We start from the raw sequence: 126266 nt of genomic DNA, 5'->3' as shown, positions 1-126266 counted from the left end.
AGTTAATTTCTTATCCAAACTGTCTGGAGAACTCACCAAGTTTGAATACTGCTTTTGCATTCGTAACACATTTGATTTCCATTCCATACTCTGATTTTCATTCTTTTTAAATCCGATGCCAATAAAATATTGTCGTATATAAATGTTACATGAATTCATTCAACCTACATATTTAGCTTTCCTGACATGCATTTGGAAATTGTGGATATAAAATTGAAGGCAATACCGTCAAAGAATTTAGGAGCACGCCACAACTTTAAAACACATAGGTCTGCAGCTACTTTGCCCATGGAGCTCCTAATGCCATACCGATTCCTCCTGTTAAATCAGATGGAGAGTAGGGTTATAGAACACACAGGTATACTTCAACAAAAATAAACCGTTCAAATGCAGAACTATTTTAAACTATTTTTAACTAAAAAAATTGCCTAATAATAATAATAATACTGCATCTCAAATAGCATGGCAGAGGTGGGAAGCTAGAATTTAAAATCAATTTTCAATGATTAAAGAGAAGATGACATAATGGCAAGACCTATGTTGTGAATTGATGCTTGATAATTAACTTGTATACTGAGACTAGGGGGTGAACTATGCATCAACAACAACTGCTGCTGCGGTCACATTAGGACCTTGATTTTACATCTGAAGGATGAAGTACAAGAAGGTTAAATGACTTGCTTAGGATCACACACAGGAATTCAGTGGCTGAGCTGGGATTGGAACTAGGAACCTTCTGGTAGCACGTTCTTTTCTTTAACCACTGGATAATCAAGATGTGTTCACCTTAAGTATATTCTACTCAGATGATAATGACTGTGGCACCATGACCAAATTAGCAGAACTGGATGAAACACCAAGAGGGAAAAAGGAAGCGCTATTCAGCCAATGTTGGTATAAGCATTGTATGTGCATATATTTGTTAATTTTACATCATTTTATGGTGTCTTTGCTAGTTAGTTATTCTTTAGGGTTATGTAAAGTTTTGTTATGAATATTTGTGGGCCATCTGGAACAATATTAAGGGTACAGGTATAATGTATGTAGATATGCAGACACATTGTGTTGGTTGAATATAACGAACAGCCTTCATTTCCATAAGAAAAGAATATATTAACTGTGTTAGCATTTCTTTGATGATTTCAATATTTCTATTATTTCTATGACAGATGAAATGGCAGCCATATCTGTCCAGAGATAATAGACAAAGATAAAGCAATGTGATACCTTTCATTGGACAAACTAAACAATTATTAATCCTAAGCTTTCAAGACCTCAAAGATGTATTCTGCTTTCACCTGAAGAAGAGATATTTGAGGTCTTGAAAGCTTGTAATTAATTGTTGTTTAGTTAGTCCAATAAAAGGTATCACATCTCCTTCTCTTTGTCTATTATTTCTACGCAATTTCTGAAAATATCCATTTGATTAACAAATCTACCTAAATTAACAACCACCCACAATCTTGTCATGTTTATGTATTGTAACTATATTGTGCTTCTGTGTTTTGACGGGCTGCCAAGATGTCTAGATATCCATGGAGACCTCACTCTGGAACACCTTTATTGGGTTTTGCACCCCAATTTGAAATGTTCAACTCAGACCATCAGACACAGCACTAGATTGTACACAAATCTGTTCTTTTGAATTGTCTCACAGTTTGATCTGTCAACATTCCAGACTTTGCCAGCCTTACTGGAAGAGAATGAAATTTGTGAAACCAAAGATGCAGAACTGCTGTCTTGCATGTCTAAGGCTTGTCTTCAAAAAGTACAACTCCTAACCTGTTAAATTCAGCTACATCGAGTGTTGCACACTTCACTAAACACGATTTGTTGTTCTCACTGTAACAGAGCTAAATCAACTAGAAAAGAAAAACAAATCTAAATGAAATATCTGCATCACAGGTGACTGTCCAGGCTAACATTTCTCTTTTTGTAAACAAGATAAGACAAAACAAATTGGTTGTAGTGGCTCAGTAGATTTCACATGCGCCGTGGAGTGGCAAGGTCACATTATGCACTTCTGTTTAGATTGAAACATGGACACACCATTTTATTTTTTACTGTTGGAGTCTTAACAGTCTCAACTGTTGATGGCTACTTGTTAGTTTTTCCCCAATGTGCTTGGATCTGCTTTCATTTCCCTATTCAACATCCTGCTTGAGACTGGGAAATCTGACTGCTGATTTATGAGCAGGATGTGTAAGTGTTTTATATGCACTTTACTGCCAGTGTGAAAATGTGCAATAGTAAAAAAAAAACTTGGCACATTGTCTCTGTAATTGACATTGTTAACAGTATAATATATAGTTTGAAGGCATATACAACCAGAGATATTTATCTTTGTTAACTCACTAACGGGTTATGGTTAAAAATAACATTTAACAAAATGCTGACAAATTACCTCTTTTTATTTTCATTCTAAGCACATGCCTTAATCAATAATATGAAATAGGAATCAGAATTGAAATGAACACACGATCTGAACAGACCCGTCCATTCTCCCTAAAATAAATATCTGTGTGAATCCCGCTGAACAAAACAAATAAATAATAAACCCAGCCACTACAGCACCCTCTTTCATGAAGCTAATCAACTAAAACAAATATTTAAAAAGCAGAACATTTTATGGTCACACTTTGGACTTTAAATTAAGTTTAATGAATGGTTAATTAACAATTACTTACAATGCATATGTGTTTGTATCATGCAGTTAAACGTTAATGAAGGACAAATGTGTTCTTTATGGTTAATTACAGGGTAGTAGCATATCCTTCAGTGCAACCCCTAAACTCAAATTTCTGAGAGGGCAGTTGTAGACAGAAAGGAAGGCTGCAAAGTTGTAGATCAAATTAAGAGGCCAAACAGAATGTGATTGTGCAACAGACACTGGTTACCTAAAAACTGCTTTAAATTCAAAAGTCCAGCACACAAAACACCAATCTGGTTCATATTCAGACTAGTATTGACTATCTTTAAATCTTGTCACAGTAAAAGATTAGAAATCTTGGTTTGGCATCATTAAAATGATCACATGAAAGGTGTAACATGACTTATCCAATTGCTTAAAGGGGAGACAGGGTGTGAAGATGTTGCCTTACACATTATTTAGCACATTCTATCATGCTATCAACAGGGCTGTCTTCCACTTACGTACAGGATGAAGAAGACTGATTCGCTTTCCCTTTTTCAAAGTAACAGGACCGATATACACATGTTTTTATGCATGTGATATTTTACTGTCTAAGAACATAAGAATACATTCCAACAATCAAGACATTCTTCTCCACCATGTAAACTTTCATATATAAACTAGGCTGGAGTCACTAATGACTGTAGAAAACTAAAATCACTCTTCGAAATCACAATCTGCACCTCCTATAACTTTTTATAGTTCAAATGTGTTCAAAAATAATACTCGTATTTGTTTTTTTCTTTTTGATTGTCTACTACATAAAGTCCATACTACCCTTATTTTTGTTATTAATGACTTTGCAGATTTGCTTTGGGTCCATTTTTCTAAAGCATGACCATTAATCAACATCCATAGGTTGGGTGATCACATGATTCCAGGTGCATCGGGACAGCTTGGGATTAAAACATGCCGCAATGCAGTACTTCTAGTCCTGTCTCTGTTAAATGAAAAAAAGGTTACTGCATCTGCCCCCCCCCCCCCCCCCCCCCAGCTTCCAATGTATGTGTGAATAATAAGGGTATGATGAAATGAGCTCAGCCAGCCTTGATGGTTGGTCCTATTAAACATGCATGAGCAGTTCTCATGATTCATAGCTGTAGTTCAAGCATCATCACATTACAGGGAACATACCCCACTGAAAGCCGATCAACAAAGTAGGAAATGGCTTGTTGGAGCAGCTACAATATTTACTTTATTTATATCATGTTTTTCATACACTGAAACGTGTCAAATTGCTTTACAATGTAAGCTCAGCTCTGTTTAGTCACGATATGGCCCACGAGATAGATATATATATATCTCACTTGTGTTTCGTGAACAGTTTTACTCTTCTTAATGTGTGTTAAAGTAGAGTGAATTTTCCTCAACATAGCAGGATGTATATCAGCAGGGGACAGGCCTGTTCTTAAGTAGCGAAACAAACACATGCTCCCGATGAAATGATAATGAGTCACTGGTACATAAAATGTTTGCTGGTAGGTTTTACTTTTATCTGCATTTTTTATTGCAGTTTTATACACTTTAGAAAGAGGAATTTTTAAACAGGTTTTAATATGATACAGATATAATGCATTGTGAAAATCAGAATATTGCATTGTAAAATAATTAAGTTAACCATGGTCCAATACTTGATATAAGCACCATAAAAGCATAATAAACTGCCCATTTACAATACAGATTTACAGTGGGGGTCATTTATAAATATTCAAATGCGATCTGATGTTAACAGGGTGTATACTGCACCCTAATAAGATTAAAAAAATAGAAAAGCACAATCACAAAGCTCAGTTTTTGTAAGACTCAAGTGATATGTGGACTGCAGCAGTATGGATGCATTTCATATGTAACCTGTCTAAAAAGACTGCTAAAAGCTTAGGTGGATGCTGGAACAAGAATGAATCTAATGCAACACAACATAAACCCTTCTGCATGAGTGGTGCACACACGTTTTTATTGCAGTACTCAGAGCTGGCTAACTCCAAAAACCAAAGTGTGGTACAATTCCACCTATTATTAGTAAAGAAAGCATGCCATTGGGAGATTAAGATTTTTATAAAGTCTGAATACATTAGAGATTAAGAAGATTGGGACTTCCTTATCAGCTGAATGAAAGTCAAGAAGCTACACTAATGAGGGCTGCAAACTACAGGTCTCCAAAGATATCACCTAAATGAGGGGGAGGGAGAGAAGAACCACTTTTAATACCTCAGTCAGAAATTCATTAGGCCAGATGTGGAACAAATCTCTACGTAACAATGGAAGAACACTAGATCATCCCAGATCAGCAGGAAGTGTTCACATGTAAAATCACATAAGGATATAGTGGCTGTCGTGTTTACAGATTTACATTGACAAGCATGCAGCTTTTGGGGAATGTGTAATTAACATTTACAGTTAGCAGATATTTTGCAATTGGACACACAGTATTAATATTCTCTTTATTTATTTTTGTTATCTAACGGGATCAGAAGTGTTTCTATAAATACTCTCAAAAATAAAAACTGGTTCACTGGTACTTATGGCTTTTATATCATGAATTTCAACTAATGATGACCCCTGAAGTTCACTGAAGCAAGTGAAATAAGTATTAAGTGCCATGTTTTGTAGTTGCATTTGCCAACAGGGATTCAACCTATCTTGCTTCACTTAACTCTTAGTTTTGACGTTCAGGTTTTCTTCCCAATTTGAAATGCCCAATTATTTTTATTTCAACCCAGCCCACCGCTGCCACCCACGAGCTGACTCGGGAGAGACGAAGATGGACACTCGTCTCAAAATTAAACATGGCTTTGACAGAAGCTTAGATTTACTAGTGTTGAAAAAGGGTATGACTGTGGGTAGTATTTGCATGCCAGACTGATGGATCAGTAAGATAACAGTTAAAGAAGACATTTAGAGGGACCCATGCATCACTGAAAAACATGATCTGTTTTATTGAATGAGCCTTTACTTTGTTTAATACATAAATAATATTTTGAAACAGCTGCACAAAGCATTAAGCTGAATTGCTTTATGCCAACAATCCAAGATGCTAGAGCGATGATGAGGGCATTCTTTTCTTTGGCACCTTGACCAATTATTTCCATGAATTGTCACAATGCCTGTGCATATCTGAACATTGTCGCAGATCAGGTCAGCACTGGGATTTCACTTATTTCCAACTAGACCTGTAGCAACCATTCATCATGCCAGGTTTATTCACAATAGATTTGAGGAGCTGATTACAGTCTCTCTACACGGACAATGGTCACTGCATGTGTTTTAGTACATCACATTAAATAGCTTTTCTGCAGTACAGTTCTATATATAGCAGCAGCTCACACTTTCACATTCTAGAGGGGAAGTTAAATGTGTTTTCAAAGCTCTGCATCTCTTGGCGTACTATACTCTTAAGTGCAAAAAAAAAAAAAGCAGCTGGGAAATGCAAATATTCTTATGGTGTTATTTTAGTTGGATAAGTGTCATCTGCTGCTATGGAAATACAGACAAAAAGTACAGGATTTCGAGTAAGAAGAAGATATAAATGTTAGCAGAACACCATCTGGGTTTACTAAATATTCCGATGAAAACCAAGCCATTCACTGAGGATCACGTCATGTTTTGATTTAAGATTACCTGGCTGGTTTACTTCATTTCTTTGAAGTATAATTCTGATGGCTTCATTGCACATCCTCTGCTTGTTTTTTATACATGACTTTGCAGTTGGCCCCAGGGATGTGGATCATTTTCTAGTATGAAACCAACTTAGGCTAGACTTTCCATCCTAAATCAAGTCCCTAAAAGGGATACATGGCTGGTACAAATACTATGAAAATGGTAATGATGGTATCAATCATATTTTGACTAAAGCATCAGAGGCTAGAAGTATAGTTGGTTGACTAGAGTTCAAAATTATATCCAAATGATTTTAGCATTAAAGTGCATTTCCATCTTTTGGTTGGTTATTCCGGTAGAGCCCGATTTCAACTCCTGGCTAATTTGCTGCTGACTGGTAACAATGAATAAAAGGTCTTTGCCTCACTTTATTTATTTAAACAAAGGGAAGAAGGAAATTAATATCACCTATAAAAATCAAAGTAGAATTTCTCATAGAGTACATGCACATCAGTTAACAAACTTAATAACCCTTAGGACAAAATTTTACATATTAATGAAACTGTATAATGGTTAAAAGAAAGAGAACATGTTCTTTTTTTATTTTTCAAAAATTAATTATCGAGAAATTACTTTAAAAAATGAATGAATTGTTTTATAATGCTGAAAGGGTAATATGGTACCACTTTTTACTTCGGAATGAGTAACAAGGAATACTCCACCAGCTGTAGATTTGCAAATTTACATTACCTAAGGAAACATCTTTTTTTTTTTTTTTTTTTTATTTAAAAGTAAAATTAATTAGATGGATGTCAACACACGTTAAAATGTACACAATAGATGTGGTAGATAAAAGTTACATTAACTGAGTTTATGTAGTTGCTGGTAATGACAATATGTTAGTTATGCGGCTAGTTTCACAAACCCTGATTAACATTAGTCTTGGACTACCTTGCCTTACATTAGGTAGTCTAAGACTGACGCTAAACAGGATCTGTAAATACAGCAGATATTGGAGCATTACAAGTTTAAAATCCCATTCATGACCTACATTTTTACTTGGCACCAAGTCTAGTAATAAAATATTTAGGAAAATGAGGAAAAGTGAACTGTAATTGATTTGTAGAGAAAATGATTAAGCCTAGCACTCTCAATTAAATGCAGTTTCTCTTATAAAGTTCAAATTAAAAGGAAAAAAAGACATGACAGAATATGAGAACCTGTCCAAAAAGTACTATACTGTGCATCTAAATCATATTAATGTGTCTTCAACATTTTAAAAAGATTGCGTGTAGAATCTGCCTAATCTTTAGTCTACCACAGGTGGCTGAATTTGAAATCATGAGACTTGAGGTGGTTGAGAGTTTTTCTACTTCCCTTGAAAAAAAAAAAGTGTACAGCTATGGCCTAAAGTTTTGCATCACCCTATAGAATTAACACATTTTATTTCATAAAGCCTGATTAAACCTGCTGAATAATGCTATGTTAATATATTGAATTAAATACCGCTTTGTAGTTATCCATATTGTTAACAAAAAACTGACAATAAATTGAAAAACTGGACATTTTTAAATCTAACATGAAATACTGTACTTCTGTTTTAGATTCCAGTAGACTTTTACAATATCATGTTGTAGTTTCTCTGACTACATTATATTAAATGCAAATCTAAATTTATATATATATATAAAAATAAGGTCTCAATCCTAAAATTCTAGGTGATGTAAAGCTTTTGGCCATAGCTGTATGTTTGAAGTGTGTGCAGCATTGAAATCAGTTCCATCATCCATTGAGAGGATAGCAACCTTGGCCCAATTCTTTATTCTTTATGTAACTGCTCCTATTCATTTTCAGTAAATACAATTTGGCGATGATCTGATATCACTTTGGCAGACATACTAATGCAAAGGGACTCTACAACATGTAGCCAGGTTGATAACCCATGGACTCAACAGTCAAGATCATCTGGCACTGGATAAGGTACATTTATTAAGGTATTATATTTTTCTGGGTGATGATGATGTATACTGGTGTGCTTACCACATACAGTCTCTTATGCATGTTTACTGTGTGTTAAATCTCAGAAAGCAGGCAAACTGCAATATTTAAAATGAAAAGGGGTAATGCCAAGCTATAATATGCATATGTTGTACAGGCTTTGATGGTTGAGAAGTCAATTTTTCCTATTTCGATGGTGTGTTTCCTTTCTAGTTATGATTAGACAATTTATTTAGTGATAACAAACATGGATTATACATCCATGTGGAGTTACAGTCAATCTTACAATGCACTAATGTTTTCCATACAAAGCCTTAAAAGCACCTGTATTATAAAGCTGATGTCTACATAATTAGAGAAATGAACACTTAGGGGAAGCGTACTGAAACCAGATGTTCTTACCAATAGGAATAATAATAGCTATTGTTATAATCAACCACAAACTGCAATGCACAGCTCCTTTATTATCAGCAGGGAAATTATGCATGCTGGAATGAATGGGCTACATTGAGCCTGCTAATGAACTGATACTAAACAGCAGTTACTCTCCACAATAATATCAACCATTCAAAGCCATAAATGTACAACAATGATGGCCATCCAAAAGGGCTTGACAGGACGACATATATAATCCATTGTATTCTCTATGGGGCAATAACATTTTTTAAAAAAGTATCACTTGTTACCTATATTTCCCCCTGTAGTGAAATTCAATCTCAGTATTGCTTTCTTCCAGACAAAATAAATAAATAAATAAATCCTGGCATCAGTGTAAGGGTTCTCCAATTTTGTTTCATCAAAGATGCTCTATTATAAGCTATCACCTGAATGAACACCAAAGAGAGATGTTATCTTTCCCCAATATTGTTCCTTTTCACTGAGCCATTCATCCTGTGGTAAAGTTTATAAAGAACTTGGAAATGTGTCACAAGCCTGAGGGACGAATGACAAATCAAGGCTGTGTTGTGGTAATGTTTGCCAGTAAAGAATAATCAATAATCACTTTTCAAAGCAGTACACAAGTTCACAGGATTGAACTGTAGAAAGCAGCATGCTTGATTACAAGAAAGATACACGGAAGCTCTTTGACTACTGGAAAGCCCAAGCATTAGAGGGACTGGAATACAAGCTAGAGTCACAAAGTACACACTAGGATTACAAAACAACTGTCTCATATAAACACATACTAGTTGGGACAAAACACAGCAAAATATGATGTCTACATTTTCTTAAATCTTATTCTAAAAGTAATTGATCTACTCTAACCCTGACTCTGACCCTAACTCTAACCCTAAACCTTTTCTCAGTGATTTCTAAACTCATTAGCATTAAAAGCATTAACTTGCCTCCTAAAACACTCTACACCTAGTGAATGTAAGAAATACCACATTTGTGCTCAGAGTAAAAAATATCACATAGAGAAAATGCAATACAAGATGATTCCCAACCCACCACAGAGGCCAGGCTTTCTGGTTTGTTTTTGACAACTGGTTTTTGTTCACCCTGATGAACATAGCACACCAAATTATTATTTTTTTCTTTTTTAAACACACCATATTTTCTGCTACAGAACTTCTCTAACCCTTTCTCCAAAACACCACCATGTAAGATGTACAGGGCATTTGAGAAAAAAAAAAAAAAACATGTGTAGCTTAAACACAACATAATCTCTCCACCAATACACTACAGATACTGTGGTGTGTGTTTGATTCTTTTCTATACCATATGCCTTTGTCAAGATTTATCACTGAACAAGCCTTATATCATAGGGCTCTTGGACGATTTGCCTCAATTATGGGATGCATTTCACTTGCTTAGAAACAATGTGGAGTTTAGGAAAAGATGTAACCGTTGAAATATTTATTGGCCATCTCTGTACTGACATGTTAGATTATATTCCAGCATGTATCTCCTTTGAAAGGTCCATAGTTGAAACAGGAAAGACTAACAGGAACAGAACCCTATTGATACCAAATAAGGCTAGTAGATGGATCAAGGTGGTTTTTAAATACATTATGTTAGTCTGAAGGATGGACATTCAGTACGTTTTACAAATTCAATACAAGCTTAAAAGGAAAAAGCAGGCCAAGTGAATTAATGCTTTAGAAAGTGATTTCCTTGGACACCATAACTAGATTTGACCGTGTTAAGTGCATCATCCTAACTCTTTCAAGTTCTGAGAAATGACTATTGCAGAGATTTGTTTTTTTTTTTTTTTTTTTTTTTTTTTTCGTAACATGTATGGATTGGGTTAGGTAAGGAATAGAACTACATTGACGTTTGGTGTAATTATTATATCACATTTCAATTACAAGAATCTTTGGTTCATAAGTGCTATGAGTTTAAAGCATTAAAATCTAGAACGTGTAACATAGAATAAGTGATTGAATGAACTATATATTTTTACTTCATACATCACTCCCTGTAAGCTGTAGTTTTTATGTTAGTAGACTTCATTGTTTTCTATAATTGTCCTTTTTTATTTATCTTATTGCACACGTGAAGAGCGGATGTCATTGGTTTAATCAAAATGCTCCGATCTACTGTTTTAAACCACGCAGCTGTATCGCACATTTTTACATCTCCTTTAATGTGGACATGCCCTTCGAATCTAGTGTGCAGTGACAGTCAGCAAGTGCATCCGAGGAATCACATCACGACCTTAGCTGTGCTGAAGCAGAATATCGTCGACAGGAGGATACCCTTTTCTGTCCTCTTTTCGTAGAAATAGCCGCAGTCGGATGTTTATCATGGTCTGAACGCTGAATAACAAAACGAATCATTTCTGATTTACGTGCTGCGTTGCCAGCCCCCACTTTATCGACATAAAAAACGCCTTCATGCACATAATAAATAAATAAACAAACAAACAAACTTCTACCGGTATATTTGCAATGTGATGGGCTATTACCTGCTTCTAAAGGACTTGTGGATTTCAGTCATCTGTGCCAAATGCACTTTGAAACAATGATTGTGATCGGTGGGTGTTTAATAACATAAGAGCTGTTTAAATAGGGAGCAACAGTCCCACAGTTACTTCAGTATGTAAACAATCGTTAAGATGCTGTAATTGCATTTAGCTTTAAAACGTAATTGACTATAATGCAATGTTCGGTTTTAGCAAACCGTTTTGCAGCGACTTAACCAGACCACAGCGGTCATTCTAGAGTAGTACTGGATTTATAAACACCAGCATTAACACGTTGCTGTGCATTTCAATCGAAATCTTGTTATTCTGATCATTTATTTCGTCTTTAAGCATACCGCGACAGTATCATTTAGGCAGATTGTTTGAGTGGTTCATCACATCTCGAGTTGTAGGGGAATGTGGATTTTATTGACTTGGGAAGCTCTCCTTGAAGAAAAGATGCAGTTTCTTGCAATATGCATAAGGCATCATAAATATTTCCACGACTATTAAATATTGATTAAAGATTTCATTTTAGTTTCAAAGGAAGCTCATGCTGCTAAATATGTATTTTCTAAATGTTGAACGGTGATATTTATTTTCGAATGCAAAACATCAAAGCTCAGACTAGTGCAGAAAAAGAGAGAGAGAGACCCGGTTGAAAATGTAAGAGGATTTGATTTTGCAGCCAGTGAAAAGAGATTAAGCCGACAGCAGTGGAAGTTAAATTGTGCTGCATATAAAAAAATGGGCGGATTGGTTTTTAGATGAGAGATTGGTACCACCTTCTATTCCAAAATAAAATCTCCTTGGCATGAAGTCACAGCCTATTTCACATCCGGTTTACCCAGCGACGTATTACTATTGTCTAGGTAAAGAAACAGCTTGATTTAGCTGCAATCTCAGTATTTCGAGTAGATTTTGCGGGTAGATGTCCAAATTACAGGGACCGGGAAGAGTTTAACTCCCCAGACCGAGGAATAGTGAGCTCGACCTGCGCAAACTGAGCATCATCAAACGCTGACTCTCGAGCCTCCAGCTAAAATCCAGCAGATCAGATATCTATGAGGAATTTTCTCATCGAAACGGTGTAAAAAGGTATCTATAAAAGTTTTAGTCAACGATTCAGTTCGGTGGCTATTGGTCATTATTGTAAAACTGTAAGTAATTTTGTCATTTTGATTTTGCATCGCTTTTATCAGTTTGCAGTGAGAAAATGAGAATGATAATTGAGCTGCATTGAGTTGGGGTTTTTTTTGTTGTTGTTGTAATTTAGGGCTGTGAGAAATGATTGGAAAGGAGTTTTTATAAAAAGTGAGAACAATAAGTTAGTGTTTGAAATGATTGTGTCATTGTTTGAAAATGCCATTGCTGTATTGTTATTTTATGAGGGGGGGTGCCGCGGGGGACGTGGGGGGGTTACTTCGACCGGACAGCAGCAGTTCTAATTCCACGCTTTGTTCGGTTGCTAATTACTTAAAATTATAATTTATTGAGCTAATAATTGTGGTAAGATACGGTCGCATGTATACGCCAGTTGTTTGATTCATTTATCTAGTAACTTCATATTTATAAAATAGACTATGTGCAACGTTACTTGGGAAGTCTGGTATGTGATACGATCATTTAAAGCTGCATTATCCCCGATTTATCAAAACCTAAAAAAATTCAAACAGTAGACGCTTGCGTTTTTTTTTTTTTTTTTTTTTTTTTTTTTTTTTTGTATATACATCCATTTTAACACCACTGGTTTATGTTTTAAAAAGAAGTACACCTAATGCAATCGCTGTTTACCCAGTATAAATGTGCCTTCAGCACGTTAATCATATGTATTGCCAATGTGTCATAATGGTTTTTCTATTATTGATTTGAGCATCTGTGGGCGAGAAATGAAAGCATCTCCATACTGTTTGTCAATAATAACACTTAACGATGTAAATACAATCAAAGGACAACTAGCGTACTGTATGTTTATTCATCACGAAATGCAAATAATACGTTTACTGTATGCATCATTATCATTTTAAAACTTCAAGGGGCTAAGGTATAAATAACAACTACGCAAACATGGTATAATAATAAATATATAATAATAATAATTATTATTAATAATAATAATAATAATAATAATAATAATAAAACGTGGACATACGGCAGTCTGTAGAAAACAAGCTTTTTGACTTGGTTGTTCCATCCTCGTGTTTTTAACTCAATGCATGTTATATGGATGTCCTTAGTATAGTAACAAGCGATGTGGCATTTTAAATTAGTTATTTAAGATGTATAATGACTTGTAGGTTGTACGTCATGCATGACCAGGCGCTTGTCTCTGTTTTAAAAAAAATATTTTATTTATCCCTGTACTGCATAAGAAGATAATTCTGAAAATAAATAAATACACAATGACTATGTGCAGATTGCTGAAATGAATGCTTGCTGTTGTGAAATTACATTCCTGTACAGCTGATAAAGGACACAGTGTCGTACGTTGCTGTTATATTATATTTACAGCAAACATTTGGAATGATTAATTCGTTTATAACATCATTTACACTAAACGATAACAGATTTGAAGTCAGATGCTGTGTACGCAAGTGGCACATGGTTTGATTATAAAGCGTGTCCTTTAGAATACAACTATGACACTGTTGTAAATCAAATGAGAGATTGCAAACAGCAGCTAAAGATAACGAGTGTAGGAAGGTACATTCTTTAATTGAAACTAGAATACATTCAATTGTATCTCAGAGTGCCTGCGATTCTATCGATGTTGCTCGGTTTAAGTTACAGTATGGGTATGTTCTGTTGTTAAAAAGGCTGTCTTCTAAATCTCAACTTCTGCCCAAGTGGCATTATGTGTAAAACAAAAATCTCCACACACTACATGTATTATAAAAAAAGGGGTTTATCTTTTGGTATATTGTATTGTGAAATATATTTCTCATATACTTTAAATTTCAGTTAGCAGACCCTACCATGGGGAGAACTGCAATGTTCAGTCACTGCACATGGGCCTGTCTGCTGTTATTACATGTGCTCTCTGGAAAAAGGTAATTATTATTATTATTATTATTATTATTATTATTATTATTATTTTATTATTATTTCTATATCCTGCTATATGTATATAGTTGATGTTTATTGCATGGGGGGTACATCTGCTTGAATCAGAATGAAACAGCGTTGAGTTTGGTCTAGCTACCAAGAGGATATTAATCCCCACAAAGTCCCAGATAAAGCTAAACTAAAGTAGATTTTGTGGAAAACACAATTCCTAATACAATTCATTCTTTTTTCTAGCATGCAGTCAAACTGTGTATAGACTGTTATATTAAGTAACACCTTACAAAGTCGTGTATTTAGATTGTATGACTGAAAACTAAAGTGTTTGTGAATGTAGTGACTTGCATGCAATACAGATCCTGGTGTCTTCAGTTAAACGTAATTGTAATATTTATTAAAACATGTTTATGTGTGCATTTACTATTGATACACAGTGTAAGAAGTCTGTTGATAATTTGGCTACCTGAGCAAATATTACATCTGCGTCATTTACATAATCATAAGGGCATCACTTTACTATTGTTGCAATTTAATTTAATTTAATAAATCCAGTGAATGGAGAAGGTGCATATTATGTGATGGATATGTACTGTAGACAGCTGCATAGTTACTTTTTTGTTAACATGAAAGGCCAGCATTTTACAGTTATAAATCTACCCCCCCCCCCCCCCCCTCCAAAAATAAATAAATAAAATAAATCAATACTGTATAAACATTTTTATTGTAAGCACAGTATTATTGTCCCAGACTGACTGCGTCATACAAGCAGGGTCTAGCTAGCCTGACATTACATTTTTTAATACTCAAGTTTCATCCTGTAATTGTAATTGAAATAAATGTGGCCTGTCTATTTGAACACAATGTCACATGTCACACTTACTACAGGGTATCAAACCGCTTGGGTTTTGTTTGCAGCATGAGTTCATTTTGTTGTCAGACAAGCCCTGCAGTCAAGATATTTCAGCTTCAGACCTTAATGTTGTGTACAAATTCCTTAGTGACTGTGAGATTCACAGAAATCTACACAGTGAAGCAGCTCACAGTGTTGCTGTTCTGATGACCTGTAGATGGAGTTGGTGTACAGTGTATTATAAGGCAGTAGCCCTTGTACATAAACTTTTGTATTTCTTCCCTTTTTCTTGCCATATATAGATAGTTAATGTATATATATAATATGATCAACTTGCAATTATTGTTATACTAGGTTGTACATGAGCTTTAATGTTGGTGTTCTGCCATCAAAGTATCACTATGTATGCTTTTTTTATATATACTGTAAGCTTGCATTATTGGAAGCAGTTAATGTACACAGGTATATTTAATATAATGTTTCAGACATTTTATTTTGTGCAGATGCAATTGTTTTAAAATAAGTTTATAGCAGTGGTCAGTTGTTTAGTTTCAAGCTTTGTTTGTAACCATTGGGTGTTATTAAATGATCAAGTTGTCATTAGGAAATCAAACAAGGTTAGTAGGTTGAAACAAACAAACAAAAAAGCTGCGCAACACTTTGTTTAAAACGCCTGAGAATAATCAATTTCATTTTGATGCTCAAACGCAGGAAGAAATATGCGGAAAATACAGTCTGGTATTTAAGTGCATCGTATTCATTGCGGCCCATGTAGGACATCAAGTTTTTTGCTTAAACATAATGTTTTATTGCAACCCTTTCTCCTTCGCCTCTGGTGGGGTCTACCTGAGGGCATTTTCTGGATGCATTTGGCAGCTAACAGAAACCGTATATAAAGTGAAAGAAAATGACCAGATACAGTAATAAACAAACCCCATATTGGTAATCACAGGAAGTAGAGTAGTATAATGCCACATTATAAAATTCAAATACTTTCAGATGGTTAACACAAATGGCCCGTTTCACATGGCCATTACTATTCTTCCTTTTCGAATTGCTTTCCTTTAGTGCTCAACATCTTTTTTTCTCTCATGGTTTTTATACTGTAATTTCTCTTTTTTTGTTTTGTTGTATAATTTTGTGTAGCAGGCCAAAAAATGCTCTCATAATTGAAAGGGACTTGAGAATTGTTTGTATAATCTATGAAGGTTTGTTTTGTTTAAATTTGGCGATTATTTTTACCACACTGCCCATTTTTCTTCTCTAGATGAGTCATTTCTCACTCGATGTCTTTCTTTCCTCCTTTTTATTCTAACCTCTACTGCAGAATGCCCTCTCTCGGGCTCATTTTACCTGATCGTGATGACCTTCCTTTCTCCTTGAGAGATATGCACGGCAGTTTGTTTGCTAGCATTGAACGTTTATTTAGCATTTAATCACCCCCCACCCCCCACCCCCCTCCAAAAGAAAACTAAAATTGCACTGCAGATAGATACGATTCTACCAATAGCTGGAATCTTTGGATGCACAACAAATCTCTACTATAAGAAATACACATATTCATCATGTTTCAATTATTGCCTTTTTTCCTAGATCAGCTGGAATTTGTGTATATAATATGGATTTGTTTTCATCGTTTACTTTATCGTTCTAATCAGACATTTTATTTAAAATATATATTTTCCCCCACAGCAGAACAGTTAACACCGCAAAAGCCAGGCGATACTAAAATATTATAGGCATAACATTAAAAAACAGTTTCTAGCTAAATTATTTATAGTTACCTCATTCTATGATACTATGAATTCTGATATTGTAAAGTATTAGTCAATTACCATTCTGAATTTTCAGTATGTTCCTTTCTCTGTCTGCTGCCCTATTATTATGATAGTCATGGACAGACACCCAATCTTGAAGGGGTAAAGGACAACACCACAGTGTTTACAAGGATCCTGGATAGTCTTTTGGATGGATATGACAACCGCCTGAGACCAGGGCTTGGAGGTATGGTTATAATATAGGCTTGCTTTGCAAAAGATGCCAGTGCATAGCTTAATAGCAAAATTACCATAGGTTCAGATAACATTATAAGACAAGAAAATAGCGATATTTCAAAGATGTTAAAACAACTCCTGTGCCCGTTCTCTACATACTGATGAATTCTGTGCTCAAGTTTAGTGTTAGAAAGGGATTCAGACAGCAAGTGTTGCTACCACGTTTTATCAAATTTACACGCTGGGAGGTGTCACAGTTACAGACGGGAATGACAAGGGAATTCAGCGAAGGACAGCTTGAGTTTTAAAGCACTGTTTTATAACTGCTGTTTTAATTGACTAGAGAAATACTTAAACAGAAGGAGAGTTTAATTCAAGAATCACTTACATTATTCAAGGATTGGCAAGCCTGAATGTGATGCTGTGAACAGAGATTTTGACCAGATGAGGATTTGTTTAATTGCGAACCCTACCAGGTACATGTGGGCAATTTCAGGGAGAAACGTGTGCCTTTGCCTATTGAAATATCTGTTTATCACTCTGCTACTATTACAACATAACTATACTTAAGGAAGATGTGTTGCAATGCACACTAAATACTGTCTGTTCTCTACCCATACGATTGATGCATGGGATGAATTTCCTATTAAGTAAGTGCAGATTAATTTCAAATTGCATTTCTAATTTAAATGTTATGCTGGAACATTATGAATGAGGAATGATACAAACATTCAGCATGGGGCCGTAATGACAGTTCCAGCAAACAGGCTATCAGACCTACATGCATTCTTTGCCAGACTGAGTAGTAGTTAGATCTAATACAAAAAAATGTTCATTGACAATCACTGTCCTAATTTACTGCTTCAACAGAGCGCATAACTGAAGTGAAGACTGACATCTTTGTCACTAGTATTGGTCCTGTCTCAGACCATGATATGGTAAGTGCATTAACATTTTCTCATAAAATTTGCGAATTGTATATTTTAATGAGTAAGGAGCGGCTGTTAGGCTAGTGGCACATTTTCTTTAGTATCAGTTAAATAAAGATTATGAAAATAATATTAAACTACAAAATTACATTTTTTGACAACACTGACTGCATTAAATTCAACAGCTTCATTCATCAAGGCTTAATGAAGTACTATTTGTTTTCCTATTCATAAAAAGTCAATGGTATTAATATAATTATTATTCTTTTTGCAAAACTTCATAGTGTTTTTGTTGCTACTGTCCCAGTTTACCTGGGCAGCAGCATCCCCAAATAAATCTATTTAAATAATTAAAATGTAACATGCATATGTTGCTGATAGACAGCTGGATAAATAGATGCATAAATAGAGCTAAAGTTGATGCCATCAACACCCAAAAACTCTGTAGAACACAGAATGTAGAATGTAGAATGTGGAAATATGAAAGTGGAAGAGCAGCAAGCTTGAAGAAATTAATAATCTGATACTATGATTTTGAAATTCAAAATGATAGGCAGTAGAAAAAGAAGACAGATATACTAGTCTGTGTAGGAAGTGTGTATAAATAGCAGGATAGCTCTGAGACCAAAAGCAGTAAGACTGTGTTGGAAACAGTAACCCTATGATGAGTAGATATGAATGTTTGAATCTAGTACTGATCATATAATAAGGTAGCATTCATGAGACTGCAATCAAAACTAAAACTGCATTTATAGGAGACCACAGCTAGTCTCAGCAGTAGCTAAACGCACTACTGTGAGAGGCCATTTTAGCCATTCTGTGGAACATCTCTGAGGAACAGCTTTGAGCATATCTGCCCAAATATGTCAAAACTTTAAACACACACTTGCTTTCAATAGACAACTGCTGCAGGCAGTATGCATAAATGTTTGGATTTATTTTGTAAAAAGTGCCTTGAGATGTCTTGACACGATAAGGCACTATAGAACTTTATTGCCTTTGGTTGCCCAAAAGTACTGTTGTTTGAAAAAGGAGTGCCCCTTAACCCTGTTCGTATGGTGCACCATATACCACTGGGTATGATTACATTTTTGAAATTCAATTTCCTAGGAATACACAATTGATGTCTTCTTTCGCCAAAGCTGGAGAGATGAGAGATTAAAATTCAAGGGTCCGATGACAGTTCTCCGTCTAAACAACCTTATGGCCAGCAAAATCTGGACGCCAGATACATTTTTTCACAATGGGAAAAAATCTGTGGCTCATAACATGACAATGCCTAATAAACTGCTGCGTATCACAGAGGACGGAACTCTTCTGTACACAATGCGGTGAGATCAAATGTTTTTAAATGGAAAGATGCAGAAAACTGTATGGGTGGTCTGTGCTAGTGACTGTGTTTCAGTACAGTAGCAGGGCTATATGCTCAATATTAAAATATGTTTCAGACACAGCATTGTTTATATATATATATATATATATATATATATATATATATATTATATACACACACACACATTAATGCTATATATTCTATGGCAATATACTATTTTCTAATGTCTTATTATTTTAATTATCTATAATGTTCTATATCAAAACAATAATGCCATTTACATTTTCCCCTGTACACCTACATATCGTTTGTTAGTGAATGATTGTTATGTTAAATCTATATTATGAAATTTGTCAAAGTCAAGTTGAAAGTTATCCTCTCCTGTTTTTAAAGTCTGTAACGTTTTCACACGTTTTGTTATATTTCTGACAAAATTCCCTCTTTTGCAAAATCCCCTTGCCTTCGTCACAGTAACAGTAAGAGAATAGAACTAGATCCACTTTGTCGTGTGAGCTTGTGAAGCTATGCCTACTTTAAATTCACAGATTCTGCTGAAGTAAATGGTTTGGGCAATGCAGCAAGATTGTATCCCTAAGGAAACCAATTGACCCGTGTGAAGCATATATACAAATTGAGTTAGAATATCGGCCTTTATTTGATCAGCAGATCCATAAATAATCAAATTTGATAGATCAACTTTTTCAGCCCCCAAAACATGTAGGTCACAAAGGATCGCCATAAAACATCCTTTAACACGTTTATGAGATGATTATTTCCCTTTGCCAGTACATATTTATGTCAAGTCAGTGATAAATGGAAGACAGACGCATCCCTGATAAATTGATAGAACATTTCTCTTCACACCTTCGAAAAGCTGAAATAAATGTTGTTTGTGTCGAGCGTGGAACAGTTTCATGTTTCATTTGTGACACTTGGTGCCTACTGTAGCTTCAACCTAACGGTCTGTTTCTGTTATGAAGGTATGAACATCTTATGTTGAATATGAATATATCTTTCATTTTTTTCTAGATTGACTGTGAGGGCAGAATGCCCGATGCATTTGGAAGACTTCCCTATGGATGCTCATGCCTGTCCTTTGAAGTTTGGCAGCTGTAAGTTAATTTCAGATACATTCTGCATTTCTCATCCTACTCTCAATGTATCAACATGTGCTTGACTAAACAGTGAGCCCTATTTACCCTTATGTACTATAATAGGAGCCATTCCATCATATTTAACAGTAACCTCTTCCCATATGGGTTTTGTTAAGGTTATTACTTTTGCTACTCGCCATTTTGTTGATATTTGGTACAAATCGATAACAGGCTCTTTCTACCAGTCAAGGTTGGACAAATGGTGCTTTGAAATGTAAGGCTTGAATATCCCTCCATAGACAGTTCATTACTATGTTTTATTATATCTAGAAAGCAGATAAACTGAAGTGATCCTTCTAAAAGTGTACCATAATAAAAACATAGCAAAGTGTAACAAAGCATAGTGAAAGAAAGGGAAGGCATAGATAACTATTGTAAAGAATAGGGAGGCATGGTAAAGGATATTAATAAACATGGAAAACCAGGGTAAACTATGATGAATGCATTGCAAAAACTGCAAAAATACCATGGTCAACTCGTATAAGTGTTAACTCTTAAAGCTTGGCTGCCAGGTGATAGTGCTGTGATACTTAAAAAGGAAAACAAGGAAACCAAATACAATGTAAACCATCGGTCCTATAGCTCTATTCTTTTACATTTCTTATGAAATCAACAATGGTATTGTGTGTATCTTGGTGATTATACATGTCCATTCGTTGCTTCATTAGATGCCTACACTCGTGCAGAGGTTGTATACATATGGACACGAGGTGCAGCACAGTCGGTAGTTGTAGCTGACGATGGTTCACGACTTAACCAGTATGACTTGCTGGGGCAAACTGTCGACTCTGGGATTGTCCAGTCCAGCACAGGTATGTAAATATAAAAAAATATCTTCAAGACCATATAGTACCGATTCATACTCACTCCTGGTGCTTTGGCTCATTATGATTAAGCAGGAACTAATATTATACCTCCTTCCTGTAATCATCTTGTCAATACTTCCAGTTTTTCATTTTTTTAAATTTTGTTACATCATTCATTAATGCTGATTGGGGGACCTCCAGGATGTTGAATTGTTGAAGAATAACATTTTCATTATGATCTCTTTCTAATGGCAAGCTGCTTTATTTAAACCTAAAAGTGAAAATTGAAACTTGGAAGCAAAAAAAAAAAACAAAAAACAAAACCTTTTAGAGTTACTCCTGAAAATTGCATGCCTTTATTTCAGTAGTGCACGCCTACAGAGACAAATAATGCTATTGTAACAATATAAAGGAGATGTTCAGGCCATAACAAAGTGCACTTGACATTCTCAGTGCATGAGCATTGAGTGGCTAGACAGACTTTCAATGCATTTGTTTACCAGTGTGCAAGCTATGCAGCTGTTGCAAAATCCATTACTGTGCTATACACAGTGTGTTTCACTGTTGGAAGTACCCTTGCACAGTTAAAATATCACTACGGTCTCAAATCAAATTAAGTCAGTGCCCCCCCGTGGACTTGGTATCACAATTCATCAGAGCTGACATAGTCAAAATAGTACATTAAGAGTGGATCATTTGCCTTTTAAAAGGGAGTCTAAAAATGGTATAGATCGGTTGAGACGTAAAACCAAGGTCCTATTTTAAGTGACTCTGCAGCAGCAGTTGTTGGCGATTCATAGTTCACCCACTAGTCTCTAAATTGCTTTGGATAAAAGCATCTCCTAAATGACTAATGAATTAATAATAATATCAGGTTGGCATAAGATGACATTCTTGGTGTATAAGCATTGACTATACCGTTTTTACTAGACATGCAATACATTGCATATGCTTTACAGGTTATATGATCTACTAATCCCACAACTGGTGAATCTCCACTTTGTTTTCCTGAGTACTAACAGATACTATCAGTTTTAAAATCAGTTTACCTTATTGCCACTATTAACAATATTCCTAATTGTATTTGTGCTGATAATCATTTGGTTTACCTATTTATTCAGGGTATGCACATATTTTAAATGCAACACTGTAGATAAACGTGCTAACTTTTGCTGCTGTTCACATGGTCCAATTGTGGCAAGACCATTAAAGTGAATTTAAACAAAAGCACATCAAGTGATTAGGCACCAGAAGTAGCAACAGCTTTTCATCTATGGAGCTGAACCCTAGCTCAGCAGACACAGAGCAAGACCAGGGTTTTCTTGGCTTAACCCTTAATAGAGCTTGAAGAAGCATGCTGTACCATAATGCAATCGCTAATCAATGCTTTGTTGCTAAACATGCATACCAGGTTTCCAGGGCAGGCTTCTTTGAGAGAGAATGCTCACAGCAGTACAATAAATTGAACCTGTGTCAGCCTTGAAGGCACATTTCATCATTGTGACATTGTCTGTTGCTGGCTAGACCTGTTCTCATTTTCTACTTTTGCATCAAGCATTTGTGTTTTGTTTTCACATTCAAATTTCTCCAAGGAAAGTAAAATTGAGCATAGAGAGCATTAAGGCTTAATTTTTTTTTTCCATTTATAATAGAGTTGTCATGGCAACACTATTGACAGTCAGTAATCATAGCTTTATAGAATTCTTTAACCCAAGCCATGTAAGATTTTTTTTTTTCCAGCTATACATCTTCTACTGTGTCATTTTAAAATATTCTTGTTTTAATTTGCAGGAGAGTATGTTGTCATGACTACACACTTTCATTTAAAGAGGAAGATTGGTTACTTCGTCATTCAGACCTATTTACCTTGTATAATGACAGTGATTCTATCCCAAGTCTCATTTTGGCTCAACAGAGAATCTGTTCCTGCAAGAACTGTATTTGGTAAGTGTCTTTTTAAAAAAAAAATGTATTTTCATAAAAGTTCCTGTAGGACATACACCATTTACTTGAATAGGATATGAGGAGGAGACATGAAATTCAAGATTGATCTTTCCTTGTCAGTTTATCCATAGCGCAGCTTATTTACATATCAGGTCATCCATTAAGACTACCATTACACAGTAGCTTGAGTCATCCCAGCTTTCGTGAGTTCATGTCGACACACCTGTGCTTAGCTACATACACCATGCATCTTTTGTGCAGGATTTGAGCTGAGGCTTATAGGACAAACTTGGCTCAAACGGCTGTGTTTTTGGAGACTCAAGCATGTGCCACGTGTCTACTATAGACTATGTGCTCTTTTTGTGTAATGAAAGCATACATGTGCAAGCATACACGTCACTGGTGTAAGAAGTAATTTCATTGTTCATGACTGCCTGTTAAGAAGTTGTTATATACTTGAAATGATTCTGTGTTTGACTGATGTTGATTGAAGGAAAGTTTCCTGGTGTGTGTCAGCCCATCAAAGGGGTATGCTAGTCTCCAATGGAAATGGTATGATTGATAGGTGAGGGTCTGCAAGAGAAATGACAGCTGCCACAAAAGGAGACCAGGACTATGAGTGATATTTGGCAGGACAAAAACAATAAGAAGCAAATGCAATGTATATCTAGCCTCCTGCTATTAACTCATCAGGCTTCTTGGGTCATTAGTCCAGTGTGGTATTTATGGCAGCATTGCTCGGGATCCTCCATTTGACTTTCTGTGTTTTCTTTAGCTGCAATTAAATAGTTATTGTGCATCTGTGATTTATATAGTTCAGACAATTAATAGAATGCAGTATTATATAATCCAAGAAGATGTTCAAGTGGATTCCTGTTAGAGTTCAGGGTGGTCTGCTGCTTCATATGTTCAAAATTCTCCACATACCAAATTAGATACAGAAGGCCTAGAACAATGTGAACACTCTTTCATTTAGGAGGTATAGGTAAACCACCATCAAGCCAATTTGAGTGGACCATAATTAAGTGCATGTCAATTTATTTTTGAATGACAAATAACATTAGATTATGATGGTGAAACACAACCACAGTGCACTCCCAAGAACACATCCCCAAGAACATATCCCAAGAATGAAGAGAAATTTATTATTTCTTGCTCCACTGAGAAAAATGTTCCAAGCTGGCAAGCGGACAGATCCATGGTTTAAATGCAAGAAACAAAACATTAGAAGCATGATACATTCTTCCAGTTATTGATTTCAGAACTTAATATATTCTACATAATGCCCAGAAGCAAATATAAAATAGCACGCCATGTGTACAACGGCCTGGTCTTTATATTTTGTAATGCCCTGTTGTTATGACTGTTTCTGTGTCTACTGAGACTACCTATAGTGGTATAACATTTGATGCCTCTAGGGCAGCCTGACCTAATTGTATCAGAAAACACTCTGTTTTAAACACTTTTAAAGGTTGTAGGTCACTCTTCTGTTTCAGAGTGTTCCTCGAGAGTGATTTTCACAAATTCAGGTTTTGTTTGACCCTTGTTCTGTGTGGCAATAAAAGAAGACTAGAAACTGTATCTGCAGTGAACGGTGGATGCACCCCCCTTTGTGTGAGACTGAAAACATGCTGGGGTGTGGGGGTGGAAAGGCATTCTGTTGATAGCCTTATGCCATTCGTATTGCTACATGTATCACCATTTCATTAGTGAACACTTAAATAGAGGGACAGGGTGCTCTACAGTTCAGTCAACGTGATATTTTAATAACATTTTTTTTTTTTTTTTTTTTTTGCACCACCATTGTTTCATTTAATTTCACAGGCCTCTTTTTATTATTTTTTCTGTTATTTTATTTTTTTGATAAACATTTCTTAGATCTTATAAAATATACGTGTGATTCGTCAAGGAAAGTAATAATTGCATCGCATATGGTGCAGGTCAGAGTACTGGTTGCCAAAAAATACTAAATGAACAATCATGACTTGTCAAAACGATGTTAAAACACTTGAGGAGTTTAATCTGTAAATGTCCTTCATCATTCTGTACTAAATGTAACAACAGCCTGTCATTTAACATAGGTAATATAAACAACATCAACAAGTAATGTTATTGTACTGCAGAAAAACAATAGCCCCTTCATTAAAGACTTGTAACTAAGAGAACGTATTATTGAGTTGGTAGGCATTCAGGCTTTATTCATATTTCAGCTTTAAACTGAATAAATGACCAGATAACTATTTGTACTTTACCTTCAGGAAATAGCTCCATGTGTAGATGTATTCCTTGTCTAGCTTCACTACCTCAAAACTCTGGAATCTGGAATAGTTAAAAAAAAAAAAAAGAAATTTAAAAAGTTAGACTGGTGCTGTAACGGAAATAACCCTTAGCCTATTGTACTACAATATTTTACCATGATGCATGAACACCTAGCAAGTGATTTGGGTCTAAATTAGTCACTTTTGCTTGCGGTATTCACTTCTCGAATACTTAATAAGAAGTTGTTTCTCAATGCCAGTTTACTTGGAGCCCACTAAAAAAGAATTTGCTTCCATATTGACTACTATATTTGATAGCACATTAAATGAGCACAAATACCAGAAGCCAAGCTGATGTTTATACATGGAGTAAGGGTGTAATGCAGAATGGTTTGTCACAGTGCCACGGACGCTATATATATATATATTATATATATATATATATATTATATATATATATATATATATATATACACACACACACACACACACCTGTATATATTATTTGCAAAATGCAAGGCTGTAATTCTTTGCTTTAATAAGAGCTTTACTAAATTCTTAAAACCTTTTTCAAATGATCAAAATCATCTCTTTTGGAGTCCTCCAGCCTGGCAGAGATATTCCCTGAGCACATCTGCATGAGTTGAATGTCTTTCATTGGTTAGAACAGCAGTGGCTCAATCTGTGGGGAGAGCTGGACATGCTGATAAACATGTCATATGCTTTTTCATGCTTGACTGGCTTTAATTTCACCTGTAGCCTGTAGTGCTCTGAAAAGCTGACAGGAGGCAGCTCTACTTGCTCAGTTGGGTGTTTGATTTAGCTTCTAAGGACATCCTGTTGCGTTCTCCTGCAATCATGCTTGGGTAACCCAGCTTACTTTATGCCTATTTATAGCAAAATGCATTGAAAACTGAAATTTTCTTGATCCATAAGCTCCACCTCAGAAGTGTACGTTTGATTTATCTCAAAGAGAAATGTTTTCACTGACACAACAAGTCCTAGACTGCATGTTGTGTGCATCCAGGATACATGCAGTATTTTGGCAAGTAGTCTAATCAAGATTTAATGCATAAGCTGCAACCATAACGATAGCTTATGCTTCATCCTGTTAAGCAATTTCACTCCTTGACAAATTGTGCTGGTATAGATTCAGTATTCAGAATGTTACGTATGTCACATGCAGCATGATATATAAAACGTTACCATTTCTTAAAATGCTAAATTGCATGTAGACGTTCCCCCCAGCAGTGCTGGTAAACAGACGGAAGAATTACTTTTAGATGGAAACTGATAGCAGCAAAGCACGTCATGCTTCTGAAATATTTTCCACGAGCTCAACATAATTTTATTTATACAGTACATTAAGAAAAATGTTCCTTTGACAAACATTTTACAAAATGTGTATTTGAAGCCTTTTTGTAAAATATTTATCTCTGTTCTGAAATTGTCAGAAAAGCCATGTAAGAGTTACCATGTACTTACATCAGATAATAAGATATTGTTAACAAGATCATTTCCATGGTGATTTTTTTTATTTTAATGTAACCACAGTTATTCATGCCCTGTAATTTAAAGTGCAGCCAAATGTACTACAGTCTTTTACAGGAGAAAAAACACCTACTTCTAATACAATGCTAGAATCAAACACAGTTAGATTAAGTGAAAGAATTCTCAGGTCTCCTCAGAACTGTCAAGTTGTTTGTTGTCACAATGTTACGTTCTCGAGGTGTATTTGTTACTGAATCATTCCTGTTCTTTATCTGTCTATTTTCCTTTTGTACAGGAGTAACCACTGTGTTGACCATGACCACACTGAGTATCAGCGCTAGGAACTCTCTTCCCAAGGTTGCTTATGCCACAGCCATGGACTGGTTCATTGCAGTCTGCTATGCGTTTGTGTTCTCTGCTCTAATTGAGTTTGCTACAGTGAATTATTTCACAAAGAGAGGCTATGCCTGGGATGGCAAAAGTGTTGTGCCTGAAAAGGTAATTTTAAAAAGAAAAAAGGTCTGTATTAAACCATGTGAAGAGAAGATTAAGATGATTTACTTTTATTTAGCTTTTAAAAAAACAATATCTAGACACTTTGGTTACTTGAGGTATATTTTATTTCTTACAGGGTGCAATTTGGCGTCCCAGCTACATGAGCTTAAATGACTAATTAGGAGCTGGGAACACTGTGGTCCTGCCACTGTTTGATTATAGTGATGTGATAGTCTATGGCGCTGTCATCTTTCTGCATCGCAACTCAAATGGTCTATACACTTGTACAGATAGATTTGTTTTGGAATGGCCGCACCTGCGATTGTTGGCAGGGACACAATTAACCCGACCCCTACCAACCTTACAGTCCCACACACACTATTTACACAAGCAGGGCTTTTGCCCTGCCACATCTACCTTGTTTGGTTCTTTTATGGTTGAAAGTTGTAGTAAGTTGCTTGTTTTTGCCTCACTGTAAAAGTGATTCTGTTTTGCATTTGTTCCCCAAAGAGCTTCTTAATTGCAGTTACATTATAGCTGTAAAGATATGCAGGTGAGCCCCATCACCACCCCCATTCCTTGCCGTTTGTTCAGTAGCAGTGGCAGTTTCAACACCAGTTGGAAATATTTAAAACAGGCTGTGCAAATATGCCTTTGAGTCATTCATTTATCTTGGCATTAATGAGATGTACTGGCCTTGTCAAGAAAACCTATGGGACTTAGTAGTTTGCCATGGAAGCCAGCACGATCACAAAGCCTTCATATATTAAGGAATGCTTATCAGGAGTTCTGCTTGCATAATTATCATGTTCTAGATGTTACAGGCATTTCAGACTTATTTACATGTATACAATACAGTGATGCATTTATTTACATGTTTATTTATATATATTTTTTATTTTAGCCAAAGAAGAAAAAAGAATCTCTCATCAAGAAAAACAACACGTACACAGCAAGTGCATCTAACTATGCTCCAAACATTGCCAGAGACCCTGGTTTGGCAACCATTGCAAAAAGTGCTGCTCCCACTGACTCTAAAGAAGGAGAACCAAAACCCAAGCCTCCAGAAGCCAAGAAAACCTTTAACAGTGTGAGCAAAATTGACCGGATGTCCAGAATATGCTTCCCTCTGCTCTTTGGAACCTTTAATTTAGTCTACTGGGCAACCTATTTAAATAGGGAGCCAGCAATCAAAGGGTTATTTCAACCCCACTAATTTCATCAGGTTTTTTTTTTTTTTTTTAAATGTTCATTTGGAGCAAAGGTGTGTAAACTTTTTTGAGATGTCTAGTTCCCAGTTACTACATTGCTTCTATGTTATACACAAATTTAAGATTTTTACCTCCAAATTTAAAAAGAGAGTCTAATCGTAGGTTCTTGGCAATGTGGTTAAAATCAGTTGGGACTCGTTAGGATGGGTGTGCTACTACTAATTATGCTACAATAATATATACGCAAGAGAATGCTAATCTACATATGCACATAGCCTAACAAATGTTTGTTTGTTTTTGTTTATTTTCTTATGTATGTATTTATTTATTTAATGCATTAGACCATTAACTCTTAAGTACATTTATGTAAAAATTGTTATGTAACAAATATTTGCATGGACTTTTTTATTTTTTTTTTTCTTGTTTTGGTTTGGATCACTAAATGCTACCTTGAAAATAAGTCAGATACTCTACCATTACATTTTACAGGTGGTTTCAGTTTTCTTTACTTGTAATACATAATCAAGATAGGGTTTCTGCAATAGCAATAAATACATTCTGTCTCAGCGGATACATTTTACTTCCATACATGGTTGTATTACAAAACTTTGATTATAGAATACTTCATAAAGCATAATGTTTATAGTATTTTATTGTAAATAGTATCCAGTGTTATTGATGTTAATGTTAAGTTTAGGCTTTGCAAACACTGTAATTAAGAAGTATAACTTAACCCAAGAAAGAAGAAGAAGAAGAAAAATATATTATTTTATATTGAAGTACTGTGTATGAAATATGACATTGAAGGTCAGACAGTTATGTAAAGAGGGAGTATTTATTGGTTTGCTTCCAAGCGGAAGTGTTCCTCTAAATGCTACCTTATAAAAGTTACCAATGATGATTTAAAAAAAAAAAAAAAAAACACGTATACAGTATATATAAATATATTTTGAAAATGGCGGAATGGTGAGTAAGAATGTAAATGTAATATTTAATGTCGGAATGCATTTTATATTTAGAATTAAATCACTCTTATTCTTTACATTGGGTTTCACTTTCTATGAGATCTTCCAAAAAGCAAAAGCGACCCTACACATTTTGCCAATGAAGTGCTGTTAATTATTGCATAGGCCTATCACAACACACATTTCCAGTGATTGAAGAGCAGAGCTTTTTTACAGTTCCAGGGTACTAAGGAATCGATGCACTATTTAAGGCAAGACTTCCAGATTCACTTCCACTTGATAGTTTACCCTTGCCTTCCACTGTTTGGTCCTGTCATATAGCATACCAGCTACACTGCCTTCAATTTGCGATGCCATTGTAAGGCTAAAGCATGATTCACACAGGACAAAAAATCCGGTGTCCTCAGAGTTGGTCAAAAGCAGAGGATATCTAGTAACCTTCCAAACGTGGATTATTTTTATCAATAGAAATCGGTAATTTCAAAATGAAATGTGATACTGTGGCCAGAGAAGGCACTGGAACCAGGTGTAAATAACTAATTTTATTGTAACTTCTATCCCAAAGGGTAGAATAAGCATTTCATCCCTTGTGTGATATGTATTTACATACATACCTTCAAATACACTGTTCAAAGCATCCATTTTTTAAGACTTGCCAATTATGGTTTGTGTTTTCCACCCATCGCCAATTTGATTATGTCCAATTGTTGCGTTTTACTGAATTGTAGAATTTTGGGACAGATGGTACCAATTTTAATATTATATTATTATTATTTATTGTCAAGTCTGGTGTTGCTCTGAGGCAAATACCCCAGAAATGCTGCATAACATAACAGTGACTGGGTCGATTTGCACAGGAGTAAAAAGACACAAGAAGTTTGAAATTGTACAGAAGGTCCCGATGTCCTGTAAAAAAAATTATGTGGGATATAAAGAAATGGACAGTTCGCACAGGATTAGATTTCACCAATGTCAGTAAAAATTCTGAAACCAAATGTTTATTTGGTGATTGTTAGTCCTGTGTGAATCGGGCTAAAGACAGCATATTTTTGGTAAATTACTTATCTGTTGCCTCTTGGCAATAGATGCCACCCAGAAAAAAACTACAAAAAAACCCAAAACTAAACCAGTAGGGTTGCACTGCATCCATCACACGATGATTTATTCTCTTTTTACTTAGCATACCGTCAGTCCATTTTCAGAAAACATCAATATAAACCGAAAGAGAGAGTATTCAAAAAACTTAAAGAAAAAAAGATTCAGCTGATTTCTTTATTGCATTTCCTTTTCAAATGATGTTAATGTAGCACTATCTAAATGGTAAGGGCTTTCTGCAGCTTCATGTTGACCACAAAGAATGACAGCTTTGTATACAATTTGACATGTACATTATTCAAATCCAAGGATTAAGCAAATGTCCTTGGTCTTAAAACTTTAGAAATATGCTGATGAGAGTTTCAGCAACTATAATCCACATGTTTATGTATTAGAACTGGTTACATCCTGTCGAAGCAGCACTAGAATGGACCCATGTCACATGATTTGGTCCTGCCAATCTGAAGTAAGAAGTAATCAGCCTAGAAGTTGTCAAGGTGACGCATCATTTTGCCGTATGGACAAGTACTTGTTTTTCAGATGTCTTATGCAAATTTACAGTAATAGAGTCCATAAAAAGCTGCACTAGGGATGTAGACCCTTGAAATATGATGTATAAATATAAATGTATAGATATTTAAATTCTAACCTATTGTATGAACATTTATTATCATGCGTAAATATAAATAAAAAAACATTTAAATTAAAGATTGTTTGTATCAACCTATTTGGTACATTTTGCACATTAGCTTCATAATTTAAATAAAAGTAGTTTGGTTTGTGCTATGCAAGAACCGCTTTCAACCACTTTTTCTGTTCTTTTCTTAATCATTATGTTTTAATGAACCAGAAATTGTAGACTGTGTATCCTAGTTAGCTTCTATACATTGTTTTGCTATGGATTTATTAGCATTAAATAGTATTCCTTCAGCTACGATATATTTCAATAGAGAAGTTGCTGTTACTCTTGGGTTCATTGGGAAATGACAATGGATGTTAATTGCACAGTTATGCAGAGACATGGCAATAAAAGTAAAATAAATAAATAAATAAATAAAAGGAGCAATTGCTTACGACATTTATTGCATTAGAGAGTTTAGATATAGCTAGAAATGTCAATTATTTTATTTCGAAGCAGCCAGATTGCTTAGGCACAAGTGTTATCAGCGAACCTGCATATTGTTGACTTGCCAGCCTATGTATATATCTGCTGTTCATGACCAGCATAAATTTGGTACAATTGACAGCCGCTATTCTTTTTGGTAACAACTGATTCATCTTTTATTGTGCTTGATTACTCTAATACGTCTGTATGTTAGCGTTCATGCTTCACTCCAGAGTTTTGCCCTTTTTTATGTAACATTCAAGGCTATTTCCAGAACTCCAGTATATTATATTATCAGTTTCAGTATTTTGCACATTCTGTAATTATTTTATGCACCCTGTGGGAGCGGGGGCTTTTTGCATTAGACTCAAAGTAATGTTAAAATTTGAACAATGTTTAATAAATTCTCCAAATATAAGACCAATGACTCATTTTTGTGTTAGCATCAGGGGTTCCAAACTTACTTTTGGCTTTGAGCCATAAGAACTTAGTACCATTTTTATAAAATAAACTTTCAGAAATCTTACTGCAGCACAATCAACCTTAACAAAAGAGAGGAAGCCATTTGGCTCATCAATGCTTGGTTGTGTTTCTAATTCTGATTGATCCCAATGATCGGGCATCAACAGCATGGCTAGGTAACTCTGTTCCTGGCTTCAAGATGAACTCCAGTTCTACCCCTGTTATTTAATTAACATTTGAGAATCGATTACTCATTCGGACTAAGATCTCCTTTTCAGTGCAGTGCAACTATAGGAAGCAATTCCAAGTCAATTGCTTAGAATGCTGATACTGTCATACGGTTCTACCATTAGTTTTAATAGTAATTCACAAAACATGTTTTGCTACTGCAGACCAACAAAATATCCCACATTTACAAGACAAAAGTCTATTTATCCAGAAAACCGGGATGTCGTAATTTAGATTTTGAAGTGTTAATCTATTTTAAAATGGGATGTTTCTTATCTATACTAATAACATTTTGCCAGAAGAGGGGGCATAAACAATCACTTGGGTAATGATATTAATAACTGTTTAGAGTTTGGGCTGACATCCATCCATGTTACAATAAGGGTGAGCACATGACCACGAAAGATTAAAAATGCATTATATGACCAGTCAGCATTCTTCTGATGTAAACATGTAAATATGGCTTAGTAAATCTGATGCATTGAGAATTCATAAACACATGCTCCGCTGTGCTGTGGGATGTTTGTTTGTTTGTTTGTTTGTTTGTTTGTTTATCTTTTGGTTGATCATGCTTTGTCATAAGTATGGGATTGAAGCATGATTTGTAAACATTCATACACTTAACTAATGCAAGTGAATGGTGTGGCAGTCCAGCTGTTAATGCAACAAGATTAGAACCAGGCAGACACATGCACAACAAACTGACTGGTAAACACTAAGGGTTTCCTCAAAGTTTGGAACTGTGATGAGATATGAGTCTTTATTGTAGAATGACCTGTATGGGTCATTTCACTAATGTAATCTTACCAGTGACTACTGGTAAAAAGGCATCTCTACAAAGCCTAGTCAGTACATTTGAATACAAAGTTTAAGCATGCCAAGAACTGACAAGTTGTTCTTTTTTTTTTTGTTTGTTTAATTTATCTAAGCTAAGCTGCATCAAATGCAGTTCCTTGGATAATTAACATGGAAAGGGATATTAAATGAAAGTTCCACTTGTCTAACCAGTTATAGTTAATCACAACAAACATCTCACTGGTTTTATGATGTTGCTGCCTTATTATTTAAACAGTAAAACTTATAGCCTATTTGGAACTGATCTTAATTCTACACACATCCCCTAACTAAACAATAACTGAAACTGGATCTGGAATATATATTATGTACTAACTGTCACACCTATTTATATTTAAACAACTGTAAATAGAACATACTGTAGGTAGTTGTTGTCTGAAGATGGTAAAGTAACAGAAATGACCTCTCCATGTCAACTGTTTCCAAGGCAACTGACTAGCCAGAAAGAGCCATCTGTGTACTAGCTTCAGTTTCCATTTGGAATCTTCTGATACATTCTGCAGTGATTTAATATCTTATATTCTATTAAAAAAGATGCACCTGTATACAACAGGTCTATGATATGGATGGTACTGTCAATACCTAATGTATGTCAATCCTACATATTTCCTTTATGGTAACATGGCTGTTTGTTTTGTTAGCCTCATATCTATGGCAGATAAAACAGACACATTCTCAATGGATACATACAGGCCTCCAAATGACAAGACTTCAGAATGATTTTCACTTGATTGAAAGTCCAGAGGTAAAAAAGAACAGAAAGTTCTTTTAAATGAGCAGCTGTCAGGGTTTGGAAGATGTTTACTTTGAATTTTGTTCTCATGGCTTGCCTGTTTCGGTAGTTCCTGTGACAAAGAAGTTGAATCATTTTACTTTAAAAGCCTTCAAAGGTTTGCCAAAGGGGACTGGTTCATCAAGTGATTGAGTACATCAAAAGATGTGCTCAGTAAACTCAAACATCCCTCAGAATATATTAGGCATTCTCATTCAGCAATGTAAAAAAAAAAAAGAAAAAAAATGAAATGAATTGCATTCATTTACATAATAACAATAGAAATATTTTTAGATATTAAATGGTTTATAAACTACATGGAACTTAATGTATACTTGCCAAGGTAAAGTGAACGGCCTTCAGAAAGTATTTGGGCAGTATAAAGGGTGAAGATGGGCACTGTACAGTATGTACAGCTGACATTATATACATATATATATATATATATATATATATATATATATATATATATATATATATATATATATATATATATATATATATATAATATGATATGTATTAATGAACATAAAATACTGCAGGTTGTCGATTTATCTAAGAGGTCAATTTAACGGAACGTCCATGGCTACAAGAAGCAGAAGCAGCTACAAACAAACAGAGCATATCAGTGTTTAAACTACCTTCTCCGGGAGCAGCCATGCCTCCAGTGGTATTTAGAATACTTCAACACATAAACTGATCAGTCATGTCAGCTCCAATAACTCTTTCCTCCAGGAATTTCCTTGGCCTTAACCAAAAAAGTGGAACACATGTACAGGATGCACCTGGGATTTTTTTCTCCTCCTTTTTTTCCCTTTATCTAAACTTCTATTAAGGCTAATAAATTATACATATTTTGTCCTCCGTGTTGCTAAACAGTGAAACCCACACCAAATGGGAGGGGGGGGGGGGGGGGGGGTAATCATCAATCTACAGACATAACTTTGTCAAACTTAATTACGATCCAGCAATGTACTTATGCAAGCTAAGGCAACATATCTTCTGGAAAACTACGCATACACACACACACACACACAACCTAGAAAACAGCACAACATTTTCATAAGGTAAACACAAAACCTTCATCTGATACATTGTGGATTACGAGAAGTGGTCGTGAAACTCTTTAGATGCTGGTTTAATTGATTTACTGTATAGATTCAGCTGACTGCGTGTGCTGTGTGTGGCCTTACTGTAATTACAGTGTTTGAAACCCACAGCACAGAAGTGCAAGCAAACCCATAGGCGTGTATCGCCAATTAGCTTCTACCACAGGGGAAACAGTTCTAGCATGCGAGCACAGCCACAGTAACAGCTTTGAAATGTCTTCACAAGTCATTTCAATATGCAGAGACAGCTAGTGTACTGTAGATTTCTTGAGAAGAGTGGTGGAACGTCATAATATACTATACACCATATATATTTGTTTTAAGAGAAAGATCTGAAAGGAAATTAATTATGTAAAGGATTATGTTGTGGTTAAAACAGTTGTAAATGTGGATTAGTTTAAGTAATGTTCCTGTTCATTTTCAGGTGTGGTGAAATAATCAGCTGTCTGATGACATTTAGTTAAATTATTTTTCCTTTTATGCTTTTCATATTCATTCAGGGAATTGCACCACCTCGACATTTATGAATCATCTGTAAATACATTAAAAAAACTAAAACTATTGTAACCTCAAATAATGGCATACATATAGTCACAGTCTGTTATTTCAATATAAGTGATATAGAGAACTTTGTAAGGTTAACAACCATTAACAGATCTGTAAAGTTTTATAAGAGCGTAGCCTCCTACATATTGATTCACATTAGGCTGGCTTCCACCTCCAGAACTTAGCAACATTCCCCTTTCATTATAGCCCTGTTTCGAATCCTTCGCCTAAAAATAAAGTAACTCACTGGTAATTATAGTTCCCAGTTTATCTATGTACTATAAAGCGTGTGATTCATTGCTGAGGAACAGGCAGTGCTTTGGATCAAGTGTCGAACACCATGGAAAGTTTATATAGGGAACATGCATTCTTGGCACTTTCTTGATAGCAAGATACATGAAGAATTTAGTTTTGTTACAACATATAGTTTTCTTGTCCATGCATGCACTTACAGAAGGTCATCAAGATCGCACACTAGCACAGACTGAGAGATTATAGCAAAGAAAGTCTATTATACAAGTTTGGTGAATATTGTTGCAAAATCAAGACTATAACTGAGTTCACCATGTTTATTGTGACAGACAGACAGAGACACAGACACAGGAATACAGACAGACAGACAGACAGACATGCATGATCATTGCATAAGAGTCCCTGTTTTTTTTTTTGTTTTGTTTTGTTTGTTTTTTTTCAACACATATACTCAAATGCTTTGGCACATATTTAATTACTAGATGTTATATATGTGGATCCAGCATTAATTATTTGGAATTTCATACACATACATACATACATACATACATATATACATAAAGTCCAATATCAAAGTCGTTTCAAAGAGGTGAAACTTGAATAGATGGTTCAGTGAGAAGAGATGAGGTCAGCTGATTTTAGATGAGGGTCTGATGGGGGTCACCACCTGTTCAGGTTGGAGTGTTATTGTGGTCAGTCAAAGGAGACAGCAAAGGGTGTCTTCTTCTGGAAGCCCATTAGCAGCAATAATCTGGAAAATTGCACGATTGCACCAGCACTCACTGGTCACTACACACAGTCTTATTGGATTGATGCTGAAACCTGTTAAAGAGAAGCTGTGCCTTTCTTATTATTACAGCTGACTGCTGCACCCAGCTTTACAGCAGGCATGCAGACAGACACAGGTAAGCTTGGTATAGCATGATAAAATCAAAACCTAGCAAAGCATGGCCAATGTAAATGTATTTTAATTGTGGATATCTGCTAGCATTTTAATATACAATATATCCTTTAGCAATTTATTCAGTCACCCGTGGAAAAGCCATTCATGAGTTCAGATTTCCTGCAACTTTCTGCTGAAAATATGACATACACATTTAGCACACAATTGACAGGTATTGAGTTTCCTTAACACTAATAAGCTGACTACTGTGGCAGTGAGAATTCAAAGCCACAGCAGACAGAATGTGCTTATTGTTTGTCTGATGCAGGCCACCTTAAAAGAAGACAGCAATGCATATTTTATTATGCCAGCTGTTTGTTTATTATTATTATTATTATTATTATTATTATTATTATTATTATTATTATTATTATTATTATTATTACATGTTTCTTAATCTTTGGCTTATACAACCCACTAACCAACCTTGTTCATTTCCCCTCAGAAAATGCAAATAAACCAATATTTTATAAATTGTATTTAATTAGTAGCAGGAGACTTGAAGCTAGAGAAGCCTGGGAAATGTAGACACAGTGGTTACTATATTGTGTATTGCTGTATTTTCATGATGTAAAAGTGCCTTAAACAGCACACAGTAAAAGTCAACTTCTATGCACAAAGAAAAATCCACAACTGCAACTAGTGTTGCAGAGTACAATGAAATGGTCCTTTGATATCATCAGTAAATGGCCAGCCCTCTTGCATTTTATTAAAGCACAAACAGTTCCCTCTGTACCAATCTCTAATTTTGAATGTGTCACTCAGGTTAGCCAAACACAAGAGCATTATTGATCCTTTGTTGAAGCATTTCATCAGCTGCCACTGTAATAATAGCATTTGCTTCCTCCTGGGAATGAGGTAAACTGCCACAAAGAATGTGATTCACTCCTATTAGCTATTGGCTGAAGTCCTCCCAATGTCTGCAATTGTTCAATGAGTGTCCTTGGTATCCTTTTACAGCATTTTGCATACTTTGAAGCATGTGCTTCGAAAGGGTTGTCATATACAACACATGGACACAAATATCATTCTTGAATTTCAGTCTTGCCAATGCACTGAGCTAAAATTATTCAAACAAATGAAATTTGAAGTGAAATCATGACAAGAATTAATACCAGAGAGGGTTGTGTTGGTTATATGTTAAGCCTGTTCCGAGAATGTAATGTAAACTCTATCTTTTTTTAAAACCCTGATGATAAAGGTAAATTAACTCTAGTATGATCACTGGCCTGTATTACTGAGCGAATAATTTATTAGTTGTGTCTTTTCATTTCAGAAGAACTGTTTAGAAATCTGGGTAAATACACACAGTATGAATAATAGACGCTATATATATTAGTCTAACACTCACTATCGCATAACAATCTGCTCTGACAGCAGTGCACTGCTGTAGCAAAATCATACATATTAAATAACTCTTATAATGAATATATTGTAATTAAACTGTGTGTTGTTCTTTAGCAGCTGCTAGAGAACAAGTACTGGTTTACTTTAATTTAGTAATACTGACTAGATAAAGTAGTATATCTCTGCTTCAGGTACATCCTAGTTTATATACAATACTGTCTGGTAGGATGGTATGTAGCCTAGTTTAAAGTTAACTTTAATTGTCAAAAAGAGTGAGAGAAATGACATCAATAAACAGTTGAGAAGGATATCTTACAAGATGCTCTTTTCATAATAATAATGTATCACATTCTCTGTGAAACATGATAACCATTCTGAATAATAGAGAAGCAAGCTCTTTGGAGAAAACAATCTCTTCAGCGTAAAATAAGTTATTGATGAAAAAGATTGAATTGATTATAATATCCACCCGAGGAGTCTTGCAACACAGAGAACAAAATAAGGAAACAAATAATGCCCTCTTAGAGAAAGGCTTGAGAGCTGATTCATCCATATTTTCTCAATGCACACATTCCTGGGTGGAGAATCGGTATTATTTGTCCTGCTTAAAGAAGGGTTTGGAACTAAGTTATCTCAAAGATAATTTGTGCTGATACTGTGTTGTGTTAGACATTATTGCTATTCGGGGGCTGCCAGTTACCAGTTGCTGCTCAAAGTTGTAGCACTGAGCTTGAACCCCCCAAAAAAGTTCCTTAGTTTATTTTCAAGCTGCACCCCTTTGTGTACCTAACACGAAAATGTTGGGACGCTTCCTTCACAATGAAACTGGGGCTCTATTAACGATTGGTTTCAAACATGTGCAAAATAATCCCCAAGACCCAAGACAAAAGCCAAAGATATTTCTTTGAAAAGATTTCGAGTCCAAGCAGACTGAAAAAGTTTTTGCAGTTATTATCCTACAATGAGATTTACAGTGAAAGAGCAGAGATATCGAAGACCTGCATGCAATTATTTCAGTCAGTATATATATATATATATATATATATATATATATATATATATATATATATACATATATACTATAAAATGCAATTGCAGCTACATATTCGTGGTCTGCCCATGGATGGCATGTCAGTAGTTTTTTAGAGTTGCTTTTCAATTTACAATATTATTCTGCTGGAAACTATCCTATGCTGGGTGTAGAGGTTCTATAGCTGGCTTGTGCGGGAAGCCACTGGTGCTATAGATACTTCAGTCTCACTATTGCTTCTAGGATCCTTTGACATGCCTTTGTAGTATGCGCAGTTACATGTTAATTAAGAAATGCCTTGGCTATTATGATATGTCTTTCAGGTTATATTGTACAAGCAGCAGTGCACTGTATAATATTTCAATACTATTGTTAGGGAAAAATCCATCTGGTACCATCCAAATGAACAAGCAGGCTTGTATTCATTTTAAGATACCAGTTGTTAATTTCATATGTTGTGAGACATTTCAAACAATTAAAACTCTCTGGTTGGTTGTTGCAGGTATTCCTCAGGTAAGAAATACTCTACATATGACTAACAACATATAGGTGTTTTATTGAAATGTATTAGCCTAATCATCCAACTATTCCAAGAAATCAGATGTGATAACTTACAAAAAAGAGGCTACAAGATATTAGGAAGGGAGTTCCTTCACTCTAAATGTTTCACAACCCGCCAAACCTGGTGTGGGGCAAAAGCTAATAATGCTTAGGCATATATACATGTATGAATAAAAGTATATAATTAGTGCCTGCTACCCTTAATTCGTTGCATATTTAGTCACAGAATCATAAAGAAGGAACCTATTTTTGTCTTTTTTTAGATGCTTCATTCCGACAGCATTTTATTACATTTATTAGATCTACATGTTTTGTTTATATAACCTAACTTACATAACATAATTATAAGATGTTGTGCAAAGATTATATTTTTTGCATAGTCTTAGATGTGTTGGTAGATCTCTCTCCTATATATATATATATATATATATATATATATATATATATATATATATATATATATATAACTTTGAACAGTTTTTTTTTCTGTATATTATGTTATTCACTCTTTCCCCTACAGTATTTGCTCTTACCACTGTGAAATAGCTTTATAGTAGCACAGCGTAATTTGTCTGGGAACAATGATGATATTAATTGACTTATGCATGCTGTAACAGAACAATTGTAAGAATAACAAAGTGCAAAGCCATTTCTAACACACTTACACAACACTGACATATTATTCAGCGTATATTTGCACAAATTCAAGCTGTTTTAGTGACGTGACTAAAATTCTAAACTTGGTCTCTCATGGATACCGACTTGGTTTCAGAAGACTTTAACATTTTTTTTTTATTCTATAACAGGCTTCTGAAAAATAGTAGGATACTTTTTTTTTTTTTTAACTGGTTTGTACCGTGTCTAGTTGATGAATTGCTTTTAGTTTTTACTCCTATGTTTTAGCTGAAGTGCTTTCCCGAAAGCAGAATCAGGAGTCAAGTGGCTCTCTGTAATTATGACCGTGCTGCGAAGACACTGCAATACACCCAATCAATAGTAGTTGTTTATTTTTGCTGTAGGCTGGCTGAAGCTCGGAAAGGTCCAATGTAACTATTCATCTAAAGTAATAACACTACTGAGTATCTGTTTAGATGCTGTGCCTCTGGGCTAACACAGTAATTCCACACCCAATGTGCTTCTTTTGTATTCACAGCATTCCTTTTAATGCACTACACTGCATTACTATTCAAATATAACTATGGTATTTATGATGGATAATGTAGGGTGGGTTGTGTTTTTTGACACTGGATATTTTCAGAAAACCTCCTGGGCAGGAAATGCATAAATAATTAGTGGTAGGCTTTTGTAGCCCCCTGTGGAATTAGAACTTTGATTCTTAGCACATCATTCCAGATTCACATGCTAGATTGAAGTTATGAACCAAAAACACATAATGCTTATACTTATTAATAGTTGCAAAGTGATGGGTAAATTATGACCGTATGATTAATGGATTATATATGTGTTTAATACCAACAATATAGTATTGGTGAATCTTTATGCATATCATTAACTAGTCATATTGAACTGCAGTCCTTCTTCCATCTCTCCCAGTTGTGAATATTGATAATCCTATCACAATGGCTACAGTACCTAAATACAATATGTGAGCCCATAAGCTAATGTCGTGCTTCATGGTAGAAGCAACTGTCATACTGTAGGCATGCAATGCAGTGTGTTTGGCTTGATGATGATGTGGTACTTTGAAAGCAGGATATTAAATTCATACAATATGATATGTGAGGTGAAAGTAAGAGGAATAATATAAAATTAAAACTGAAATGTACTTCCAATGATGCTTCTAACAGTAATTCCTACAGCTATGGCCAAACACTTTGCATCACCCTATAGAATCAATTAATTTTGCTTCATAAAGTCGCATGAAACCTGCTGAATAATGTTACGTAAACATATTGAATTATATACTGCTGTGTAGTTTTCCATATACTTAACAAAAAACTGACAACAATTGAAAATGTGAAAAATTTCTAAATCAAACATGAAATGTTGTACTACTGTTATGGTGTCTGGTACTCTTTTGTGCATTTTGTAGTTTCTTTGATTACATGATGTTAAATAAAAATTATATTCATACAGTTTTAGTTTTTTGTTTTATTATTATGTCTCAATCCTAAAATTCTAGGTGATGCAAAACTTTTGGCCATAGCTGTACATACATTGCATAAACTGTCAGAATATGAGTTTAAAATAGTGGGCGGGTAAACACACTTTCCAACAGAGTCAGTTCATGCAATGTCATTATGTTCCTAATTGAGATTCCCTCTAAGTAATGGGTTATAAATATATAAAGGGGATAGTGATATCCAATATCTAGGTGTTTTCAAGGTGATCCTTTAAGAGATGGATTAAAACAAAGAGCTTTCAATTTGCGCCCTTTAGGTCAATATTATATCTATCCTAGTGTTGGTTTAATCTTTTTTTGTAGTCAGAGAATATTGTCATCTTGCATTAGGATTTAATTTTGTCATTCTTATAGGGCTGACAAACATGGTATGGGAAAAAAGGAGACAGAATGGAGACTATAAGCATTTCTAATGAGATAAAATCGAATTTACTTTGGTTGTCCTTTGAGAGAGGAACATGTGAAGCTGCAATGCTGTCGGAATACAGATTCATGACTTTGAGAGTCCTCACAATTGATTTACACCATAGCAGTCAGATGACTTAAACCTTCATGATTCTTTGCGTAAAGGAAGACATGTAATGTTCCCTCTGAATATGATTCATTTAAGCAATCTGCAATGTTAGTCTTTTTAAATATTTATCTTAATGTCACTTTTAAATGTAATGTCGGTAAGCACTTAACTTTAATCGGAAGTAGTCTATATTACACTGAACCCAATATGACACTGCACGGATTCCTTAATGTCAATTCCTTATCTCATCTCAAAAACCCCATTAGGGGGCGCTCTTGCAATATTGGCAGTGTACTGGCTGAGCCTTTAAAGGAACAGATAAATAGAACTATGTTGTCAAAAAGACCCTGTCTGTTCTGTTTTCATAGCCGTAGCTCAGTGGAAGTGCTTTATGGTAAATTAGCAATCCATTTTTCCCCTATCTGAAATTTGCAAATACTGGACACCTCTGTGGTACAGACTTCAGTAGCTGTCAACAAATGGCATTGAGACATGAAGAGCATATAAATTGCGAACTATATGGAAAATCATTTTTAAAAATGCTTTTTTTATGGCATGTCTTTTGGGAAAGGGCAGCAAGCAGTGTAGATGATGGGTCTACAAAAAGAAATGAGCAGAGCTACACAAAATAGCTTTTAACATTGAAGCAGTGTTATATTCTGTGTGGGGTTCTAGTTAGAAAACATGCTTAAGCTGTAATAGGTTTGCTCCCTTATTGTGACTCAAGCAATTCCATTAGGGACAAATATGGTACCACGTGTGTTAGTTATTATAGAATTGCTTAGCAAAGATGATGCTCCTGATTATAATCCCCCAGTTGCACAAAGTGATGCCAATGATTCTTTAATATGACATGCAGATTTAGAGTTGAGGGACCCAAGTTTCATCTGTTAGCAAAGTGCTCACATCTTAAATTCACTGTGAAAAAAGATCATTTACCTTCAGTGGAAATATTCCATATCATTAGCACCACCCTACTGTTGGAGAAAACAAAAAATCCAAAGCCCATGTAGTGCTTAGTTATGTGACACAATTCAAGTGCAGTGATCAGGCATAACGACTGCATATAATGTAGCTGGTTTAGTGTTACCCAGTGCTCCTGGTTCACAATACAGTAACACTCATTTCAAAAAGCATCTTTCGTGACATGTTAAGTTTAAAAGTCCTGTTTAACTTCTGAAAAGGAGTCAGAATCACAAGCCTCCTTAGGCAATGAGTTTTATAGTCAGGGTGTATATAAAGGTATTGGAGCTGTGCCCACTCACTACAAAGGGGATAAATCAAGAATTACAGTGCGGGAACCTCACGGTGTGGCTAGGAACATAACCGATGACCAGATCACTGAGATTTCCCAGAGGTATGCCAGAGTAATGTTAACCTTATAAATTAAAAGCATTGTTTTAAACGTAATTTGTAGCAAGCAACCTATTCCAGGATTGGATTGGATTAAACATAGTGGCACTTTCTCTTAAAGTATGTAAGACCTTATGGTGCTGTGTTTTTTACAGGACTATTTTGTTCTTCTTATTGAAAAAGTAAGTAGCGGGGTTTGAAAAATACAGCGTTCCACATCCCCACGTGTTGCTACAACTGTGTAAAAAATGTAATTTACACTTATAACTTTAAAGCCTGTTTCAAAGCTATTTTGAAATGTCTGCCCTAGTGCACTGATAATGTAATGATTATTGCCCACATTGGCAAACTGGTACACAGCAATAATTATCGCTTTTCCTGCAGTGATTTAGAGGATAGATCTCAAACCCCAGTGCACTAGAGCAGACATTTTGAAAAGAGCTTTATGAAGAGAAGGAGATGTGATACCTTTTATTGGACTAAGTAAACAAAAATTAAACACAGCTTTCAAGTTAGTCCATTAAAAGTTATCACCTCTCCTTCTCTTTTGTCTATTATCTCTACACCAATACGGTCACCATTTCATCTATCAAAAAGAAAAGCTTTGAAACTGACTTTAAAGGTATAAGTGCAAAAAGTTGTCAGGCTGTTAACAATGAAAAGAAAAATGACAGGTACATTATTTAAAGTTGTAGCAGCACATGGGGACGTATAACGCTTTATTTTTCGGGCCCTGCTACTTACACATGTTGTCAAAGCTTTGAGTGTTTTACCCCAGATAATTAAACTCCTTTCCAGTGATCATCTCATACATATATTAAACAATTGTTAACTGTGATATTTTAAATGAGACAGGCAGCTTTTAAACTGAGCCACAGTCCTACACCACAGCCTTGTGGCTGCAATCATATACTAAAGCCTACCACAAGGTATGTAAGCAGGACAAGCATTAAGACGTGTTTCTGAAGAACCAGGTACAGTGTACAGTATACTGTGGTAAGATCGAGTTGCCTTGTGTTGTATAGAATGCTTGGGGTGGCTTCCAAACCTTTAATCTCAGGGTTTTTCATGTAGTGGCAGAACTCATCCATATTGTATACATATAAATAGTGCCTAGCCCTGACACCATGCATTGTTATAATGTAGCAGTAAAGGTGGATTCTGTGCACCCAAGCTGACCTGCGAAGCAATGGCATATGTGTTTATGATGTGACTGGAGGCATTCCCAGATTTAGAACAAACAAGCTTGCAATGTCAGGTAAATAGGACTGGTCTAACATGATGCAGCATGCTAGCTTTGCATGCACTCTCGGGGGTTCTACTGCTATTCGCTTATGAAAAATTGCTATAAAGGACTCTTCTAATGATTACAGCTAACACTGTAACAACAGAACATTGATTCTCTGCCAACAAGAATGCTAAGCTCAAGGGAAAGTCAGTAGGGAAATTTGTCATAACAAGTGTGCTCTTCGAACTGTTAGCTGCAGAAGCTTCCTCTGCAAGCCTTCTATTAATGGAGCTACTGTGACAATAGATGTTACCTTTTTATCAACTCCCCCCGAGGTTCTAATGCATTCATTGTTAAATCAGAAACACAAACAAGTTTCACCCTGGCTTTCATTTATCATTTGGAGCATCGCTAAGCTTGATCTGCTGTTTTTGGGGAACTTTCACCTCTCTTTAGGGAATTTTGAAACCAAAATAAAAGAAATCCCAAGCGCCTCAAGAAAGTTACATTTTTTAGTAGCCTGGGGGGTGGGGGGCAGTGAATACTTACAAAATAATTTTAAGAAGTAGTCTAATTTAGTTACCTAAATATTTGTTTCTCTTCCATTTGCTGAGTGAGCGAGCAATAGGGTGGGGTCGGGGTCGAGGTTGGGGTCGGGGTCGGGGGGTTGGGCGATAATTTTTGAATAAGGAGTTTTCATTATGTTAGGCATGTATAGCTCACCTTTGAACCGTGAGCACCGTTGCTGCCGTGATGGTATGTATTTGCATCTACAACAATAACAAAGTCTGCATATTTTTATTGGTCTGCATGCGTACCTGTGAACCCCTGTCTAAAAGGCTTTGCCTGACCTGCCTGGCACCTGCAACCTCCAACGCATCTGTTTCCTTCAAACCCTGTAATCTTTCTCTGTAAGTTCGACATCCATTATGGGTAGCTATGGTAGTGTTCCCCCAGAGACAACAAAACATCGGAATCACATTTTGAGGATTCCAAATGTTCACTCAGTTATTATTATGACCTGTATATTGCTAATGACTCTCTGAAGCAGACCCTGGATAAATATATTTATAAATATGGTTTGTGAAAAGTAACTATTATTTGAAAATAATTTAATACATATTGCAGAAAGTGAAAATATTTAAATATGGTTTGTGGAAAGCAATGTTTTATTTCAGTGGGTAAATATATGAAAACAATTAAATATCTTTAACCACTGGTTTAATGGCCTGTTTTGAAGTTATTGAATTGAACATTTTTAGCATTTTCCTCGTTAGAAATTCTCCTCAACCACAATGTGGTAATTGCAAGACTTAGTATGTAATTATACATTTAGGGTAATAATTAGGTTTTAGTTTTTGATTATTCACTAACTATTTAGGGAATAGTTAAAGATATATATATATATATATATATATATATATATATATATATATATATATATATATATATATATATATATATATATATATATATTCACATAATTTACATATATTTAAATATTTCAACCATTTGAAATAGTTGGTGTTTACAAAAAAAATAGAACTGTGTTTGTCCCAGGTCTGCTCTGAAGGTGCTGTTATTTCCAGATACGGTACTGTACCTGATGTCTATGGCTCAGTGGACATACAAAAACCCAGCTGTTCATTTTGATTTGACTGCTGATTAGTCACAGTGAAATAAATACATGTCCATGTTCTGCTGAATATTGCAGCAGCTACCTGTGTTAGCCTCTGCATTGTGGATTTAGCTATTTTCCTGTTGTTTTGAGTACCACTGGTATGGAAAATACAATTCTGCCTTTACTTGCATTCTAGGTACATAGAGCACAGTATCTACTTCTTACCTCATTTTTCATTTACCAAACTATCTGAAAAATATCCCCTGGCACCTCACAGCTTTATTACTTTCCTATCTTCTGTTAAAGTAATATTAACAAGAAACAGTTAGAATTGCATTGTAAGTACTGAAATAAGCTACAATATGTCATGTCATATTGTAGTTTATATTTGCTAAGAGTTTACTTCAGTACATTTGCTATTCCAAACAGTTAAATCTGCCACAATGGACATTGGAGTCACACTACAACCCATAAAGACCAGTATATATCATTATAGTTAACGGGGACCACTGCATCTTGTATCTCTTATTTTTATTGCTGTTTGACAACATTTTTTCACTTCAGTTTTATAATGCTGACTTGTCCTCCATGTATCTTACAAGGAGGCAATGAGGACCCAGTGGCATATTGATATTGTATATATAGTAGTAGGCTGTGACATCTGCTATGCTCCTTCACAAAGCTTGGATTTATGATGTGCTGCAGGCACTAGCAAAAGAGCTACACCTGTGCTTCAGTAATGATGAAAGTCTTTTATTGCTGAATAACTGGGAAGAGTGATGCAGGTGTTATGGTATTTTCTTTTCAGTGAACTGGGTTGAAAAATGTAACCATATTGTTATGAACTCGTCTATTTCTCTAGTGACCAACACTGTCAGCTTGCGCCCACAGGTTCATTAATAAAGTTTGTGCATGCACTTCTCACACCCAGGACTATACAAGTTAACATATTCATTCCAACTGTATAATCATTCCTCAGCAATAACCAGTGTGTACATGCTCTCAAGTATTCTGCCAGTTATGTTAATTGCAATAATTTAAATACAAAAAATTGCATTGAAATTGCACACAACCAGCATTGTGGAAACATAATTCCCCTCCCCTTACAGTTCATTTAAACACCAGAGAGAGATAATAATTTTATTTTTAGGAAGAACTTTTCCGTCACAGTTTAAAAATCATGCTTAACTTATTATTCATTATAGTAATTCCTAGATCCATATTTCCATTAATAGAATGCTACAAGGCACATATGCATCTGTTAACCACATGGCTCAAATTTCACCAGTTTAGAGAAGTTCTGTTTTTTCCTAATATTTTCATGTACCTTTTGCCTGCATCCTTTTCGTTTTGCCTTGTATCTTAGTATGTAAGCAGCATTTAATCATTCCTAAAAATGGTGCATTCTTGACTTTTTCAAAAACACTTCTGCCAGAAAATAAACATCTGGTGACTGCATATGTGACAAACACAAGGAAGGAGGCAGAAAGCTGCAATATATGTCATATGTATTTATAAATCATGAGTATTTTCACAGGAAAGCAAAAATGTGCTACAGTTGTAGTTTTCCTTGGTAAACACAATAACATAATAATCTGCCTCCCCAAGAGAATATATAGGAAGGAAATCCACTTTGTTGCTTTCACACACACACACACACACACACACACACACACACACACACACACACACACGCGCGCGCCTTACTGTCTTAATACTTTTCCTTCTTAACTCCATTTTCATCAAAAACACAAACTTCACTTTTGGGTCAAGGGAGGGGACATCTATGATGAGAGTAAAGAAATTAGAGACTATCTTATGCAATAAGATACAATGCACACAAACTACTTCTTACTAAACGTATTTGCTATAATATTATGCATTTAAATAAGCGACTGTAACATGCATTAAGTTCGGTTATCCCTGTGAGTCAGAATGATAAATTGACTCCAGTTTTTCTTTTGTGTGCTGCTCTAATCCCAGTATCAGATGGTGAGATCTTTGTGCCAAATTGCTCACCAGCCTTGGGTAATCAGAAGTCTTACACAGCTGTCACGGTTGGTCACATTCAACAAATGGATGGCAACTAAGGCAATTGTTCAATTGGACGCCAGCCCTTCTGTAAGAAAAAATACAACAAGCAATGTCTTACTCGGATTGCTCTTGACCCTGTTCTTGTATATTATGACACAGGTTTACACAAAATTTTAAGGACTGCGTAAGTGGGTGTCATTTTATGGTAATTAGGAGGGACTGTGTATTTGTGTGTGTGTGTGTGTGTGTGTGTGTGTGTGTGTGTGTGTGTGTGTGTGTGTGTGTGTGTGTGTATATATATATATATATATATATATATATATATATATATATATATAATATATATATATATATATATAAACACATAGTATAAACAGATTAACCTGTTTTGAGATTATTCAGAGCTAGCTCCCTGCACCATCAGTGAAAAACTTCCATGCTTTACTGTTGCCTGAGAATATTTGAAAGACTTGTTGGATCTCACCTATTGTCTGACAATTGACAGTACAAAGAATGTTTGTGTAAAGTTCAGTCTTCGAAAAGCCAACTTTTGCCAACAACCTGACCATGCTGAAATGGATAGCTGCTCTTATCTTTTGTGGAGAAAAATCTACATGCATTGAAAATGTAATACTGAAAGCTGCAGGAGTATAAACCTAACCGATTAAATGGGGTTAGCACTTTAGCATTCTACACATTCATTATGATTTTATGCAATCAATATTATGATGATTAGAAAACAAACACAGGCCTTTCAGGAGAAAAAAAAAACACTGCATACTTATGGGAAGCGGTCTGCCTAGCTTAGAGTCGATTAATGTGGGCTCATGGAGGGAGCATGGAGTAAGGTATGATTAGGCCTCCTCAGATGCAGTGGAGTCACTCTTGTGAAGAGGTGAGGTGGGACTTAAGCATCCCCACCCCCAGTGGAACATTGCAAATATGGTGGGGTGGGGTGGGGGGCAGCATAGGAGCAAAGCAACACAAGCAAAAATGTCCATGGCTTGAGCTAGGGTTAAATTGAGAGCCTGATTGAATCAGTGTTCCAACCTCAGCAACATTAGCTGGAAGATTCTAATAGCTGGAAATGGTACTGAACCTAAGAAAGGGAAAGAAATTGATTTTAAAACCTTAGGGACTACGCCTTTAAGACTCATTAACATTAGCAATGGAGCAAAATCTATATAATTATGTATCATGTTCTGCAGCATTCCTCTTGGTCACTTGATATCAATTAAAATATAGCTGTATTAAATTATATTTCCAAGTAGATTTTAATTTGTAAAGCTGTACTAGCATTTTGACCACCAAAATTATATAGCTGTAACATAAGTTCTCTTCAACCATTATCTCATACAAATATTCGATTTTTATGAAAGATTTTTATGAAAAATATATTAAAAACTTTTAGCGTCCATCCAATGTTAAATAACCCGCTAGCGACCTGACCCTTTTTACTAAGGTTTATCGTTAAAGAGTTATAGCCCCACATCTAACAACAGTAAAAAACAGATGAAAATCACTCAGACTCAATTTTTTTAAATTAAAAGGCTTTTATTAGAACTCATATATCACTGTCGTTTCATCTGCCCTACATAATATCCTCTGGCTACTACATCAAACTGTATAAATGGTGTACAATAAACAATACATTTTCTGCTTAGCTTTTCTTTTCACAGTTGCATTTGTTCACTCACAATATAAATATAAGCATTTGGCTCATACCGTATGTGAAGATAATATCATATTTTTCAGTTTGGTTCAAGTTGTAGTTATCTGAGCTGTCCATGGTACTGATACTGCTAAGCAATACTGCTCTAACCTGCAGATTTGTTTTCATGCAGTCCTAGTGGTGAAACTCAAAGTATTGCAAGAACTGAACAACAAGAAGTAGCAGCTCTTCAATCAAATGAAGAGTATTTCCATTCCAACAGCGTCCCCTGAAATGGACTGATTTTGTCCAGAGCATTTGTTAAAGTCTGAAATGATAACCTTCTAGTTTTATGAGCAACCAGGCTAAACTGAACTTTTACTGAGGCTCAGTGGTTTGTTTTGTTTCAAAACATAAATCAATCTTCTGTATAGCTATTTAATCTCTTGTGTATGTATGTATGTATGTATGTATTTATTTATTTATTTAAGTTTTCGTAAAATAGAAATTGGTTCAACTAGTGTAAATGCTGGGAATGCTTTATTTTCATACAATGAATTTTCACCTGTAGAATAAATCAAAATTTAACAAACTGCTACCAGAATGTGGTTTCTAATATGGACCCTGGTTTTCTGGCATAAAGGTACATTGTTGAGTTGTTCTCCGTGGTCCTGAAGCTGCCTCTGTCTAACAGGAATTTCCATAGTTCCACACAACTTGACAGAATACCAGTTTAAAACAGATACCACACAGTCTAGAACCAGTCAGATTTTCTGATCTGTGGACACCTGAACTATATGGCAGTTGATTGGTTCTGCTAAATTTCAGTGCAGTCTGAAAGCCTTCATTTGCAGCAGGTGATGAGTGTCAATTGTGTGTCAACAAGGATCTGCATTCTTAGTGACATGGCTGGCACATCCTATCAACACCAGTGATTCTTCAAGCAATGAGCATATTACAGTGCAAAGTAGTAAAATTATATATTATTGTATCGGAAGTGTTTTCCACCTCAGAAATGGCATATGTATAATGTACATTCAGTGTTGTAGATTTGGTTTAGTCTAATTAAATTGACAGCAATTACTGTATGTATATGTACAATAAATATAACCTAAGGAATATATACAGTACCCTCATAATATTAAATTGTGTAGGCCCAATTAGAACTTATGAAGCCCATCTTTCTAACCAACATGAACATAATAAATATAATGAATACTGTTACAATGATAACTTTGATATACATATCTAGTGCAGCAGTGACTAATGCTGCTTTGTAAAACACACCGGTTTGGTCTTTTCGAGCAAATTCTACCATTCTATAATCCTGAAATCCAACACTGCTTTACATCACAGAGTACTTTGTCTGTGCTGTAATTGTCACGCTTTTCTGTCGACAAATCAGCATTTTGTGATACGCAGACTGTCTGAATGAACATCGTACACCAAACACATTGCACGGCTTGGTACGTAAGGATATGAGAAACGCCGCTGTATATTTTGGCCAATTTAACTATAAATGCAATGGAGCTATGAGCAGGTATTAAAAATAGAATAGAAACAAGGTTTATTTATTATATTTTATTTATTTATAGAATAGAATAGAATAGAAATAAGGTTTATTTATTGTATTTTATTTATTTTTGTCTCTCTCCGTGCGATGAAACCACGCATGTGTTGATTCTTCTTTGACCCTAGAGATAATCTGCATTCAAACCGAAGCTCAGAGATATTTGCTAGCCGCTGGATTTTAAGGTTTTCCTGGGCTGCTGGATTCATGTAATTTGTGTATTGATTTCTTAAGATCTGTGAAGATTGCTTTGATTTGATGAGTTCTGGCTGTAGCATTGCTGCAGATCGCATTTCGAACCCACCACACTAATACGATCTGCTATGTGTGTAATGTATCACAGTGAAGGTACACCGTAAATACAGGAACACATCAAATTTGCAATAAAGAAAGGGGGAAAAGAAGATGGTGACCATGGCTCCTCTAAATGTAACACCCAAATGCTCGACTGCGATGGCGAAACCTGCTTATTCTTTAAGAATGATTCTGTGGTCCTTTCTAATTGCTAGTCTTCCTACAAGGTAAGCAGAAAACGCATGCATCTGTTATTTCATGGAATGGTGTGCATCCATTCATTCGCTCATCCGTTGCTTCGTATATTTTTTTAACAGTTCTTACCGATAAACAGCTGTATTTTGTTAAATATTGCTACACCATATGTAAGATTACCTTTGACAAAAACAGACCATCCAACCTCGAAGATGTTGAATATATTTTTCGATTCATAAAACGGGCTGTAATAAAAATCAAAACGAACAAACAAACAAAAAAAACTCCTTCTGAAAACCATTACATTAGACTTGGTTGGATACGCATCACTTTATCTACTCAAGCTTTGTTGTTGTTGTGTGTCTCGCTATTAAACCTTATGCTTTTCATAGGCAGGAAGGCAAACCTTTATTAGACTGTCAGGTGTTTGTATGCATTGGTTTACGTGTTTCCATTGTTAAGCCATCGATGAATTTGAGTATAATAATAATAATAATAATAATAATAATAATAATAATAATAATAATAATAATAAGTGCATACATTTTACTCTAAATATGCAGAACAAGGGCTCTGTTTCCAAATGTATTGATGCGTTTGAACTTCCTGGTAAACTTAAGTGGAATGCCACTGCAGTGAACCTAGCGAATCTATAGCTATAATTGGTATATATGTATCAAATCTATTAAACAGAATACCCGTATTCATTGTATCATTGATGTGTTATTGATTTGTTGATGTAGGTATATCATAAAGTAACTTTGTAAGATGTATCTCAGGGTTTTGTTTTGAATTGTACATTTTTACCCTAACAATAGGAACTTAAAGAAGAAAGAACAGGAATATATTCCACAGAAGTGACATTATCATATTCTTTTCATATAAAAATATAGATATAACATTAATACATTCAAACTTTTGCTGTGGGCATGATGTAATTACACAGAACACTGTGTTTCCTTTTAAACATGCACAAAATAATATTATCTGAAGGTTTTCCCTTCATAAGTACTGGTAACAGTAGATGACGATGGATCAGATTTTTTTTTTCCTTTTATTCAAGTTAACCTAGTGGAAAATGCTGCCATACTGAAACATGGCCACACATACAAAAAAAATGTTTTATCTTTACATTTTCTAATAATATTGATTGATATGGTTTTATTTAGTTAGAATGTGTATTATTCAAGAATGGTTTGGCCCAACTAACACACCATGAGTGAAGATGTAATCATATTTCTTATTCCTTAAATAGCCCCAAATCAGTTTTAGCAACATTCTAAAAGGAAATGTTGTTTTTGTAACCCTTTTGATCAACATGTATGATAATGTTTTGTCTTTCTTTCTCTGTCTATTCCTTTATGTCATTTTATTGCTTTATAAACAACACCAAGTGTTACTAGTCCATCTTTGCTGTTCATTTGCATAGCTGGATGCTATTTTTAAACAAATAAACATTAAAAACATTACATAAGTGATATTGTTTTGCTGACTGTGGTTAGAGCCTGTTAATGTTCACTAAAGCAGGTTGTATTTTTATTTTATTTTTAGATAACAAAAGCTGTGTTTACTGGATTTCATTTTTGAAAATGTATGCTTCAGTACTGTATTATGTAATCTGAAACACAAGAGACTCTGTGACTAATCACCCTTATTGTTTCCCTCCACTCTGCTTTTGTGTTAATAGATCTAGTAAAGGAAACACTGATGTACAATTTCAGTTTAACTCATATATTTAAAACATGGTCCTTGGTTTGATTTTTGTTGGTCAGAAGCCAGTTAAACCCTAAAACAGACTTATGCACATGTCTTGCAGCCACAAATGTTCAGTCTCTTCAGTTTTTATTGTATCTGTAAGAAGAGGCCATTTCAGCTCATCAATGACTGATAATGAGTTTTCCAAATCTGTCAAGTAGCACAAAGGATTTTGATTAAAATGTACATAACTTGAAAACTATTCAATATACCAAGCCCACAATGCACCATCAACAAATGACCATGACATATAGACAGCATTTACATCAATAAAATAACTGACTTACACATTTTGAGAATAGAAGTGTCTGCTTTTACTTAAAATATAAGAGGGTGTCTCTTGTATGAGAGATGTCATCTAATTCAGTTTGAGCAAGAATCAAAACAAAAGATAAACACCCCTCTCCATCATTCAAATAGATGAAGAAGGAATATTCATATTTCTTCGACATAATCTAATGCATGAATGAGACTGATTCATGACCCTATTTTTTATTGGTACGCTTAGCAAATCATCAATTTATGTACACCACAAAGTAAAGCTATGACTGACCTGTAGACCCAGGTAGTACATCAGAGGTGTATGTCACAATCTGACACCTGCCAGCCATTAGCTAAAATGCTGACTCTTTTCATTTGTATTTTGCTTGTACAACAGAAAATCTGAACACAAAATGCCTATGCATCCTACAACAGATTTTTTTTCCCATAATTGTTATGTATGGCTTAATTAAAGAAGCATGTCATCCTTCTCCTTCACTGTCATCTCATGAGCACTGCTCACCCTGCTTACAATAAGCCAAGTAGCCTCTCACAACCTAACAAACAGTCCAGGAGCAACAAGCTTGTCTGTCAGAACACATTATTCTCAAAAGCACAGCCAAAACGCATGGCATGCTCTTACTGAGTGTCTTTTGCAAAATCCCCTCCAAAATCAAACCTAGGTGTTTTAAACTGAAATTCAGATATCGGTCAGATTTACCAGTCTTTATCAAGACAGCATTCTGTTGAAAGATTTTTTACATGTTTGCACATTTAAAACATGGAATAATCTAATATAATTGAACCTAATTATTGTTTTTTTTTTCTTTCTAGAGAAACAACCACATAGTCTTGTGACTTCAGATGGATATCAGATAGAAATATCATCTAAATAGCTTCTAGATTACATGTGAATTGCCTAGTGATGATAAGCTGTGTGCAGTAGTCTTATAATGGCTACCACTAATCCAGTCAAATTTGTGGGTTGTATTCCACATTGGTTTGTCAGCATTTTTTATGGTGTTAGCAAGAAGCAAGTAAACTGTTGAAAGTGCTGAGTAGATAAGAAAAAAAAATCCTTTAAGTCTTACACAAATGCAGAACAACACCAAATACCCTTGCTGGCGAAAGGCATTCCCAGTGGATGTAAAGTCAGCTGCCATCATCTCATATTTACATTTCATGTCTGTTGGTAAAGACCACTCCACTCCTAGAAACTGGACAAAGACCATCTGTGCTAATTAAAGTATTATAAATGTGTCACCTGAAAATCATTACTAAATGCACTTAAAAGGCATGGTGATTTCACAGCACTGAGTCAGCGACACTTGTTGAATTATTTTCCTAATTCGATGAAAACATGTTGACAGTTAGACAAAATGAGGTTGCACAATCTATCCAACAGCTGTTATCAATGTGTACAATATTCATCTGATCTTGTCATTTGAATTTAAATGATTTATAGGTACTCCACAGTAAATGTAGAAAGTACAAGAAAAAATATAAATACTTTTTTATTACAGCTGAATCAAAAATGTGTGCACAAATAGTTTAGGATTTTGGATTACGATTCTGGATTTCCCTTACTGCACCTTATCAAGCAATTGTCCATTACTGTAGTTCCAAAAAGTGTATGACAATAAACCATGTTTTTTTTTTTTAACCAAAGAGAATGTAATCACAAACAGTGCTTGGTTTGTATCTCTATAGACTTACATAAAGTGGTAGGGTATGTTTGGCTGGTAAATCCCTCTACAAATTAAGCATCAGAAAAGTGTAATACGTAGAGAGGTTCTAGATGTTCCTTTCTAACTTAACTTTGGATATAAACAGTATGCCCAAATTCAACACTGTGTAAATACCAAAAGCCACCTTGTCACTCCTAATCAGCCTCCTAGTACAAAATACAAAAACAGCTAACACATTTCTTTGACTGCCTCCAATGTTTCCCCCTGTTGCTTAATTCCCAGTTTAAAAATCAATGAATAAACAAATTAATATTTAGCTGCAATTGTGGTTTTTGATTGTTGAGTACAGTTTATTCAACAGCATGAGCAACGAGGAACATACTGTAGCAATAACTGAATTTAGATCATTATGCTCCTGATTCATCACCGTTGTGCAGTGTTCTTCTTTGCTGCTGTACATGTGCTGCATTCTGTTCCTCATACTATTTGTACTTGCAGTGCTTAAGATGTGCTGCATCTGTCTATACTTTTACATTGGCTCTTTGCCGCATTAATGTATTCTTATTCATTTTGTAAATGTTTCCAGTACTCACAATTGCGGCTGTATTTTCTGGGATCAGAAGGACTGTGAACCATTTTTGCAACATTGTCGGATATATCCAAGATCCATTATGACTCATGCAACCTTTAAAAGTGCACTCAAACTGCCTGAAACAGTGCTTAATGGCTAGGCAGATGTGTTATGTTGAAGGACTTTATACCAGTCTACCAGCTCTGCTAAGTACATGCCCAGCATAGTTGGTTGGTACCATATTTAGGCAGCATTAAACCCCAAATATATTTGTGAACCAATGAAAGACTATTGTTTGACCTTATAAACTTTGGAAGACTTTTTTTTTAAAAAAATAATATGTTAATTCTCTTCCTTTCATGCACATCTGTTGGTTGCACTATGCATGTGTGATGTGCTGTCTCTTTTCTTTTATAGGACCCTACCCTGTACTAATGCTGTTTAATAGCTACTGTCTAAATAGCAACTGCAATTACAAAGACAATTATTCTGCACAAGAGAGATAGCTTTTAGGCAGCTCTGAGGGAGTGATTGCATTTAAACTGCTCGGCACATATTACAGCAATAAAATCAAACTCATTTGCTTTTAAATCAGCCTTTCCCTTACCGGTAGTTACAGTAGCCTGTTCCTAATGTTACATTTTCATAATGGCAGGACAATTCAGTTATCAATGCATTTATGCACCATGTTGAAGAATTATTAGAGCAGAGTGCTGTTAGACATGCTGCCTTCATAGCTTAAGCATTGTTTACAATTTGATTAGTAAAGTCTCAGGGGTATTCAGTAAACACATTCCTGTGAACATGTGAAGGCAGAACCAATAAATAACCTGCTGTGTTTGCACTGAGCCTATCCATCTATTGCAGAGAGATTTGCAATATTTCTTACCAATGTGAAAGTCATGTATCATGTGGAAGAACAGTGGACAGCTATGGCCAAAAGCTTGTCATCAACCTATAGTATTAACTTGTTTTGCTTGATAAAGTTGAATGCAGCCTGCTGAATAATATATTGAATTACATACCGCTTGTTAATTTTCCATATACTTATCAAAACACCGACAAAATGTGAAAAATGTGGCATTTCAAAATCTAATCTAATATACTGTTCTACTATTATGTCTTCCAATACACTATCTGCGATTTACATTAATAAAATATCTACATGTTTTATATGTAGTACAAAATATATATATTATATAATATAATATATATATATACTATTATATATATATATATATATATATATATATATATATATATATAATTTAATTAGGTCTTAAATCCTAAACCTGTTAGGCGGATGCAAAACCTTTGGCTGCAGCTGTATGTACTGTGTATTATTCCAGTGTATTAAGTTCACATCTAGTTCACAGTTCAAGTTTAATTATATACTTTGTGAACTTGATTCATACCACGCAGGCTGCATGAGTATCTAGGTTAATGAAAGAGCACAAGCCACGACAAACTTTGATGTTTTCATTTGTGATTAAATATAATGACCATATGACGGTGTATTTCTAACACAGCATATGCACATTCCTATAATGCAAATTGTATCAATTTAATAAACTGTTGAAACCATTCATTAGATATCACTTGAGTCATTCTTTCAGCCGATCTCTTGTCTTGTCTCTCATGCAAGCCACTTAAACTGAACCTTCATTGCAGTGTATAGAACACAGCAAATCATAATATATATATATATATATATATATATATATATATATATATTATATATATATAGAGAGAGAGAGAGAGAGAGAGAGAGAGAGAGAGAGATATTTCCCTTAGATTTGGCAGTTTTTAACATGCCCCCCCATCCCCCCTCTTATAAGACCCCGAATATCCATATCTGATATTAATTGGTAAGCAACTTAATGGTATCTGCGGCTGCTTTAAAATTGTCTTTCTGTTGTTATTAGCTCTCTACAAAAAGAAGATGATGACTATGAAGATTTCTCCTCAAACAAAACCTGGGTGTTGACTCCAAAGGTGTATGAGAGTGATGTCACTCACATTTTAAATAGCTTGCTGGATGGATATGACAACAAGCTGAGACCAGATATAGGAGGTGTGTGTTGGGTTTTTTTTTAACTCCTGTGTATTTAATTTTTACTGACAAATTAGGCAGTGAACTGTAACAATAGAACTCTTTTTGCGTGATTGAGTTTCTTGTTGGTATACCTGCCCCCTGACTTTGGATCAAAGCGTCTGCTAAATAAGTAATAAGGAAGCCTACACTCTGACATTCTCCTTGGAGGCATAGAATAAGACAGGAGAATATTAAAAGTATAAAGGAATGTAACATACTAACATGATGTTGATTTATCAGGGCAAGGCATGACAGATCTCATGGTCTCGCTCTGCATCAGACATTGCAGACATAGAGAAGCTGAGAGCTGTGTATCTTTTCAATGACAACCCCCTTCCTATGAAAATTGGAGCAGCAACAGCAAAATGACTGGGGAATCTTACACCATCACTGACCCCTTCTTGTTTTGTGACAGACTACCTTAAATCATGCCATGTTTTACTGTAAACCATTCTTTACAAACAGCAAGTTAAGGTACGTTCAGTGTAGCTCACAAAAGTCTGGCCCAGTGTGCTTCTATCATGAAGCTAAGCCCATCCTCAGCGGTGCTCTTGAAAGCAAATGTCTTACTGTAAGCAATATGAATGATTACAAAGGTAGATAATGTTTGTTTTTAATAGTGAGGGCTCTTATATAACTTCTCTATTAGCGAAACACTTCCTAATTGTTTTATCTACCTGCTTATTTGATTGATTTAGCATTATCTTGCAGCCATGCCACCATAGATTCAGATCTCAGAGGTTAAGTCTAGTCGGGCCAGATGAGTGCTTGGCTGGGTGATCTCCAAGGAGACCCAAGTGCTGCATACTGTGTGGTGGAGGCACTTTGCCAAAGGAAGTGCTGTCCATCATTGAGGGCATTAAACTGAGATTCTTCCCAGCGTTACAGATGTTAAAGATATGTTTTAGAAGAGATAAGGTAAACACTATATGACTAGAACAGGCCCATCTCCCTCCCCCATTAATTCTCAGACAGGCCATCCCTGCAAATTAATATTGCATCTCAGTGGATCAGTCCTGCAGAAACATCTTCAAACATGCATTGTGTTATTGCTGGCAATGCATTTGTGGTTGCTAAGCCGTTATTGTCCATTAAGAATGCGTGATATAGACCTCAGTTCCATTTGACATTTTAAGAAAGCCAATTCTTAATGGGTCTGCCAGCATTGCTTAACTGTAAAAACTTATTTTGGTTTGTTTTTCAGTCAAACCAACTATCATTCACACAGACATGTATGTGAATAGCATTGGTCCAGTGAATGCCATAAACATGGTAAGTGTGTAAAATTCACAAAATATTTGTTATCACTTCTTTATTACATTTGTGAGATGCTCTTGAGTAGTGCTTGTTTTCTTGGAGATGGCACATTATAAAAATAATAATGTTTTTTTGGTAGTTAATAATTTTTTGGTAGTTTTTTCTAAGCATATAAAATAAATCTCTCCGGCTATATGCACTGTATATGTTTTTTTTTTTTTTTTTACTACAGTATATTCTCCAGACTTTATAAACCTGTTTCAAGTATCCTTGCTTAGCCATGATAATATATTACAATACATGACTGGTTCATATTGTACAAACAGTGGACTGCATCATATTCCTTTGGGTAAGCAATAACATGTATCTTAAGAACATGCATAGGTATCATTAGTGGGTTAGAGACCAAAGACCTCAATCTCATTCCTGCTAATGATCTTAATCTAAGTAATACTGTATCTATTAAGATGCCCAGCCATCTAAGTTAACTAAAGTAATTCACACTGTTGACACTGCAATTGCGGGATCATCATAGCAGTAACATCAAAAGTATATTTCTTCTAATTAGCATTGTCGGTATTTAACATTTCACTGACATTTTCGGAAATACAAAATGTGTATTACGAAACCAAATGTTCCATCACTGAGTAAAAGGCAGCTCAAGCACCTCCAAAAACACAATGTCTGCTGGTAAAAATGGATTTGATTTTGTGAGGCATGTTTTAAAAAACGTACTCCCTGAGCATATATTTTTACAACAGGCATTTCTGTTGACCTTTTAAATACACGTGTGAAAAATCACATGTGAAAGAGTCTGCCCAGATTATTAATATAAACTAAATTTTGAATATACATAGAGCAGTTAACTTGTAAAACCATTGCCTTGGATACATTCATGTGCTTTAAAGACAGAAGCATATGCGTATGTATGGGATGTCTGGAGGCAATGAAAAAGCATCTTCAGTCTATTCTGACGAGGGTGAACCTTTGTTTAGTTCCTTTTCATTTTTACACTAAAGTTGAATTTGTACTAATCTAACTCGCCTTAGCAAGTCTGTGCTCAATTGCTATGCAGCAGTGACATTTGCAATTTAAATGGGTTTTATCTTAAGAAATGCACTGCAGTTTCACAGTGCCTTTCATTTATTTATTTTTTTATCTTACCATCAATTTTGTTTTTGCTCTTTTCCTGTAGAGGTAATAAGGTACAAGAGACAACACCATGGAAACAGTTTACATGGATACATAACACGCTAACCACATCCAAACCACATTTGCATTGATTTGGCCAAGAGAAAATTATTAAAATGAAACTTTTATAGGATTCTGTATCTTACCCACTGCTCACTAACAGAAGGTATAAAATGATTATCTTGGTGTGTGTTTACCTGGCTAGTATCAGTATATCGCTGGCTGCATAGAAATGAGTTTGTAATAGAAATGAACAGCAGCTTGCATTGAAGATGGTTTGCCAGATCTCATTTGTGCCTATTGTGGATTGTTGCCTTTTCTGCATTTTCCTTGACAAATCCATTGAGTTTGTAAAATGAATAATATCAAATTGTATTTTTATGGGAATGTTTTAGGCACTGGGCACATATGCAAAGACTGATAGTACATTGATTTTAAACATGAACTAAAAGAAAAATGTTCAGAGACCTATCAAGAGAGAAAGCGACATTTTTCTATGATTCTTCATGTGTGACACTTTTTTTGTGTACCTAATTTTGACAGGAGTATACAATTGATATATTTTTTGCGCAAACCTGGTATGATAGACGTTTGAAATTTAATAGCACAATGAAGGTGCTCCGGCTTAACAGTAATATGGTGGGCAAGATTTGGATCCCTGACACCTTCTTTCGGAACTCAAAAAAGGCGGATGCTCATTGGATAACAACACCCAATCGAATGCTTAGGATCTGGAACGATGGGAGGATACTGTATACACTAAGGTAAACTCATGCACACATTCATACTTAAATATACTGTCGAGATTGCAAGAGTATCTTTAATGCATAGGATTGTGTAGTCTGATAGCTAGCTTCCAAGAAAATGTGTCAATGCAAAGAACCTCCCAATGGCAAAGCATCATTCTGACTTCTTATTTGGAGGTAGTAAAATTGTTCTTTTAACAGGAGCTAAACAATATATTGTAAAAGAAATCTGTCATATTCTCACAATTCCAAGATTTAAACGTTTCAACGTTTTATTTTCAATCTCTTTCGCATTGAGATTAAGATGCTTGCTTGCAGTGTGCAGGGTCACCAGTTCGCAGCCAGCACCCACCTTGCTACACTGGTGTCGTGATACCAGATCTCAAAGACTGGCAGCAGCCGCAGCGATCGTCAGGTTAAATTTCAAAGGTGGGGGGGGGGGGCCCCCGAGTGTAACGGGTCAGTGTTTTGTGATACACTGTCCTTACAGATTTGTCGGAGAGGAGTGTGAGGTATTAAAGTTGGTTTAAAACCATGATTACAGAGCCTTGTACCTGTGCGGACAAGCTTTTCCCCTGTTCGTGAAATGAGATGAGGTTAAAAGCTCTAAAACCATGAATGTAGACAAGCCCAGCTCCTTTGTACTGTGGTTAAGATGTTTGCTTGCTGAGTGCGAGGTCTCCAGTTTGCTCCCAGCCTCCACCCTGTTACACATTCATGCATGCATGCATAAATACATTGACAAGTGGACAGAGGGATGATATTTGAAATATAACTGTTTTTTGTTATTTGTATTTTTAGGTTAACTATTGATGCTGAGTGCCAGTTAAAACTGAACAATTTCCCCATGGATGAGCATTCCTGTCCTCTGGAGTTCTCAAGCTGTAAGTCTGAGCATAAGTTCATTTTATATTAAACACCATCAGAGGAGAAAATTAGCATGCAAAGTGGTAGCATCACCATAATGTTTAATTTCAAAAATCACACGTCACATTAAATAAAAAGAAGCAGCTGTTTTCTGTAGTGACTTCATAAGTAAAGTCTGATAAATACTTATCTTTTCTTAACTGTAAAGACTGTGTAACTGATGTATTCCTGCAAATATTCCATGATGGTTTTGTATAATTCTGTGGGGGAGTTAGACTAGCTATAAAACAAAATACACTTTCCTTAAAATTGTATTATATCAATCAATCTTTATTTTTTATATAGCGCCTTTCATAGTGGACCACCATCACAAAGCACTTTATACCTCTTATGACAATTCACAACACTTTCTACATGAGTTACTGTATATTTTTTGTTCTATAAATGTATTTTAATTAAAAACGTCAGAATAAACCCACTGCAATATAGTGGTCAAGTGGACCAGGAAAGAAGAAAGTAAATGTTGTTATAAAATTGGCACGTGGGAAATGCAAAAATCAGAAAGGCGTAATGACATGCATAAAGGCATTGTTGGGTCAACTGCATTAGATATGACAGCAAAACCTAAGATGTCAATTCCAGGCTCCCACATTATTGCACATATCATTCAACAGGGTTAGATTTTGTATATTTATTTATTTATTTATTTATTTTATGTTTTTGGCAATTACAAACTAAATTAGATTTTTCTTTTTTTTTTTGGTTTTCAAACATTTTGTTTGACTGACCTTATACAGCCCTATAGCAACTTTTTGTATTTTAAATAACTGTTTTAAATAAATATTTTTGTATATTAAATAACTGTTGATTTTGGAAAAGAAAAAGATGCAATATCTGTCTCTAAGCGTCTTTAAGAAGTTGATATTTGTTTAATGTGTTTAACTCTTATTTAACTTATATAACTTACCATTCAAGCATGATAAACAATGGGTATTAATTGTGTTTAAATGGTAGACAGTGGGAGTGTAAGTGATATTCTAATGGCATTCAGCTATGGCCAAAGGTTTCTTTGATTCTTCTTGATCTACTGTACAAAATGTTGAAAATCACCATTCAAATCACAGGCTCTGCACGTAGCTCAATGTGTGTTTTTAAAGGAATGCACTGATTCACTGTTTACATTTAGATGGCTATCCAAGAGAAGAGATTATTTACCAGTGGAAGAGGAGCTCTGTTGAGATTGGAGATACTCGATCATGGAGGCTTTACCAATTCTCCTTTGTTGGCCTGAGAAATACAACAGAGGTTGTGAAGACAACTTCAGGTAAAGCGAACCTTAAAGCATCACATTCACAGCAAAGCAATCTGCGTTCCGGTCTTAAATGAGCTAACATTCTGAAAGATTTAGTGAGCTGTGCTGATTGATTGCAGCAGAGCTGTATGTGTCTAGCATATTAGAATGTGAAAGTCTGCAGAGGACCCTGCTACAGACCAGGCATCTCAGTTACATAGGAGCTCAAGTGCAGGGCGGCGTAAGAACCAGTGAAAGGGTTCATGCCTACAGCACACCTTGCTAATTTGAAATCTGAAACCGGCAACATGGTTTTTTAAAAGTGGGCATTACTATTACTGACTGAAAAACAATATTGTTTTAATATAACCTTAGCCCGATGCTTTCCCTTTTCTAGCAGTAGTGGAAAGGAGATAAGGTAATAAAGGTCGTTTTACTAAATTTCAGGAGAAAATGTTGCCAGACTATTGATAGAACTGTGAATGCTGCTAGGTGCTTAATAGTCCCAGAGCAGCTACCAGCTGTAATGGGATAAGAATCCATTCCCATTATTATGACAAATCACCTCTCTCCATCAGAGGAAGTGCAGATTGTTTGAAAAGGTGCAGTTTATTATGCCACTTTGTTTAAATGCTTATTGATTGTAGAAAGGGATCTTTTGGCTGTGCACCAGATGCCGGTGGTATGATGGGTTGCTCCTTTTAGAGAAATCTCAATATTGCAGCTCATAAAAGCTGGAAACAATTGTGGCAACCACAAAGCAGATCATGATTACCACTGCAATTAGTTTCCTGCCTTCCAAGTATATTTTATCAAATGGACACCAGCAAGTAGTTCAACTACTGACACTGACAACATATATTCTGCATACTCCAGTATGATGTATACTACATTATTTATATAGTATTAATTTACCCATTTTTATAAATATACAAATATAACTCCTGGGTGGGTGTGTGTGTGTGTGTGTGTGTGTGTGTGTGTGTGTGTGTGTGTGTGTGTGTGTGTGTGTGTTTATATATATATATATATATATATATATATATATATATATATATATATATATATATATAGATAGATAGATAGATAGATAGATAGATAGATAGATAGATAGATAGATAGATAGATAGATAGATATATAGATAGATATATAGATATATATGTCTTCAGTGTCCTATCATAATATATTTACTGTATATAGAGTACAGTCGTGTGATCACTGTAACAGAAAAGTATGCAAAGTGAATTTAAACAGCAAGAAGAATGCATTTGTTGACTTCTCCATGTCATATAGTGAATGTACTATAACTAACAACCAGCTGAATATTGGATTGCAAAAGCTAGCTACGAATTCTAGTCAGTCTTCCATTTCATGTTTTTGAATGCTGAGCTGAGTTTCGAGGATCCAGAAACAACTAGTAACATCTACTGCTTCTGATCAATAAGACTAACGTTTATAGAAAGGAGAGCAGCGTAGTGTACATTCCTGGTAATGTTTCATGTCTGCAGGGTTCCCGTTTATTCAAGCTACAGCCTGTTGAAAGAGATGTGTTTGCTCATGTAACATTTAATTTGTTCAAGCAAGGGCCTTGTTTTACTCAGATAAAAAAAAACATCCACATGATTTTTGTTTCAACAGCAGAGGACCAAACCAATATGATAAAGATGATTACATCAGTAAAAAGCTTTTTTGTTTAAAACAGGCTTGTTCTATACATTATTAATATGATGGAGTGGCAGGTCTAGAAAAGACATAGAAACACAGTATGTGTGCAGTAGTGAAGCCAGGTAATAAGAAAGTTGTCTGCTAGTCTCAGATGTGTCAGTGTTATTGGTGGTTTTATGACATAGACGCCTCCTCTTGTTTATGCCAAGATACTCAGGTAATTTTTATGACCAGCTTCAGCTCTTCGGTGTATAGTGTTCAGCCATTGATGTGTTCTGTGGTCTACAGCATAGCAACCAGGTTAGCAACAGACTTCTATCAAGAACAATGGAGGCCATCCTTCAACTTCAAAGGTGTGCAATTATATTTCCATGGCTGCAATTTGTCTTGGTGTATCAGCACATTTGAAAATTGTATGAAAATGACAATTACTGTTTATTAAAGGCTGTGGTATTGTAATGTGTAGTGTCTCCATATATTTGTTCCTTGTTTTTGATCATTTAGAAGCTCGGAATGCTTATAAAAGATTTCTGAAATAACCTTTGTGTAATTTATGAAGAGCAGCACAGTAAATCACGAGCAAATCAAACCTGAATATCTTTCATTCAGTTACTGTTGTGGGTAAACTAAAGGACAATTAAAGGACACTGCCCTTGTGAATGTGTTCTGTAGTAAAAGGTACTTAAATTTGGTATTTTAGTGATAAATACCAACCTTTACTTCAGAGAACTAACTAACTAAAATAATAAATAAAAAAAAATTAACTGTTCAGAAAAATACAGCCTGTTTAGTTTTTATTTGCGTCCAATCAGAAACAACTATTGTAAAATGAAGGTTATATAAGATGTATTCAGTTACCTTCATTGTAGAAAAAAAAAATGAAAATAGCCTCTCCTGTAGTGAGGTGTCACTTGAAGCAGACAGATTGGCATGTTATAACCACGAATTTCTTATCCACTCCTGGCTTCAGATTTCTTTCTTTTCACTTTTCCTAAATGCATTTTCTGTGGGGGGATGGGTTGCTTTAAGAGAGGGCACTGCAATGCAGTGCACCGTCTGCTTTCCAGACACATTGAGGGTGATGTTCAGTAGCTGGAAGTAGCCCTAGCGTGCTGGTTATTGTCATATTATAACTTACATCATAAGACTTTTTGGTAATCAGGTCACCTGCTTTGTGCCTTTGGGTATTTTGTTATTGGAGATGACAGTGATGGAATGAGAATTGAAGGAAAAGGAGATATTATATATATATATATATATATATATATATATAATATATATATATATATATCATATATATAATATATATATATATGTGTGTGTGTGTGTGCGTGTGTGTGTGTATATATATATATATATTACTATATATATATATATATATATATATATATATATATATATATATATATATTTGTTGCACTCCCAGAGTTCTCTGCCAGTTTCAATAAGTCAGACAATATTAAAAAATAATAATAATAATTCTTCCCCTGTTATGTAGTACAGTATGAAATGTAAAATTGGACTATTCTTTATAGTTTCAGTGGCTTGCACTTTTTTGTTGTTTGTGTGTATTGTTCTGTATGATTTAACTTGAGCATTGAGATCTGTAGGACACATCAGCTATCTTCACAGTTTATGGAAGCCCACACTTTCCAGATGAGAAGTTGACAAGTTAAATCTGGAGGCATCATGAATGAAATAATGTACCATCTCAGAGCCAAGTGGAGATGTGTGTATGTGCATTTTTTCTTTCTTTTTTAGTCTGTAAAGCCTTTTTCTGTAAGCAAACAAGGCAGAAGAATATGGATATCAAGTTTCCTTCCATTCTGAAGGATTCATCACTTAGGTCACGGTTGAAATGGCAAAAGGTTGATGGGTTCAACCCAACTGGCCAGTGATCCGCATCAAAAAACTGCAATTCAGCACAGTTGACATGGGCATTTTTGCATGTAGTCTCAGAAAGAGTAGCCAAGTATTGGATGGACCTCTAAGATGGACCTGTGCAGGCTTTGTGTGGTTAGATGTAGCATTCCCTAGCTGATGTTGGCCAAGTTTAACTTTGTTATGATGACAAATGATATGACTGCCTCAGTTTAATTATGTATAGAAGAGTAAAAGGAGTAGATACAGCAGTACAGTGATCAACAGTGACATGCACGTTCTTGTTCACTTTAAGCAAATCCATTGTGAATGGACTCAATAAAAATGAACTATTGATACATTCTTAAAAGCAACCGAAAATGTAGCAGTTGAGTCTTGTGGAGCTCTGTACATACTTCCTCAGCTGAAGAAAAAAAATCACCAGATAGATGTTGAGGGAACAGAAGCAATATATGTCCAGTGCTAGGACATGGCTTACTTGCACAAGCCGAGCTACAGCAGTGTCGGAAAATGATTGCTAGTTTTCCCCACCATTGAACACCACCTGCACATTAGGAGTCCCTGCAGTTTTACCAGAGACCAGCACACTGGATTTATTTGCAGATTTATATCCTATCACCTTTTCATTTATTAAACTCAAGTCACTAGATTTTGTTAGAGATGCAACCTTACCAGCCCTGACAACCGCAGTGTAGAAGATTTTCCGACGTGAGTTGAATTTAAAAGCACTGGAAGCTTTCATACCAGCACAATGTTTTTTTAACCCCCAACAGTCCAGTTAAAAACACCATTGCATTGTATTCAGCATTAAGTTAAGAAGTTCAGTTTGCTGATAAATCCTCAGTGGCAAAATGGAAGTGCTTCAATCACTGTAATCAAATACTGTAAAGTATAGTAAACCATGTCCAAGTTTGCACTTACATATCAGACTGTAGGCTTTGTTGGCAGTCCATAATAGTAATTTTAGCACGAGGACACATTTTTCTCCTCCGTTAGAACTGCTGCGTACCACTTTGTCAGTCAAAGCCAAGTAGACCTGCACCTGCTTCGTATGACAGTTGGAGGTTATAAATTACACGTTCCAGCTGTGTACAGCTCTGGCCAAATGTTTTGCATCACCATGTTGAATTAACGACGTTTGCAATATCATTTTGTAGTTGCTTGTTAAATAAAAGATCAAAATTATGTACACAGTGCTCCCCCCTTTATAACACTGTAGTTGGGAGCCATTGTTAAGAGACTGTGCTATTTGTGTTCCGCCTAATAACGACAATACTAGTGTTAGTGTAAAGGCATTATGGGGCAAATAGGAACCATGACATTACCATTTATATATATATATATATATATATATATATATATATATATATATATATATATATATACAGTATGAATGTGGTGCACTGCATGCTGAATGTCAGTAGAAGGTTATAATGGCCTGATCCTGGGAATTGTAGCTTTACAATATAAAGTATAACATTTGTCAATCAATGTACAAGTCTCTGGCGTGGCAGTCCATTCTTTGCCATGTGTGTGCGTGTGCGTATTTTGTGTGCATGCTCGTGAATGTGTGTGTGTGTGTGTGTGTGTGTGTGCTTGGGTTCGTTTCTCTTTAATACCATCTCTGACAAACATCCTAGCTATATTCCATTCCAGCTTTATTGATTTAAGTTGGAAATGTCAGACAGACACAGAAGTCAGATGCTGCTCATTCACTAATGTCTCTCTGAAAATGAATGCCAAATTCCCTTTACTATTTTCACATTAAACAACGTTACATTCCATTAAACCAACGTAGCAAAAACATGTATGAAAACCCAGCCAAATAATATGAAGATCTGAACAGCAGGAGTGTCCTACACTGGGCAACAGCCTGGTTAGAAATATATTAAAGGGAAACAAACCAAAGCATGAGGAAATTCATAAACACACCCTCTGGATTCAATGTCCAGTATTCTGGAAACAATTCATCATTGCATTGAACCTTGCATGTTTGTTTCCACCAAAATTGCACTGACAGCTGTCAGTGAAAAGTACAGACATACATTTGAATATGAGCTGTATGATCTATGGACCTGATACAGAAACAAACCAGAAAGAAAACCTGGACCCTGCTGGGTTTAAGTAAAACCTGAGTGTATGAAACCTGTTGTATGAACGCAGGATAAGGAAGAATCTCTTAACTTAAGAAATCAGCTGAATGGAAACATTGTAAAAAATACAATCTCAGCAGGGAGCATGTGCTTTCTACTCGTAGCTGAGTGCTGATTCAAGGTTCTTGTTTCAGAGGAAAGCTGGTATTGTCTATGGTCCAGAAACTGCTAAGAGTGGCAATTCCTTTGTCCCCTTTGTTGTTCTTTCTGTTGTTTCAATAAGGCACTGCAGCGTGGTTTAAATGTTGCTTCCCTGGTCCCTTATCAGTGACTCACACACTCTTCCAAACCAGCTTTTATGTTTTTATTCTTAAGGTAGTATATTACTTCGTTAGAAAGTTATCTTTGTGTTGTGTATGCATATCACTGCCTCAAAAAAATACACAGATGTTTCAAATGACTTCTTCTCCGAGCTCTAACTGATAGTTATGTTGTGTGATTATGATATGTGCCAATCTGTTGTCTACTGTAATTAGACTTTGTCTTTTGAAATACAGATTATCTTTTTTTTTTTTCTCAAAACATCTGGGATTAAGAATTGTTCATCAGCATTCAGATTGTTCTCTAAAGGTAAGCTTATACAAACCAGTTACAGAGACCACCAAAGATTGGTATGAAACTCTGTGATTAATACACATTGTACATTGTTATGCAATCAGTGTAACCTGTCAGTTTCAATGAACGTAGGAAAAGAAAACTAGAACTGGTTGTAGACACTAAATCTCACAAATCACTTTCTAACAAAGGAAAGAAAATCAAGATGACCTTAAAATGTATGTGTGTGTTTTTTTTGTTTTTTTTTTGTACAGCTTAAATGCATAACTGTTTATAGTCTGTTATGAATATAGAAAGGTAGGACAGCTAATAGAGACTAAGATCAGGGAGCTGCCAGCTCCACTGTACTATAAAACCTGCTGCCCATTTCAGAGGCAGACTTCATATGTGCTGCTTTATATAAATACCTCTCGTGTGTTGAGGTCTGCAGTCCTGCCTATCACAATTAAAACTGGGTTAAAGCATTTATATATTACAGAATACTTACATTAAGTGCTAAGTGGTAACTATCACAGATGTGCGTTTCCAACTTCTGTGAAAATATACTGTATAATGTAACTTTGATTTCTTTCAGCTTCTAAAGCTGTATTTTACCCTCTACTGCATGATATCTAAGCAAACATGCTTTTAATTATCTTTTTTTGTTGTTTTTTGTTTTTTTTAATGCAGCAAAGCTTTAAGTATGAAAGTACTTACTACAAACTTAAAGGGAAATAGAAAATGACAAGGTTTTGCTCGTAATTGTTCCTGAAGTATCAATGCTAATGGTATATAGAATGGTACAGTATCCTGTCATTAGTCATAATACAAGATGTGGCCTAATTGTTTTACAGGGAGCTACTAGAGTGGAGGTTGTGTCACTTCTCACCAGGGAGCTTGTACTAAAATAAGTGCTGTCCACTGGTTGTTGTCTGTGGTGCTGATTTAATCTGTTTTAAAAAAGTCAGACATTGTCCCTGACCCTGAAACCTAAGAGTTGCTGTAAGTCCTAAGTCCTGTTCTGGGGAGGTGTGCTGGTTCCTGTTGTTTTCGGGAGGCGTGCTGGTTCCTGTTGTTTTGTTTGTTTGAATTTTATTGAGAGTGAAAAGTAGATAATTTACTTAAAAAAATAAACATCCATTTGTTACCATAACAGGTTACCAGGGATTGTGTAATCTTATTGCAAGTTTTAAGGCCATTGGCATATGAACCAGTTTCAAATGGGTTGTGTAGTACTAACGGATAGAATTAGCTATTATACATAACATTATTTTGTGTAGAGAAATTCTGCATTTCCTTGAAAAGCTTAATATGTGGAAAAAAAACCTCCCACATGCTCTCCATCATTTTGTACTTCGTCCACATTTCTCCCTTGGGATATTTGGTTTATTTTTCATGGGTACGTGGCAGTCACTGAAAATATTTAATGTGTTCTGGTATATGAAAACCTAAACCATTACATGGATGGTGAATGAGTGCTCCCTGTAGTTCTGGAAATTGCCCTGTAACATGCTGTGTGGAGCACTGTAGAAGAGATGTCTGCAGCTAATTCAGCTTGACATAAGTGAAATAAATATAATTAATTACTATAGACAGCTGAGTGTAGCTTTACCCTGGTTGACAAAGCCCAAACTGTGCACTAACATGAAACATCAGCAAGGAAAAGCTCCTTATGTTTTTACACATATTAAGGTAATTTTGAAAAGCATTAATGAAGCAGAGGTTATGGCTGTTTATACAAATCCTACAAGTTGCACATCTCCTAGGCCTTTTCAAGACTTATTAGCAATGAATCAGAAATTAGACTTTGATACTATCATATGAAGTAGGTTTTGTTGTATTTGTTTATTAAGCTTGAAACAGAAAAGTTTGGAATGGGTGGAATAAGCATCAGAGTATATGAGTGTAATAAATGGGTATGCAATCCTTCAAGGAAGTCAGGGGTGGAGAACTGCACAGAGTGTGTTCTCGATAAAATGTCAAACTTTTTATCTAATGTAATTCTGGATCCAATGGTAGACATTGGTTATCATCAATGAAGTTTATCAAAGTGTTACTTTCATTTTATAAAAATGGTGATATATAGGACCTTGATGAATCTGGCCCTACAGCTTTGGCCAATGCATCACCCTAAAGAATTAATTAATTTTGCTTCATAAAGTAAGGAGGCAGTGTGGTCCAGTAGTTAAAGTCCAGGGCTTGTAACCAGAAGGTTAATTTTAATGGGGACAAAGAAATGACAGCACAAGGAAAGCATGAATGACTGAAAGAAAGAAGACAGATCTCAGTGGAGCTTGAATGAGGTCAACACTTTCTAAGTAGATCACTATTCCACTGTATAGAGTTGGAAAAAAAAGAACACACTGGAAAACTAAACATTAATCTAGGAATTGCTGGGTGTGTAATGTGTCACATGTAACAATGTGGTTTGCAGACTTCAAAAGGAAACACTCTTACACTCTCTCTATCTCTCTCTCTCTCTTTCTCTCACACAGGAGATTATGTGGTGATGACAGTCTTCTTTGAACTAAGCAGGAGGATGGGTTATTTTACAATTCAAACCTACATTCCCTGCACTCTGATTGTTGTGCTGTCTTGGGTGTCTTTCTGGATTAATAAGGATGCAGTGCCTGCCAGAACATCCTTAGGTAACATTTTTATAATCAGCCAAGCTAGTGCAAACATGCAATAGACATTAGTGCAATTCCTGAACTGACTCGTGCTAATCAATAGCATCAATAACCCCTCTAAAACTGTATGTATATATATATATATATATATATATATATATATATATATATATATATATATATATATATATATATATAGTTTTAGTGGGGTTATTCTTGGCTCACTCTGATAAGGCCAAGTCTCAGGTAGTAATTGTGCATGCTGCGCTTATTTTTTAAAAAATGTACATAAAATATGTAATGCAAATATTTGTAAATAGCATGTTTACACAGATAACCATGAATAAAAGTGTAGATAGCGTCTCGCTTTGTTTCAATTTGACAAATTTGTCAACACTACTCTGTTTTAAAGATCGCTCATCTCCAGTACAATTATTCAGAGAAAGTGGATTCATAACTAAATATACTGTGGTGTTTCCCTTGTCTGGTGAAATCAAAAATATACAGTGATAGAAAATTAAATTCCAAATACTGAAATGTATTGTTTTTCTCAATAACAGCCGGCGAAATTCAGTGATTTCCCGGCATATTAACACCCCGCCACTGCTTACGAATGGTTGGACAGCTGTCAGATCTTTCACTTTTCCATTTGCTACTCACTCGTGAACAGCCTCTACTTGCTTAGGATTGGACAGCTGCATAAAACTTGGCAGATATTTGACTCTCCTATTGGATAAACTTACAGTCAGTACCTGCACCTGAAACATACACGGTGCATGTCCCATCCAGCTAACTTATGATTGGGCTACCGCAGAGACAACGCAGATATTCAATTGGTTGATCGTTCGCAAAAGCCATTTTGAAAAATAAAATAAAATAAAAAATGTTGCATACGTACAAGCACAGCATAAGCGAGCAGCACTATCGACAGACTGCTGTGGCGCTCTAGTGGTATTCTAGAGCAAACATATTATAAAGTTATGCCTACAGCAGTGTATATGGAAAACACTACACTAATTTCCTGTCGGGGGGGGGGGGGGGGGGGGCAGGAGGGTAAATGACTGTCAGCAGGGTGGATTAATGGCTGTGATGTCATTTGTAATCCTCAATGCTATCAGCCGCAAGATCACAATCATACAGCGCCCTGTGCTGAATGCTGCAGCATTAGTCTTGATTACTGATGTTACGTTCAAGTTGTTGATGCCAGCATTTTGATGATAACCTCTGTGCAAACCTATTCTGTAGGTCAATCATTATTAAAAATCTGTAACACTTACAGTTCAGTACTTAAACAAATACATGCAGGCTATATTTTCTGTTTCCATTGAAGACCTGAGTCAAGTGTGCATGAATTTGCTCTATATTCAGTGACAAGGTGTTTGAACATATTTAATCTTAAGGTGGAAACATTAACAAAATGTATTTCTACCATCCTCCCCGCACACACACGAAAAAATTGAAAAAAAAAAAAAAAAAAACTGCCAGATGTCCCTTAGTTACATCTCTTGGGCTTACCCTAACTAGACCCAAACATGATGGATCAAGGAAACGGCAGCATCTGGTTAATTTATTCAGCTGGTAAATCTCTCCACATTTCAGTCACATTCCTTCAAATCTAAATACTGTATTTTAATCAGATGCACTTAATCCACTGTGTTAACGTGTTAAGAACTATTTATTATTTATGTATTAATGTCATTTGATTAAAAAAAGGTGGTGCAATATAACATGCTATTGGTTTTTTGTCTTTATTAAAGTAACAATCTGTCTATTTATCTGTCTGACAGTCTTGAGTTGGTATATTGTACTTCTCAATATCCGTATATTCTATTTGTCTTCCAACACATATTGTTCTATGGTTTATATATTTTTTTCTGTTTGTCCATTCACAGGAATCACAACTGTTCTGACAATGACCACACTGAGTACAATTGCTCGTAAATCCCTTCCCAAAGTTTCCTATGTGACTGCGATGGATTTGTTTGTCTCTGTTTGCTTTCTTTTCGTTTTCGCTGCTCTGATTGAATACGGGACCTTGCACTACTTTATCAGCAACAGGAACCCGAGCAAACCAGGCAAGAAGAGGAAAAATCCTGTAAGTACTTTAATTGTGACCATTTCTTTTTTTGTAAATGCAATTGCCAGTAATCAGATTGCCTAAATACATTTTAAAATACTGTAGCAATTCTGTATACTGTAGGTGTTAACATACTTCATCAATATTGTATTATATGGCAATGTTAATGTCATTTTTTTTAATGAGCCATTTAGTTTGAATGTATTATTTTATTTGTATTTGTTTATTTATCGCCTTTATCCAAGGCAACTTGAATTAACTACAATTAATATAGCTAAGAAACTGTGATATGCTATGTACATTTAGTTAATTAAACTACATGGTGTTGTATGTTTTCAATATTTTTATTAAATAAATTGTACTTAATGGTATTTTATTGTGTTATGTGTTCCCAGGTGTTGCTGTTTACATAAGGTGTATGTATTGTTTTAAAAAAAATGTATTTCCATTTTGACCACATGGGTACTTGTATTTTTCCATGTGGGTACATGTGAAGCCATCTTGAGGCACGAAATGCAATTTAAAAGTTTAAAAAAGTGGTCAAAATATAAAAAAAAAAAAAAAAAAACAATACACACACCTTACATAAACAGTTGTAGCAACACATGGGAATGTGTAACACAATAAAATACAATGTATTTAAAACATGGATGAAAGTTATATACAGTACATTCAAAGTGCTTTACACTGAAATAGGATACTTACAGCCTTCTGTAAGTATCTTATTTCACACAACCTGCATGTTAAGTATGAATCAAAGTGAAAGGCTTAGTTTGAGCTGTATGGATCACATCACTTTTCCTGGGGGAGACTAGACTTTTTTGGTGTTTACAGATCACTATGTTTTCATAACTACCATTAACCAACCATTTCTGTATTAAACCAGTAGTAAATGTTCAAGTCACAGTGGCGTTAAATGTTCTGATATTGATGGTTATGTAGTTTGAGTAAGCATCACAATGACTCCAGGTTTACCTTGCTCTTATAAATACCAATGTGGCTATTATAATTCTTTATGGAATTGTACCGTTTAAGCCCATTCAGTTTCTGCCTTCCTGTTAAAGGAATCCCCTGCAGAAGAATTATGCGTCAGGCAAGTATTAATACAAACAAGGTAAACCTGCTTCTGAATCCTATGTAGATGTTACATTTTCTTCTTGTTTTTGTCTGTGGTCTACTACCTTCACCTGTAACTCTTAAGCTAGATAAGTACTATCTTTGAGTTAAGTTGTGTTTGTTTTACATCTGTTCTTTTTCTTTCTTTATTACTTTGTTTCCTGTTTGGATAAAAGCTCCTTCGGCTGTTTTCTTCAAAGGTATATTGCTTGTGTCTGAATAGAACATATTCACTGCATGCCACTGCTACATTTTGACCATTAGATGAACATTATTTTACAGTACTTGTAATATAGAATGCGTGGAAGTCATGTCTTTCCTACTTATTCATTTAGATAGTAATGATTTGTCAAGGGTGGCTGATTTAGTCTTTAGTGACACCATTGTGCATTTAAATAAAAAAAAAAAAAAACATTGTATGGACCAAGTCAGTAAAGAGAGAAAACCTGTATTTATTACTACTACATTATTACAACAGTGGCAGCTCCTGCTTTGCATCTCATCACAAGCATGGGAGGCTTTAAAACTGCTAAGAATTACACAGCCAGCAGTGCATTAACAGATTGAAATAGACAACCGTATGAGGTAAGAATCACATCACTAACCATTGAGCAGTGTAAGCATTGCAGAACTCATATTTAATTAAGGTCATCTTTCAAAACACAGTCTTTTTTTTTAAGATGAAGCATGCAGCCTTTGCCCACAGTTCCCTGTGCAAAAAAAAAAAAAAAAAAAAAAAGGCTGCTTAAATATCTTTTGAAAGAACATATCAGTAATGGTATGGAAACCATTGCATGTAGATGGATTGAGCCTCTTTATTCTGTATTATATGGCAAATTGAGTTGACACTTGCCTTTTACTGTATGTGCTCTGCTTCAGAATGAAATGCTCAGCAATCATCTATTTAACTTCCTGTGCATGAAACTCGGTGGCGTTATTACTCCCCTCTTCTCCCTATAGTGGAGTCTCGCATAGTTATGTATGAGCTCTTTCATCTCATTGGTCGTGATAAAGGCAACACGGTCTGGTCAATTGATCTAAAAGTGGCAAATGTGAGTCTCTGAAGTGTTTTTTTAAAGTCAGTAAAATGTGACATCTAAATGACTGTAGCTGTGGAAATAGATGCACCACTGTTTAGATCAACTGAATGTACCTCAACAGGTTCAGGACTGCTTACACACATTTGACATTTATTATAATATTCTGTGGTTATAGGTCACCACATCTGATTGGCTGAGCGACTGATATCTTGGTAACAGCTTGTCAAATTGTGATGATAATTTTGCATTGAGATTCCATTCTGTTCTGTGGCTTAGGTCCTGGTGTTATTTATGTTATTGTTGGGAATTGTTTTTACTGATGCCTTGTTTAAAAACACATTGCAAATATTCTCCAAACCAGCTTTAAAATGAAAAGAAGCCTCTGCAGTTGTCGTACCTTTCATTTAAATAATTGAAACAGACTTTCAACAAAGTGCCATTTTAGGAAAAAGGTGCAGTAATTCTTCGTACAAGGAACAGTCTGGGGTTTTCCAAGGTTGTCTACTTTCATCTGGTTAAAACTGCAGTTCCACTTCATGTGAATACCTGCACCAGGCCTGTTTTTGTTCTGTACTTGGTCTGTCACTCGCTTAATGTGTAACCCTTTAAGAACTTTCATTAAAATGCAGGCTGTGTTGAGCTAACTAAAATCCCTGGTTACATATTTAATCAGAGCATTATGTACAAAACCCAATTGAATGGTGTCCTGTTCTAGTTTTCAAAGGGGAGTTTAAACACACATAGCCAGTGCTGGGCAAATCTGGGGTAAAACAATGTTAAAGCAGACAGATTCTACAGACATCTATAGGAAATTTAAAAGTATCACTGCAAATATAAATGGCATACAGAAGATACCAGTTCAGGATAATATTGTTTGGAAATGGTTCGAAATTACATGCTGTCGGATTCAGTAAAAAGGCATCACAAGTTTATCATAATTAGGATATTTAACATGTCAGCAAAAGTCTAGCCAGCTAATTTGTTGTTCAAATATTTTTATGCTCTTTCATCTAATTGTGCATAAACTGATCAAAGCTGTGTAAGATGCATTTATTTATGATAAACCTTACATTGAATTTAATCCTTACCGAGCTCCTATGTAGGTGGTCGGTAGTTTAAAAACATCCTTCCATTGTGAATTTTGAATATTAATTCAATGGATGTATAATTAAGTAGCTTATATAGCATCACTGATACCTCTGCACTATTAAAAATAGATATGCATAAATACTGGAAAAGAGCACTGCAACAATAGTATTAAAAATGTAAAGAAATGTGGAGCGTGGAATGAAATATTAAGATATGTTAGTTTTAAAGCAGGTCAGTATTCTATACGTCTACTGCAAAGAACAAAACATTAAAAAAAAACTACATTTTAAAATGAAATCTCTTATAGTTTACGCGCAGTTTTCAAATACCAGTAAATATAATATGTGTACGTCTGATTTTTGTGAATGATTCATGAGAAGGGATCTAAAGGCAAAATATGGAAACCCTGCTATCTTAGATAACACAACATGGTACAGTTTGGATAAACAAACCTCACAAGGGGGCCAATAAGCCAATCGCAGAGTAGAGTGACTGATTCAGATGAAGTGAGACTCAGAACAGAAACAGCACATAATTGGCTTTTTAATTAAAGACCAAAACACTCAAATAATAGCTGTACTTGATGACAACAGTCTCTGTTGCTAGTATGAAATGCTCACAAATTATATACACGGTGAAGACTGTGTTCTCCTCGTACACTCGATGTCCCATGCACTTAACGCTTAAGTTAACATCTTCACAGCCATAGCTGCCTTGGGGACCATTGTTATCTATTCATGGAAACCCTTGTTAAAGCAGTCTAAGCCTGGATGCATACAGATGGATTGCCCAGCACTAGCATGATCATTTGCTTACAAAAAAAAAAATAATAATAAAGTTGCTTCTGCATTTGTTAAGAACCATGTGCATCAAACGGTTTCAAAGGGACAGAGCCTTAACACTCTCTGTCTTTGTAACAACAGACGCCCACTGTTGATATTCGCCCACGCTCTGCTACGGCCATTCAGATGAACAATACCACGCACCTTCAGGAGAGAGATGAGGAGTACGGGTATGAGTGTCTGGATGGCAAGGACTGCTCCAGCTTCTTCTGCTGTTTTGAAGACTGTCGGTCAGGGGCATGGCGGCACGGTCGAATACACATCCGCGTCTCCAAAATTGACTCCTATGCCCGCATCTTCTTCCCTACTGCCTTTGGTTTGTTTAACTTAGTATACTGGATCTCCTATCTCTATCTTTAGGGTAATAGATATAGCTGGCCTTAATATCAAAATCCGCTTGCAAGACCATATCTTTTTTGGTCTATGGGCCCCTAGCAAAACAAGCATACAGTGTTTGTCTTTTTTATTATTTTAATTGTATTGACCTTAATTATTATTATAATTTTTGTATTATTATTTTAGATTGTATTATTATTTTATATTATTTTAGTTTAGATTGAATAAAAATATCATAAAGCATAGAGCTGAATTCTGTACAGACTGAAATGCTGTCTCATTGATACCTTCATGGCTAGGACAGGTACGGATTGACGAGACGCAGTCAGATACTGTAACCTAAATTCGGTGCTTGTGAATGCAGCTCAGGAAGGCATAGTGTCAGGCTTTCTCATGCACGTTTCCATTCTACTGTTGCTGTTTTCTGAAAGTAAGTGTATTCTAGAGACACAGGCTGCAGTTCCATTGTCTGATTAGCTTGTGGTCAAGAAATACAAATCACAGCCGATAGATCTGGAAGATGATTTTTTTCGATCAAATATTTATTTATTTATTAACAATGGTTTAGTGTATTTAAAAAATGTGTGCAATTGCCAATTGAAAGAGACTACTGCATAGTAAAGGAATAAAACAGTTTAATAATATTAATCAGGAAGTAGTGCCTGCTAATTTAGGCAACTTCAGTTGTTTTACTCAGTTCCATAACTATATTGGCATTACAGACCTACTGTAAAAGCTTAAATTGATCACGCCTTGCCTTTAATGGTATGGACAGGGCTATAAAAATATATGGTCTGTAATAAAATGTAAACATGTTGTAAATATATGAATAGAATGTAGTGGTTTCAATTTACTGCATGCATTTTTTCAGGCCAAGAAAAAAAAAAAGAAAATATGTACTATGGTCTTTTATCCTGTTGTCTATGGAAAACTCCTGTAAATTAAAATGGATACATTTTTTTTATTTTTTTTTTCTCTGCCTGTTTCCAATGCGCATGAAATCTAATCAGGTAAATGCAGCAACAGATGCAAACTGTTTCAAAGTGTTTTTTTTTTGTTTGTTTGTTTTTAAAAAACAAAACAAAAAAAAAAGATACATGAATTGCAAACTAACCCTAGGATTACATTTTAATCAGGGCATCTCTATCATTAGAGCAGCTTTAAAAAAAATTATCAAGAACAAAAACTATGATATCTGAACGCAATTACTTATATACAATTCCCCAATTGTTATCTGTATCGCAAGTGCTGCTTGTTTTGTAACTTGATTACAAAAGCTGCTAAAAATAAATATAATTTTAGGTAAGTGGCCATCAGTATACTGTATAACCCTAACCCTAACCCTAACCCAATGTGGGATCCAACCCCATTCTAGCTTTACCCTGCCCCTAGTGGTCATTTTCTCATTGTCCATATCCCTTCATGTGTAGAAATATGATTTGCTATGGCATGGCTTACAGTAATCCATCATATACATTTTGTTTCCTAGCATAGCAAGACTATACCTGACAGAAAAAACCACCACAGGTGCAAAGGACCCCAGAGCAACAAACTCATAATACAGAGAAAGCATTTGAACTGTCAAATCAATCATGCAATGAAAGGAAAATGATCAGTTTCTGGGACAGGTGAATAGTTACTTACACCACCAAAAGGTGTGCGCTTTTTTCTTTATTGGTATATCTACCTGTACAACATTTTAAATTCCAAAGCCTGGGAAAAGCAATGTTTTCATTGGCTTTGATGGCATGGGTGAGTTGGGTTGATTCTTTCGCCTTATGTTTTACAAGGAACACAGTGTGGAGATGATCATCCAATTGGAACGTAAATGTAAAGGTAAATTGGGAACAGTACATTTTACACTAGTTTCCTGTCAAGCAGTGTGAAAGCAAGATTAGTTATATTGTATAATGTGCATAATTTCTAACCATTATCTGAACTATAACCTATAAACTAACTAACAAACCTGTTTAATTCCTATTGGACTTTATGAAACATACATAACTTGGTGATACATTCTATATATGTGTTTGGTTTTCTCACTAAACTCTTCCTCTTTTTTTATTTGGAGCAACTGGAAGAGGGCAAACATTTTGTGCTTATAAAGTAGTATTTGTTTTATTGTTCGTCAAACTATACATTATAAACAAAGTGATATGTAAAGCCTGCAGTCCAAAATAATGAAGTGTCCTATTACATTTATTTGAAGTTTTTTTTTTTTTTTTTTTTTTAGCCAATCAAAACCATTGATTTACTTTATTTAGCTGTTAATGACTTCTGTGCATGGTCTGGTGGAGGGGTCAAGATGACAGGCGAAGTGACACAGTAATATCTATGGCATTGCTTGTTTTGTGTAAGATATTTGCCACTTTCCAGCATTCTGCCTAACAGTCTGGAGTTGTCTTCTGAGTGGGAAAATATAAATGTGTGACCCAAAATAAATATTTTTGTTCCACAATTGTGGGTTAGAAGAATTGATTAATTCATTTCAATCTGGCTCACCTACCAAAAGTAACATTTTCTCAGAATATGTGGGTTTAGCTGCATCATATCCCGCAGTGCCAAATCCAATGGAATTCTGATACTATTTACTGGCATATATTTTCATTGAACAAAATAAAGCCTTTGCATTACTAAACTGAATTGGCTGGTGAATTCTTCAACTACTAAACTTGGATCGCATGTAAATAATAATTTACAGATATTTTCAGGACCATCAAGTATAAGACATATCTCACATAAATCTCTTAGGGGTAATGTTTTCAGTAATAACTGAGTGATACGTTTTGCTCGTTTGAGTTGTCGACAAAGAGGAAACTGATTAATGATTGTTCAGTTCTTCAATATATACTGTATGTACTTCAAAACCTTTTCACAAGGAATTGCACTCAACTGTGGAATTTTACAATAAAATTGTCGCATTAAACAATATACTGTCTCTGTGGAGTTGGAATCAGAAGGCATTAGAAGTCTGGGTTTCAGAGTTATTTATTCTGCTTCTTTCTTGTGTTCCGGGGGTCACATTGTTTTACTGACCGAAGAACAACCAATAGAATCATGAATTCAATTATGACAATTGCACCACAGGCACAATGTCCTATAAAGGCACAGTTCCACACATTACAGGAATTGCCAAGTTTGAGGCACTCTATATAAACAAGAAGAAGCATTATAACATGATATCCAATACTATTTTAGAATCATATCACCTGTGGTTCAGTATACCTAATTACCAAAAAAGGAAATCAGTTTTCGAGCACACTGTATATAGTCTATTGGATTTGTGGTACAAGATGTGTTTTTATTTTAAGCTTTTGATGTGAGTAATGTATGCTATTTTATCAGAGAGTATTGTAAACTACACTGGCACCAACATGACCCCTAAGCAAGAGACCAGCTGGAGAGGCAGGGATGGCTTTGAGAAGCCCTGGAGATTACAGGCTGTGGTATCAAAGGTAACCTTTCATCTGCTGGGGTGGACTGTCTTCAGAGGAAACCTGAAAGTACAAGGACTGTGTATATATTATGCAATAGTGTGCCGTTTCATGGATTATTAGTGTAACCATTTGGCACATTTTTAACCTAAGTAACCGAATGCTAAGAAGTGCTTGACAGTGTGTTATAAAAGAATAGATGTTTCGATAACAAACACTGTTTAGAAGTAGGTATTATTATTTCTCTCTTTAGCCTGAATCACAATAAGAATTGCATTCTGCTATTACTGAAATCTACTGAAAACCACCAAACCATTTTGAAAAGCATGTCTAGCCCAGCCAAGTGCTCCATTGTTATTGTTGTAGACATTAAACAATTTCAGTTGGTCATGAGGTCTGCCACCTGATTATTACATTGCATCACCTCAGAAAACCTGAGATTGTATACCTAGCCTACTATACACAGAAAATACATTAGACACAGATAACCCTTCCAGTCAGGAATTATTGTTGTCAAGCTGAACAATAAACTCCTTTATTGAATATACATGAGAACAGGACAGCTTTTTTTTTTTCTTTTAAACATATTTATACGCTACCTCAGACAGACCTTGAAGTCCCGTAAGGTTCGAACTTGATTTCCATTGGCATGTTTTAGTATTATTATTATTATTATTATTATTATTATTATTATTATTATTATTATTATTATTATTATTAATGCATTTATTTGGCATAAACCGTTACCTATTGTCCACAGATGGTTAATTTACGTATTGTGATTGTGTTTATTCATTATTTAATAATAATAATAATAATACACAACCAAGAGCTTGAGGTTCCACCAGGACTACGAGGGTTAAACACATTTTTAAAGCAAATTTGTAATTGGTTTTATCACCCTTTCTAAATGCAGGCACTGCCATATGGCTGCAGACTAATTTGCATGTTGTATAGTATGAGTCAGAGAGTTTATAAATACAGGCCTTGTTACCAGGGGGTGTTGTTTCCTGATATAAAAAATAAGAGCCCACTTTGGAGAATATGTAATTGGTTTCTTGCTTATTTAGATTTAATTGTAGTTCTGTTATTAATCTGTTAAACTACATTTCCCTACTATTTGATAATATCTTATTACAATGACCATCTGATATCAAATTCCTATAATTTACACAGTTCTCTAAATGGAAATCTGGAGGTCTGATCGTTGCCAGGGGCAACAGACATATCGTATGGTCTTTCAGTGTTATGGTGATATGTAGGCCTTGTAATACAGAAAAAATACAGTCAACATTCACTTTTACTGCTGTATAGTTTTTGTTTCTTGTCTCTGTTGAAAATCAGTTGGAGATCCTATATAAAGAAAGTCTTCAGCAGTGGTAGTGTACCGTAAGTGGTCTATTGTAATATTGTGATTGATTATATCCAGTTGCAAATCGAATATGAACTTCATTCAGATTGTTTTAATTATAAATTAAAATGTTATTAAAATCCATAATACAGCTTTGAATTGAACCTACTGTTTGTGATTCAAAAATGTACTTTACTGCCATGTATTATTCAAGACCATCTGCATATTTAAAAAAATCTACACTAAACAACCTTATTAGTAAGCAATAAAAGATGCAGAAATGCTCCAAAAATGTGCACTTGCCTTATCATACAATTATACTTCATATCATTGTTAATGCAATATCCCCAGCTCTACAGGAAATGATGTGGATCCAAGTGAGTTAATGAATGTGAGGCATTCCAAGACTGTTTAAAGGTCTTTATTTATTAATTGCACTTTCTAGCCTGTTAACTTGACTAGAAATGTGAACATATTTATTAACATTTCCAGGATTTGGGGTTAAAATAGTTTCCTTACCTCTTAATTTGATTATCATCAGCATTTTTTTTTTTTTTTTTTTTTTTTTTTTTTTATATTATTATTTCAGTATATTCAAAAATTTTGAATGCAAATAAACAAAAATACAATAAACAGCAGATTCCAGACACTGCTGGACGTTTGCATAGAAATATTTACAGCCCTATGGATTGTTGATAGCAAAGGTATAAATATACTGTCAGCTGGTGTAGCTGTGATTCATTGTGTTCAATGATTGTGCACCAGCTGTATCTGTAAGGTTGACATGCAGTAGATTTGAAGCAAATGTGTCTACTTTCCTAGCTTTACAGTGCTGTGTTTTGAAGTATTTGTTTTTACATTAATACTAGGCAATTTAATGAAATAGACAGTACAGTATGAAAGATACCACTAAGACAAACATGGCAACATTTGTTTTTGTCTAACTCAGAGAAAAACAAAGATTTATTCTCTGAGAGACTTCAAGTCAGATAAAGTGGCTATTTGTAAGATCATCACACTGAGGAACTTGGCAAATATCTTTTTCTTCCCTGAAAGGTGATTCTGCGTTTGAACACGTGTGTTGAATCATTAAATCTCCAATAGCTTCAATTTCCCCATTGGAGTTTGGTTTCTACAGTGTTTTGCATGACACCACACTGGCAAGTCCTTTGGGAAAGAATCAGCATTATCGACACTATAGTACTTAACAAGAAAGAATCTAAACCAAGTTCTACTGTTTCATGTTAGCATTAAAAATTCATTAAACATTCTTCACTGAAACTGCACAGCAGTTCAATCCAAAGACTGTTACACATAATACAATTAAGAAAACCCGTAATTCATCTACTGTCCCACCTTTTCCACAACAATGTTTGTAATTGAAGATTTACCTTGATATACATAAAATATCCATTAAATGAACAGAATGCAAAGTATAGTCCTCTAACAAATTGACATCACTGACTCTTCATGTCTGTTCATGTCTGATAAGACAGTGGGTCAGCGCCCCATATATAACAAAAAGACTGTACTTGGATTTGCAGTTTCAAGGACCAATAATCTGATATGATAAAAGATGTAAAAAATGTATTTGTTCATTATATGCCCTTCGGCCAGTACTATCAAACGCTGTCAGGGGAGAATACCTAGTAAGCTGATAAATGGCTCATCGCACAACAAAGAAACAGAACTAATTTGAATATATAATTATGACTCTATTTATCCACAACAAAGATACTAATGCCACTGACAGAAACATGGACACTAATTTTAAAACGTTTTTATTTGTTGGAGTCAGTCAATCAAATTGTAAATTAAACTTTCCAATCACCAATTCATCTTATCATTACCATTATGACACACAATAACTTGTTAACTGTATATCACCTGGAAATAAAGTAACGTTTAGTTTAGAGCACACTTTAACAAATGTATTGCAGTTATATTTCTGGTTGAACCAGCAGCTTACATGACTTCATACATATGTAGGGCCTCCATAACAGTGGTTCCTTTTCACAGAAGAATAAAACAATTAGGAGAAATCTTACAATAGACGCGGATAGGAAAGAATACAAAGCTGCATATTTTAAAATATTTGAATAAATGTTTCCAAGATTTCACAGAATGGTAATCAACTATCATACGCAATGACAAATCATTAATCATGAAAGTATCATAAGTGGTTTAATCCAGTAACCTTGAAATTAAAGTAATTTCCTGTAACTGGTTCTTAAGAGTCAAGTGAATGTAATGGAATTACAGGGAGTGAAATGCTAGACATAATTTTTGTGCACCTTTCTGATGAGGTAATCAGTGAGCACAGATACTGGTTTTTTTTTTTAATGACTGACGATAAATGCAGAAAGTTTCTTAATGTATTCAAGTAATACAGTTTGGTTGGAGCTTCACAAAACTCTTCCCCAAGAAGTAAGACTGAAATGTATCTGTCATATCTACATTTCATCTTAGTCCCAATTCTAGACTATGGAACAGAACTAATATTAATAATGTGTTTCTATAAAACAGTTAATGGTAACACTTTACATTAGGTGTCTCTAATGACTGTGTATTTACATGTCACAATGTACATAATGTGTAAATCTTTTTTGCACAATATATGTAAGTACACAATTGTATATGAAAAGGGTTAGGGACAGGCTTAGGTATAGGTTGTGCAATAAGATTTACACATTAAATACATTGTACTTTGTAAATATATGTGTAATTATGTGTAAGTACACATGAATTTGCTAAGTAACTGCTGTGTAAATTCAATGTAATTAGAGACACAATGTAAAATGTTACCCAGTTAATCTAATAAACAATATCTAACAGCAATACACTTATAATTGAGTGTGTGTTATCTGAAGAGAATGTATTGAGAGACATATTGGCAAAAATAAATAGTAGGGCATAGTTTTCCAGAGCTCCAGGAACTCATTTAGATACATCTACACATACATTACCAATAAATACCACATTGCCATTTATCACTGGTAATAAAATAATTCCTGTTTGTTTCCATGGGCAGCAGCCCAGGTCAAAACGGTTTGAACTGGGAGACTGTCAGCCTCAGTGATAGAAATCGATCTCTCCAACTTGCTTTGATGGAGAAAGGTACCATTGTTACACTTGTTGCAAATTGGGCTGACAGAATCCATCACTACAAATACAAAGAACATGGATAGGAACCAACAGAGATGAAACATTTTAAAAATGGTTTATGAATAAACAGTTTAATTGTGGGTCTATACAGCGTCTCAGAAAGGTCATTTTTGTTATGATATTACCGGTATCATTTCTCAGAGGACCTTAGCAATGCCCAATATGGTTTAAGCAGTTGAAAAAAGTAGCCCAGCACAAGATTATCAGAATGATTTTCTATGGTGTATCTCTATAAATATGTAGATTGATATGGCAATTCTGTCCTGCTGTTAGCATGAGTGACATTGCATTGTGGTAATTCTGTGAGGCATATAAGCATTGTAAATAACACTGAATTGTGAAACGCCTGATATACAGAACAGACAGTATCATTTAAATAGCTTTCAACAAAATCAAAGGGGACTATATAAAGTGCAATTTAAATAAACAATAAATACATTTACTCTCAATAAATGCAGGTAAACAAAATAAACAACATCATATTAAAAAAAAGTACCAAAATGTCAGACTCTTAATTGATGCCTTTATAATGATCACATGGTAATTAACTAGGTCCCATTTGAGAAAAGTAGAGCAACTGGCTACCACACTAACCTCTAGAGGCAAGAAGGCATCTTGTTCTGATGTTTTTGCTTCATTATTTGTCCAGTTGACCCTTCCAAGTATAAAGTTGGAGGTCATAATCCAGACCTTTCCCTCATTAATTTGGACCTATATTGATTATAACAGTGTAGATAACAGTGCAGATTAAAGAATAAAAACAAATCTAACTACAGCAATTATTTGTGATTTGAAGACAGCTGCTAGGAAACTGAGGTTTTTTTTTTGTTTTGTTTTTTTTAGTAAATTTTATTTCATTGAAGATACAAATTAAAATGTGTTCATTTACTGTGTGTGTTTCTTTTCCATGAATCAGCTTAACATTCATTTGTTTATTTATTTATTTATTTATTTTGGGCTTATTTTTTATTACAATAAATATATGCATATGTAGATATATTAAAACGAAAATCCACAAACTGCACCTTATATTGACATAGATTTCCGACAACAAACTATTTTTCAAAACTTACATATCTTATTACATATATGCCTTTCCATAGAGCTTTTCGATTTGCTGTACTTACATTGTAAAACATTTTATTTCCACAATTATGCACTGTGGGGTAGATGTACTAAAGTGTTGTGGCTGTCGCAATAGTTGAAAAACAGTTGCAAATCAGTCGGAAGTCTCGGGTGAAATGTACTGAACAAGCGCAGTGCTGTTACTGATTTTTAGGGAATGCTTTGCGGCAGCAGCCTTAGATGAATATGTAATGAATATGTAATTTCTACATAACAAAACTGATGTGGAGATGCAAAAGAGGGTTTTCAAATATTATAATGAGATGAACTAAAGCTGCCAACAATTAGGAGACTTACAATTGCATCAATTTGTTGAGAACTTTTGAAAGCACGTTTTAAACAGTCGCAATTAACAAACCTTTAAAAGGCAATATGAAAAACACTATCCCCTAACCATGGCTGCTGTGATTGTATCAAGAATAAGACATTGTCTTCAGCAAGAACAAGTGATTTGTAGAATTTCGTACCAGCATTATCCTCTTCGAGGGAGACTAAATAAACACAGGTAGAGACTTGGCAGCCACTTACTTCTGGAGCTGCTGTCTGATTTAAAATATGGCCTAGAGCCTGCCACCCAGAGAAGCCTCTGGGTCCTTTCAGGGGACTGTGGCAGCTGTATACTGTATTGCCCTACATTACAGATTTATTTTTACATACTATACTGTGTAGCCTACTCAAAACACATTAGTGTTATTACAGCGCAATTATTTCTACATTTAAAATACATTGAAACCTATAAGTGTATGTATGTGTTTTATTTATTTATTTATTTATTTATTTATTTAAACCCGACACCTCAGTCAGACAAACATATCCGGTTTAGCTAGGGGCGATATGATTATGAAAAGCTTTTTGAGAGAACCGCATTTTTTATTTGGGGGTGAAGGTGGGGGCCCACTTTGTGAACTGTCGCCATGAAAATGCAAAATGTTTGCACTGAGACTGGCCCATCTCAGTACCTCTTCACAAAATACATTAACTGTTCAATGATATGGCATGTAGCTAAATGGCTCTCCCAAGCGGTAGATTCAAAATAGTATCAGCTCTTCCTTATTTTATCCCTTTGTGCAATTTGCATTTACTCAACAGTCAAGTCATTGGGGTAAAATATCTGCCCTCCAACTTCAAAAGGAACCTCCATAGTGTTCTCCTCTCTCTATAGCTCTCTCATTCTGCTGGTAATTAAACCTCTGGTGGCTACAGCAGTGATGCCAGAATGGCATGAACCCAGTTCTCACCCAGAACTTACATTGCAAACTCCAGCCTGTAGGCTGTTGGCATTTCACTGTATATTTTAATGAGGTAGATAGCATATCAAAATGTCAAGTTAATTGACGTTATGTTTAGGAGATCAGCAAAAACATGTTTAGAAGTAGCAATAACTAGAGTAAAGGACATACATTATTGCAATTGCATTCATTTTTAGAGTTAATTAGCTTTGATTTCAAGCATCTAATATCAACTTAGAAAACATATTTAATATGGAACATATACCCAAAACCACAGAACTGTTCTACAATCTAAACCCTTCAATGTTTGTATCAGTTAAAATATATTTTATTAGATTTGTATCCCCTTAGAGTAGCTGGTATTTGCTTCATGCTAATATTGAATTCGGTTCTCGTCCAAGATAAAATGAGAGTAGTGGTGGGGACCAACCAAGACGTAGCTTCACTGTAATACATTATTATTTTATTATTATTATTTTTTTTTTTTTTTAGCAGGCACCTTTATCTAAGGCAACTTACAGAGACTAGTGTGTGTGAACTATACATCAGCTGTACAGTCACTAAAAACAATGTCTCATCCAAAAGACAGAGCATAAGGAGGTTGAGTGCCTTGCTCATGGTCACACGACGAGTCAACGAGTGAGCCAGAATTTGAACGGGGTCCCTTTGGGTTACAAGCCCTTTTCTTTAACCACTGGACCACACAACCTCCTAATATATGATCTTGTAGTGCTTTTCCTCCACCAAGTAATGTGGATTTTCCATTGGCCCGGCAGTTTTGGAAGAAGTGGCCTGGCATTGTTGACTAAAGCATAACGCCCTTAGTCCTTCACACATGAGTAGAAACCCTGCTGTTGCTGCCTGAAGAGCAAAGAATCCTGTTAATCTGGAGTCAGGGATGCACCGGGGAGAGGCTGAGAGATTGTTGCCAGTGTGTTTTGTCTGTTCATCCTGGACAGCTGCTATTTTCTATCTAGATGGAAAAAGACGGTTTGTCAGAGACAAATTATTTTAGGAAAAAAAGTGTGTCCCAAGTCACTCTGTCAGAAAATAAAGACAACATTCAAGGAAAATGTTTGCTTCAAATAACAGATTAAACTGAAAGGAAGGATATCACTCAGTTTTTAAAGTTATTTTTGAAAAAGCTGTGAACATTTTTGGTAGAGATATTTTATTAAGATATCTAATTGTTTGTCCTTGAGTAATTGTTTTCTTCCTTAAATTATATGCCCCACCCACAATTTGTCACCTCAAGCCTGCAAAGATGAATTCCTATCATTATACTTTTTGCAGTTAACTGTGAATATTGTACTACATGGCTTATTAGCTTTCTGACAAGCAGTGCTTGATTTATTTATGCCACCAATTTTATTCTGGTAAAATCACATTGCTTTGGTATTTACATTGAGTGTTCCCAAGCTCAAAGAAACTACATATAACCATTGTTACAGTCATATTTCTAAACATATAGACATATGCTCTATAATCCCTACGTCTGTAATATTGGCTAATTTGTGGGGTTCACAAGTGGTTTGGCGAACCTATGAAGACAGGTAATCAATTTTATGTTTTTATTTTCAAATTTCTGCCTAGCTATTATGGGGTAGATTTTCAGAGGCAACTAAGAGGTTTAGAAGAGTGTAACCCATGCATCTAGACATTCAGACTGGCCTCTAGTCAAAGAGAGGTCTTCCAAAGCATCCAATAGTTTCCCCTTAAGCACTATAGCATCAAAATTAAATGGCACGTTCGCTTGCTGCATCGCATTTGGTATAAATAGACCTTTAGATGGCTTACCACTACTGTTTAAAATAAGGACAATGGAAGACCCAAGTAAGTCTGTTTTAAAAAAAAAAAGCAAAACTTTTACAAAATGTACCTCGTCTCTATTAAAATGTTGCATTTTTTTATTCTTTCAGCAACCTGCACAAGTAGTTCAATTATTAAAACCAGAACGGAAATTTGGAAAGACTTTTTTACTCTATTGGTTTTAGAAATGCAGAGTATTGGCTCTGGATAGATTTTTTTTTTCTTTTCTCAAAAAAAGGCAAATGATATGGCAGATAGCAGACTCTGTACTTTCAAGACTTTCAAAACCTAATCTGGGAAGACATAATTTCATGCTTGACGTCCAGGGACTATTAAAGATAATCAAAGCCAGATAAGGCAGACTGACACCATTACTAATTGCTGCACAGTTTGGATTTCAGATGAATTATGGCAAAGAGGTTTGGCAGGATTGATGGAGTGTAATGGTAGCAGTGATGTTTATCAGTGTGGAGGAAAGGTGGAATGCATTAAAGCAAGCTGCTTTTGTTTTTCTGCACTGGATGAATGGCTCACTGCCTTGGTATGGGCATATAATGATGCCAACAAAGCTTTGTTACTGATGACTTCCTCCATTTATCATTGATTATGGGCTACTCTGAACAAAAGATTTCCCAGCTTGGAATATCCTTTTTTAGTATTAATCATTTAAAACATTGACATTGATAGTGACTAAAATTTCAATTTAATAGAGTAAAATCTTATCTTGATTCCTAAAAAAATTGATGGTTTAATTAAAAAAAAAAACAACAAAAAAAAAACTGTTCAGCTTTGTGGCATGGTTGCTTCAATCCTGATAGAAATGTAAACTTTTCTGGCATTATTGTGGCACTTGGAAATACTGTACTTTTGTAAAAGAAGAGTACCTCTTTAAATCAAGTCTGCCCAGTTGCTTTGTAAGCACTATGTTGAAAAGATGTATTATATTGTTTTAATCAGTCATGATTCAACATTTGCCTTGATGTTTTTATGCAATTTTTTTCTTTCGATATTTTCTTTCTTGCTTTTATTATTTTTTTATTTTTTTTAAAAAGCCTAAATATGTTCAAACTGTACTTTTTACACAATGCTTCTTATTGATATATTGTTTTGTTTTAATTGTTTGATACACAATACGATTTCAACACAAACTAAACTAGAAACTAAACAGTGACATTTAAAGGTGGTAGCCACAGTAGGTTTGTTTTTGTGTGAAGGGAAATACGATCAAATATAGACAATACAAAGGCTAGGGATGTCGTTTCCCTACATTTTATAATGTGCCTAAATTTTCTTGTATATTTTTCTTTCTTTGTAGAAGAAATAAGACATAGATAGGTTGCACTTCTCCATTGCCTCCTTGCAGTCATTGGCCTGAGGTTTGGTGACACAAGTGCTTAATGAGCCTCTTTTTGAGATTTGCATGCATTGCCTGGGGTTTCTTTTAACACTGGTTTGCTTCCGCTCAAAAAACCTTTGTGTTTCAATAGCACAGATCTTCCTTATCAGCACTCATGTAGGTATGGAATATTTTTGATCATATGCATTTAAGTTATTTCTTTGTAAGAATGAGAATAGAAACCAGCATTGCTGACTACACCATGGAAATAACTGAAGATATTACACATAATTCCTGGGCTGTGTACAAGGTGCATGAAGTAAAAGTGTATGAAGAATATAACAGCAAATAAACATTGTGCACCCCTGTCCTCCCTCCTGGCTCTGGCGTAAAGTATAGTATATTGACAGATTGAATGCTCTGCTAAATAAATATAGTGTACAGGGTGTTCTTGTTCATATTGAATGTTAAAAGATAATCGTATTACAGATTGCCATGTAGAAACTGAGCTGTTATGTGAGTAAGAAAAGTTCCATCCTGTACCATTCAGAAACCTCTAGAACAACTTTGCGATGGAGATTAGGTATCTTTTGTGACTGCAGCTGAATATAATTCCTGCTGTGACATTAGTATGATAGAAAGAGACCAAGTTTATCAGAGTGTTGCAGGCTTTTTATGTCTCCCGTCTCCCATGAACTACTGCAGAAACTCAGCCCTCCAGAGCATTGCTCCTGTCTCCTCTTCCAGCAGATAGACAGAGGGGCTGGGGAAGAGTTGGAATGAATGAATTTTTTTATGACACATTGTGGTGCTCATTACAGAGCTGGATTGGCAGCACTGTAGATTGAATTCCTCTCTATTTAACCTGGACAACTGATGAGATTCCTCTCATTGCCCCTCAAGCATGCTTCGAGCAAGTACAATCCCAAAGTAGCCAATTTTATGTAATGATTTTGGTGATAAATATTTATAAAAATGTTCCACTGAGGGCTAACTTGAGATCTCCAAATTAATTTCACCTGTGACCTAAGTCAAATTCAAGCCAAGGCTTTGCGAGGCAAATGGATTGTGCGTTGTTATTCAATACAATTTCACATATTTAAAAGTGTTTGAAAACCTAGTGTTGGATCATTTTTCAACACCATAGAATGAATATGAATATAGGTTTAAACACACTCCCTTTTCTATGCAATGTACTTTAATGAATGTACATGAACAGCTGTCTTTATTTCACTTAAAAGGGTGGCTGTAAACCACTCTTACTCCCTTAGGAGGGTTTTTGATTCTTTGACCATCCCATAATGTCCTAATAGTTTATTGTTAGATATATTTAACAAATAAGCCAGCTACAGTGTTATACTTAATCTTGGAGCAATAACAGTACTTTGTTAACAAGCAATGCTCAATGCTTTCCAGCCTGGGCTGGCTCAGAAGATCGCACTGTTGTGTTAAAAATTGCTGGCAAGCACTGATGTTAGTGAGAGCAGACTGTGACTGAGATCAGATGGCCTCTTGACTCAAAACAAACTCCACACAGATGCCAGAGAGTGTTTTCTTACAAAGCTGTAGATCCAACTTGAAATCTGGTGGCTGTGAGAATGCTTTGAGAATATCTTAAAAGCGATAGCTTTTCTTTTTAACTCTGCATCATTTTATGTTGCACAGATCTATTGTATACATTAATATAGGGAGACTGAAAACAGGTTAATTTGTTAAAAGTTGGAACTGTATATAATATACAGTATGTGCTTGCTCTAATTATTTTAGGAACTGATTTGTTTTATTTTATATGTACTACTGTCCTTCTTGATTTTGTTTTATTTAATAAAAGTGCAATTACATCATTTAGAACATATAATTCATATAATGTAATCCCTGTAAACAGAGACAGAATATCCTTAAAATCATTGGGGCAGATACTGTATGAAAGTGTTTACACCAAAATGCAGTTTACACCATTTTTCATGGAAGTGAAACAAACTGCTTAATTTTACAGAGCAAGAAGCAACTTGGGGCTAACAATTTTCATTAGTCCTGTATAGATACATAAACAGTTGTTATTGCATTGTGGACCAATAATGTATGTTGCATCTCAGTGCATCTATCCTGCCTACATATCTTCAAACACAAAAAGACAAATAATTTTGTGCTGGATATATATGGTTGAATTATATGACTGTTTGCGCTTTCTCAAATTTGTAATACAAGCACAGATCCTTTTGCGGTCTGGCCCTCATTCGGGACCTCTCAGTAATCCTATCTGCTTCTGTAAGCTTTTTGAGCAGAATATCAACGGTCCAAAGAATGTGTGTTGAAAACATAATTGTGCTGCTGGGTACATTTTAAAATTCTGTGTATGTCGCACAATGAGACTTATGAATGCACTGCATGATGCAGACTATATTTCTGTTTTTCAAATTGTAATTGAAAAGGTCATGTTTTTCTGTTTTGGACTCGCTGTCGCATTACCATTTAAAACATTTTTTGTTCAGACTTTTATAGGGTAGCCTTACCCTATAAATTCCGTATTATGTATCCTCAATCTTTATCTGGAATGATTATAACATTTCATGTAGTTGTCTTAATTCTTAGTTTTGGCACAGAAGAACATTTGATCAATTAACAACTTCGCCCACGGCAATTTTTTTTGGATACGTTGACAGCTCCTGGGACCTGCTTCTCAAAAAGAAAATGTCCTTTTTTTTTAATTTTTGCTATTATTTGTAATCACTATAATATTTGTCATAGAAATAAAGTTCTGTTTTTATTCAACTAGAAAAATGTCAAAAAGTTTTGCACAAATGCAAATGCAACTTTCAATATATTCCGTGGGCTACATCAAAAGGTTGAAATATTTAGATGTAATGTTATCTCCAATCAGGCAATAAAAAAAATATTGCATAGAATTATTATGCAAGGGTAGAAAGACACCATAATTTTCCTTGATCTGCATATATATATATATATATATATATATATATATATATATATATATATATATATATATATATATATGTGTGTGTGTGTGTGTGTGTGTGTGTGTGTGTGTGTGTGTGTGTGTGTGTGTGTGTGTGTATATATACATCCAGTATATTCTAAACATGCTAAACTTTAATCACTAACCTATGCATCAGCCAGTGCCTGGTAGAAGGAAAAAATGTGTTAATTAAAATGTGTAGTACCATGATCAGATCAATACATTTATGTGTGTGAGATCATTACATTTAGAGATCAATACACTTATAATTCTGCCATTCCCATGATATACACATGTATGTTTTGTTTTATTGCTAACACGTTTATTATCATTGTGCAGTTTATTATTATTATTATTATTATTATTATTATTATTATTATTATTATTATTATTATTATTATTAATTAGAAGTTGCTTAACGAATCACAACCTTGGACGCTCTTTTGTGGGGCATAAAAAATTGTTTAAAGATTTCTAAAATTATTTAATTAAATTTCACTATATTCTGCTTTTAAATTCAAGTTTTTTATATACTCAACTCGAACTAATTGGGTACATTCTGTGATGGAAGTTTTATCTCTCAACTTCCTGCAGGGCAGAGATTCAACAAGACAACAAGTTTGAGTAAATAAGTTTAATAGTTAAAGTTTGCAAACCTGAGAACAATCTCAACACACGCAGGTGTTAGGAAACCGAGCAAAGTTCTGACTTCACGCAGTCAGTAAGCATAATATATACCTTGTAACCTATAGTTATTGCAAGCCAATCACAGAAGCTTAACTCAATATTAGTGGATAGCAACAACTTGGAAAATTAAAATGAGACCAATCATAACAACTTATTTAAATTGCAAGCCCCCCTAAAATAAAAAATTAGTCGGTGACATTTCTTGTGAAGTGCCACGGAAGCAGCTTGCGGTTGCTATAAAATAGAACTTCCTCTGTCTAGCTAAATGTCAGTACTTTTCCATGCCTTATAAAGGCAACCTGTCCTTCAAGTAGAAAGAGGAAGTATATTCACAGACAACTATTGATAATAACACATTATTATTATATTATACCTAAATCTTATAACCCGTAATAGCATTTAAACCTGAGCATGGAAACCTTAAACAACCATAGCAGTAGCAGCATTAAAGTGCCCCATCAAATTATCATATAACTAATATCATAACTACTTATAATTAACTTTTAGCAAGCAGTTTTGTTCTTCCTGGCTCCGTGACCATCTCTGTCTTGTCACATAGGCTTCTTGCGGTTACAAAAATAAAAGAAAAGGCTAACTATATTTGGGCATTCCTGTCCTGCTTTAGACTCTCTTCACTTAGCAATAACAGGATGCAGGTGAAGAGTAAAAGAAATGTCTAGACTTATATTGAACAATTCTTAAACTTTTAAAAAGATATAAGCTTCAAACTCCTTATTACATTAATATAATCCCTTTTTAAGTCACACAGGCTAAACAAACACATGTACAGACAGCTCAGAGGTTAGTACATAAATTGCATAACGTTCCCACCACAATTCACAGTTGGACTACGTTAGACTAATTCATTGTTTGGTCTATGTGTAAGTCTAATAGCAGAATGAGTGGGAGCACTATATAATACTTTAGCAGAACAAGAGGGAGCACTATAGAATACTTTAGCAGAACGAGAGGGAGCACTATAGAATACTTTAGCAGAACGAGAGGGAGCACTATAGAATACTTTAGCAGAACGAGAGGGAGCACTATATAATACTTTAGCAGAACGAGAGGGAGCACTATATAATACTTTAGCAGAACGAGAGGGAGCTCTATATAATACTTTAGCAGAACGAGAGGGAGCTCTATATAATACTTTAGCAGAACGAGAGGGAGCACTATATAATACTTTAGCAGAACGAGAGGGAGCACTATATAATACTTTAGCAGAACGAGAGGGAGCACTATATAATACTTTAGCAGAACGAGAGGGAGCTCTATATAATACTTTAGCAGAACGAGAGGGAGCACTATATAAAACTTTAGCAGAACGAGAGGGAGAACTATATAATACTTTAGCAGAACGAGAGGGAGCACTATATAATACTTTAGCAGAACGAGAGGGAGCACTATATAATACTTTAGCAGAACGAGAGGGAGCACTATAGAATACTTTAGCAGAATGAGAGGGAGCACTATATAATACTTTTTGACAATGTAACTCCTTGCTATGTACCAACCAAATGACATATGTGTTTAATTACATTGAAGTGATTCTGTTCTGACCCCTTCTGATTAGCAGCCACTTCACAATATAATTTGCACACACATCTATCTTTCTGTGGCTTTTTTCACATTACCACTCTAAGCACCACTAAATGCACTCTGCTGCGTCTAATCATAGTGAAGAAAAAAAACTTGTGGCACAGTATTTCCAGTTTAGATCTCACTGAATAAAAACAGATAACATTCAGAAATGGAAGGGTAGCACTAAAGCGTGGTGAACGCTGACCTCATTTGAGTTTAGTTTCTAACACTCTTTAGATCTGAGAACTTGATCTCTCGCCTCTAATCTTTAGCATGGTTCAGCAAGTTATGAGGTCCTGACTCATTTAACCTGGGTCGTCAGAAATCAGCAGTTGTGGCTTCAGAATAAGCTTTATTTGCCAGCAACAAAAGAGACATCCACAAAATGAGATACCAAGTGTAATTTCAAAACACAAATAGACAATTCTCACTAATGCAGAGACACTTGTTTAAACATTACGTATCTTTTGGCCAGCACCTCACATCGAAAAGGAACTTTTTTGTGCACAAATAACATTTGAATCTTATATACATGTTTGTTGAGATCTCTATTGCCCGTGTTTATAATTTTTGCAGTTGTTCCTGATACACTTGTGGAGCAAATAATAACCCTGTCACATATCACATAATCTTGCATTAGTATGTTGTGCTGTTTCAACCATTTAGAAGACAGAATTGTATTTTTGAGAAGACAAGCTTCTCTTTTATTGGAGGCATGAAAACACCCAATTATGTAACAGAAACCTCTGGGGATACAAGTTTAATAGCAACCCGAGGGTGACAGAACTAATATCACTCATCACTATCAGAGTGTGGCAGTCTCTTGACAGAGAAGAAAAAGAAAGTATACATGAAAAGAAAAGATTTTAAAATTATGTTTAGATTGATGTTTGTAAATGTGGAATCTATTAGCACATAAATATTAGCACTTAAAATCCATGGTGATAAATGCAGGTGTAACAAGAGTATCTCCATCTTCACGCAGCTTTACAAAACCATGCATGGCAATGCTATTGAACTGTACTTTAATGCCATTTTAATGAAACACTAGATATGGTTATGACCACCTTAAAGGTTAATACAATGAAAAATGTGTCTAAAAAGTGCTTTAATGATTTTTCAATGTGTATTTTACTGATTATGTCTTTGTTATGTATTGCATCTGCCCTGCTGTTAAGGTAGAGCCCTGAGGAAAAGTCAATTACATTTTTTTTTTTGTGTGTAGTTTGTTATTGATAGTGGTGTTGTACCTCCATCCTACAGTAAACTTAACATGATGAATATCCCCTGTCTGACAAAAAAACCTTTCGACTTTCAGCTGTGAAAACGGAGTTATTTCTGGAAAAAACTGACCTGTTTAATTGATATATATATATATATATATATATATATATATATATATATATATATATATATATATATATATATATAAAGCTCAATTCAAGAAACTATGTACCATTGTTAAAGTATAGCAAACCTAGCTCATACAAGCAGACAAGAAGCATGGTAAATGGCAGAATTACTTTATAACATGTCCGTACATTCTGGAATACATTCAGCAATAAAAAAAAAAAGAAAAAGATGCAAAAACTGGTTCGTTAGCACATTTTCTTTAGCACATTTTATTTCATTTCAATTTCATTGTCTTTGAAATAATGTGCTGTTGATGCTCTTTGATTGATTTAACTAAAGTTTTTCCTCGAGTTACATTTAAAAATGTAGCTTTAGAAAGGAATTAACCACTATCTAGGCTTTAATATGCACCATTCTTCACTGTGATTATTTCTTTTAAGTGTACAATGTAGTCATTGAATAGGATGATGTGCTTTTCCCGCTTTTTCTAATATGTTATCAGACACATTAATTTGTTGAATTGACTTTACCCAGCGACAGACACAAAATAATTTCCACAAGGAGGTCCCAGTCTGCCTTAGTACATTTCCATGTCAGTTTAGGGACCCAGGAGTATCCAGGAGTAAGAAATTGAACACCACAGTCAATTTGGTCATATGGCCTCAAAGAATAGTTTTTTACGCAATCAATTTGTATAAAGTTCATACAGTTTTAAATGATATGTGAGGGGGTGGTATAGGGGTTGAGGGGAGAAATCCTAGCAGCAGTAGGTATCATTACCTGAGTTAAGTGGCATGTCTTTGGGAGACAGATTACAGGAGGGAAAGTTCCGTGGCAGTATGATGAATCACATCAAACTATAAGATAATCATGGTAGTCTTTATGAGCTGAAAGTGATCTCTAATCCCCGACAGTGAGGAGTCGGTCATTAAGCACTGACTGCAGCTGATTACATTTGCAGTAACATGACGGTTATATACTCTTTTAATGATCACAAAGAAACCAAGTTTTGAGCCAATATATTTGAAGATGTTTCCCAGGAGCCATTCAAGTAAAAAAATATACAACTTCTATTATTTATCTTTTTTTATAGCCATATTCAATCAAATTGTCCAAAGGTGTAGCATATTTAATTAAATTTTTATACAATTTTAGTAACTTTTTACCACATTCGAGAATACAGTGCTGTGGAAATGTCACTGCTAATGGAAACCAATGCAAAGTGCTGTTGTATTTTTTTGTCTGAATCCTCCAGTGGCAGTAGTAGATGATACTCCATGAGATGGTGTCTTTTGGTAAGTCCAGGTAATAAATATTGTCTTAAAAGTGCCTTAAAAGTGCCTTAGGAGGAGGAAACTTAGGAGTAACCCCAAATGGTTTAGAATGGGAGAGGTTTTCAAATATTCAACCAAGTAACACTTTTAAACAGAAGTGTATGCTTAATGAATTTATTTTTGTTATCACAGATGGCACATCGTCGGATTTGACTGTTATAAAGACCATCTGGACACTTTATAATGAGCCATCTATTTGTTTTTCTATTTTTTTTGTCTAATGATTCATCCTCACAAAACCTGGGCTTTGTAAGGTAAAGATAAAACAAACATAAAAGGCTGAAAAGCACACTGTCGTTTATAGATCAGGTAAATCCAACAAAACAGATTGTTTTATATATATGCTACATTTCAGCGAAACCCTGTCAATGTCAGATATCTATAAACATCATTAGTGTAGTTAACCCAATTAAATAGCACATCGATTGTATTTCAATGTATAGTTCCATTAAAATAAAAAAAAAATTAAAAAAAACTTTATAAAAGGTTTAATAAAAGGTTATTAATATTAATAAAAGGTTATTTTTCGTTTGGGTAATTTTGTAATTTAAATCAAAATAACATGAAAGAGAATCGCTCCTGCTGCATGACAATCAACACCTAAGTAGATTCAAATGTATTATTTAATAGACACACCGTATCTAATGTTATTTGATTAATCAGGTCCCCGCATCTGACTTGAGAAGAGACCAGAACAAAATTAAACAATTGAGATTAGATACAAATAAACTGTTTCTGTACTAGAAACATTCATCTGATTCAATGTGTCCGAGTGTATGGCAATTTCACCTGATAGCTTTAGAATGCTTTTGCTGACTAGAGTGAGGCAGTTGAAGACGAATTCAGTAATTATGGACCCAGTAATAATGTACACGATGGCTTCTACACCCTAGAGTTTGATTATAATGCTAGTACCGTTATCTAATGCGCTTTATGCATACGCTAAAGCATTCCATTCACAGAGAAGTGAGGTGTGATAATCCAACAAATGCTTTGCTTTTAACTGAGTAACAAACAACAGGATAAAAAGCTATATACTGTACAGTGGGGGGTGAGTTACAGCAGTAGCAGATTGAGAACCACATGCATTCTATATAACCAAAAAATAATTATCACAGGGGGACAAAACACCATAAATGTAAATGGCCAATCATATTATCAAACTGCTGAAGGGGCTCAATGGAGAGTCAGCAGGTCATGGAAGGAAGTTATAACAAGGATTATGGTTATTAAGGTCTATTAAAATAATTGGAAATTCAGGGTTTGGGAATAACTGGTGGTGATAGTCTTTGTATAGTCAATGGTGCCAAACAAAACATCACATTCTAGAGTTCAAAGTCCACAAGAGACATATGGAATTTTTTTTTTTTTTTTAAATCTTAAATACCCAAAAAGATCCTGTCAGTAAATTACATTCCGTGTATGTTCAAAATACTTTAAAATGGCTACCAACCACCATATGTCTAAAGATCTATAAAAGGTTAACCTTTTAATGGGACTGTAACAGGGGGGAGATCTGTATTGACTCTGCTGGCATGTTCATCGTGCTGCAAGAGGAGGGCAGCGGTCAGTGAATTACCCACCACCCTTCTACAGGGACTTGGAAAAAGTTGATTGGTTGGTTATTTTTTAATCCCTGGGGCCACTAGATTATATTGGGTTACTAGAAAATACACTGAATTTGAGATATATAAAGTAGCCACAGCCATAGGGTCACGTTCAGTTATTTTCCCAGGAAAGAAGTGGTTTGAATGCTATGTGTCTCTATAGAATATGTCTGATTATTTAAACATGTTCCCAGAATACAGTGTTAAAAATAAATACATTACTGAATGTATTTAGCAGAACTACCTGACTGAATGAGAACTGAACCTTTAAGTAACATCCCTAGTGCTGGGAATCTTCCAGAGCGGAAGGTGCTGAGCTTTGCAGGACTATGGATCTAGGGTACGTATGGCCTGAAGCAGAGGGTAACAAAATGAATGAGCTGCAATTGTACCTACCTTCTGGCCTGGATTCTAACATCATACCAACCAGCTCATCATTCTAAGCAGTATAATATTTGCAGCATTGCTGCTTCCAAGGTGAACAACAGCAAAGAATGGAGCTACTTGCAGATGACATAACAATGAACTCTCATTTATGTTCCATTGTCTTTTAAAGCCTTAGAGCTATCATCCTGACAAATACATTTTACATATTTTTAAATACATTTTTTAAACAGGGTTTTTATTACTGAATGTATGCTGGCCACTTATATTCTTTATTTTTTTACAAATACGAAATGGTTTCTGTTGACAAACTAGATTTTATTTTGTGTGTTTGTGTGTGTGTGTGTGGGGGGGGGTGGGGGCACATTTGTTGAATCAACTCACTGTTGTGTTTTGACACTGTCCTCCTATCCTGTGTGGCTTGTTTATAAATAGAGCTTCTGTAATATTGCAGTGACTGAAAAAAAATGAAAACACATATTTATCAAAATGTGTACAGGAAAATCAGACAGAATCTGTATGATTTTGATTACACGGCAATTCTGAATTTGGTTTGCAAACTATCGTAAGAACTTAAATTTGAAACACATTTTAGAAATAATATTTCTTACAATATAATTTGTTATATGCCTGTTTGCTCGATTTTTTTTTTCTGGATGAAAGGGGTCTGTCTAATATAATTTTGATGTTTCAGTCAGCTTTTAAAAAAATGAAGCAAAGGTAAAGTTCAAACCTACATATAAATACCTCCACTATAATTTAGCAATACCACCTTAAAACATCCTTATGTCAGTGTCCCATGTCATAGCATATCTTGGCTAATGACAGTAGCATCATATGGTGAATTGCTACCATTTCCTCAAAGCAAATATTTTAGATGCCTCCAGTTATCAATGATGTGAAAAAAAAACAATTTAAACCTGTACAAGGACTGACAAACTAGGCTTTGCCATACAGTTTCTTCTACCACTGAAAACATGTTTTCTTTTATCCAGTGCACACCAAACAATACGCCCAGTACAGGTATTCATATACATTATTCTGTGTATTTTGACAAATTATGTTGTTAATGATTCAAAAGTCAAGGCTGGCCATGGTGGCAATCCATAAGAACCAGTGACTCATTTTGGTTAACTGGATAATCCATGTGGCAACAGAAATCTGAGGTTGTTGTAATGCAGATTTTGGTTGGAATTGCTGAAGGAATCACAATTAAGTTACAACTGTGTGGGAGAGCATCTAGGGGCAGCATTTGGTATTGCATTCATTTCCAGAACAATGGAAAGGGGGTATGGATGTACAAGAAAGATGGATCTATAGCTAAATAGATTCAGGATATGTCCATTTGTGATTACTTACTGGAATTGAGATCAAATGTTATCTCAGGTGGGATTAAAAAGCTGGCTCAGTATGAACCTGCATGACAAGCCAAAGACAGAAACTGACAAGCACAGGAGCACTTTGGTAGCAGCTTTTCCCCATCAGAATGACTTTCATTGACACTGTAATAAACAGACAGGGATTCAACCCCTTCCGAGGTGACAGTCAAAAAAGTACATAACCCGAAAAAGGACTACTGTAGGTTTCTATACAGTGCATGCAAGCATACTGTACACAAAAGTAAAAATGTACTGTATGAAGTAAAAAATATATCCATACTTCTGAATAAATACATTTATTGCATGTTTTGAGGCCCATGGTGTTTTTCAAAGCAATCAGTCTCACAAAAGAAGATCTTAATAAGATGTGTTAGCTTTGAATGTTAACGGTCCATGTGGGTACCAGTCACAATAATAAGGTGTTTTTTCTTTCATTGTCAGGACTGTAAAACTGTGAAAGGAAGTTTGTAGTTTGTTCAGGGTCTTGGGGATCAATCAGTGGAGCAGTTTGACTGCAGAGCATATAACAAGGAATCTGGACTGTCAATCAAGATAGTTTATTTTACACTAGTCAAGATTATGCTGCAGAATCACAAACCAATGAAGATGTTTTTTTTTTTGTCAATTTATCTTAGAATTTAGAGTATTTATAGTTATGAAGCAATACAATCTGATTGATAAGTAGCAATACAATAAGGTAGTATGCATTGTATGTGTACTGGATTAGTGCACTGTAAGATGGGAACTTAAAACTGTTTATTTTAATGGCCTTTCAAGGACTGTAGTGAGGAGTGGAAGTGAGTAAAAGAGATATGGCACACCCATGAACTAGAATAAAAAATATAAAAAAAAAAATATAAGGAGAGAAAATACATGATCATACAAACTATATTCTTTATAAACTAATAAAAGATTTGCTGGGTAAGTCAGAGACATACTCAAAACATAAAAGTTCTTTTAGAATGTCACGTTATTTTTTAGAATTCTTGCTTCAAGCACTGATAAAACTAACATTTAACACCTTAAGTACTTTTTTTGTTCTTATCAGTTAAATTGCAAATTTAGAAGGGCAAATCCTGTTTCACAGAGGGAATAAGTGAAAGCTGCTGAGGGTGATAAGAAACAGATTTGCTTAAATAATGAATATCCAAATATTGCAGCTGAGTGTTCTGTAAGAGAAATAGCCAATATAATTATGCATGTTATACCAGTATATACTGTACATAGTTCCAACAAGGACTGCACAATTTTCATTCTCAAGACTGGTGTAAAACCAATTATGGTAAAAAAAAAAAAAAAAAAATGCAGAAAATGTTATGTTTCACTAAGTACAGGTGTGTAGTTCGCAATTATACATTAATTATGCTGTACTTACTTGCTTAGTAAAGTGTGATTATATATTACTGTATTTTTAGGATTCAAACTATAGACAGCATATAACATATTCATATTTATAATAAATTATAAGTACCTTAATAAATAAATGTGTGCTGTGCATAACTACTGTGTAATGTATGACCAGCTACTATTAAAAAAAAAGTATTTAATTTATCCGTGGAAGTGGGTTTGTTAATTTCATATCCCCAGTACTTTCAGTTGAGTTTTTTATATATAAATGTTTGAAGCTTGATGCAACTATCTTGCTGAAGACAAGCAAATTATCCCAATCCGGAATGTGGACATCCAGTTCAATGTCTTTGCTTGAGTCAGGAAGAAATAAAAAAAGGGTCTATTCCAAAGTAAAAATCTGAAATGGTTACTTTAGGACCATGTTATAAGTCAATGTTTGGTTGTAGGCTGCAATTACCCTGCCTCCCAGGCAGGCATGCTTCTGCTCCCATCTCTAACGAAAATCCTAATTATTTCAGACAAAGCGCTGAAGTGGCACTGCAATCTTTTAAATGAATTGATTCTGCCTTTGTCTTTCTGTCTGAGAAGTCAAGAATACAGCACAGAAACATCTCCCCAAGAGGCAGCTCTGTCACTCTGACAGGAAATGTGCTGAGTGTCAGGTAATCTGTGGATGCCAATAGCTTTCCACTGCGCATCTGGTAGCATTTCCTCGAGAAGGATTCTACAAGTTTCAGGAAACGTAGAAAAGGAACAGAAAAAGATTACATTTGAGTCTTGTATAAGCAAATGAAAAGCAACTTAAAGGCTAACTTGGTATGGGTATGACATATTAGAATGATCTGAATGAAGGCATTATTTTTGTTGTATAATGTACACTTAGGCTTGGCACACACTCATGCAAGTCTGGGGGAGGTGATGCATTAGTGATTGGGCTTTTTCACACATGCTAGATATGACAGCAAGAGCTGGCAGTTATCCTCAAAATGGATCCAGGTGTACAGATCAATCCCCATATCTTTCTTTTAAAACAAGGATTCAGTAACCTGGACAGCTCCCAGTAGAAATCAAGTACTGCAACCATACAACTTTGAGACTATTTGGAAGTGTTCTTTGAATTATGAAATGAAGTATTTGGTATTCATCTTTTCTTTTTTAAATGTGCAAACACTCTTAAAATGGGTCAAGAGCTTAACTATATATGATTCATTTTTTATATCAACAATTGAATAACTGCACAATAATTAGAAGTATCATTCAAAAATTCTCTTTTCTTTTCACTGCTGTTTAAAGTCATTAGAATTGTTTAATTCTTGTAAGAGGAGTTTTAAATTGCTTCAGAGTTTGCATATTGAACTTTTTCTACAGTATCTAGGTTATATCCAGGTTTTGTTGTAGTTCTTGTCCAAAGCAACCGCTATTACTTAATTATATTCCATTATAATAATCTTAAAGAAATTGACTTACCATTTCTAGTTTCCATAATAACAGTTTCAAATCTCATAGCAACTGAATCCTTTAGGTGAAAGCTTTGTGAATAGGGCCCATTCAATATAATATACTTTGTGAAAAACACTCTTTTAACAAACTGTGGGGTAGATGTAGTAAGATGGGCCAGTAGCAGTGCAAACAAATGCCACAGTTTGCATTTTCATTACGACATTTTGCAAAGTGCACATTTTGTCATATGTACTAAGAAAAAATATGTTATTGAAGAGAGCCGCAAAACGCTAATTAAATATAATTTGCGTTATCATAGTGAGCTCTCTATCAAGAGTTGTGTGACATTTTTTCGAATAAAATAGGGCAGTTGGGTTGTGGTTTGCAGAGGGTGCCCAAAGGATAATGTCTAGGGTGCAAGAATCAAAGCAACATTGTTTTTGTTAAACGTAAATGTCATCTGTACAATGCATTCTGTTCCGTCTTCATTTTATCTATTTTAATACTGTTACATATATATATATATAAAACAACATGAAAGGCAGTTTTATCCCATCAGATTCTAAAGCAGGGCTCCAACCTTCACCCCAAAAAGCTTTTCGGAGCTGTTTGTCTGGCATAAGGAGGTGTTGACTTTAAAAACAATACAATAAAATCGCACACACATGCATTTACAGTTCTCTATGTATTTTAAATATAAATCATTGTGCTGAAATAACGCTAATGTGTTGTGAGAAGGATAAACTTTACATTATGTAAAAATATAAATCTGTACAGTAGGCCTATACAGTATACAGTAATAAAAACAAATTAATACACTTTTTTTGTACTTTAGCCTAATGGTAACACAAAATAAATCACTATGATGCATTGTACACATTAGTGTACAATGTGATTTTTAAAAAAAAAAATGTTATTGAAACTAAATGATTTTATTTTAATTATTTTTTTTTTTTTAACTTGGTCTACTTAGTAGCCTAGACAATTAACACACAACAGATCATGGTTCTATACATATGCTCAGAATAAGCTGGAGGGGTTAGTGGCACATGTGTGCAGTCTATTGCTCTCAACATGCTGTAAAAACAGAATTTGTTTTTACTTCTAGAAATGTAGATGTATTTCCACTTTGAATCTTCTCTAAACATGGCCATCTATCTTGTTATATTGACTTGAAGAGCGTTGTCTATAAATTCAATCTCGCTTTCTCCATCACGTGGTGTAAAGTGTGGGTATGTGAACAAGTAAGGCTGACACTGTATTGGCCCCTGCTAAAAAATAAAGGTTATTGCAATTTCTTAAGAAGAAAAGAAACAAAGAATAAGCATATGCCACAGACACCATTTCAGGGGAGCATTGCAAGCTGCCAATTGCAACAACATTTTCTTCCTCTTTGTAGCAGATTTATCCCTTGTGGCAACTGTCGCTCCTACTGCTTTTCAGTTGGTCAGTGATTCTTGTGGCCCATTTTTTAAAGCTGCAGGATTTCTGCCAAAAGCCCATCTGGCTGGCAAATGTTTTTTACACCTGGTTTCTTTGGTAGGAGCAGAAAGTGTTAGAGAAATACCCAAGTGGGTTTCATTAACACTGTGTTTAAAGTAACATATTTTAAACTACCTGTAATTTTTATTACCATGTCTAAGAAGGACAAAAGAGTAGTAAAATCATAATGCTAATATTTCTTGAAAATATATTATTTTCAAAATAAAATCTCAATTTAGTCCTTTTTAACATAGAACTGTTAATCTCAACAAATGAGCAAATGTAAAAATGGACAAAGAGAATTGCGACTGAACTCATGTTTACATTATGTTATGACAGCCTCACTATTATTATTGCTTTTATTTTATTTTTTTGTCATCAAGGAGTGTTTGTCAGGTTACAGCTGGGTAAAAACAACAAGCGAGGAATGTTCTGTCAGACTGTGAATATGTTGGTCCAAAATAGTTACACATTGGCAGCTGGGTACACCAGGTGCAAGCCAATATAATTGAATCCTGACAGCCAACTCATTTTGATTACATCCCGGGCAAGAGTATCTGTCTCAGCAAATGCTCCTCCTACAGATCTCCAGGACAGAGACAAGAACAGATGTCAGCGTCCACATGGAAGCCAGCACTGAAGAGAACTATGTTTTGCATCACCTTATAGAATTATCTCATTTTGCTTCATATATAATAGTAATAATATCTTTACTTTATGTAGTGTCTTTCATAGTTGATCACAACTGCTTTACAGAGGTAGGCTGTGAACTGTGCAGGATATTCAGAGTCACTTAGAATAAAGCATTAATTTAACATCTCTTCAGCAGGATGGTGCACAAGGAGGTCAAGTGACTTGCTCAGGGTTACATGGTGAGTCAGTCAGTGGCAGAGATGGGATTTGAACTGGTGACCTGTTAGTTACAAGCCCCTGGACTTTAACCACTGGACCACACTGCCTCAGTGTCAAAACCTATGAAAATATTTTAATGTTACATTATAATATTGAATTAAATACCACTCCAGTTTTCCATATATACCAAAAACTGACAATTGAAAAAAAAATAACATTTTGAAATCTAACATGAAATATAACTATTAAGTCTTCCTGTAGGCTTGTGCAATATAATTTTGTAGTTTATTTGATTACATGATGTTAAATAAAATATCTAAATTATGTTTTTGTTTTTGTTTTTTTAATTATGTCTCAATCCAAAAATTCGAAGTGATTCTAGGTACATTATGCACCTCAATGGGAATCTGGAAAATGTTACTGAAATATGTAATATTTTACTGTTCATATTGATGTGTCGTGATAGATATCATATGTGTTTAACTTTCCAGTTTATCATGCCCATGATGAATTTTGTCTTTGATGTAATTGCCGATTTATACTCATTGATCATCCTTTTATGCTGAAATGGGAAACGTCAAAACATCTTTTGCTGCAGGGCGTGAAATAAGTGTCCAGAAGGAAATAAGTTTTACATTACATCTGATTAATATCATGTGTGATGTTATTTATCACCCCCAACACACCTTCCTTTTAGCCTTCAGTTACAAAGGCTGCCATTGATCTGTTTAAAATTTGACATTTTTGTTCCCTGGGTATCTTGACCCAAATGTAGTAAAAGCAACATTCAGATCAATCAAAACAGCTGAGATCACACAACTGAAACCGCTATTGTGGATAGTATCAGTGTAACACTGTAAATTACACTTATTAATGAACAGGATTGGGTAGGCCATACTTACATGTGTTGTCATGTAACTGAAACACATGCTACTTCATGAATAGTATGGACCAATAGAAACTAACTCGTAGAATGCTGAAAGATTCTTTTTTTTTTTTTTAAGTTCTATTTTACTTTTAACATTTCAAGTATTTTTGAATCAGTGCCAGGCAGGGTTAAGGGCCCAGATAAAACTAAACTATTCTAAAACTATAATTCAGCTACAAATCCATCTGCCTCTGACATATCTGGTTCACGCCAAGTCCCAAAACAAATACAAATAAGAGTAAAACCTAGAACTGAAATTTATAACAAATGACCCTTTATAAACTGCAGCACTGCACATTAATCATGCATGGTCAAAATATTCAAAACACTTACATTTTTACCTTATGATCAACAAATTTAAGATTTCATATGTAGGCCATGTTAATTAAGTATGTTCAGCGTATGTTTGACAGTCTTGATAAAAGGCTGCTTGTCATATTTTGATACAGCTGTACTTTAATTAAATGTCTTGACTTTCTGAGCAGGGAAGACCATCATTGAAGATTATTATCAATAATAGTTTTAAATTCAGTGTTGGCACTTTTTTTATTTAGCAAAAGCACTTTATGTCCTCAGAAGTATTTCTCATCGTCCAATGATGGCCTGTTTGGCTTTTTGTGCCAGGGAGTCTAGTTAGTATGCCCCCAAATATGAAACTCTTGCACCTGGATTACAGAGATTGTCAACAGAGCTTTTGATTACTAGTAGCCTTGAGTTTGTATAATCTGTTATATGTTCTGGAATGCATGTTCATGAAAGGAGATATATAATAATGGTATGGTATGGTACTTAAATAATTTTTTGTAGTTTTTGCTACTGCCAAGTCTCTACAAGGTACATCTGCACTTGCTTAAACAGTTTACAAAACATGTGCCTTCTTCTCGTAAATTATTTACTCACCAACGTATGAGGGCGTATCAGGACTAATGTGTCGCTAATTGTGGGTTGTTGCTTTTTTTAATTTAAAAGCTTTAATACTTAACTTCTTAAACAGCTATTAAACAGCCAAGCTTTTTGTTGATTGCAGCGACAGCTATTCTCCCACCCACAAACATACCTCAATGGAACACAAAGTGTTTTATAACCCTATTTATCTGCTGGTGTGCTAATCCTGTATTCATACAGCCCTCTATAACCTATGACATATATATTTAGATACCAGAAATTAACTCTACTCCTCCAGCTTAGATTTAGTGCTATAGATAAGATGAAGGAAAATCTCCTTTAGCACTAGAATGACCGCGTTTATAAGCATACCTAAAACAACCATGACCAGTCAATTTGAAAAGGAGTATTAAAAACAACATAAATATTATAATGAAAGGACAAACAACTGAATATAAGTCATAGTTTTATTCATATAAAGCACCTACACAACCGAAACATTGTAGATAAACAGACATTTGAACAGAAATGTGTTTATTTACAGACATATTACATAATGTGCCTCCTCAAAAAACATTAAAAAATGAATAAACAAATATTTCAAAACAAATGTGTGTATATACAGGTATATCATATACATACAAAACTGGACAACTGAAACGATGTAAACAAGTATAATTTTTTCTTAAATAATTAAAATTATTGTTTTTTTAAAAAATGTCAAGAGACAACTCATTTGAGTAATGCAGACTGATATAATCAAACTTCAATACGACTGCAGGAATTGTTATGATGTTTTATATGTATCGGTCAATTTGATCTCTCCTGGTTGGAATAGGAATGACAGTGTTTTATCTCTTTTTGCAGCTATGAGATTCTTTCTTTGTCAGGGTAATTAATACATATATTTAGGAAAAGTCAGGAAAGCACAGCTCCTTATCTTAAACAAACGCACAGCAATATTCCAAAAATACTCAAAATGACCACCTTGATCGTTCTACTGTTAAAGGCAACATAGTCTTATCTGCTTGTGTGCCAAACGTATGCTTTTAGTCAAAGTTTTATGTTTCTGTGTATATCAGAAATAGTAAAACTTATTGCGACTTATTTTAAATTGAGCTTTTTTAACCTGAAAGAAACCTAGGTTTCAGAAATTGTGCAAAAAAATTGTACTGAATTGTAGAACTGAATCAGTATTTTCTAGGCAGTGTATAACACAGTGCTGATTCTAGTCTAATCTTTAGATTTGTACAGTAATGGTAAACCACATAATGAAAAAAAAGGGTAGAAAACAAACTAGGCGAAAAGGATGATTACTCCATTGATCTTTCAGCAGCTGCCCAATATAATGTGTTATTTCTGCCTTGCAGACGGTATTATTGTATATAGAACAGAAATCTAAATTCACTCAAAGCATCCCATAAGCTTGTTTCTTCAAAGTGGATAGCCAAAAAAATAATACCATGAATCTTACATTTTGTGAACTTCCATTCACTATACACTGTACCGTAGGTCTGAAATGTGCATTTTGCAGCAAACGTATTTTCATTTTAAAACATGAAATCTGGTACAACACCAGATTAAAGAAATCTATTTTTACAAGCCTTACTTTTGTGTACTTTTAAGCTTCCTTGGTCATTTTAAATAAAACAATCAAATTCAGTATTTAATTCACATCTGCGTCTATCTCCAATCGCCTCACGGATCCTAAAAGAATTTGTTAATTTGTCTGGTTTCCTAAGTTCCTAATGTAGTATGTTGTCACTGCTTTGCATGTGCCAACTGCTTTGGAGTGGTATGTCTAAGTTATGTAAGAGGATATGAACTGTGATTATAGTTAATCAAGACTCCACACGGAAATCTGTAATTATTTAATTCATTGATTAATTCATTAATATATTCATAAAGACAGACAAAAAATGTGTTGGGATGTCTTCAACATGAACATATTCTGAGGAAATCAACCTAAGTGTGAAGCATTAAAGAAAAGCAGTGAAATAGCATGTTGCCTGTAAGGATTCAAATTAATTTCACACTTTGAAAACAGAAACAAAACCCATGTAAAATGCTGGCAAACAGTAGTAGGTAGCTGTTGTGAAGAGGATTTAGAAAACATCCTTGCAAAATCCAAGTACCAGGGTAACAGATTTTGTTTTAAAAAATTTTCAGACCTATTTAATCCAACAGTAAAGGATTATCCAGGCATGTGATTAATGCTTGACGTGACAAAATAACCCTTTTTCAAGTGCAGGTACCTTGGAGGTGAATGGTGAGAGAACAGGACTCACATCAGAAGTCCAGTAGCACAGAGCAAGTACATTCAATAAGAGCTACTGTAATGAATAATAATATTTCCAATTAATAATCCCGGTTATTGCTTTCTCCCAAATTGTCACACTTAATTTTGCATCCATTATGATATATCTTCAAACACTGTATTGAAATATATTAATGTGGATGACTATTAACAAGTTATAACAAGTCGTGCTCATTAAAGTGAATGTAGTACTAATACAAACTGAGCACTAACAAAGTTAGCTAAGGCATATTCATATTTAATTTGGAATATCACCAATTATAATGATGAAGAATAACAAATATTGACAATAGTGAAATTAACTGAAACTTAAGTGCATGTATTACACTGTATATTGTAAATAGGTTTTGTGGCACCTTGTGGCACTGAAACCCACCCCAAAAAACTAGTGTTGTCCAAATTGTTTTATATTAAACATCCACAGACTATTTAGGGGAGCAGTTCAATTTCAAATGTCATCAAGTCCATATGGCAGATGAGAAAAATGTGTTGCCCTAAAGTATATTGAAACCTAGGACTCCAGGGCTGCCCTTTAGAAAACATTTATAAAACTTAAAAATGAAGTGCCTGTTAGTTCTATTAAAGGCTAACACAAAGTAAAAGAATGGCACCTACTTTTGTTTTCCATAAACTAATAGCCCTTTCAAAATGTCCAGCTGAATTGGCATCTGAGGGATTATCCGTGGCGTCTTCAGTTAATTTCATGTCTTTAAAAATGGATAGGCGTCAGTAATTCCTATTATGCTATTTGATTATTTATACCAAGAATTATCTTAAAATAAATATGTATAAAATATTTACCATGTGGCCACTTTCCAAAAGATGTGCTTGGTTGTCTCTATGCTAACTCCAATCCCCAGTTGTTCCATGTGTAAGGGGACACATTACAGAATGTTAGTAAATTAGTGATTCATTTGAATTAGCATACTGTTACTGGCAGAATGCACTGGCATGTTCATGGCAGTTTAGTTTTAGAATTTGCTGCACTGCTAATGGATGCTAGATAGATAGGAGGTGTCCTTGGAATCTGTTCACAATACATCAGCAAACATATCTTTTGACTTTTCTATTGTTTCCTTTCATAGCTGACAAAGCACGCTGTAAGATGAAAGATTGGAACACATCCAAATACACCCAAAAGCATCCTTCAAATCAGGAAGAGAAATGTGATGTAACGACCTTTGCTTCTGCAGTACCGATGCAACAGTCTAAGTATAGGTGATCATGCTGTTTCTTGTGTAGATAACTCTGGTTCCCTTGGTAATACTCTCTATATATATTTATATTATTATAATTTAATAAGATCCGTTTATCTTCCCCTTCAGGTATCAGCCAATCAACCTTAACTTGATCATGTATATGTGGCAAAGCAATCCAGAATTCTCCTTCAAAAATTGTACTCAAAATATCTCTCTTAACTAGTAAGTCACATTGTTGATGGACTGGAAATCATTCAATTTAATTAGGCACAATAGCCATCTAGTTAGTAAGCAACCCCATTCTTTTGATGTAAGAGAATGTGTTAATCAGTACATTTCCATCATCTTTTACATCACTCTGCATCATCGATATATAAAACATATCTTCTCCTTGAATTGTATGCTGAAGAAAAAGAAAAGCACTGGTAGCCTATAAACTGTGCCGGTAGCTAGCAAATCCAATTCTAAACTTCTTAGAACCTCAAGTTTATTTTTAATTAAACCGCATGTCCAAAGAGACCTACCCTTATGCATGAATTAAAATTATTTGATTATGCAGCTATTCATGTTTAATTTACAGAATATTTTAATGTCAAAAGATACATTGCACAGTCATAAAATATTAAGGGGACCCTTAGGTGCAGAAAACTTCCTCTCAATAAGATCAAAAATAAAATAACATGCAGGCTCGCAGGCAGGGTACTGGAGTGGCTCTAATGCTTTTATTTCTTGGGGCAGTAGAATGGGATATTAGAACACTGGTGGTGTGTGTCAAGCCCTCATATATGGGATTGGTTTTATAAAGAATGCATCGTGCAGTGTTGTGTTGTGTTGTGTTCTGTTTTGGATGATTCACACCTGCATTTTAAATCCAGTGCTGTTATACTTTCTGTTTTATATATAGCCATACAAAATAAAATAAAAAGCAATAACAATCGCTGAATTTGTATGAACTTAAGATTTTTTTAACTTTCAGGCTGCACATTCATTTGAAAATGTTTTAAAAAAAAACAATAATTTTAATTCAAAAAGAACATTTTAAATACTTGCCTGGGCTCAGTTTCTGTCTTTCCTCGATCAATGTCTAACAAGATATAAGTTAGCGTTCTGCATTAATGGGGGAACATTTTCTGTATTTGCATTATGTTATATAAAAGATCTTAACTGTTGATAGCAGTCTAAGCATTATAATAACAACTTTTGTGGCAAAAGGCAAACCCAGAGTCTATGATTTGGAGGACTTAAATTTTTCAGCATAGAGAAGTGAATTATTCAGCACATAGCAGGAGAATAATGATAAGCTGCATGTTTCTAAATGTGGCAAAGGTTTTTACATTAGAAACTATCATATTGAAAAACTGTTTGAGATTTTTCTTAAAGGAAAAGTGTGTGTGCCTGGATGAAAAGTTAGGGCTTGATGAATCTGTACATGTCCATTTCGCAAGAAATTCTAACAGACGTTTTATTTTTGGTTTTCTGTGTTTTGTTTTTTTTAACTAGCTAATGTCATTGATATGTTAAACGAAAACATTGACGGATGTTATAAATTGAAATGTAGGACCGCCATTCCAATCCCTTTGTAGGCAATGGCTTTGCATGCAGCTACATCCCAGTGACGAAGTAAACCCTTGAAAGTATAGGTGAACATGGTGAATAGGCACGACATTGATATAGGGTTAGATGTGAACGCAAGTAAAAATCAAATTCTGTGCAACCTGATCTAATACCTGCTGCTATTTTTTACACGGCCCACAAATTCTGATCTTAATTGGTCAGAATCTAAATGATTTCTTAGTGGAGCTCAGTGTAGGTTATAGCATTCTCATTTTAGCAATATCTACTGAGACCTGAAATAGCAGATCTATCTTAAAATGGTCTCTGCTACGAGTTCATATAAAGTGTTTTCTTATACAGTATCTGTCTTTTTCATGCTGATCTGTGTGGCTGGCTCCATGCACTGCAACACACATTAAATATACATTTTACAGCACAAAAGGGGTAAATTCAAGGTCAGTTGAATAAAAATTGTGGTATAAATAGTCCAGTGTCAAAGTTCCCAGCAGACTTAAGACTTTTTCTTTTGTATTCCATCAAGGTCCATGGGGAAGATCATTAAAATATTCCAATATCATTGTCCCTCAAGTCTATGCCCTCATAATAAAAGCTGCTTGATTTTTTTTTTTTTTTTTGCTTGATAAAAGTGAGTGGTATTGAATTAAGATTCATATGATGTAGAAGCCAGTTTCTTATTGTTGGTATGATTTAAGTTGTTATTTATTTTATAAAAATAAATACTGTTTGCAACAAAGAAGGGATGTCTTTACTTTTTTTTTTGTACCCACTGTTAATACAATTGAAGATATTTGCATGTTTAGTTAGACAGTTTGTAATGTATGCAAGTATTGCTACATTAAGGAGAGGTGTTTATAAGTGCTTAGTATTTGTCTCACTTAAGGCCAAAATTAAAACAGATGCTAAAATAAACATGTCCCCCTCACTGCTTCAAAAAGTGAATGAAAAGATAAAATTGATAAAATGGATAAAGGGTAGAAGATCTAAATCAAAACCTTTATTTATTTTTTTTACCACCACAGGTGAGTTATTTTCCATTTGCCAGGAAAATATTTGAGAATGGTAATGCAGAACGATCTGTCATTAATACAACTAAGAGTGTGGAGCAGGAACTATTATGAGGGAAGCTGGCTGGTGATGGCATGACAGATTTGTCTTGAGATATTTAAAATGAATACAGAAAGGGCATGTAAAGTGAACTGCAAAAGCCAGTTAATAAAATGAATGGTTTCTGAAAAGATGACACTACAATACTTGTGTCACTTTTGATGCTTCTAGGAGCCTAAAGAACCTTCCGGCAGCAATGAACCTATGGAAAGATGTGCCATAGGTTTATACAGGTATAATAAAAATTGTGTTTTACTCAAAAAAAAATTCTTAAGAAAGTATTTAATACATAATTAAAAGTAACATTCACTTTTGCCAAAACTGGGACATCTGCTATATAAAGTACAGTAACATTTTTGAAAGCAATTGGAAAGCTAAAAAAAGAAAAAGATCCCTGTAGTAACTATATGTTTAAAGTTATCCTTGTGATTAAGGCAAACAATATTTAATTCAGAAATGTATTTGTTTTCTTTCATTTCTAATGAGGTATCATACTCCAACAACACACGTTAGTAAAGTAAAAAGCATGCTTTTTATTATGACTCATTTCAGAGCCAGCCACCTTCCATCACATCCTCAATTTGTGTTGACACAGCAGTAGAAACTTTATTTTGGGTAACGTATTGACACAGAAGCTTAATGCTTTATGACAACAACCCCAGGTATCTTCTGCTGAAATTCCAGTCCCATCATATTCTAAACAGGTGATGAGATTTTTGCTTTACAGACTTTTACTTCAGGGAAGGGTTAGTCACCTGAAAATCAGACAGAGAATTTTTGAAAGCAAAGGACACACAATGCCTGCAGGAATGTACTGTAGCATTCAGTCCTTTCTACCACAACATTTTAAACTTGTGGTAATACAATAAGTCCAGGGAATAGATGGAGGAAACATAATCAAAAATTCTGTTCAAGTTATCATAGATTTACATTGTGTCTGAGGTATTACATAACCTTGTGGAATGTGTCTATTTCCTTTTCAATTACAGTTTAAATGCTACTGGGCAATATTCTTTCTTCCATAAAAGTGATTTTCTTTATTATGTCGTCACTTTTCATCTCTGAAAAAGAGTTCCTATTTCAGGATTAAATTTGAAAGTGGAAAAAAGTTAGAAGATTAGTTAGCTTTCCATCCAACTCTTTCATGTTTTTTTTTTTTTTACCTGGGTATTTCTATTTGTTATTGCATTATTACCACTGAAGTTTAAACAGGTATTTTTTTTTTTTAAATAGAATTTGTTTTTAAATGTTACAGTACTCAAAAGTCATATCTACTTCTGGCACAATGGTCAGTTATACATTGGCAGACATTTTTTATGGATATGTCAGACAACATCATCCATGGGACCTTATTAGAATGAGATAGAGATTCTATATTGGACAGACCTCAAAGACAGATATTTATTGCTGTTCAGTGTACAGCAACCACCATCGATGGGACCACATCAGTATGCATAGCCCCTCTGTGATGTGTCGGAAAATAATTACAGTGCACGCCGTTGTCTATTTTGCCAGTGTACCTCAGATGTTTCTTGGCAAGTCACCAAATACAAGCCCCCACTGTTTCAAGGGCTTTTGAAAAAACTATTGAAAATGCTACACAAATTATCCAGTTGGAGTTTATTGTCTTGACTTGAGTCAAGAACTTTACAGTTTAATGATGCCTACTTCCTTTCGGAAGAACAAGTGGAATTGCTTGCTAGAAATGAAATCAATAAATGGGTATGAATGAACAACAATAATATGTGTCCATCATTAGGTAGTGAAAAAAAAGAAAGCCAGAATTGATCTTGTTTAGTTAAGTTTTGATACTGTTATTTACGCTTTATTAAACACGTTGAGAATGGAAGGAATCAATTGATGGTAAAATAATAATTAAATCTTTATATATCGCCTTTCATAGTGGACCACCATCACAAAGCGTTTTACAGAGGTAGGCTGTGAACTGTGCATTATATGCAGAGTCACTTACAATAGGACATTGATTTAACATCTCAGCCACAGGATGGAGAACAAGGAGGTTAAGTGACTTGCTCAGGGTCACACAGTGAGTCAGTCAGTTGCAGAGGTGAGATTTGAACCAGTGACCTTCTGGTTACAAGCCCTGGACCAAACTGCCTCCTGTGATTATTCTTGTAAAAAGCTCTATTCATACCTGCCACTGGCTTACCCTTTATGCAAATAAAATGTAGCATATTAGAATGCACAAGATATTCAGATGCTGTATATTTAACTGTTTGCTTTTTGTATCCATTTACTACTTTAAATTGCCAGTATTTAATCTTTAAAAGGAGCATGTGAGTGACATAAATCCCTTCTTTCAACAGATTGATGTTGCCTTGTCCAGGCTGCATCGTTCCTTCAGCATCTGCAGTCTAAATATCAGTGATGCCACTTACTCTAAGGAAACCTGAAGGGTGGATTTTGCATATCCCTGTCTCTCTAGTGGCTGCAGTGCTGCTGCAGAATACAAATAGAAAGTATACAGACCAATGATTAGAGCCACAATGAAAGCCACATTTTAAACCTGTCAAATAAATTGAAGTTGGATACTACTACGACTACAACTGTACTACTATTAATAATAAATAATAATAATAATAATAATAATAATAATAATAATAATAATAATAATAATAGTGTTGTTAGAATCTACAGTTTGGTTCTGCTCAGAACAGAACAACAATTTGAGCATTGGACCAGTTATTGTGCTGTTTGTCACATACCTTCACATACTGTATATTCTGGGATTAAAGTTTATTTTATGTAGCAGCAAGACAGTTCTTTCTTGCAGGGGGATCACACCCGTATCTGAGGTCTGGAAATGTATCTTATTAAAAAAAGATAATACTTAATATTGGGCCAGCTGTTCACAGTATTGGCTGTGGGTACAAACTCATTTTAAAAGAGAAATGTTGCATGCATGAACCCAAAACTTCAGAAAAGAATGAGAAGAAACAATTAAATGCATACTGCAATACAATTGCAGGTTAATAAGAAAGTGGGTTACATTTTATATGAACCCGGCAACAGTTATCAGTAATCAAAGCATTATTGTGATAAGGTTAAGGTTAGGGCTTAGACTAATGATAGTGTAAATGAAATAATATCAAATGTCTCAGTAATATATTTTAACAAATTGATAGTAATTGTTATCCCATTAATGAAAAAGTTACCAGAAAATGTACACTGAACAGCTCCATTACTTCCCTAATGACCCTTCTAGACAGCATAGGATTTATAGTTTCCAGAAGGAAAGACCTATTGCAGTGATGGCAGCTATAGCCACAGCTTAAGCATCAGACTCTTTCTCATCCTGACTGTGGGACAGTGGGTGCTATATAGAATTAGGGGAGCGAACCTCAAATCTGCTCTTAACAGCTTAGTCACACATGTTATCCACACATAACTACCAATTGTGTTTATTACAAGGTTTTCAACGTACCCTTGGGCTTCAAATTCTCAATTATCCATTTTCAAACATGAACTGCTGGATGGTGGTTTGATTGTCCTGCCATGCATTGACAGGATTTTTTTTTTTTTTTTTATATAATGCACTTGCCACTACCATGCTTTTACCAGCTTAAATCACTGTGAGGGATAATCAGGGCTATTTGTCTAAACTTCTTGCTATTGGTGGCAATCTGAGTGCAACCTAGCCCTTTCAAACTGCACAGCTCTGACATTAAAGTGTCAATCCAAATCATATCATAGGTTTAATCAATACATCCATTCAGTAACTTTAAATTAGTTCTCGATATGAATCTAATTGAACTTACTTTTAGTTGACTATGGTACACCTCCACAAGCACAGTCAAGGAGATAAGTAATTCATTGCACACTGTCATCAAAGTCCATAGCTTAATAAAAAAAAAAAAACTTTCAAGGTCTATCAAGTTGGTGACATTCAGAACTTTTATAAAAGGAGGGTTAGAACTAGAAAGATAGTTTATTTCTACAGGCCCTGAGTGCTTTGCTCACTTCTGTTTGTTGTAACACATTTACAATGCACTAATTTCTCCCTAAAACTAAAACTCATCTGTGTTTTCATCACTGGTTAACAAATTAGAAACTACAATACAATGCACATAACTGAGACCAGGGTGGTAAATGCAAAGCTAAATTGATATAAAATACCCCACCATCATATTGATTAACTAGGGGGGGTTTATATATATATTTATATATATATATATATATATATATATATATATATATATTCATATTCTTACATGGTAGAAAGTTGAATTATACGTTCAATACTTTCGATAAATGAACACTTCCCTTAGGATAAAAACCTATGAGAGGCAACTTTTTAATTACCTTTGAGTCTACCATGAATCTACACCCAAAGATCTCTGATTGAAATCTGTGCATATCCCAGGGGAGATTCATATCAGTAATTACAGTGTGCTGACATCAACAGGAAATGTATTTTTATATCTCCCTACCACAAACCCACTCACTGTCTTGTTCAATGCAGATTTTTCTTTCATATGGTTCCTTGGTTTATCAGAAACATCACCTTTTTGGCTTTCCAATTAGTTTGCCTTTTAATAAATTTTAAAGAGTACCAAATAACAAAATAAAAAAAACAACAACAAAAAAAAAAAAAAAAACCTAGTATGGACAACATGTGTTTGTTGTTGTACATTTCGAAAGTTAGTGTGTTACAACGTATATAAAATTTTCGGGCCAGTGTTTTTTTTTTTTTTTTTTTGTTTTTTTTTTTATCACTGTTTGTTGCATGTTTGTTTTGTTTTTTGTGTGTTTGATATTTTAAAAGCACTATAAAGACAGTGGCACCGTACTTATTAAAAAGTATAATGTCAGGGCTAATAAAAATACTAATCACAGGCATACTTTGTTTTTAGAAAGAAAATAACAGATAATAAGTACTATGTAAGTACAAAGCCCTTACATGTTGTCCATGCTGTATGTTCTTACATAGAACTACCAAGTAATGAAGCATCCCCAAATTATAGAATGTACACTCTGTAGATAGCTGTGAAAAGGTGTCTGAAATCGTTATAGCGAAAATACAAACGTATTGAAAATATTATTTTGCAACATGTCATAAATATTACCTCCATAAAAGATACAAGCACTGTAAAGTTGTTAACAGTTTGGGCAAATACTGCAATCCCTGGGACACTAAAGTGCAAAAGATAAGCCGGTTCTCGAGGGAAATTGTTAATCCCATGAATATTACTGCACTCAGATAATTCTAGGAGCTGTTTAACCTAACAATTTACCACTTCTTTGTGATTGATTTTCAGAACTGTAATTCTTTCTGCTGCAGTGTTTTGTGTGTGTGTGTGTGTGTGTGCGTGCACGTGTGTGTGTGTGTGTGTGTGTGTGTGTATGCGTGCGCGTGCGTGTGCGTGTGTGTGTTTGTGTCACAGCAATGTAAAACCTGGGGCACTATGCCTCTGGTATAAAAAAATATATATATATGACTGTGCAGTTGTTATGTTTCTTAAACGACAAAGATTCACTTCTAGATTTCAGCTCTTGTGGTTTGTCTCACAGACCCCACTGAGCATTAATCTTGTTTTACAAGCGTGCTCCCCTGGGGAGGGCAGGTGGTTCTCTTTAAGAGTCATGTGTGTGGCCTATTGTGGAAATGTCATAGCTATGAATATCTCATAGCCTTTCGTAGAGCTATAGTGAGGTCAGTGAAAAGAAATAATAGATTTGAGCACTCAACAACATTAGTCTAAAGTATTGGATAGTGTCTGACCATGTCCAGCTGTCTCCTGGACACTTCACTAGCTCAGTTCAGTGACTACAGAGAAAAGTCAGTGCTTTTGCAGCACATTGGTTTATTTTCTCCACTATTGTTTAGATAGATAGATAGATAGATAGATAGATAGATAGATAGATAGATAGATAGATAGATAGATAGAATTCTCAAATAATCAAAATAATTTAGTTGTTGTGACAAAAAATCACATTAAAATCTTCTTTAGGTTTTAGCGAATAAAAAGATATATTATACTGGTTTTAGATTGTTTTGTTTGTTGTAAAGAACACATGCTTATTAAGGTAGTTCAATCTAAGAATAAACCAAAATATTAATAATTATAATGGTGATTTATCACTTCCGCAAAGAAAAATACATACATATACTGTATGTCAGGCAGTTTGCCATGTGTAAAGTATTGGAACCCTGGTGCAAAACCCACAACTGCTTGAAGGTCTGAAATGTCATGATGATGTGTGCATGCGGTGCATTGAAAAGTTTCTGGGAATATAGTCAGGTGGAGAAATCACATATTCCAGCCATCAAATAACAACCATGTGTGACACTCCCAACAGCCAGCTACTGTAACTTTATACAGGATCTTGTATACATGATTCTTCTTTTTATTGTGCAAGGTGGCCATTAGCTTGTATTACTGTTGCACTGCATCTTATGTATTCAGCTTTAGTCATCCCCAGTAGAAGACACTGTAAAAAAGATAGATATCTTCTCATGTCAGCATAATATGCTGTCTATATACATGTGAGAGTTTCTTAAGACCAGTACATTTTATTTATGAAGCTTATTCAGCTTTTGAATAGAAAACTGTACACTTTGTTTTCTGTTATCGGAATGTGAAGATAATTAACAATGTGTGACACCTTCAGGAGGTGAGAAATCACAGGGCAGAAGCAAAGAGAAAGAAAATCTCTTTATTCATTTACCCAACATCAAAGGTGACATAGCAGCGCTTTGGCATTAAGAAAGTATATTTAAGGGTTTGAAAAGACGCGTGATATAGCTTTCAGTCTGAAAAAAAAAAAAAAAAAGTTAAATAAATTGCTTTGGTACAACAGGGAAGGGATGTGTACCAGGAATGATCAACTATGATAGCTGTGATTTAAAAGAGGCTTGTATTGAAAACTGTCTGCAATGATGTGAAAGCCAAATTCATTCTCATAGAAGCTAAAATAACTTTATAACTCAAGAAACAGAGGTCATATAGGATCCAGAAACTCAAACTAAAATAATAAATTAAAAAAAAACATATTCTGGATACTGGGCACATACATCCATTCATTGTAGTGATAAATATGATTTATATTATAAATATAGACAGCACTGTATTGCACTTTTTAGAGGTTGATGTTTTATTGGGGATCTTTGAAGTGCCTTATTGAAATACAATGACTGTTTTTCCTTGTCTGATTTTAATATTATACAATAGTGTGTGCCGCCATGTGAGCCATTTTCATAAAACAGTTGCCTGGTGCCCCTTTCTGGTGTGCTAATGCTCCAATTTCATGACTATAGCTCTATATCTTTATATCGTTTCCCAAAGAATAAAGTAGAGAAGTCCGAGAGTGGAAAATAAATTAGTCTCCACATCAAAAACTGCACTTGGAGTCCCAAAACTAAACTGCACATAACAGGAGTCCCAGCACTAAACTGCACTTCACAGGAACTGATGACTCTGGGGTTATTCGTAAAGCTGCAGCGCATCTGCTCTCTTCACATGAAAATGCATCTGGAAACATTTTAGTTTGAACCAGTTCTACTTCAAACAGGAGCTGAAACTGAAGATGCAAATTATGTAAAGTCAGTCATGTATGATTTAAAACTTAGCATTGCAAATTTAAAAAAAACTTTTTTTTTTTTTTTTTTTAAAAAAAAAAAAAACTCTCCACTGCCTTAATAACTGACAAATTGCTTGATTAAGCTAATACATTAGGCAATAACAGAATGAATTGCCAGTACTGCTGCTTTCTTAAGAACATAGTTTGTAATAAACACTTCTGAATGAACCAAAGTACTTGGCTCCCTCTGCTGGAGGCTCTAATACTACACATAATGGGAAGACTGATGCAGCCCACCTCTATGCTTATAGTCTCCAAAGAGTGTATGGTAGCAAACATACAGTAAAGAAACAAGCCTATCTGTCATGTGTTCAGTCATTTCAGAATAACCAGGTATCGTAATGCGTGGACTAAATCCAGGTAAGCCCCTACTATCTACTTAAGATTAAGACCATTTAGAATGAATTTTAACACCAGCATGCACTTAAAATGTGTTCATTTCATAATGTTCCTGCATTGACAGCTACTCACACGCTAGAATACTCATTGGTTTATTATTTAAAGATTTAAGGATTAAACTAAGGACACGATATATATGAGATTAACATTTGATTTAAACCTGTGTTGAAGGTTGCAAATACACTTTCAATGAGCCCGAGCACATCAACATATAAGTGACATGCGTGAAATTGCATGAAAGTACTTTGATTGGTAGAGTGCTGGTGGTAGACCAATTCATCTTGAATTTGTCAGCTTGAATAAGTGAAGCGTTTGGATGTTTTAAAGATTCTTTTGATAAATTAGGTAATTAAAGTCAGTGGAGGAGCAGAAGCACACACAGTTGAGCACTGGAAAGTTAGAAACAAATTTCTTAGTTTCATGTCTGAATCGTGCTCATCAAGTATATATCTTTAGACAGGTGCAGGGTTCAGTGCCTTTGGCAATTAAAGATGTGCAGCTTGTATTTGGATCCCATGTCATACCACATATGGATATTATTTTACAGTTCTGATTTTACAGTTTTAACAGATAAAAAAAGATAAAATGCCCCAGATAAAATCAGTGTATATCCAATAAACACTGGAAAATCATTGGAAATGGTTGCTCAATTCATGTTGATTTAACCCCTTCCCCCTTTAAAAAATTAAAAATTAAA

General features: G+C 34.9%; 2 protein-coding genes across 7 annotated transcripts; both read left to right on the top strand.

Annotated features, from left to right (window-relative positions):
* The first annotated feature begins 8188 nt into the window (after positions 1–8188).
* Positions 8189–32306, top strand: LOC121297592 (gamma-aminobutyric acid receptor subunit alpha-1-like). Of its 3 annotated transcripts, none has more exons than XM_041224005.1 (10): positions 8189–8269; positions 14157–14245; positions 17000–17112; positions 17973–18040; positions 19142–19362; positions 20394–20476; positions 21187–21330; positions 23116–23268; positions 27313–27515; positions 28417–32306. In XM_041224005.1, exons 2-10 carry the CDS (start codon positions 14172–14174, stop codon positions 28726–28728), a joined length of 1371 nt encoding a protein of 456 aa, XP_041079939.1. In that variant the 5' UTR covers positions 8189–8269; positions 14157–14171; the 3' UTR covers positions 28729–32306. The 3 variants fall into 3 exon arrangements, with proteins under 3 accessions (XP_041079939.1, XP_041079938.1, XP_041079940.1); XM_041224004.1 differs by lacking the exon at positions 8189–8269 and adding an exon at positions 11415–12293; XM_041224006.1 differs by lacking the exon at positions 8189–8269 and adding an exon at positions 12332–12355.
* A 19674-nt stretch (positions 32307–51980) lies between these two features.
* On the top strand, positions 51981–82603 carry LOC121297596 (gamma-aminobutyric acid receptor subunit gamma-2). 4 transcript variants are annotated; one of them, XM_041224015.1, is made up of 11 exons: positions 51981–52077; positions 52451–52628; positions 58797–58945; positions 60171–60238; positions 61958–62178; positions 62962–63044; positions 64214–64351; positions 73048–73200; positions 75075–75277; positions 76552–76575; positions 79428–79826. In XM_041224015.1, exons 2-11 carry the CDS (start codon positions 52513–52515, stop codon positions 79704–79706), a joined length of 1434 nt encoding a protein of 477 aa, XP_041079949.1. In that variant the 5' UTR covers positions 51981–52077; positions 52451–52512; the 3' UTR covers positions 79707–79826. The 4 variants fall into 4 exon arrangements, with proteins under 4 accessions (XP_041079949.1, XP_041079952.1, XP_041079948.1 ...); XM_041224018.1 differs by lacking the exon at positions 51981–52077 and adding an exon at positions 81172–82603 and having other exon boundaries at positions 52114–52628; positions 79428–79662; XM_041224014.1 differs by lacking the exon at positions 51981–52077 and having other exon boundaries at positions 52114–52628.
* The last annotated feature ends 43663 nt before the right edge of the window (positions 82604–126266 follow it).

This window comes from Polyodon spathula, chromosome 22 (genome assembly GCF_017654505.1).
Source record: "Polyodon spathula isolate WHYD16114869_AA chromosome 22, ASM1765450v1, whole genome shotgun sequence".
NCBI classification, from domain to species: Eukaryota; Metazoa; Chordata; class Actinopteri; order Acipenseriformes; family Polyodontidae; genus Polyodon; species Polyodon spathula.
This window is presented reverse-complemented; position numbering and strand designations above follow the sequence as displayed.

What these genes read in the sequence shown, in the direction of transcription:
- LOC121297592 (XM_041224005.1), top strand. Translation starts at nt 14,172, where the DNA reads ATGGGGAGAACTGCAATGTTCAGTCACTGCACATGGGCCTGTCTGCTG. An exon ending in TCCTGCAAGAACTGTATTTG is followed by an intron (nt 23,269 to 27,312) that starts GTAAGTGTCTTT and finishes CCTTTTGTACAG; the next exon opens with GAGTAACCACTGTGTTGACC. An exon ending in AAAGTGTTGTGCCTGAAAAG is followed by an intron (nt 27,516 to 28,416) that starts GTAATTTTAAAA and finishes TTTTTATTTTAG; the next exon opens with CCAAAGAAGAAAAAAGAATC.
- LOC121297596 (XM_041224015.1), top strand. Translation starts at nt 52,513, where the DNA reads ATGGTGACCATGGCTCCTCTAAATGTAACACCCAAATGCTCGACTGCG. An exon ending in GCTGAGACCAGATATAGGAG is followed by an intron (nt 58,946 to 60,170) that starts GTGTGTGTTGGG and finishes TTTGTTTTTCAG; the next exon opens with TCAAACCAACTATCATTCAC. An exon ending in AGGATACTGTATACACTAAG is followed by an intron (nt 62,179 to 62,961) that starts GTAAACTCATGC and finishes TTGTATTTTTAG; the next exon opens with GTTAACTATTGATGCTGAGT.